The sequence below is a fragment of the Staurois parvus genome, unplaced genomic scaffold (assembly GCF_062004578.1).
Source record: "Staurois parvus isolate SC_StPar_1 unplaced genomic scaffold, SC_StPar_1.0 ptg000612l, whole genome shotgun sequence".
NCBI lineage: Eukaryota > Metazoa > Chordata > Amphibia > Anura > Ranidae > Staurois > Staurois parvus.
In genome coordinates this window covers 1,186,666-1,330,844 of record NW_028318408.1, presented here as the reverse complement: position 1 = coordinate 1,330,844, position 144,179 = coordinate 1,186,666, and the positions used below count along the sequence as shown (strand labels likewise).

The following is a 144,179-nucleotide window of genomic DNA, read 5'->3' as shown; positions in this document are numbered from 1 at the left end:
CAAGTAAAGGAAGACTGGCAGAGTACACGGTTCATGGCTGGGGACCATGAAGTAGTATGATCACGAGTAAAGGCAGACTGGAACAATCCACAGTTCACGGCTGGGGACCATGAAGTAATATGAGCACAGAGTCAGACTGAAACAGTCCACGGTTCACGGCTGGTGACCATAAAGCAGCAGGAGCACAAATAAAAGTTTTACTCACTGGATCCTGGTACATAGACAGTCCATAGGTGCAGCCTATTGAAAAGTGGTCCAGTATTCAGTCCATAGGGCTTCAAGGACTGTAAGCCCCCTTTCCTCTCAGCTTACAGATCTATCCCCAAAGGAGAAAAAGGACAATTTCCTCAGGGCTCCAGACTATTTAACAGCAATCTAGCTCCCATCTGGGCACACCTCCCCAGGGATTGGCTAGGCCCTGCTGAATATTCAGGCCGGAGATTTGAATCCTCCCACCCTATGCTCTAGAAACCTTCTAGAGGCAAGGGGAAGTAATCAAGCTTTCAGCCTGTGAAGCTCCGAGCAGACCAGAGCAAACCAGACCAGACCAGACCAAACCAGACCAAACCAGACCAAAACCACAGCTCCTGTGACTACAGTAAAAGCCAAAAACTAAATTTTCCTAGCAGCCTAACTAGGAGGGTGCTACACAGACAGATAAATATCTAGAAATAGAAACCAAGAAGAATGATGGCAGGAAATGGCCCAGTGCTCCATCAAGTCCATCCCTTGTAAGTTCTTTTGCTTTTATTTTTGTTAAACTGTGTGATAAGGTGATCCCAAGCATGCTGAAATTCACTTAAAATGACTAATTCCCCACAATACCTCTTTCCCACTGGTCCATATTTAATCTCCTGTGCATTGGCATCTCCTCCGTTGTCAGTCCATCAGTTGTACCAATTTTTTCTTCCTGTTGGCTGCTCAGTAGAAGGTTTTTCAGCTCCGTAATTTCTTGCAGTACCTTTTCTAGTTTCACACAGGTCTTCTCCAGGTCAGTCTTAGTAGCTGCCATCTCTCTTCTCAATGGTTCCAGGAATTCTTCTTCAGCACTGAGAGTCTCAGTCACATTGCTCTCCAGTGTGTGGTAGGTGGCCTCTGGTTGCTGGGGTTTGCTAGACACCGAGATATCTAGAAGATGTAACACAGACAGGTAATTAGGGAAATACACTATAATGCCAAAAGCTTGTCAACACTCGACCAACACAGCTATTATGAGCTCAAAATCATGTGGAGATAGCTCCACAACCTCACGTTCAGGTGTTTCCAGCGAAGAGTACTTTTAATAAATTCTTCTGGCCTTATGGTAACAATAGACATTGATGATTTCCTCCTGGCACACTGAACCCCCGACTGTTCTTCTACAACTGATACGTCGCTGATATCACATCTCCTACGTGAATTTTTAGCCTTTTGCTTCTCACTACAGTGACTGGCCCACAGTTTGTTAAATTATATTTTGGTTGGTTGAATACACACAGTATGGCCTATGGCACAGGTGTCAAACTGGCAGCCCTCCAGCTGTTGCCAAACTACAAGTCCCATGAGGCATTGCAAGACTGACAGTTACAAGCATGACTCCCAAAGGCAGAGGCATGATGGGACTTGTAGTTTCACAACAGCTGAAGGGTCACCATTTTGACACCCCTGGCCTATGGCATGGACACCCCTTAATGTGATGGAGTTCAGGTGCCTCCGTTGAAGGGAACTGGTCATGCTCCATTATACAAAGACATTGCAGACAATTGTGTTCTTCCAATCTTGTGGTAACACTTTGGGGAAGATGGTCATCGGTGCCCCTGTTTACTATGCCAGCTCAATAAAGACATGGTTTGACCAGCTTGGTGTGGAAGAACTCAAATTTACAGCACAGAGACCCTACTGAACACCTTTGGGATGATCTGGAACACCAGTGGTGAACTAGGTATTTTCATCCAAAGACACAAATGGACACAAGTATCCACAGACACCTTCGAAAATCTCCTGGAAAGTCTTCCCAGAAGAGTGGAGGATGTCATAGACACAAAGGGTGCGTGACTCCATATTAGTGACTATGGTATGGAGTGGGATGTCCAGCAAGCTCCAACATAGGTGTGATGGGTATTCACATACATTTGGCCATGTACAGTACTGTACTAATATAGAGCAATATGTAGTCCACAAACACTCTAAATACATGACTTTGTTAGCAGAGAAAGTCATTAGTGCTTCCAGAATGGACACTTATACAAGAGAATCGAGGATAGGGCACTTTTCAAATTTTTAATCAACCTGATACCATCTCTGACCTGCAGAGAATCACACAGACTTACTCAAACAAGTAATTACAGGTAACCTATGTACTTTAATAATTATATACTACTAATAGAAGCAGCTTCTTCATCCCCAATGAGTGTCAGGACCATACTCCAACATGTACACCCACACGGTCAATCAGCCTCCATCATCCAATCACCATAAAATGTGTCATGGTAGATGTTGATTGCCCAAGGACCTGACAGGAGGTGTGGGGTTTTTCCAAAACACCATGATCGAATTTATATAATCCAACAGGGTGCTTGTGTAGACTTTCACACCTTCCATCAAATTCTTGGATATCTGCTCAACACATTGCAGGATACTATGGGGGTTCAATGAAAGCTGGGCTCCAGTCAACAGGACTTACCCTCTGTCACTGATAGCAAGGTTTCAACACTTGCTCAGTCCTGGGGAGCCTTAAAGTAATTTGGCCTTTTTAAATCTTTTTAACACAGAGAAACTCTACAGATCATGGTACATTAGTATGCAGTCAGTGGGAAGCATGTCCCTTCCATTGGGGGTCAGTGGAAAGAATGTCCCTTACATTGGTGATCAGTGGGAAGAATGTCCCTTACATTGGGGATCAGTGGGAAGAATGTCCCTTACATTGGGGGTCAGTGGGAAGAATGTCCCTTACATTGGGGGTCAGTGGGAAGAATGTCCCTTACATTGTTGATCAGTGGGAAGAATGTCCCTTACATTGGAGGTCAGTGGGAAGAATGTCCTTTACATTGGGGGTCAGTGGGAAGAATGTCCCTTACATTGGTGATCAGTGGGAAGAATGTCCCTTACATTGGGGGTCAGTGGGAAGAATGTCCCTTACATTGGGGGTCAGTGGGAAGAATGTCCCTTACATTGGGGGTCAGTGGGAAGAATGTCCCTTACATTGGGGGTCAGTGGGAAGAATGTCCCTTACATTGTTGATCAGTGGGAAGAATGTCCCTTACATTGGAGGTCAGTGGGAAGAATGTCCCTTACATTGGGGGTCAGTGGGAAGAATGTCCCTTACATTGGTGATCAGTGGGAAGAATGTCCCTTACATTGGGGGTCAGTGGGAAGAATGTCCCTTACATTGGGGGTCAGTGGGAAGAATGTCCCTTACATTGGGGGTCAGTGGGAAGAATGTCCCTTACATTGGGGGTCAGTGGGAAGAATGTCCCTTACATTGTTGATCAGTGGGAAGAATGTCCCTTACATTGGAGGTCAGTGGGAAGAATGTCCTTTACATTGGGGGTCAGTGGGAAGAATGTCCCTTACATTGGTGATCAGTGGGAAGAATGTCCCTTACATTGGGGGTCAGTGGGAAGAATGTCCCTTACATTGGGGGTCAGTGGGAAGAATGTCCCTTACATTGGGGGTCAGTGGGAAGAATGTCCCTTACATTGGGGGTCAGTGGGAAGAATGTCCCTTACATTGTTGATCAGTGGGAAGAATGTCCCTTACATTGGAGGTCAGTGGGAAGAATGTCCCTTACATTGGGGGTCAGTGGGAAGAATGTCCCTTACATTGGTGATCAGTGGGAAGAATGTCCCTTACATTGGGGGTCAGTGGGAAGAATGTCCCTTACATTGGGGGTCAGTGGGAAGAATGTCCCTTACATTGGGGGTCAGTGGGAAGAATGTCCCTTACATTGGGGGTCAGTGGGAAGAATGTCCCTTACATTGGTGGTCAGTGGGAAGAATGTCCCTTACATTGGTGATCAGTGGGAAGAATGTCCCTTGCATTGGTGGTCAGTGGGAAGAATGTCCCTTACATTGGGGGTCAGTGGGAAGAATGTCCCTTACATTGGGGGTCAGTGGGAAGAATGTCCCTTACATTGGGGGTCAGTGGGAAGAATGTCCCTTACATTGGTGATCAGTGGGAAGAATGTCCCTTACATTGGGGTCAGTGGGAAGAATGTCCCTTACATTGGTGATCAGTGGGAAGAATGTCCCTTACATTGGGGGTCAGTGGGAAGAATGTCCCTTACATTGGTGATCAGTGGGAAGAATGTCCCTTACATTGGAGGTCAGTGGGAAGAATGTCCCTTACATTGGGGGTCAGTGGGAAGAATGTCCCTTACATTGGTGATCAGTGGGAAGAATGTCCCTTACATTGGGGGTCAGTGGGAAGAATGTCCCTTACATTGGGGGTCAGTGGGAAGAATGTCCCTTACATTGGGGGTCAGTGGGAAGAATGTCCCTTACATTGGGGGTCAGTGGGAAGAATGTCCCTTACATTGGTGGTCAGTGGGAAGAATGTCCCTTACATTGGTGATCAGTGGGAAGAATGTCCCTTGCATTGGTGGTCAGTGGGAAGAATGTCCCTTACATTGGGGGTCAGTGGGAAGAATGTCCCTTACATTGGGGGTCAGTGGGAAGAATGTCCCTTACATTGGGGGTCAGTGGGAAGAATGTCCCTTACATTGGTGATCAGTGGGAAGAATGTCCCTTACATTGGGGGTTAGTGGGAAGAATGTCCCTTACATTGGTAGTCAGTGGGAAGAATGGCCCTTACATTGGTGGTCAGTGGGAAGAATGTCCCTTACATTGGGGGTCAGTGGGAAGAATGTCCCTTACATTGGGGGTCAGTGGGAAGAATGTCCCTTACATTGGGGGTCAGTGGGAAGAATGTCCCTTACATTGGGGGTCAGTGGGAAGAATGTCCCTTACATTGGGGGTCAGTGGGATGAATGTCCCTTACATTGGTGATCAGTGGGAAGAATGTCCCTTACATTGGGGGTCAGTGGGAAGAATGTCCCTTACATTGGGGGTCAGTGGGAAGAATGTCCCTTACATTGGGGGTCAGTGGGAAGAATGTCCCTTACATTGGTGATCAGTGGGAAGAATGTCCCTTACATTGGGGGTCAGTGGGAAGAATGTCCCTTACATTGGGGGTCAGTGGGAAGAATGTCCCTTACATTGGTGGTCAGTGAGAAGAATGTCCCTTACATTGGGGGTCAGTGGGAAGAATGTCCCTTACATTGGAGGTCAGTGGGAAGAATGTCCCTTACATTGGGGGTCAGTGGGAAGAATGTCCCTTACATTGGGGGTTAGTGGGAAGAATGTCCCTTACATTGGTGATCAGTGGGAAGAATGTCCCTTACATTGGTGATCAGTGGGAAGAATGTCCCTTACATTGGGGGTCAGTGGGAAGAATGTCCCTTACATTGGTGGTCAGTGAGAAGAATGTCCCTTACATTGGGGGTCAGTGGGAAGAATGTCCCTTACATTGGGGGTCAGTGGGAAGAATGTCCCTTACATTGGTGATCAGTGGGAAGAATGTCCCTTACATTGGGGGTCAGTGGGAAGAATGTCCCTTACATTGGTGATTAGTGGGAAGAATGTCCCTTACATTGGTGGTCAGTGAGAAGAATGTCCCTTATATTGGGGGTCAGTGGGAAGAATGTCCCTTATATTGGGGATCAGTGGGAAGAATGTCCCTTACATTGGGGGTCAGTGGGAACAATGTCCCTTACATTGGAGGTCAGTGGGAAGAATTCCCCTTACATTGGTGGTCAGAATACCTACCTCACAGATAGCTAAATAGATGAAAGGTGTCAGGAGTTACTTATTCAAGAGGAAGACATTGTTTATTGCTCAAGGGACCTCTAGCAACCTCTTTGGGAAAGTGTGAAGTTGAGAAATACTTACCTTATTCCCCAATCCCCCAACAGCCAACACACTCCACTTCTTGGGGCCTCGTCATCCTGCATCGCACATGATGATGTTAGTGAAGCTACAACCAGACATGTGGCAAAGAGTAGCAGTTTCATGGGACTTTGGTGAACAAGTGATAAGGTGCTGCTCAGATTTAAACCTCCCCAAGATTACAGTAAGTGATTGAATAATCCTTGTTATCTGCGTGAAGGTGGGAGGGGAGAACATGCTACCATTTTTTTTATTACTGACTGAAATTCAGCTTTAAAGCTGAAAAAATAAAAAAAATTCAAAAACAGCAAGCCAGGAAAAGTAGAATAGTATTACTTAACAGTCCCTCCAGCAGTGAATCTGATCTTTACTGTCTTGCAGAGCTACATCTTTGAAGAAAATTCAGCATCCTACGCATTTTCCAGAACGCCGGGTGACAGGTCCTTCATTACATGGTGTGGTTCCACCTGCCAAGCAATATGCCTCTAATGTATTCTTGCAGGGCTGTGGCATAGCTGCCAGCAGGCAGGACCACTGCGCATAGTGGGGGTTGAAGGTATCTAATTTTGGCCGTTTGTTGGATGCTGAAGATCCTTTGGCAAAACCCTGAATTAGTGAGGATTAAGTCACCAGTAGAACTGTAAGGTGTGGCAATTCATACTTGAATATGTTCCTGGTATGGTGGGTACAAATACTCGGTAATTTCCTTACATACATTTGAACTAGGAAAACCACTTGGATGAGCAGTGAAACATCTTCAACAATAAAGGAGAAGTCCAGCAGAATGTGATTAATAAAACTAGATACATTATACCATAACCAGGATAAATGGGAACCATCACTGACTTCCTGGGCTCCTTCCCCAGAAAGAGGGCTTGAAAAAGGTAAGGAGGAGCATTAGAAGGGGACAAAGGAAAGAGGAGCCTTTGTGTTCCCCAATATGTTGTAGGAAAGGTGCCATGACAGTTTTCCCTTGGAAGGCTTTATTCAGCCACAAGGAACCTTCGGGGTATGGAGAAGGAATAGTAGAGCACAGTAGATTGAATTCTGTCTGGCAACCCCCTATACAAAATATGGGCTCCTGTTGTGTTGAACATGTACCCTGAAGCTGAGATATGGACTGCTGTTGTGTTGCTCATGTACCCCGAGGCTGAGATATGGGCTCCTGTTGTGTTGCTCATGTACCCCGAGGCTGAGATATGGGCTCCTGTTGTGTTGAGCATGTACCCCGAGGCTGAGATATGGGCTCCTGTTGTGTTGAGCATGTACCATGAGGCTGAGATATGGACTGCTGTTGTGTTGAGCGAGTACCATGAGGCTGGGATATGGGATCCTGTTGTGCTGAGCGTGTACCCTGAGGCTGGGATATGGGCCCCTGTTGTGTTGACCGTGTACCCCGAGGCTGAGATATGGACTGCTGTTGTGTTGAGCATGTACCTTGATGCTGGGATATGGGCTCCTGTTGTGCTGAGCATGTACCCCGAGGCTGGGATATGGGCTCCTGTTGTGTTGAGCAAGTACCCTGAGGATGGGATATGGGCTCCTGTTGTGTTGAGCATGTACCCTGAGGCTGAGATATGGGCTTCTGTTGTGTTGAGCGTGTACCCTGAGGCTGGGATATGGATTGCTGTTGTGTTGAGCGTGTACCCTGAGGCTGGGATTTGGGTTCCTGTTGTGTTGAGCATGCACCCTGAGGCTGGGATATGGGTTCCTGTTGTGTTGAGCATGCACCCTGAGGCTGGGATATGGGTTCCTGTTGTGTTGAGTGTGTACTCCGAAGCGCTGGGATATGGGCTCCTGTTGTGCTGAGCATGTACCCCGAGGCTGGGATATGGGCTCCTGTTTTGTTGAGCGTGAACCCCGAGGCTGAGATATGGACTGCTGTTGTGTTGAGCGAGTACCATGAGGCTGAGATATGGGCTTCTGTTGTGTTGAGCGTGTACCCTGAGGCTGGGATATGGATTGCTGTTGTGTTGAGCGTGTACCCTGAGGCTGGGATTTGGGTTCCTGTTGTGTTGAGCATGCACCCTGAGGCTGGGATATGGGTTCCTGTTGTGTTGAGCATGCACCCTGAGGCTGGGATATGGGTTCCTGTTGTGTTGAGTGTGTACTCCGATGCTGGGATATGGGCTCCTGTTTTGTTGAGCGTGAACCCCGAGGCTGAGATATGGACTGCTGTTGTGTTGAGCATGTACCCTGAGGCTGAGATATGGGCTTCTGTTGTGTTGAGCGTGTACCCTGAGGCTGGGATATGGATTGCTGTTGTGTTGAGCATGCACCCTGAGGCTGGGATATGGGTTCCTGTTGTGTTGAGCATGCACCCTGAGGCTGGGATATGGGTTCCTGTTGTGTTGAGCATGCACCCTGAGGCTGGGATATGGGTTCCTGTTGTGTTGAGTGTGTACTCCGAGGCTGGGATATGGGCTCCTGTTTTGTTGAGCGTGAACCCCGAGGCTGGGATATGGGCTCCTGTTGTGTTGACTGTGTACTTCGAGGCTGGGATATGGGCTCCTGTTTTGTTGAGCGTGAACCCCGAGGCTGGGATATGGGCTCCTGTTTTATTGAGCGTGAACCCTGAGGCTGGGATATGGGCTCCTGTTGTGTTGACCATGTACTTCGAGGCTGGGATACGGGCTCCTGTTGTGTTGAGCATGTACGCTGACTCTGGGATGTGTTATGATGTTCAGCGAAGCATTGGAAAGAAAGTTCTCACTAAACGTTAGTTATTTGGGAAAAAACCTGGGAACTATAGTGCCTGATAGAGAAGGGGTTTAAACCTATGGTAAGGCCTTGGGCTTACTGTATCTGAACAATGACAAGATGGTGGACCCTTCCCTACAACTAGGAGAGTCAACAACCTAAATTGCTTTGTATTTCACAGGGTCAAAGTCCCTAGCGTGAGGAATTTCTGATGACCACCAGGGGACCTGCTAACAAATAGGGAGGGAGATCCAAATGGCCCATTTTCTGGAGTCAGCTGTGATGTGGCAGAGCCTAGGTCATGTCAGCACTGGATTTTTATTTAAGAGCAGAGCCCACCTTTCTACCCTTCCTCAGGTGCCCACCCAATACCCAGTACTCATACACATAGACTACTGGAAGCACCAACCCTATACTCCCAAAATGCCACCATACAGAAAATGTGTCACATTACTCACATCTCACAATGAGGACAATGATGGCTACAAACAAAAGAAGACACAACAGCAGACAGATGGGAAGAATCCACTTCCAGACACCTAGAACACAGAGATGCAGAAAACAAAATTAGTTGGTGACATCACATATCTCAGAGGATTAAATGTTGTTTCTTATGGTAAGACATTCATTCATCCCCGAACATCCAAGCATGTATGTCTGGATGTCATATCTATGTATGGCTTCCAATCCTTCTCTAGGTGACTTGGCAAAACACACCACAAAGATAAATCTTTCCCCATTTCTCTCCTAGCTCCTCCCAGGCCAGTCATAGGGGCGGAGAAGGCCAACCTCTGCGGAGTCCACCTCATAGATCCTATGTGATTAGAGGTCTGAGCTCCCACTTTCTTCCTGCTCTGCACAATGTCCCCTAGAAAGGCTGTTCTTTCTTGATGTGGAAATCTTTTAAAAGCTGAAGATCAGTCAGATAAAAGAAAACTGCTGTCATGTCCGCTTATGGTTTTATCTAGAAATCATTACATTTAATTTTACAGCTGACTGAATACTGATCCCCCCTTCCTCATAATGCACAATCATCCTTCTTCCACCATGGGTGAAGACTCATCCTCCTTCCATCATGGTGTACAGTCATCACTTTTCCACCATATTACATACTTGTTTCTCTTCCTCAATTGGTAAACATTCATCTCCCTTCCACCATAACATATACTCATTTACATTCTACCATAATGTGCACTCAGCTCCCTTCCATGATGGGTGCTCACTCATCTCCCATCCACCATGAGTGTACAGTGCCCCTTCCACCTTAGATGTACACTCATCTCCTTCTATAATAAACACTCATCTCCCATCCACCATGAGTGTACAGTGCCCCTTCCACCTTAGATGTACACTCATCTCCCTTCCAACATTACATATACTCATTTACATTCCACCATAATGTGCACTCATCTCCCATCCACCATGAGTGTACAGTGCCCCTTCCACCTTAGATGTACACTCATCTCCTTCTATAATAAACACTCATCTCCCTTCCACCATAGTGTACACTCATCTTCCTTACACCACAATTTATACTCCCCTTCATTCCACCATAATGTACACTCATCAACTTCCACCATGGGTGTACACTAATCTCCTTTCTACTATAATAAACACTCATCTGCCTTCCACCATGTATGTACTCTAATCTCCTTTCCACCACGTATGTACACTCATCTCCTTTCCACCACGTATGTACACTCATCTCTTTTCCACCATGTATGTACTCTAATCTCCTTTCCACCATGTAAGTACACTCATCTCCTTTCCACCATGTATGTACACTCATCTCCTTTCCACCATGTATGTACTCTAATCTCCTTTCCACCACGTATGTACACTCATCTCCTTTCCACCACGTATGTACACTCATCTCCTTTCCACCATGTATGTACTCTAATCTCCTTTCCACCATGTATGTCCACTCATCTCCTTTCCACCATGTAAGTACACTCATCTCCTTTCCACCATGTATGTCCACTCATCTCCTTTCCACCATGTATGTACACTCATCTCCTTTCCACCATGTATGTACACTCATCTCCTTTCCAGCATGTAAGTACACTCATCTCCTTTGGCTAGGGTCAGTGTCACTACTGGTAGCATGAGGCCATACCTGGACCCTACAGAGGTTCACAGGCAGTCCAACTCCTCCAAAATGGCCCATCAATATGTGCCATTGCCAGAGCAAGAGCATGGAGGAGACCTAAATCCAATAGAACCCCTCTGGGATGTCATGTTTCAATCCATCCGACACCACCAGGGTGCACCTCAGACTGTCCAGGAGCTCAGTGATGCCCTGGTCCAGATCTGGGAGGAAATCCCCCAGGACACCATCCGTGGTCTCATTAGGAGCCTCCCCCGACGTTGTCAGTCATGCATACAAGCACGTGGGGGCCACACAGACTACTGAGGACCATTCTGAGTTGCTGCAATGACATTTCACCAACATGGACTCGCCTGCTGCATCATTTCTTCACTTTGATTTTCGGGGTGTCTGTGAATTCAGTCCTCTGTAGGTCGATCATTTCCATCAAACGATGGGACATCCTTACGTTCCTCACACATCACCCCGTCCATGTCAGTATAGAGATCCAGCAGGAGATTCCTCCCCATTGACATCTGATGGGTTTTCAGAGTCTTCCTTTAATTTTTTTTGAGCCGTGTATATACCTATCCCCTTGACTATAATAAAAACGTATTCCTTTTACCATGGGTGTTCACTTACCACCCTTCCCAGGCCTGCACTCATCCCCGTTTCACAATGGGTTTACACTCAATGGGTGTAGCAGCTGACAGGAGGAACCACAATGCCCAGCAGAGGCCCTGTTTGACACACCTGGAACTGATGGATAACTGTGGCACCTGGAGCTCTGCAAGGGGATGGAGAATACACTGGCTATAATGGAGATGTAATTATACAGATTATTGTTTTATGGGGAGAAGTTGGTGGAAAAAGCTACTTACAGTAAATTCAAATATTGCAAATTGGAGAACTGGCTGAGCTGCCTGTCAGGGGGCCCCAGATCACAAGACTGACTCATAGGAATCACATATTGCTTGTTAGTGAAAACTGTCCCCTCTATAGAGTATATTTGGGGATATCTTGCACCTCGGAGCGTTGGGGATATTTTACAAAAGCCAGTAAATGCTGAATTCAGGTCTTTGTTGCAGAAGAGGAACTTCTCTTTCATTTCCTGTAGATGTGTCCCAGCCCTGACACAGACTCCATTGTAGAGGTTTCTTTGGTCAGGAAAGAGGAAGCTGGGAGCGAACGGACCTCTATTCCATGTCGGTAAACCTATCTCTGTGGCTGCATTAAACATGGAAGTTGTAATTAGTGAGAATTTCCTGTATTTGCTCAAGTTTACCATCCACCGTACTTTAATGTACAGGAGAGAAAACACTGACATGACCCCCACCAGATATGGGAAATGTAGGAAATGGAACTATTCTGGTGGACCAGGTGGGAGGAAGCAATACATTCCTATTAAAGTGGGATTAACCCCCCCAATGTAATATTCATCCTTCTCTTTATCTCTCTATAACTAGTAATTGTTGTTTGCAGCATTTGAACTTAAATACTTACCTTTCCCTTTGTTACTTTCTCTTCACTGATGGGTCCCTCTTCCCTGAACTTCTGGAGAACTGTTCTAGTCAACGACCAGTTAGGTGACCTCATATATGACCATATGGCCCATCATCCCTTTTACCCTGTCCATAATGTCCATGCGTGCCCTGTTCTCAAAGATTTTCAGTTGGTCCCTCCATCTATAGATTCCTCTTTTAAAGGACCTGTGGGTGGTCAGTGTATAAGAGGGGCTTCATGATTGGTTAGAATTGGCACTAAGGGCACAGGTCCCTGCCCTTCACTGCTGTTGTCCTGTTAGAACACGGTCCTCCCCTGCTGAAGCTGAACAACCATCTTGTGCCCCACTCCATGCCAGAGGACTCCACACGACATCCCCAGCTGTTGACCTTTACATCCCCAAAGGAAGGAATGTCCGGGCATATGTGTAGAATGGCTGCACTTTACTGATGGAATTTTGGAAATGGCATAACAGTCGCATCACACCAGCATACATTCTGGAGTCACTTTAAAAGACATAGTCAATCACATTTAGTGGACGGTCCACAGTAGTCACATGAGAAAGCATATGCAACACTTTTAGCAGCCATCTCCCTCTGACAGTCTCTCCTCCACCTGGGGTCATTACTACTTACATGTATGTGCTCTCTGCTATCACCTACTCCATAGGTACATGTGATGAACCGCCCCTTTGTGATCACATTTTGCCCTTTCTGTTCCGGTTTCCTCCCCTTTGTAAAGATGTTTATGTTTCACAGACATTCTACACTGTTTAGGGAAATGTGACCTTGTAGTCTTTCACTTCTAATAGAGTTCATACTGTATTGTTGGGTTGTAGGGTTTTGTTGTGGGTGGGGAAAACCCGGTGCCAGGCTGTCTGGTGGGACTGAAGGGGGCGCTGTATATACTGAGCTGTGTTTAATAAAGGAAGAGTCATTTTCACCCGACACAAAGTTCCGACTCGTGGTTTGGGGGAAGGATTGGTTTTGAGCTTTAATACCTTCCTTGGCAGAGCACTGGAAGACTTGCAGGACAAGGGGACCATTGGGTGAGACACCCTGCTCCGCACGAGGAAGCCCAGGTGGAACGGTTCCACCACAGTACACCTCTCCTGGGACCCGGCAGGGAAGCAGCCTCACTCAGTGAACTCTTTGACTAGCCTAAAAGGCCTCTTGAAATCCACCCTAGTCCCAACCTCCGTAAGGGACAGAAAGACTACAGCCAGATCTTTCTGAGTGCAGGTCTATTCTTCGCCGGCCTCCTGCCTTGTCCAAGGCCTACACGTGCTGGTTACATCCATGCAGGTGTGGGGTGGTTAGCTCCCATGCCCCAAGCAACAGAGTGCTTCTTCCTACCTGGCCTATATATGGGCACCGACTCACCCCTGACATCACTGCAGGAGGGTTCCACCTAAAAGGGGCCTAACACCTGATGACACTGTCTACAGTGATCAGATGCTATTCAGGTACAGAGCCACCTAGTGGCAAATTGCTAACTGCACCTACTTACAAGTGCAAGCCGAGTCAGGAGCTCACATACCAGGCTGGTTATGGTTGGGGCTCCAGGCAAACCCTGCAAGGCAACATAGCCTCAGTATTGGTAGAAATTCATTGTATATAACTATGAATGGATCATTTTGCTGAAAATTCTGGCTGCACCAGGGGACAGCAAACATGAAAAAATATACAGTAGGATATGCTGATATGTTTATTTTTTTGTCCTTAAAGAATAAGTATAATTTCTTGGTTTATAGCAGTTTTCTGCCCCCGGGGGGGAGTTACAGGTAGCAATTTGTCCCATCTTCCTACTTGCTAATGGAAGGCTAGCTACACTATATTGCCCAAAGGTATTGGGCTGGCCCTCCCAATCATGTGATTCAGGTGTTCCAATCCCCTCCATGGACACAGGTGTATACAATCCATCCCCTAGACATGCAGACGGCTTCTACAAACATTGGTGAAAGAATGGGTCGCTCTCAGGAGCTCAGTGACTCCAAGCGTGGTCTCGTGATAGGTGGCCACCTGGGCAATAAGTCCATCCGTGACATTTCCTGGCCACTAAATATTCCACGCTCAACTGTTAGTGGGATTATAACAAAGTGGAAGCAACTGGGAACAACAGCCACTCAGCGATCAAATGGTAGGCCACGTCACATGACAGGGCGGGGTCAGCGCATGCTGAACAGAAGTCGCCAACTGTCTGCAGAGTCAATAGCTAAAGACCTCCAAACTTGGTGTGGCCTTCAGATGAGCCCAACAACAGTGTGTAGAGAGCTTCATGGAATGGGTTTCCATGGCCGAGCAGCTGCATCCAAGCCTTCCATCTCCAAGTGCAATGCAAAGCGTTGGATGTCATGGTGTAAAGTACGCCGCCACTGGACTCTAGAGCAATGGAGGCGTGTTCTCTGGAGTGACCAATCACACTTCTCTGTCTGGCAATCCGATGGATGTGTCTGGGTTTGGCGGTTGCCAGGAGAACGGTACTTGCCTGACTGCATTGTGCCAAGTGTAAAGTTTGGTGCAGGGGGATTATGTTGTGGGGTTGTTTTTCAGGGGTTGGGCAACTAGTTCCAGTGAAGAAAACTCTTAAGGTGACATTTTGGACAATTTCATGCCCCCAACTTTGTGGGAAGAGTTTGGGGATGGCCCCTTCCTGTTCCAACATGACTGCCCCCCAGTGCACAAAGCAAGGTCCATAAAGACATGGAGGAGCCAGTTTGGGGTGGAGGAACTTGACTGGCCTGCACAGAGTCCTGACCTCAACCCCATAGAACACCTTTGGGATGAATTAGAGCGGAGACTGCGAGCCAGGCCCCCTCCCCCGACATCAGTGCCTGACCTGACAAATGTGCTTCTGGAAGAATGGTCCAACCTTAAAGGTCATGTGGGGGGAAAGGCCGGCCGCCCAATACATGTGGCAATATAGTGTATATAGACACACATTCCCCCTTTGTCAGCCCTTGTTATGGCTATCAGTGCAGCCAATCTCCTTGCTAGCTGCGTTGTTGGGGAAGAGGGTGGGGGCATCCTGTATAAATATGCAGCTAACCTCCCACAGCATGTAAGAAGGTGAAACAAACTATTACATGTACAGAACGCTATACTAAAAAAGAAATTATACTTCTTTAAGGGTTCAATAACATATTAACATCACTTAAAAAGGGTTAACAACTGAGCTGTGTGAACAACATGAGCCGTAGAGTGATAACAAAGATTGTTTTTTTTTGGGTGGGGATTGCCGGTCTTCCATAGCATGAGTCAAGGTGCAATGCTGACCAAATTCTATGCATAACTACATAGGGTAGAGTCACAGAGGTGCCTAGTGTAGTTCCTCAAATTGGTCACTAGATGTCACCATGGTTAGGGTGGGGAACCCTTTGTGTATATTGGCTGGTGCAGTTGTTTAAGTAGACACTAGGGGTCCCCAGTAGTAAGTGGGGTATGCCATAGATAGCGAGGAAGCGCCAGCCCTGCTAGGGTGGTCACCCTTTCTTGAAGCCAAACCCAAACACTTTAGGGGTGTATGGCAATTTGTTTTTAAGGGGGGATGCTGTGGACTCTGGTGTAAATGGGGAACTCCGATGTTAGGGGGTTTCTGCTCACCAAAGCCCCCACTTACATCAAAGTTCCCAGCATTACCCCTTAAATCAGGGTTCCCAAAGCCCCTCTTATATCAGAGTCCTCAAAGCACCCCTTACATCTTAGAGTATTCACTCGCTTGGAAGCAGGAGAGAGAAGGGAGGGAAAGACTTCAGCCATAGACAGTGGATGGTGAGCTCACCCGCTCAAGGATGGAGGCTCAGGCATGGGCACCTTTCATCCTCCTTTTGTCTGCTGACTGCTGGGCTTCCCACATATACGCATCCCTTTTCTGAGACACAGCACACCGGGGATTGGAATGTGGGTGGGCAGGCACAGAGGGGTAGAGGAAGGAGGAGAAGAAGTAGATTGATCCCTCTCTCCACTCCCATCCATGCCAGGGGGACTCTGTGCTGGCTATGGACAGTGTGAGAGAGTCACAGACACTCGGCTAAGACATCTGCAGCCAGTCCTCCAGATGGTAGGCAACCCTGGTGATTAGGGTGTACCCAGGCTCACCCGGCCCATGCACTTGGGGGTTGTGGTACTTAGTTACTTGGGGGCAGGTTTCAGATGGTCTGCAACCCAGACACATGATTTAAAACCTAGGTTGTCTGAGTGAATCCAAGATGGGTGGCAACCCTAATCTTGAGTAAGAGGGCCCTGTAACAATAGTAGGGTTGCCACCTCATCCCATTAAACCCGAACACATATCAATTACACGGGTTCTGAGGCTAACTTAATGCAGATAAGGCACCGAGTTTAATTACCACCTTAATCAGCCCCAGAACCTGTGAAGGTAATATGTGTTCGGGTTTAAAGGGATGAGGTGGCAACCCTAAACAATAGTCTGTCAGAAGGTCCCCCTGAGAGGTTGTTCATGGAAAGGAATGCAAGGGCCAATACACTGCAGATGTAATCTATGAGGGTCTAGCTTCTAGGAGTTTCCTTTCAAAAGGGAAGCAAGGAAGGAGGGGTGAGGGGCTAATGGAGCTTCTCACATCTCTTGGGATGTGGGACTCTGACAAAACCACTAAAGGTATGGGCTGTTCCTCAACTCGGCCCCCTGCTCTGCTGTTCTCTGTCTGAAACTCAAGAAATGTTCTTTCAGTATTGGTATGACTGGAATAATGTAAATGTGTAAATCAACTGTATTTAATCAAAGAGTTAAAATGCTTCTATTGTATGGACACTTCCTTCTTCTGACCTCAAGATAGGAATGTCTATTGAAAATAAATGGGTGTTTGGTGAGGTTGCTACTGGGGTCCATTGCCATAAGGTTTGAGGAAGACATGGAATGACCTACTAGGTGGTTAGGTCGAGCAGGACCGTTGTAATGAATGGGAACACCTGGGGCCCCAGGTGCATGGGGGCTCCATGATCAGGGCCAGGACAAGGGGGGTGGGCACTGCATTGGGGGGTGCACTGGTGATTTGGCCACTTGTGCCGCTCTTCTTTGACAGGAGTAACTGCAATATCACTCCTGTCAGAAGTACTGTAGCAGCGGCTGGCTTCTGTTGGAGAGAGAGTTCAGCTTTCTTCTTCCTCCTGCAGGGGGTGGAAGAGAGCCAGCACTGAGACTGGGACCTCAGTCTCAGCATGGGAAAGGAGGGAGGAGCTCTCTTCATTGCAGGTGGGAACAGCATTTGTGGTCTGTAAATACAAGGGGGAAGGAAGGAAGGGGAGGGGGGCACAACTCTGATATAAGAGCAATTGTGATGAGGGTACCTGATGTAAGAGGCACTGTGATGGGGGAACCTGATGTATGGGCACACTGTGATGGTGACATCTGATGTAGGGGGGCACTGTGAGGGGGAAATATGTGTGGAGACACTGTCATGGGGACACCTGATGTAATGGGCACAATAATGGGGGAACCTGATGTAAGGGGACACTGTGATAGAGACACCTGATGTAAAGCATATGGCCACTATGATGGAGGAACCTGATGTAAGGGGGCACTGTGATAGAGACACCTGATGTAAAGCATATGGCCACTATGATGGAGGAACCTGATGTAAGGGGGCACTGTAATAGAGACACCTGATGTAAAGCATATGGCCACTATGATGGAGGAACCTGATGTAAGGGGGCATTGTGATAGAGACACCTGATGTAAAGCATATGGCCACTATGATGGAGGAACCTGATGTAAGGGGGCACTGTGATGGGGATACCTGATGCAGGCTGGCAGGGGCCCCAGTATATTACTTTGCCAGGGGTCCATGGTGCTATTAAGATGACACTTAAGTCAGGCCAGGGGCCACCTGGGAATGTATCTGTATTGGTGTTCAGGTGAGAATTCTGTGCCCATAATGTCTCAGTGAGCCTACGTGGGTCAACCTATGCTAGGAAGGAATAGCTAACAGAGTAGAGGTCCATGCCTGACACATGGAGGATATACAGCCCAGCTGGGCCACTACCTAACATATCGCCATTACACAACACTGATAGAAAATGGAATACAGTTTTCAGTACTGAAGATGCAAAAATGTAAGAAGTTAAGGTGCAGCTAACCCTAAAATATAAAAACCTGCCAGATAGATACCGTATGTATGGAGGACGGGACCCTGTATGTCTCTTCAGCCATGACAAAATTCACCCCGTCTGCTCACATTGTGCACGCAAAAAACCTTTGATATTCTTCCATCCTGCACATCCACACTGGGGGTACATAGATATCACCTGACTTGCCATTAGCTGGATGTCTCTTCTCACTGTGGGTGGTGGATTGTTCCCTCTGGGGGGGCTCCAAACCATCAGTGTTCTCATATTGGATGTCCTGGCTCTCCAGCTGCTCCTCAGGGGTGGTACCTGTTATCAATATTATATATATTATTTTTTTTTTAGGTGTCATGCGTTTGCACAGCTTTATACATAATCAATGCATGACACAATAACACGATACAATGTAACAATTCCAAAGTAACACAGACTGATAGAGATGAGGAATCCCTCATTATGGAGGGTACAAAAAAGGATAAAGGTGCTAAAAAATTTCAACATCTGAGCTGGATGGATACAGGACCATGAATTCCAATCCCAATCTACTCCGGGGAAGTCAGTTTTAGGCATCTTCTGGTAGTGATATATGCAATGGGACTTAAAAAGGAATGAAGAGGTTTTTTAAATATTTTGGATGTACATGTAAAGGAAAGTAAAGGAGAGCAAGAAGGACAAGTTGATTTTTTTACAGACTTCAATATTGCTCCTTCTCACAATGTCTATGAATGGACTGACTGATTAAAAACAATGCCCTTCATGTGTGACTTATCTTAGAAGAGGCGTATCCCTCGAAGATGTGCAAGTGGACGAAACGCGTCGGAGGGAGTCTTACATGGCTGACGTCACACAGCTGGGTCAATTTTTTTAACCATTTTCCTAACAGGTCTCACTTCAGGAAGGACTTCAGGACTTCAGGACCTGTGAAGGTCCTTCTTGGCTGGAGTGGTTTTTATTAGGCTTTATAGCTTTAGCTTCTGGTGAGTGCATATTGGTGGAGGATTTGCACTGAAGATTTTTCACATTTTTTGGATTTGTGGCACTGTGGAGCACCTTTAGCAAAGACTTCTGATTGGTCGTCTCCTCATTGCTTGGACTTTATACGAACTGTTGTATACAATTGCATGTTTAGTTCGCCTGTCGGGGATCGCCGCGCCGCTGGGCTCGGCGCAGGCGCAGTGCGCCGCCCTGTGCAGGAACGCGGGCGCCGGGACCTGGCCGACCCCGGCAACCAAGTTCGCGCATGCGCAGTAGAGATCGCGGGCGCGCGCCTGGCACCAATGACAGCGCAGGGCGGGATATTTAAACGGCCCTGAGCTGTCATTCAGTGCCTTCTGGTCTCCTTGTATCCTGTGAACCTGTGAACCCTTTTGTAGTAAGTTATTGACCCGGATTGTGCCCTGACCTTGCTGTTTTCTCCTGTTCTTGACCCTTGCTTGCCTGACCTCTCTCCTGAATGCCCCCTATTGGATCTGACCTGCTGTTGCTGACCTGGCGTGTGACCCGACTATTCTTTGCCCGCTGCTCTGTACCACACCGTCCCCATAGTTATCGACCCGGCTTGTATGACCTTGCACTTGCTCAGCCATCTATCCATCCATCCCTCTCAACGGGGTCTCCAGACCTCCTCATACCTGGCTCTCTCCCGTGGGAGCCCCTGGCGAATACCCCTACCACTGACGGGTGTCCTCAGTAGTCACGACCTGGTCCCAGGGTACTCCAAGTCCATCCCCACCATCAGGGGCTCTGGTGAACAAGTACTCTGGGGCTTAGACTCCGTACGCTGGGAACGGCCGATCAGTGGAGTGCTAGTGGTACCGCCGGGCGGTCCCTTACAGTACCAGAAGGCCATGACTGAGCCTAGAGGAGGGCCCTCCCCGCTAGAGGAAATTTGCAGGCACCTAGCTAATTTGACGCAGGCCGTAACGGCCCTGCAGGACAGATGTATGCAGCTGGAAAATCGCTTCCAGACTTGCTCTGTTTCTGCCCCTGCCCCACAGGCCCCGGTTTCTGCACCCCCGGCCCTGGTAGTTCAGGAGCCAACCTCAGGGGCTTCCGCCCTGCTCCCTATGGCGGAACCCCGAGTACCCTTACCGGAGCGCTTTCACGGGGACCGCTCACGCTTCCGGTCATTCCGTGATTCCTGTCTCTTGTTCTTTGAGCTACAACCCCGTACCTTTTTGACTGAAAATGTGAAAGTAGGATTCATCATTTCACTATTGCAGGGTGAACCCCAGGATTGGGCCCACCGGTTAAGGGGAAGCAATGATCCTCATCTGGGATCAGTCAATAGTTTTTTTGAAGCAATGGCCATCTTGTATGATGACCCACAGCGGACAGCCTCTGCCGAAGCGACCTTGTATGCGCTCCGACAGGGCCGGCGGGCGGCAGAGGAATACGCCTCTGATTTCAGGCAGTGGATGGGGGACACACGCTGGAACGAGTTTGCTCTGCTGCACCAGTTCCGTATGGGGCTCTCCGATCCCTTGAAAGATGAGCTAGCCCGGGTGGAAGTTCCCGAGTCTCTAGAAGACCTTATTGCCCTGACAATTAAAATTGACCGAAGACTGCGGGAACGCAGGCTCGAGAGGTCCGGCCAGGGTCATGGAAATGCCTGGGGTCCATTCCTAGGCCCCAGCCAATCAACCCGACAAAGCATCCAGAATCCACCACCAGGAGATGTTCCAGAACCTATGCAGCTAGGCCTGGCGCGGCCTAAATTACCACCGGAGGAACGCCAGAGCAGACGAGCCCAGAACCTCTGCCTCTACTGCGGTGAAGCTGGTCATATGGTGCGATCCTGCCCACAGAAAATGAGTAAGTGCACCCGTTCTTCTTCTTTATCTATTAGCAATACCTGTCCTTCGCAATACTTGGCAGTGCCCCTCTCCTTTCAGCTTCCAGAAAGGACCGTGGAGGTGACAGCCATAGTTGATTCGGGGGAATGCAGCTGTTTCCTGGATTTAGATTTTGCTCACCAGTAGGGCATACCCCATATTGATTTTCACAGACCACAAGAATCTGGAGTATCTGAGGACTGCCAAGCGTCTACGCCCACGGCAGGCGAGATGGGCCTTGTTCTTTTCCAGGTTTAATTTTCATATTACCTACAGGCCCGGATCTAAGAATACGAAGCCCGACGCGCTATCCCGTATGTATGAGGACTCCGAAGAAGAACTGGTACCCGACACTATCCTGTCTTCAGGGAACTTCTTGACGCTCCAGACGGACCTTCGCTCCAAGCTAATAGAAGCATCTACGGCTGCATCAACCCCAGTTGGGATATCCCTCCAGAACAAGGGGGGACTCCTGTGGAAGGAAGATGCAATCGTAGTACCTGAGGAGGTCCGGACCCTGGTTTTGGGGCATTGCCACGATCACCCGCTGGCTGGACACTTTGGCCCAGTCAAAACTCTGGAGCTTCTCTGACGCTCTTTTTGGTGGCCGAACATGGCTAGGGATTGCAAGCGCTACGTGAGATCCTGTACCATCTGCCAGAAGAGAAAACCATAGAGGAGCAAAGCCTGGGGGCTGTTGCGACCTTTGCCGATTCCCAAACGGCCTTGGCAGAGGATCGCGATGGACTTCATAGTCGAGCTCCCACCGTCGCAAGATCACACAGCCATTCTGGTGGTCATTGATCGCCTATCCAAAATGGCTCACTTCGTGCCACTAAGGAAGACTCCGTCAGCAGCCGAGACGGCGCGAATATTTATCCAGGAAATCGTTAGACTTCATGGAGTACCTGAGGACATTGTCTCTGATCGAGGGGTCCAATTTACATCTAAATTTTGGAGGGCTCTGTGCAAGGCCCTGAACATCAAGTTGTCTCTCTCCTCTGCATTCCACCCTCAGACCAACGGTCAGACTGAGAGGACGAACCAGACCCTGGAGCAATACTTGCGTTGCTACACGTCTTTCCTGCAGGATGATTGGTTGTCACTCTTACCCCTGGCGGAGTTCGCTTATAACAACGCAAGCCATTCGGCAACGGGGCAGTCCCCGTTCTTTTCTAATTATGGGTTTCACCCTGTCTTTCTCCCTGATTTGGTCTCTGAATGCCCAGTTCCAGCCACGCAGGATGCATTGACCTTCTCCGCCAACAACAAAATACTCCAGGAAGCCATCGCTCGGGCCCAAGAGGACAATAAGAAAGCATTTAACAAGAAACGAAGAGGGGATTTGGCGTTGCAGCCTGGGCAGAAGGTGTGGTTGGCCACAACCAATTTAAAGATGCTCTGTCCCTCGAAAAAATTGGGACCTAAATTTGTGGGGCCTTTTCGGGTAAAGCGGATGGTCAACGAAGTAGCATATGAGCTATTCCTTCCTGACACGTTCAGAATTCACCCAGTTTTCCACGTATCCTTGCTGAAACCAGTGATCCCAGATGCCTTCCCAGAACGAGAATCCAGACCCCCGGAGGCCATAACTGTCGAAGGACAAGAGGAATTTGAGGTGGAAACGATCCTTAAGTGCCGAAGAAGGGGGGCCAGACCCAATTCCTAATCAAGTGGAAGGGCTATGGTCCAGAGGACAATTCCTGGGAACCGGCTCATAATATCCACGCACCTAGACTAGTCCGGGAGTTTCTTCGCGATCACCCGTGGTGGAGAGATCGGGTGGGCATCCGGAGGTTGCCCGTAGGGGGGGCAATGTCGGGGATCGCCGCGCCGCTGGGCTCGGCGCAGGCGCAGTGCGCCGCCCTGTGCAGGAACGCGGGCGCCGGGACCTGGCCGACCCCAGCAACCAAGTTCGCGCATGCGCAGTAGAGATTGCGCGCCTGGCACCAATGACAGCGCAGGGCGGGATATTTAAACGGCCCTGAGCTGTCATTCAGTGCCTTCTGGTCTCCTTGTATCCTGTGAACCTGTGAACCTGTTGTAGTAAGTTATTGACCCGGATTGTGCCCTGACCTTGCTGTTTTCTCCTGTTCTTGACCCTTGCTTACCTGACCTCTCTCCTGAATGCCCCCTATTGGATCTGACCTGCTGTTGCTGACCTGGCGTGTGACCCGACTATTCTTTGCCCGCTGCTCTGTACCGCACCGTCCCCATAGTTACCGACCCGGCTTGTATGACCTTGCACTTGCTCAGCCATCCATCCATCCCTCTCAACGGGGTCTCCAGACCTCCTCATACCTGGCTCTCTCCCGTGGGAGCCCCTGGCGAATACCCCTACCACTGACGGGTGTCCTCAGTAGTCACGACCTGGTCCCGGGGTAAACAAGTCCATCCCCACCATCAGGGGCTCTGGTGAACAAGTACTCTGGGGCTTAGACTCCGTACGCTGGGAACGGCCGATCAGTGGAGTGCAAGTGGTACCGCCGGGCGGTCCCTTACATCGCCATAGTGGTGTATTAATAAATTATTTATCATTAATTATTACTTTTTTAATTCTTTATGTGGTGGATCATCAATGCGTTTCTTTGTATTTGAGTATACACACCTTTTTGTTGTACAGATTTTCATGTACCCAAAGGTTCTCTTTTTGATGTACGCTGCACATTTTCTATTGCATTTGTTCTACAATTGGACTGACTGATTGAAAACAATGCCCTCCATGTGTGGCTTATCCTAGTCGTTAGCAGGAAGAGGGACTCCAATCTAAAGGAATCCTGAGGGACCTGAAGCTTGTTGGCTGATCAAAGTTTTGCCTGTGAAGAAGGGATGAGCTCAGGCATGTTTGGACACGGGTTGGAACCCACCTGAGATATCTCACCAGGAATCTGTGAAAGGTGACCGCCAATCATAGACAGCAGAGCCATTCCCCACCCCACAGCTGCATGTATATAAGGGGCATATACACAGTACATGTGGCTGTGGGGCAAGGTGACAGCCATTCATAGGTGCTGGGGGCATTCCTTGGTATAGGGTACAAGATGCGACAATTCAATTCCCAGAATGCCCGGCGTGTAGCCCCGTGATGGTGAATCACACAGCCGTTGTCACTCAGACATGTTCTGGCATGTTCTAACATACTCTCTCCTGGGTGGGCTCAGTCTTTACGGAGTACTAGAAGAAATACCATGTGCGCTGTTAGCAGAAACTGAGTGACAGGAATCTGGAACGCAAAAGTTGACAAAAGTGAGAGGAAAGATTTAGCTTTGTTACAACAGGCTTTTGGTGAACATTCCATGAGCAAATCAAGTGTTTTTGAATGGTATAGGCAGTCTAAGGAGTGGCGGGAAGATGTCCACGATGACGTAAGAAGCCACAAAACGCAAAGGACAGATGCAAATGTGGAAAAAGAAAAGGTTCCTGGAATCTGTTTGGAGGAAAAGACATGAACTCTGGCCTGACAAGTGGATTCTCTACCCCCACGACAATGCTCCTGCACACGCAGGATGCCTTAAGTGTTTCATGAGTTCCTGGTCCAGAAATCAAGTCTGAAACCTGACCAACCATCTTATTGCCCTGACTTAGCACCCTGACACTTTTGGCTGTTTCCAAAATTAAAAAATGCCTTAAAAGAGAAGTTTTGAGGGGGGGGTTTCCCAAAATTATACTTACCTAGGTGGATGCTGTATCTGTCCCCCGCCTGGTCCAAGGGCGAGAATTCAGCGATCTCATGACCACTGATCACCGAGTTCTCACGTTTGCTCTGAGCAGTGAGCAGTGTCTGTCCTGCCCCCACACTCACTGGAGCTGTGGAGGGTGAGGCTAGCTCAGGTTCTCAGTGGCTTGCTGAGAGGCTGAGCCAGGTTCTTCTCCAGACTCTGGGGTGGATCCCGACTTAAAATTCAGGATCTTTGCCCAGCCTGGACCGGCTGAGTGCTTTCAGCTGACAGCGGACTTCAGCCCAATGCAGGGGCGGAGTGACCATTTGGAAACTCGGGCACTGGGTCAATAGGGGGCCCCATGAGATGCCCCTGGTAACTTTTTCATAGGCTTTTTTTGAGTTTGGGCAAGGACACAGGGTCCTTGCCACGATCCCTTATTGCCTGGGGGCCCCATGAGTTGTCAGTCCGCCCCTGGCCCAATGTCAACTGAAAACGGGTCTCAGGAGTGCAGGACGAACTGCACTCCCATGATCCACAGGAGAAGTACAACCAGATGAGCTTTGGTGGTCCTTCTCCTTTCATGACATCCCGGACATCCAGCATATGAGGGGAGTGCTCAGAGGCTTGGAGCCAAATACTTTCCTTTAACTCTCCAAACTGTAAGAGGAGCTCAAGCTGTAGAGAAAATGTGAACTTTCACTTCCCTAAATGATACCAAAATGAGATAATAATAATAGAAACTGAGTGCAGCTGCAAGAAACATGAAATAATAATACGAAATAATAATTATACACATCGATCAGCCATCACATTGTGATCACTGACAGGTAAAGTGAACAGCATGGATTATCTCATCGCAATGGCACCTGTAAGTGGGTGGGATATATTAGGCAGAAAGTGAACATGTTGTCCCTGAAGTTGATGTGTTGAAAGCACAAAAAATTGACAAGGATTAGAGGGACTTTGACAAGGACCATATTGTAATGTCTGCGTCAGAGCAACTCCAAAACTGCAGCTCTTGTGGGATGTTCCCGGTCTGCAGTGGTCAGGACCGGCCGAAAGTGGTCCAAGGAAGGAAAACTGGAGAACCAGCGACAGGGTCATATGCAGACAAGGCTCATTAATGGAGGTGGGGGGGGGGGGGGGGGCTCATTAATGGAGGTGAGGGGGAAGGCTCATTGATGGAGGTGGGGAGGGAAGACTCATTGATGGAGGTGGGGAGGGTAGATCTACTGATGCCCTACTCAATAGTAACTCCCAGCTCTGCTGATGCCCCACTCAGTAGTAACCCCCAGCTCTGCTGATCCCCCACTCAGTAGTAACCCCCAGCTCTGCTGATCCCCCACTCAGTAGTAACCCCCAGCTCTGCTGATCCCCCACTCAGTAGTAAACCTCAGCTCTGCTGGTCCCTCACTCAGTAATAACCCCCAGCTCTGCTGATCCCCCACTCAGTAATAACCCCCTGCTTTGCTGATCCCTCACTCAGTAGTAACCCCCAGCTCTGCTGATGCCCCACTCAGTAGTAACCCCCAGCTCTGCTGATCCCCCACTCAGTAGTAACCCCAGCTCTGCTGATCCCCCACTCAGTAGTAACCCCCAGCTCTGCTGGTCCCTCACTCAGTAATAACCCCCAGCTCTGCTGATCCCCCACTCAGTAATAACCTCCATCTCTGTTGATCCCCCACTCAGTAGTAACCCCCATCTCTGCTGATGCCCCACTCAGTAATAACCCCCAGCTCTGCTGACCCCCCATTCAACAGTAACCCCCAGCTTTGCTAGTTCTCCACTCAGTAGTAATTTTCAACTTTGCTGATCCCCCGTTCAGTAATAACCCCCAGCTCTGCTGATCCCCCACTCAGTGGAAACTCCCAAATTTGCTGATCCCCCACTCAGTAGCACCCACAGCTTTGCTGATCCCAATTTCAGTAGTAGCCCCCAGCTCTGCTGATCCCAAGTTCAGTAGTAGGCCCCAGCTCTGCTGATCCCTCACTCAGTAGTTTTTCCCAACTTTGCCGATCCCCCGTTCAGTAGTAACCCCCAGCTCTGCTGATCCCCCACTTAGTAGTAACTCCCAAATTTGCTGATCCCCCACTCAGTAGCACCCACAGCTTTGCTGATCCCAAGTTCAGTAGTAGCCCCCAGCTCTGCTGATCCCAAGTTCAGTAGTAGCCCCCAGCTCTGGTGATCCCCCACTCAGTAGTAACTCCCAACTTTGCCGATCCTTCATTCAGTAGTAACCCCCAGCTCTGCTGATCCCCCACTTAGTAGTAACTCCCAAATTTGCTGATCCCTCACTCAGTAGCACCCACAGCTTTGCTGATCCCAAGTGCAGTAGTAACCCCCAGCTCTGCTGATCCTTTGTTCAGTGGTAACCCCCAGCTCTGCTGATCCCTCGTTCAGTAGTAACCCCCAGCTCTGCTGATCCCTCATTCAGTAGTAACCCTCAGCTCTGCTGATCCTCTAGTTTTATGATCCTCCTCTCTCTCCAGTCCCTGCTCACCTCACACTATATTGCTTCTGTGCTGCTCAACACATGCACTGTCCGCTAGTTGTGCCATTCCAGATCCTGCTCGCCTTCCTGCTGCTCCACGCTGCACACCAGATGTGATGTCTACACCAGACACTCCCAGAATATATCCATTTGAACCAGAAGTGACTGCTGATGACATCTTTCCAGTTTGATTCTTGGTCTCCCAATGCATCCTGGGATATCTCATACCTGCAATACCTCCAAAACAAAGCAAAGCCAATTCTGAATAAAAGCCCCTCAAATGCTGCAGGTGCTGTTAGCGAGCATTGTCATAGACTTCTGTGGAGACTTTGGAGATGCTTTGAAGCACCAAGAACATGACATGGGGGATCATTTTTGAAGCAACGCAGATGCAACAGTGTGAACAGTACTGTAAGGTAAATATTTTATTTAGCGAAAGGAGCTTTGACTGGCTTTCAGGGCACTTTAAAAATATTTGTCAAATGCCACATTTTGGAGCAAGTGTAAACCATGTCTAAATGGGGTAAAAAGCAAAAAGAAAAATAAAGAAGAAAAAAAACATTTCATGAGACTTTCCCAGCGAGCAAAGCACCTGATATATTTCCTTTCATTGATGGATCCATGACATGTGATGAGATATTTCTTGTAGACCCTGGTATCTGATCCAGAAGTCTCCTGCAATCCACCATCATATAATTCTGAGGCCTGTGTCACAGCACTCAGCACCGATAGGATCACTAACACGCAGGGGCGGACTGACAACTCATGGGGCCCCCGGGCAATAGGGGACCATGGGGCCCGTGTCCTTGCCCACACTCAAAAAAGCCTATAAAAAAGTTACCAGGGGAATTTCATGGGGCCCCCTACTGACCCCGAGTGCTCGAATGGTCAGTCCGCCCCTGCTAACACGTGGAAAGAGTACACTGACCTGTGTGTGTGGCTCCCTCTCCAGTTGTTGGGTTAGTTAGCTATTCCTCTAGAAAATGCTGAGGAATGTAAGTCACCAGTAAGAGAATGATGCCTCCGTCATCCTACCGGCAAGGGAGCAACACATGCAATCATCTGTGTCCTTCATAGCGATCCTGCCACTGGTGAGTATGATGGGCCCAAAGGAAGGATCTACTGTATCAAACTTTCCCAACTACAAAAGGAAATCCTCCCATCAGGAATAATATGCAGTCATTCTAATGAGCCATATTTACCGAAATTTCTGGTGTCTGCCAATTCCATGTCACCGAATCTCATACCATTTGTGTCGCCCATGTCGGCCCCGTCTCTCTGGCTGGTGAGGAGGACAATGGACTGATTTATGATTGTGTTGGAGAAGAATGAAACCCAGAAATGACATCTGTTCCAGTAGACTGTGGAGGGGATTTCCGTTCTGATGATACAGCTCACACAATATAGATATCAATGACATCCTCCTGGCACACCGAACCATCTGCTGCACTTCTGCAACTGACATGCCACTGAGATCACATCTTCTAGTTTCATTTTCAGTCATTTGACATTGTGCTCTTCAATCCTTGTGGTAACAGTTTGTTATGGACCGACCGGCGGTAGCCTCTAGCGCTCCACAGACCGGAATTCCCCAGGGCGCGGAATCTAAGTCCTAACCTGCTTGTTCACCAGGGCCCCTGATGGTGGGGATGGACTTGGAGCAGGCCGAAACCAGGTCGCGGCCCCTGGGTGCAACCAGCTGTGGTAGAAGCACCTGTCGGTGGTACGTAGCTGGTGAGAGTCTGACGTGAGGAGGTAGAGTGAGCGAAGTCAGACAGGCCAGGTCGGTAACAGCGGTGGCAGGTCGGGACAAGCGGCAGGCAGAAGGATAAACGGGTCACGGTCCAGGTTCGGCAACAGGAGATCAAACATACAAGATTAGACAGGAGAATGGTCAGGCAAGCCAGGGATCAGAGCAGGAGACAGTCAACGAATCAGGGTCAGGCAGGGTTTTCCAGTCTTCTATTGTCCAATTTTGGTGAGCCTGTGCGATTTGTAGCCTCCATTTCCTGTTCTTAGCTGACAGGAGTGGCACCCGGTGTGGTCTTCTGCTGCAGTAGCCCATCTGCTTCAAGGTTGGATGTGTTGTGCGTTCAGAGATGGTTTTCTGCATACCTTGGGTGTAACGAGGGGTTATTTGAAGACTGTATGGCAAAGCTTATGGAGCCACTCAAAGCTGAAAAGTTGTGATCACCCTGCCAGTAAGGAAAGAGGGGAACAACGTCCCAAACGAATCCAGAGGGTTGACAATGTACAGAGGAGGGAAGATGGATGCCGCTCATACCAATCCAAAGAAGTCAGAGAGAGAGAGATGCTATGTTGTGAGTGGCCTTAGCTGTCACTCCAGCCACGCCTGCTGACGCATTTTGCCCCACCCATAGGGGGCTTGGTCACAGAGGCTGGGAGAGAACAGACAGCCCAGAAGCTATATAGCATCACGGAAACAAGTGTGTGCGCAGGTGAGGAAAATTAAAAGGATTAAAAGAGAATGATAAAGGAGCAAGTGAAAGGGGGAGGTAAAAAAAGAGAAATAAAAAATTTGAAACAAGAAAATATAATAGGAGGAAAAAGGGGAAAAAGAAAAGAAAAGAAAGAAAATGTGTATACAAATCAGAAAAAATGACAAAAAAGAATACAAAACAGTAAAAAGTAATAAAAAAAATAACAACTTAAAAAATATGCAACACTGAGCAAAAAGAAAACGTGTATACAAATCAGAAAACATGACAAAAAATAATTAAAAAATAGTGAAAAGTAATAAAAAAAAACAACTTAAAAAATATGCAAAATTGAGCAAAAAGAAGACAAAAATAAAGAAAAGCTAGTAATATTGAAAGATGAGGAAATGTGTGTATGTGAATGTTTAATGGTAAGAAGTTGTTAGAACTGAGAGTAAAATAAATAGTTTATTCAGGATAATAAGCCTCTTGCCCGTCTGGCACCAACAACCATGCCACGTTCAAAGTCACTTGAATCCCCTTCCTTTCTCATTCTGATGCTCAGTTTGAACCTCAACAAGTCGTCTTCACCACGTCTAGATGCCTAAGTGCTGCCATGTGATTGGCTGATTAGTAATTGTTACCAAGAAATTGAACAGGTGGACCTAATAAAGTGACCTGTGAGTGTCTATCCTCTGGTGTATGGGTAGGGATGCTGGACCAATGGGAACACAACCCCCCTGTTGACATATACAGTATATGTAAGTTTCCATTTAGATTTCTGTAAGGAATGTGACGTGAGCCATAATATCTAATTTTCGTAATAATTTGGCAGAATTATGCTTTACATTGTCCTGATGAAGCCATGGGTAGCCTGAAAAACACTTTGAAGAATTGTATGCCCACTCCATAGGGTGGATTAACCAATGTCCATTGGTCACCCGCGTTTCAAGTATCCTTCTTCATCAGAGCTTTAGTCAAAATCAGAGTTTTGAATGGACTCAAAATAGAGCTTTCCTGCCTGAATCTATGCAAGAGAACTAATCGCTGGATCAGGACGTAGCGCACCCCCTAAAGAACCAGTGGCTTTTTGGGCCTATTTCCTCCCCGTAGAGCACACACAGTCAGGCATTCTTCCTCTGGCTCAAGAATCAGTATAGGGGTTTCTTTTTTTTTTTTTTTAAATTGTGAAACAATGAGGGAGGTTTGGAATTGGAGAGGGAAGGGAGGTTGGGAATGGGAAAGGGGAGGGAGGTTGGGAATTGGAGAGGGAAGGGAGGTTGGGAATGGGAGAGGGGAGGGAGGTTGGGAATGGTAGAGGGGAGGGAGGTTGGGAATGGGAGAGGGGAGGGAGGTTGGGAATGGTAGATGGGAGGGAGGTTGGGAATGGGAGAGGGGAGGGAGGTTGGGAATGGTAGAGGGGAGGGAGGTTGGGAATGGGAGAGGGGATGGAGGTTTGGAATGGGAGAGGGGAAGGAGGTTTGGAATGGTAGAGGGGAGGGAGGTTGGGAATGAGAGAGGGTAGGGAGGTTGGGAATGGGAGAGGGAAGGGAGGTTGGAAATGGGAGAGGGGATGGAGGTTGGGAATGGGAGAGGGGAGGGAGGTTGGGAATGGGAGAGGGGACGGAGGTTGGGAATGGGAGAGGGAAGGGAGGTTGGGAATGGGAAAGGGGAGGGAGGTTGGGAATTGGAGAGGGGAGGGAGGTTGGGAATTGGAGAGGGAAGGGAGGTTCGGAATGGGAGAGGGGAGGGAGGTTGGGAATGGTAGATGGGAGGGAGGTTGGGAATGGGAGAGGGGAGGGAGGTTGGGAAGGGTAGAGGGGAGGGAGGTTGGGAATGGGAGAGGGGATGGAGGTTTGGAATGGGAGAGGGAAGGAGGTTGGGAATGGTAGAGGGAGGGAGGTTGGGAATGAGAGAGGGTAGGGAGGTTGGAATGGGAGAGGGGAAGGGAGGTTGGAAATGGGAGAGGGGATGGAGGTTGGAATGGGAGAGGGGAGGGAGGTTGGAAATGGGAGAGGGGATGGAGGTTGGGAATGGGGAGAGGGGAGGGAGGTTGGAAATGGGAGAGGGGACGGAGGTTGGGAATGGGAGAGGGGAGGGAGGTTGGGAATGGGAGAGGGGAAATAGGTTTTCGGGGGAGGATTGCTTAAATGAAAATATTTTTGTATGTGAATAATATGATTATTTATTGCTGTTAAGAATTTTTTTTTTTTAATTATTAAAATATTAAATTAAAAAAAAAGATGTTGATGACAAAAAATTCTCTGTCCCATCACGGACATTCCTTGTTCCCTGAGGTCTGCACTAATGGAAGGAGCTCCAGACTGAAGGAGTGCAAATTATTTTTTCATCAGTACATACTAAAAAAATCAGCTAATGTATTGTGGGGTTCAGAAAAAACACTCCCCCTCACTCAGGGCTGATAAAGGAGAAGTTTATTTCTGACCCCTGAAATGCGTTGGGTGTTTCCAGCTTATAGTAATAAATGAACCCACACTCTTTTATCCTGTGGTCTGGGGCTCCTTTCATTAGTACACACTTGTTGTCTGGGGGGGGTGCTCTTTACGTCTGGAGGAAAAGAAATGTCATCTCCAAACACGGAAAGGTTTCTTCACAGTAAGAGCTGTGAGAATGTGGAATAGACTCCCTCCAGAGTTGGGTGTGGCCAGCTCAGTGGGTTGCTGTAGGAAAGTCCTGGATCCTTTCTTGGATACACAAAATATAACTGGATATAACATTTATAGGGAAAGGTGATCCAGGGAATATCTGATTGCCTCTCGGGGGATCAGGAAGGAATTTTTCCCCTGCAGGAGCAGATTGGATCGTGCTTTGCTGGGTTTTTTTGCCTTCCTCTGGATCAGCTGTGGGTGTAGGATTTTAACTTGTTTTTAATGGTTGAACTGGATGGACTTTGGTCTTTTTTCGGCCAGACAAACCATATAACCTGCTGGGTACACACTGGGGCGGGATAAAAATGTGCATACATGGAAGGAGCACCAGACCAAAAGATAAAAGAGTTGAAGTTCATTTATTGGTATTGTGCCAAAAGAAAACCTGCCATTGTGTTTCGGGGTTCAAAGTAACTCAGAATTAGATAAGATCTTGATTGCTCACGCAGATTCTGCTGGCTAGTAGCTTCCATGAACACATTCACACAGGAAAGCTTTACTGTGAGTCCATTCAAGGTTCTCATTTAACTAAAGCCCTGGTACAAGGGGAGTTCCTTTGACCCCCAAAACTCATTGGGTGTTTTAGCACGATAATGAACTTGGACTCTTTTATCTTTTGGTTGGGGGGCTCCTACCATGTATGCATGATTTTTTTTTTCTACCCATTGGAGGGTAGCCGTGTCTATTGTGAGCAGCCTAACCTTAGCCAGTGAGCTTTCAGAATGTTTTGAGCATCTCACTCTTTTGTATGAACCCACATCAAAGTCCCGGCACCTCTTGGGTTTTTTTTTTCTTCATTGCAATTAGAGATGAGCGAATCGAACCTGGCGAAGTGGAATTCGTTTCGAATATCAGGAAAAATTCGATTCGCATCGAATCCGAATTTTAGCAAACTTCGGGTGCACGAATCAAATTTTTCCCGATCAGCCGGCAAAAGTGTCCCTGCAGAGAGCTCCGCTATTTCTGACAGTTCTGACAGTTCATTTACAGCGGTTGAAACATTGTATCTATTTGTTTCCATTTAGGATACAGATGTTTTTATTCGGAAACAAATAGATAAAATGTTTCAACCGCTGTAAATGTGAAGGAACTGTCAGAGAACTGTCAGAAATAGCGGAGCTCTCTGCAGATACACTTTTTGCTGTACTTTAATTCTTCTTCTTTTCATTCTTCTTCTTCTTTTCATTCTTCTTCTTCTTCTTCTTCTTTTCATTCTTCTTTTCATTCTTCTTCTTCTTTTCATTCTTCTTCTTCTTCTTTTCATTCTTCTTTTCATTCTTCTTCTTCTTCTTTTCATTCTTCTTCTTCTTCTTTTCATTCTTCTTTTCATTCTTCTTCTTCTTCTTTTCATTCTTCTTCTTCTTTTCATTCTTCTTCTTCTTCTTTTCATTCTTCTTTTCATTCTTCTTCTTCTTTTCATTCTTCTTCTTCTTCTTTTCATTTTTCTTTTCATTCTTCTTCTTCTTCTTTTCATTCTTCTTCTTCTTCTTTTCATTCTTCTTCTTCTTTTCATTCTTCTTCTTCTTCTTTTCATTCTTCTTTTCATTCTTCTTCTTCTTCTTTTCATTCTTCTTCTTCTTCTTCTTTTCATTCTTCTTTTCATTCTTCTTCTTCTTCTTTTCATTCTTCTTTTTCTTTTCATTCTTCTTCTTCTTCTTTTCATTCTTCTTCTTCTTCTTTTCATTCTTCTTTTCATTCTTCTTCTTCTTCTTTTCATTCTTCTTCTTTTCATTCTTCTTCTTCTTCTTTTCATTCTTCTTTTCATTCTTCTCATTCTTCTTTTCATTCTTCTTCTCATTCTTCTTTTCATTCTTCTTCTTCTTCTTTTCATTCTTCTTCTTCTTCTTCTTTTCATTCTTCTTTTCATTCTTCTTCTTGTTCTTCTTTTCATTCTTCTTCTTTTCATTCTTCTTCTTCTTCTTTTCATTCTTCTTCTTCTTTTCATTCTTCTTCTTCTTCTTTTCATTCTTCTTTTCATTCTTCTTCTTCTTTTCATTCTTCTTCTTCTTCTACTTCTTTTCATTCTTCTTTTCATTCTTCTTCTTCTGTTCATTCTTCTTCTTCTTCTTTTCATTCTTCTTCTTCTTCTTCTTTTCATTCTTCTTTTCATTCTTCTTCTTCTTTTCATTCTTCTTCTTCTTCTTTTCATTCTTCTTCTTCTTCTTCTTTTCATTCTTCTTTTCATTCTTCTTCTTCTTCTTCTTCTTTTCATTCTTCTTCTTCTTTTCATTCTTCTTCTACTTCTTTTCATTCTTCTTCTTTTCATTCTTCTTCTTCTTCTTTTCATTCTTCTTTTCATTCTTCTTCTTCTTCTTTTCATTCTTCTTCTTTTCATTCTTCTTCTTCTTCTTTTCATTCTTCTTTTCATTCTTCTTCTTCTTTTCATTCTTCTTCTTTTCATTCTTCTTTTCATTCTTCTTCTTCTTCTTTTCATTCTTCTTCTTCTTCTTTTCATTCTTCTTTTCATTCTTCTCATTCTTCTTTTCATTCTTCTTTTCATTCTTCTTCTTCTTTTCATTCTTCTTCTTCTTCTTTTCATTCTTCTTCTTCTTCTTTTCATTCTTCTTCTTTTCATTCTTCTTCTTCTTCTTTTCATTCTTCTTCTTCTTCTTTTCATTCTTCTTTTCATTCTTCTTCTTCTTCTTCTTCTTCTTCGTCGTGCCCCGTGACTGCCCAAATGAGTGAAGTGTGCGGTGATTCTAAGATCGACGGCACTCATCTGCATGTCATACTGACTGACAGTATTATTTCTCTTCCCCAGCAGACTCCAAGGGCATTTAAATTAAAGGTACAGTGTTCTGCACTAATATAAAGGCTCTCTGAAGCCTAGAAACACCCTTTTTATAAGTTAAATTTGCGGCAAATAAATTTGCATCGAATCGAATTTCTCCCGCAAATTCGGCGAATCAGCCGAATCAAATTTTTTAATAATTCGCTCATTTCTGATTGCAATCCCTGAGGTTTGGCTTACCGATGAGAGTGAATCATCTACTCACCACTGCTGTCATTTAGACCTGAGTGTAAGCTCTTCGGACAAGGCCTCCCCCCTCTGGCATTTCATATGTGTGTGTGTGCGTATCAAGCCTTTGTATGCCATCACTTTGTACAAGGCCATAGCAGATGTTGGTGCTTTATAGCTGTGGTACCCTCCTTGTTAGGCTGCTAGGTAGATCTAGGTTTTGTCTTGCTCTGTAATCAGAGGAGAAGTGGTCGTTTGATCTGGTCTGTTCAGGGCTGTGCATGATGAGAGTATGATGGCTTCCCCTGCTCTGAGAAGAAGTTTCCAGAGCTTAGGGAGGGAGCATTCAAATGACCAGCCTGAATATTAAGCAGGGCCTAGCCAATCCCTGGGGAGCTGTGCCAAAATGGTGACTAGGTTGCTGTTAAATAGTCTGGAGCCCTTGAGAGACTGTCATTTTCCTCTTGTGGGGATGGTACTGTGAGCTGAGAAGAGGGGGATGCTTACCCCTAGAGCTCTCTGGACTGAATGCTGAACTACTTCAAAAGAGGTTGCACCCAATGACTGATTTTGTGCCAGGATCCTGTGAGCAGAGCCTCATACTTGTGCTAAAAAAACGTCATGGTCCCCAGCCATGAACCGTGGACTGTTCCATTCTGCCTGTACCCAAGGTCAGGCTACTTCATGGTCCCCAGCCATGAACTGTGGACTGTTTCAGTCTGCCTTTACCCAAGCTCAGGCTACTTCATGGTCCCAAGCTGTAAATCATGGACTGTTCTACTCTGCTTTTACCAAAGCTCAAGCTACTTCATGGTCCCCAGAAGTGATCCATGGACTGTTCCAGCCTGCCTTCACCCAAGCTCAGGCTACTTCATGGTCCCCAGCCGTAAATCATGGACTGTTTCATTCTGCTTTTACCAAAGCTCAAGCTACTTCATGGCCCCCAGCCGTAAATCATGGACTGTTCCACTCTGCTTTTACCAAAGCTCAAGCTACTTCATGGTCCCCAGCAGTGATCCATGGACTGTTCCAGCCTGCCTTTACCCAAGCTCAGGCTACTTCATGGTCCCCATCTGTGCTCCATGGACTGTTCCAGCCTGCCTTTACCCAAGCTCAGGCTACTTCATGGTCCCCATCTGTGCTCCATGGACTGTTCCAGCCTGCCTTTACCCAAGCTCAGGCTACTTCATGGTCCCCAGCCGTAAATCATGGACTGTTCCACTCTGCTTTTACCAAAGCTTAAACTACTTCTTGGTTCCCAGCCATGAACTGTGGACTGTTCCAGTCTGCCTTTACCAAAGCTCAGGCTACTTCATGGTCCCAGGCTGTGAACCGTGGACTGTTCCAGTCTGCCTTTACCAAAGCTCAAGCTACTTCATGGTCCCCATCCATGAACTTGTAAACTTCTCCTGTCCGCCTACCTTTGTGCTACTATCATTGTGTGTATAGTGTCCTCTGGCAGCAATATCTCAGCTTTTGGAGTATCCTATACCACCCTAAACATCCTTCTGTTGCTAGTTCTACATGCAATTAAACTTCCAAAAAAGACAACCCCAGGCCTGTTTAATGAGTTGGGTGAATGGACTGTTGCTGTGTGCCTGGCTGCCACTGCACTGTTTGGGAAAGAACCTGCCTAATCTACAGCAGTCCCTACGGGGGCTACATAATCCAATAGGAATAAGTGTAATAATATTTACTTTGTTGTTTGAGATACAAAACAGCGGGCTATCCTTAGCAGTTATTGTTACTCTCACTATTGGGACCTTCTGAGCATGAACTGGATTATGTCATATTCCCAAATTGTAAAAATCTGAGGGCAGGTTGTGTTCATAAGATATGGTGATGAAGCTACAATAATGGTCCCATCTCTTTGCCCCTATAATCAGGGTTTATCCAAAAGGAATACTGAAATGACATGTGTCACTTCCATCCAAAGTACCATGTGCCTGACTGTCCTTGGCCTCACTATCACTGGCCAGGAACAGGCATAGGGATCAGATAGTCAACGTGGGGTGAAACCTCCTAATCTACATGCTGGATCTGGGCTTGTCAAGCCATTGGTTCAGCATGACAGCCTCAAGACTACCATTCTCAGGACAGGTTTCTATTATTAGTCACAGACATTATTTCTATTTCCCATGTGCACTAGAATTATGAGTCCTTCAGGAAAGTGTGGAAATGTCAACCCGTAATAGTTTTGTTGAAGATTTGCCAGAAAGATGGTAGGATAATTGATTCAGCCAAATTGCAAGCAGGTACTTCCATAAAGGTTCTGTATGCTGAAAGTTTTCCTTCTATTATGTTCACATTCTGGGGTGAAACAGTTCAACTGTGTTCTTGGGTGAAAGCTAATTGCTACAATGTAAGTCCGTTGTTTAGTGTCCTTGGTTTACCTGCTGAACTGGTGGTTCTTGAGAAGGAACTCTAGACAGGTTTCCCCACTCTTTTCAGAAAAGTTACCACCTCCTGCATATCATACCATGCAAATAGGGGCTCATTAGTGGCGTAAGCTGGTCACCTAGAGGTAAGACTGCCAAAATGTAGCAGTTAAGCTGTCGGTCTGATCCATCCCTTGGGGGGAGCCCAGTTGGGGTCCCTAGTGGGGTCTGGAACCTATGGACTTTTATGGACTTGGGATATCTTAACCTGGACTCTGTTACAGATTATTACGACCTCTTTTGGATTTACTGCCAAACACTGTATGAACTCTTGCCTTGAGAAGGACTCTCTGTGGACTTAGCCACCTGTCTAAGGTATGACAACCTCATGGCAGGGGTGTATTTACTACAAGGCAAATAACGTATTTGCCTAGGGCGGCATTTTTCGGGGGGGGGCAGCACCACTCCCCGGAAGAAGGGACAGAAGATGGGACCCATGCGGCATGGGGACCAGGTGGGAACTGAGAGAGGCTATGGGCTGCTTGATGGTGTATGAAGAGCCTCAGAGACTCATTCCAGGGGATGTCTGGAGCTGTGAAGTTGAGTGTCTTTTTCTCTTGCTGGGGGATGGGGTGGACGGTGTAAGGAGGGTGGTGGTAGTAGAAGGCTTTCCCGGGTGGGGGCACAGGGGGGGAGGTGGTGTTGGTTGGTGTCAGGCTCTCTCCACGGGAGGGGGGGCAGGCAGCAGATTTTGGTGTTGCCAAGGGCAGCACATACACCACTGCCTCACGGGGCACTATTCAGGGGCACTAGAGATTTTTGTACAGAGGCATTTGTGGAAGATGTCTTTGAGAACTGCTTGTTACCTTTATCTACCTCTATCTTGTTCATTGTTCATCTAAATTCCCTGATCTGAAATCTCTAAAGGGACACATGTAAGGCATATCAAAGAACAGGGTGTACATTGTGGAACTGGAATGTTTAGAGGGGATACAGAACCAAAGTCTAAGGGGCAAAATGCTGTTCTAAAAAGGCTTTATTGCCATTGCTAAAGACTACCATCTTTGTGTCACTTGCCAAAGCACCCAAGCAGCCAGGAGATGGGTGACATGGCAGAGGTGACAGACACTCTGGTAGTGAAGGGGTGTTATACATGGGCTCTTCACTAGTGACCAGTTTTCCACATAGTGGGACTGACTTTGTGGCACAGAGTACCTAGTGACCAAGCCTGGTAGTCATGTATGGTGTAGTGAGTCCTCGGGGGAGAACAAGCATGGAGTTATGGAGAAGTGAATTTCCAGTGTCAAATAGCATCATATTCAGAGAAAGGAAGAAGCACCTTTCACCGACACCGTGCATGAATGTGGATGAGTGTGTCTTCAGCCAGTGCCTCTAGCAGACGGCCTGGCTGGAGCAGCACTGGCTCAGACCACACTCATCCACATTCATGCACTGTGTGGGTGAGCTGTGCTTCTTCCTTTCTCTGATGGTGCTTCTCTACCACTGAATGGTGCACAGGCACCTACTCCCTTCACTGCAACCAGCGGGGAGATCCTTATCTCAGCTTTGAATGGCACTGCAAGTTATACCTGGATCACTCCAATAGAAACATATGAAGCCTTGTCACTGGGAGTGAGGTGACGGGACTGCTGAGCTGGAGGAAACAGGTACACACTCTGTGGTACAGGCTCAGAAATGCTGCACACCTGAGGACAGGTGAACTCTAACCAGGGGCGGACTGACCATTTAGGCACTCGGGCACTGCCTGAGGGCCCGGGGTCAGTAGGGGGCCCCATGAGATGCCCCTGGTACCTTTCATAGGCTTTTTTGGATGTGGTTTGAGTGTGGGCGAGGACACAGAGGCCCATGATTTCCTATTGCCCGGGGGCCCCATGAATTGTCAGTCCACCCCTGACTCTAACAGAACTGTGTCTGAAGGGCATTAGTGTCAACAGTGTGAGAACTACGGCCACAAATTACAAAAACAGTTACCTGTGCAAGTTTCTGCCTTAATGTCGATTTTACATGACTGTAACTTCTGTTTCTGGTTTTGGCATTAGCGATTGCAGTTACACAGTGCCCCCACTAGGGCCCTTTAAGCCCCACCCACAAGATGATGGCTGTATAGGATCTCTGACCCTCATGTATAGGAATGAAGATGTGTCTAATTTGAAGAGAATCGCACGGTCATCCTTGGATCACAGTTGTCGGGGTTATTGGCTCATGTGATTCTCTGTAGAACAGGCAGATCTTCATGCGAATGTTCTAGTGAGTCACACATTTAGGGATCTCTGATTCCATCACACTATTGCTACCCCAAGTCTAGTCCAGTAATAAGTCATGCGGCAAGGCAAGGTTCAGTAATACTGTACAACAAATAACATTTATTTTCTACTTGGTCTGACTAGAGTGAGCCAGCCGGATTGAGTTCCTGCACTTTGCTGCACCATATTGAATAAGATATCTTTCAATCTTCTCTCTGAAAACTTGAATCAGCTCTGATCTTCTCCACCCCTGGATCTGTATATCCTGAGCTTCTTCTGACAGATCCAGGACATGGGGGTGGCACAAGGCTGGCTCTCCAGCTCCGGCGAGGCCTTTGCGCACCAATCATGTGGTTTGAATTTGAACTTTTCCCTGTGAAAATAGAAAGATGCCATAAGCTCTCTGGACTGGAGAAAGAAAATAGCATTTATCAGTAGTGAAGGATTGGAAGAGTTCTCGATGTTTGAGTCTTCTTCTGATGGATCAGACTCCAATCTAATCACTGTGTAGGCAGGTGCATTTTATCCTCCCCACTGTGGGTGGTTCTGTTTAGCTGGCCACTGCTCAGAAGGGAATGGAGGTTGAGAGGAGCTTTGTTCCTCAGAAGCCTCCCTAGGTGTCATCAGGGGAGCAGCGATAAGACTGGGCACTGCTGCCATTTCTGACCTTCATGGCCATCTTCAGCAAGGGCAATGCTAATACTGTAAATAGCACTGTCCCATTGCAGTTGGCATACATTTGCGAAGTGGACTGTGTAGGGACAGAATCTCTGCTGGTTAGGGACAGTGCACTCAGTGCTAGGGAGAGGTTTCAGTCAAGGAAGGACAGTACAGGGACAGTAAGCCTTGCTTGGCCATCTGAGAACCCTAGAGAGTTGGAGGACCTGCCTACCTGGTTACTAAAGGCGCCTACACTACTGTACTGCCTGCCAGCCGCCCCCTTCATCAGATGCTGTTCCGGTAATGTAGCCTGTTAAAAGTTCTCTCAAGTATAAAGTCACTGACAGTCTTTTCAGTCCACCTTCTACCCGACTCTCCCGTCAGCCTGACTCCCATATTTATGGGCCAGTCCACCACTCTAACCTGGGATTAGGCAGACTCCTATGAACATGGAAATTGTGTCTCCACCCCTTCCTGCTTACTGACTTCTGACAGGTTCTATGGTCCTCCAAAGTCAGGAGGAGTTGATAGAGCCACAACTTGTTGAGTCATCCAGCTGAGTTGCAATAACTCAACCTCAATCACATGACTCACACAGTTACCATGAGTCATCCACTGTTCTAGTAGCACACTAGAGGGTGCTGCACAAGGATGTGGACTGAGTCTCTTTATTCCTTTGGGGCAGAAGGTAAGCCTATATCTGAGGCGGGAACACAGAACTAGGCTTGGTCCACTGGATTGGTCAAACAGTTGGTGGTCTAGTTAAGGTGGGTCAGCCTACTTGTCGGTGGGGACATGCAGGGCTGTGGATAAGGGGGTACCACCAGTCCTCCTGTATGGGCCCAGGCAGATGGGTGAATCGGATGTGAGCATGAAGGGTGATCAGCATGGAGGGCGAGAGGACAGTTATTTGAACCGATCCCCTGTATGGCTCGTTCTGTAACAGCTGAAAATTGGCTTCTTCTCCTGTTTGGTTTCAACTGCTGCAGAGTAAACCATACAGGGGATCAGTTCTTTAATTCCCCCACCTCCACTGCACCCATCACCCTCCCTGTCCACCATACATCTCTCCTGTTGCCCAGATGCCCCTGTGTGTCCCCTCAAACACACAGTGCTGCTGGCTTCCCTCCTTTTGCTGCCAAGCACTAGGACAATAGGATCCTTCCGGATGGAGAGTGGGGGAAGGTTCCAGTAAATACGTCACATTTACCAGCCCTTTATTTTCCTGAATGAACACAATGAGTGATCGGTACAGATCATTCACTGTGTTCATTCATAACTAAAGTATCGTAAACTGTGTTTTTTGATGGGGGCCTTGTCAGATTGACTGTATAGGGCCCATTGGTTTCTAACAGCAGCCCTGGGGACATGGGTCCTGTTCCTGTGATATTCGGGCCTGGGCAACAGTCGTGACACCTAACAGACGAAGCCTGGAACCTCAGGTCATAGACAAGTAGTGTGTTTTCTTTTATGGCCTTGAGGCTGAAATGTGTGGAGTTAGAGCGGCAGAACATGGGATTCAGGAGCAGGAACTGGTTAAACAGCCCAGCACTAGAGGGTACAACATACAGAAGGAACATTTTGCTCAGACAGTGGAATGAACTATGTTACAGTTACATAAGAAATGCTGAATAATATGCTTAGCACAGGAAATGTCACAGGCAGGGCTTGCAGCGTGTCTGTACATGTGCAAGAGGGTCCAGCGCATGCTCAGACACGCCGTGGAATATTCAGGCCCAGTAGACATGGCAAAAACCCCTACAGCGTGTCAGCGCATGCCCCGGATCTCAATTCAAGATGGTGTACCGGAGAGGAGAAGTGTAAGGAAAAAGTTCTCAACAATCAAGACAACGCTGGACTCCATGGGCTAGTTAATATGTTATTATATTTCTCACTTTTATACAGGGATGAGTTTGGGGAATTACACATTTTATTTTTGATAGTAAGGCTGGAGTTCCTCTTTTCTTTTATTTCATCTCAGCAAGGGTGCTGACTGTTGCCTAACATAATAAAAACACTATACATACAGTTGTGTTCAAAATACTAGCAGTCAGACTTCACTAACCGGATCAATCACTGTTTTTGGTGGAAATGATATTTCTACATGGCAAATAATTTCCTAGCAGGTGTAGTAGAGTCATAGAAATCCAACAGACCCAACAGTCATGACATGCATGCTGCTGATTCTGTGTCATTGAATCACTCATTGAAAGGGGCGTGTTCACAATAATAGCAGTGTGGAGTTCTATTAGTGAGGTCATTCATTCTTTGATAAACAGGTGGCAATTATTGCCCTTATTTAAGGAAGGAAGGCAGCAAATGTTGGACATGCTGGTTACAGTGCATTTCTCTCTGAAATTCTGAGGAAAATGGGTCGTTCCAGACATTGTTCAGAAGAACAGCGTACCGCGATTAAAAAGTTGATTGGAGGGGAAAACATATAAAGAAGTGCAGAAAATGATCGGCTGCTCAGCTAAAATGATGGCAAATGCTTTAAAATGGCAACCAAAACCTGAAAGACGTGGAAGAAATCGAAAAACTACCATTGGAATGGATAGAAGAATAGCCAAAATGGTGTGGACTCAGCCAACAATCAGCTCCAGGAAGATGAAAGAAGGTGTGACGTTCCCTGTGAGGACTCAGCCAACAATCAGCTCCAGGAAGATGAAAGAAGGTGTGACGTTCCCTGTGAGGACTCAGCCAACAATCAGCTCCAGGAAGATGAAAGAAGGTGTGACGTTCCCTGTGAGGACTGTTACAATTAGAAGACGCCGATGTGAAGCCAAGCAATCTGCAAGAAGCCCCCGCAAAGTCCCACTGTTGGGAAAAAGACGTATGCTGAAGAGGTTACCATCTGCCAAAGAGCACATTGACCGGCCTAAAGAGAAATGGTGCAACATTTTGTGGACTGATGAAAGTAAGATTGTTCTTTTTGGGTCTAGTGGGCGGAGACAGTTTGTCAGACGACCCCCAAACACTGAATTCAAGCCACAGTATACTGTGAAGACCGTGAAGCATGGTGGTGCAAGCATCATGATATGGGGATGTTTCTCATACTACGGTGTTGGGCCTATTTATCGCATACCAGGGATCATGGATCAGTTTGAATACATCAGAATACTTGAAGAGGTCATGCTGCCTTATGCTGAAGAGGAAATGCCCTTGAAATGGGTGTTCCAATAAGACAACGACCCCAAACACACCAGTAAACGTGCAACATCTTGGTTCCAGACCAACAAGATGGACGTTATGGAGTGGCCAGCCCAATCCCCGGATCTTCATCCAATAGAAAACTTGTGGGGTGACATCAAAAATGCCGTTTCTGAGGCCAAACCAAGAAATAGAGAAGAACTGTGGAATGTGGTCCAATCATCCTGGGCTGGAATACCTGATCACAGGGGCCAGAAGTTGGGGGACTCCATGCAACACAGATGTACAGCAGTTCTCAGAAACAGTGCGACTACAACCAAATATTCATGAAGTCATTCAAAGGAAAGCAAAATCTTCAAACATTTCTCAGTTTATATAGTGAATGTTGGAGTTTGGAAAGAAGAATACGAACACTGAGATTTTTTTGAACCGTCTAATATTCACTTTTCTTCCATTTTTTTAGAGGAACAACACAAATTTGATGTATTTTTCTTCATGTTGTGATTTGGAATAGAATGTGTCGTGTTCCCAATGCATTTGTGTGGATGGAAATAAAAGCTATTAGAAGGATTTTCAGCTTTAGTCACTTTTTATCAACACACTGCTATTATTTTGAACATAATTGTATATCAATCTATATATATCTGCTTTAGCTGTAATTATGTACAAAATGACACAATCAGCAAACTGTGAAAATGCAAATTGACTTCTTCCCTGTACAGCTTCCCTTCCAGCACTCTACTGTGCATATAGTTACTACTCACTGGAGGCTTTCATCCGACCACTTCCACGTGTTGCTAACTCTTCTCAAACCGATCCAGAAACTTCTCCCGTCTGCCTCAACCATCGCCTGGAATCCAAATGAGATATATTATACAACACAAGTAGTTATTTTTTTCAGATACATGAGGATCCTACTAAAATAATCAGCTACTTGGGTCCACACAACCACATGAATGTCAGAATACGAGGTCCATGAAGAAATACAAGATGACAGAAGGTTCTACAGCCCCCTAAGGGGAGCTACTAGCTCTGAGGAAGAAGGGACCCCCTTCGAAACGCGTCAGCTGTACTGAACATCCATTCCCCTGATGGGACTCATGTTATCTTCAAGTCCCGGAGAGGACTTACATGCCTGATTTTATTCGCTGTTTGTGAGTATGTTTTTTACAAGTAATAAACTTTGGTTATTGAGGTAATGCGCAAGGCTGGTGCGCTTCTTGTTTTTATTTCATTTTGCAGTGCTGATTGGGCTTCCCCAGCCTTGGTTTGGAGCTGCACAGCCCTTTATGCAGTGGTGATCGTTTTCCCTAGGCCTGGTTCCATCTTGTGCCACCTGTCTGAGTCCTGGAGCGCAGGAGAATTCTTTTTCGATACAATAGGATCATTCAGGATGGAGAGTGGGGGAAAGGTCTGGTAAATATGTCACATTTACCAGTCCCGTTCTTTCCTGAATGAACACAGTGAGTGATTGGTACCAATGAATTACTGTGTTCATTCATAATTGAATCATAGTAAACTGTGTTATTTTGTAGGAATGCAATGGCTTGTCAGGTTGGCTGTGTGGGGTCCCATGGTTTGGAGGGCCCTGTCCAGTTGGCTGTATGGGGCCCCATGGTTTCTAACAGCAGCCCTGGGCACAGGACTTGGCAGACTCTGGCTGAAGGCCACATATTCTTCACTGATAGATGACTTTTAAGCCAACCCAATGTAGCCAGGTGCTTGGCTATGGAGAGCAATTTAGGACACTGTGTTGCAGTTCTTCTCTGTGTTCTCAGACTGTCAATTTGGTAGACTTTCTTCCTATGACCAGCAAGGGGAGACTACAAGCATTAGGAACTCAAGATATTCTGGTGTAGGCAGCATTGGACTGTGGGGGGTGAAGCTTGGAATGGTGTTATGAAAGTCAATGGGCCAGTGAACTGCAATTCCCAGGGAAAGAATGTTAGGAGGAGGAGAGAGGAGCTGTATTTTCCCAGGCTGTAGACCGAAGGACTTCTTCTTGCTGTGAGGGACCAAGGAGTGCACATCACTATTCCTCTGTGGACGCTTACCTTCTACAACCTGGCAGCCTGAGGCAGAGAGCCATGATATCCTGTAAACTGAGTACTGGAATCACCTGGATGCAGGGCCAGAAGGAAACCAACAGTTGAATGCCTGGGGTGATGTGTACTGTATCACTGGGACCGATGAGAGTCCCATTGCTGCAGCCGATTTATTTCTGCTAGCAATATAGAGAGTATATAGAGACTGACCATTTACCTAGCAGCTGCAATCACTGCATGCATACCTGAAAAAGATGATACTTACATGCACTACCTTGCAGACTGGGCCCCAACACTAGCCGGCTGAAGTTTGTAAGAGCTAAGAACTGCTTACTGACCTGCTACTTTGCCAGAACTTTGCCCTGGTTGCCCATAGTCAGAGTCACCTCTTTAGAAAGCTTCATATACCATCATACTGTAGCTATTCATGAAGAGTGCACTCTGAAGTACGTATAGACCACTGGTTGCGGAGGAATGGCTGTGGGATTAATCATTATTGGTGTTCTCTCCTGAGCTGCTACGGCCTAGAAATTGCATGGATTGGCATATTGTGAGTAAATGTATTCTTGTACCTGCTTGTCTATGTACTGTATGTGTTGCCATTTACCGTAAACGGTGACAACACATCTACTCTATGTTATGTTATCCAGCTTGGTGGTGCTTATTTCCTGGTGCTGGAACATAGTGTGTTCAGGACATTGATATTTGTAGTCCCATAAGTGTTTGCAACAACCATTTGTGTAGCTAGGTGTGTCAGAGGGACCAAGGTTGTTCACAGATTTGGGGCAAAAAGACCAGAGGACCCGATATACTAAGAGTATTACCAGCTCCTGACTGCAAGGTACTACTTGGTTCAGCAACCGATTCCATGGGAAGAGGTCACCACGCTTCAGCCAAGGACCAAGCTACACCCAGCTTCTCAGGTTCCCCAATTAGGACTAGATTCCTCCGTAGTGCTTGAGTTCCCTTGATGAGCATGCAAGCTCTCCCACGTAAGACGTTTTCTGGCACATGGTCTCCTTGTTTAGGCAGCAGGGCTAAGAGGATCAGTCAGCCATCAACATCCTACCCCAAGGCAGGAGGCCAGGGGGAAGATCAACTGACTACGGTCACTCCTGAGTATTTACACCCGCTCCCAGCCTGCACCAATGGCAATAAACCTCCTAGTTTGGTTGGATATCAACGATGCAGATGTAGATAACAGGCACATTTCCCATCGATGGTGCTGAGATGATGACCATACTTCATTCCATTGGTTCAAAGTATTGTCCCTCTTTTCAAAGTATGAGAGAAAAGTATACTTATCAGTCCATGGTATATTGAGGCATCATAGATCCAGGTACGACCAGTGACCCCGCCTGACTGGTTTCGCCAGACCGGGGGGACTGCCTCAGAGGGAAATGTGCCTGCTATCTACATCTGCGTGGTTGATATCCATTCAAGTGGAGCGGACACAGCTCCAAGCGGCTTTATATATGAGGGAGGTATCTGTCTATATGTTAGCAGATCCACATCAATAGGCAGCCTTTATATTCCACTTTCCTCCTCTGGATCTCATTCAGATGCCTCTTTCCTGAACACTCTACAACCAGACATATCCATCCAGGATGACTTAAAAGCAATCGATCCGGTGAAATTACCGGTTGGTTGTCCTTATGTCTACCAGTCAGTTTTTGATCCTTACCACAGCTTGGATTTCTGGGGTCTACTTAGCATGTTTTTATACAAGATGAACAACGGACTGGGGGAGGGGGGGGGGATATATCAATACAACCGCTGGATTTTTTTGTGGCCACCTGTTTCTCATATATATCTCTTTACTCTCTATGTCTGTCCCTCTTCTCTGAGAGCTCTCAGTTCAACCATTAGAATATGGACATTTATGATATATAATATATATAAATGGTATTTGATCCACTAGATCCGTGGTCACTGCCTCGGACCCATCACATTCTTTTATATTGGGTTTACAGTATGTAACTATGCTCAGGATTTGATTGCTTTTGGCTGTTCTGGAATCTGCTGCTTGCAAGCTCAACTGCTTCCCCCTGTACTCTGGAAAGATCTGGAACACGGTGCGTTGGAAGAGACAAACCCCGGGGTGAATATTCGTGCAGTCTCAGCCAATCCATGTTCGGGAGGGTGACCAGCAGGGGATGAGATGTGCATAAATAACCATCCTCCTAGGCTACCTAGGTGAAGACTGAATGAGGTTCATCAAGGTCCCAACTCAGGGAGAGCTGGGGGGCGGTAGGGGGTGGCTATGACTGAAGCTAAGAGAGAAAGTCTGCTGAGGATCTTGCCTGGAGGCTCATAGTACAGGATCTGGCTGGTACTGGACGGAGGCATCTATGTATGCAGGGACACTGAGCAGAAGCCTGACAGAAAGAGAGGTCCTAGAGAGACCGATGCTGCTTGACTTCTCTTTGAGAGACTGTTCCAGATTTGCTGGCTCATGGGTTTTCCTCTTGCATTAGAGGCCTATCTTGAAGAGGTTAACTGCTACTAGAGAGTGTCAAGTTTGCACTAGATCTGGAGTCTCCAAAGGCTCATCCTACACCCTATCCAAGTTCTTCAACAACAAAACCTAAAAAGACACCTTCCTCCTAGTTTATGTTCGAAGAGACCAAAAAAACGCTGTGTGCCAGGCTGCTGTGCACCCAATATGGAATAGAACCTGGGACAAACAGCAGGACCGGCTTGGGGTCTGTGCTTCCGTGTATACACAGAATATAACCAGATACTAACATTTATAGGTAAAGTTGTTCCAGGGAATATCCGATTGCCTCTCGGGGGATCAGGAAGGAATTTTTTCCCTACCAGAGCAAATTTAGTCGTGCATTGCTGGGTTTTTTGCCTTCCTCTGGATCAACTGTGGGTATAGGATTATAACTTTTTTTTTTTTTTAATGGTTGGCATGAGGCCAGGGCAGCCTTTAAGTGTGATTGAGCCTGCACAGCAGCAGGAGAGTTTTGGTGGAAGATGTGAGGAAGGCTGAGATGCAGGAACCTGGGAGGGGGCCAAGTGGGATAGGGTGGAAGATGTGAGGAAGGCTGAGATGCAGGAACCTGGGAGGGGGCCAAGTGGGATTGGGTGGCAGAGGGGAGGAAGGCTGAGATGCTGGAACCTGGGAGGGGTCCAAGTGGTATTGGGTGTCAGATGTGAGGAAGGCTGAGATGTTGGAACCTGGGAGGGGTCCAAGTGGGATGGGGGCCTACTTACAGGCCGGGACCTAGAAAGGAGGATCACTCAGCCTCATCAGTCCCCAGAGGGAGGACCACCTCTGGAGCCAGGGAAAGAGCCAGCACAGTGGAAGGCCTAAAGGCAGCCACCAACCCAACTAGCTAACAGGAAAAGACTGAGTGAGTAATCTTACACCCCCTGGGACAAACAAGGGGAAAGAGTATTCTAGTGGGAAACCGATCTAGCTCCATACCCAGGACTGTTAACCCTTTCAAGTAACAGCCACTGGATCCCCTTTCCAAGGGGTTTCCTCCAGATAGCTGGATGAGAAAAGGAGTCATCTAGGATCTGGGGTGGTACACCAGGAGAGGCTGGAGAGCCCTCCAAGAAGAGAAGTTCTATCCTTGGACTTGTACATAGTTGTCAGGAAGTTGTCCTCAGTTTACTGTTCCTTGGAATCCCATACACCCCTCACCCCATCCAAGTTCAATTCCCCTAATAAAACTTAAAAAAAACAAGCTGAAGGACTATTTACTGTCTCCAGAATGCAAGTCTATGAAAAATGTGTGTCGCCTGGCTGTGCAAGACTATAGGGGGACCCAGAACTTCAGCAACCCCTAAGGGGGTAGTGCTACAGATATTTGTGATATTGCTCTATAACGGGTCATTTGTGTTTTGTACCTTCAGGGTCGAGTCACTCTCCTGTATTTTGGCCAGTGTGGCGTTCTTCTTGGCACAGTCCTCGTCCGCCTTGATTCGTACTTTACTCTCACTGGAGAAATAGTAACACGTCTCGTCTATCTGCCTCCAACCATCCGGACAGATGGCACCTGCAGAAGGTAGGGCCATGTATTAGGATCAGATTCTAATAGTAACAATATGAATTACTTGTTTGTTTCTTTTGTAAAGTAAAACTTACCGGAGGGCAACTCTGAGCCACTCGCGTAATCACCTGCAAGGAGAGGATAATAAGGGGGTACTCCGCATTACATTCACTTGTATTACGAATACTAGGCTCCATGACTGTACATTGCCACATGCTAACCACTCCATGGTCTTAATATGTTATTATCTCTTCTGTCTCAAGCACAAAGTGAATCCAGCAAGGTGGGGACTCGGGAAATGCCAAAATGGATGTTTAAAGTAATCAGGTGGCCTATGTGGAACCAGGACACAAAACAGACCTTTCAGGGGGGCTCATCGGCTCATGTTTGGGGATCCTGGTCATTATGTGAAATCATACAGGAGCAAGTTCACTAGATGAGGTCCCCTATCCTGAAATGGTGATGCCACTGTCTGGTGTCCACAGGTCAGCGTTGTTTGATTACTTTAGACACTACCTGGACACCCAGTCTTTCTTCCTGGTCAACCAACCTCTCCCCCTGGTAACGTAACCTCTGTTGACCCCTCAGCATCTCCTCCTGGTCACCAAGCCTGTTCAGCTGGCCACCTAGCCTCTCCTCCTGGTCTGCTTTCTTCTTCTTATGCTTACCCAACCTCTCCACCCCCTCCTCTCTAATCCTTAGGCCTCTCCTTCTTATCATGCAGGATCTTCTCCTGCTTACCCGACCTCTCCTGCTCAGTCAACCTCTCTTCTTTATCGCTCTCCTCTCTTTCTAATCCTTAGGCCTCTCCTTCTTATCATGCAGGATCTTCTCTTACTTACCCAACCTCTCCTACTCAGTCAACTTCTCTTCCTTATCACTCTCCTCTCTAATCCTTAGGCTTCTCCTCCTAATCATGCAGGATCATCTCCTGCTTACCCAACCTCTCCTGCTCAATCAACTTCTCTTCTTTATCACTCTCCTCTCTTTCTAATCCTTAGGCCTATCCTCCTCACCATGCAGGACTTCTCCTGCTTACCCAACCTCTCCTGCTCAGTCAACTTCTCTTATCACTCTCCTCTCTAATCCTTAGGTCTCTCCTCCTCATCATGCAGGACTTCTCCTGCTTACCCAACCTCTCCTGCTCAGTCAACTTCTCTTATCACTCTCCTCTCTAATCCTTAGGTCTCTCCTCCTCATCATGCAGGACTTCTCCTGCTTACCCAACCTCTCCTGCTCAGTCAACTTCTCTTATCACTCTCCTCTCTAATCCTTAGGTCTCTCCTCCTCATCATGCAGGACTTCTCCTGTTTACCCAACCTCTCCTCCCACTCAGTCAACTTGTCTTCTTTATCACTGTCCTCTCTTTATAATACCTAGGCCTCTCCTCCTAATCATGCAGGATCTTCTTCTGCTCAGCTTCTCCACCTGGCCTCAGCCTCTCCGCAAAGTCACCCAGCCTTTCCTTCTACTTACTCAACCTCCCTTTCCAGTCTCTCAGCCTCGCCTCCTGGTCATCCAGTCTCTTTTTCTCATCAATAATCCTCTCTGTCTGATCCCTCAGCCTCGCCTACTTACCTAGCCTCTCCTTTTGGTTACCCAGGTTCTCCTCCTGGTTTTCCAGCCTCTTCTTCTTGTCAACTGACCTCTCTTCCTTTGCAATCAGTCTCCCCTCCTGTTCACTAAGCCTCTCCTCTTACTCACTCATCCTCTCCTCTTAATCATCCAGCCTCTCCTCCTGGTCACTCAGCTCCTTCTCATGGTCAAACAGCCTCTCCTCCTGTTTACCCAGCTTCTCCCCCTGGTCACCCAGTCTTAAATCTTGATCGCCCAATCTCTCCTTCTGATCAGTCTGTTCTCATACTCTGATCCTAATCGGCCAGCCTCTCCTCTGGGTAACCCATATTCTCCTTCTGTTCACTCAGCCTCCCCCTCTAGTCATCCTACCTTTCCATCTGGTCACCGAGCATCTCCTTCTGGTTACTCAACCTCTCCTCCAGGTCTCTCAGCCTCCTGTCTTGCTGGGTAACCTCTACTCACCCAGCTTCCTAACCTGCTCACCCAGTCCTTGCCCCTGGTCTGTTTTATCCAACCACACCTCCTAGCCACACAGCCTATCTTCTAGGTCACCCTTCCTCTCCTCCTCCAGCCTCTCATTTAGGTCTCTCAGCTTTTTTGCTGGTCACTCATCCTTTCCTCTTACTCACCCAGCCTCTCCACCTGGTTACACTGACCTTCCTCCTGCTCACTCAGCTTCTCTTCCAGTTTGCTTAGGTTGTCCTCCAGCTCATTCAGCCTCTCTTCCATGTTGTTCAGCATCTTCAGTTGCTCTCGTGCATTTCTCCGGCTCTCCTGCAGTTGGCTCTGGATCTCTTGTAGTATCCCTCTTGCACCAAGAACTTCAGTCTCCTCCTTGGACGGACTGTTCATTTTAATCTTCAATTTTCTGATTTCAGAAAGGAGATTTTTTTTAGGAGAGAGGGCCAAGTAAGCAATTCTTTTCTGTGAGTTGACTGGTTTCAGATTGAATTTACGCCTATAGAGGGATTTTAAAGTACACTGACGGTCACAATTTTGAATTAATTCCTTGAGAAGTGTGTAGGATGTCTACTCACTCTGAGCTTCAGTCTATGATTTAGACATTCTTGTAGAACTCTATTAGTCATGTGTGAACCAGGCAAAGTTTGGTTCACTGAATGTTCAAGAAACCTAGCTGGAAGTTCTTCAAGACCAAACATAGGGCCAAACCCCAAAGCTAATTTGCATAAATCTGCAGCTGGGCAATCAGAGGAAAAAGAGACATTTTATTGCAGCTTGTGGGTAGGTGCAGCATGATGCGGTGGGCAGAGGGCACAGAGTCCAAGTGCAATATCAGGAGTAAATGGTAACAAAAGTTCAGCAGCACAACAGGCCTGGCTGGGAGGCAACCCAACTGGGACCACTTACAAAGTGCCATAGTGAAGGAACAGAGAACTGTAGACCTGGAGATGCAGACTGCATCTGCCATGATAAGTGGAATATGGCCTGGTGGGTCCATATCCAAAGGGGAGGTATGGCGTATCATGGCAGCCAACCATCAGTTCCCCCCATTCTCCAGCACTGAATTGTGGATAGGTATTCCATGCCATCACATACATTGCAGGAACAGAGAGGGCTACTAGTCCTACAATGTAGGTGATGACATTGGCCAATGGGTAGCAACGCGATCAATGAGAAGAGCAGCTTTGAGGGACTGGTCATCACAGAACTGGTGGGGAGGAAGACCACAGGATCATGTGGGCTGCTATGGGCATAGCTACTAGATGCTAGTTACAAGATTGTTGATTCAGAAAATCGGATCATCTGACTGACGGTGCAGTTTACTAACATATGGAGGTGTCTTCTGTTTGTGATAACCACATTGATTTATTAGGAGGTCCAGGAAAAGGACTTCATTTACCTTGTAAGTTTATTTGTCTTTTCTTGCAGCACGTCTCCTGTATTCCACGGGTTGTCTTCAAGTTTAGTCATGGTGGTCCCCATCTCCACCTTCTGCATTGTCCTCTCTAGGTTCTGGCTAATGGTCTTCTTTTCCTCCCGACTCCTCATCTGATCACTCTTAGTTATTTCCAGCTCCTCGTTTGTCTGCCAGAGGGCTTCCTCAGGCCGGAAGGTGAGGCTGGAGTTCAGATGTTCCTGTTCCTGCCGTAGCATCTCTAATGTGATGGAGGTTTCATCATACTGCTGTGTCACTAGAGATACTGGAGGGATAAGGAACACAAGGAACAACAATCATATTATGGGGGGCATTAGAGTGTAAGCTCCTCTGGTGCAGAGACTGATGTGGCTGGCTCAGTGTTCTCTGTACAGCACTGCGGTATATGTCAGAGCTATATAAATGTATAATAAACATAGGGCAACATTCAAGTGTAAGCAGGCATACCTCACAATAGCTTAGTATACAGACTGGTTATACATGTGAGGATGGATCCAGGGAAGTGTTAGGTTTCTGTCATTTCAGACACGGTATTACGTGAGGGGGAGAACTAATGTCCTGGCTCTATTCTTTCTATAGTGTGTTAGAAAGGTATAACTCCTATCTGGTTGGTTGATTTGGGCAAGACCATGTAATCAACTGTCCTGGTAAAAGTAAAATAACAACATGGCAGCCTGCAGGAAGTCTTCCATCCTGGTGATAGATACTCACACTTTGTGGACAGGATGATGACAGTGACCAGGGATATCAGAGAGATGAAATAGAGGGTGACAGGGATGTAACGAGAGTAACGAGTCCAAAAACCTAAACCCAGGAGAGATTGTGGAGAATCTATCATCTATTACATGTTGTAGGATGAAGACAATTATGGTCCACCTATATCTATACCTACCTGTACAGCTGTATTTACAAAAACTTAGATGCCCACACGTACATCTACATTTACACCTACAACTACATCTACGCCCACATCCATTCCTACATCTACATCTACAGTCCATACCTACATCTACAGTCTATACCTACAACTACATCTACACCTATGTCTACACATACGCCTACATCCATACCTACATCTACATCTACAGTCCATACCTACATCTACACCTATGCCTACACCTATGCCCACATCCATACCTACATCTACATTCCATACCTACATCTACATCTACAGTCCATACCTACATCTACACCTATGCCTACACCTATGCCCACATCCATAACTACATCTACATTCCATACCTACATCTACACCTACATCTACATCTACACCTATGTCTACAAATACGCCTACATCCATACCTACATCTACACCTACACCCACATTGATACCTACATCTACAGTACAACTACATCTACTACTACATCTATGCCCACATGCATACCTACATCTACATCTACAGTCCATACCTACATCTACAGTCCATACCTACATCTACAACTACATCTACATCTACACCTACAGTTGCAAGAAAAAGTATGTGAACCCCTTGGGATTACATGGAGTTTTGCATGAATTGGGCAAAAAATGTGCTCTGAACATCATCTAAGTCACAAAAATAGAAGAACACAGTCTGCTGAACATAATACTACACAAACATTAGATGTTGCCATGGTTTAATTGCACATAACATGTAAACATTCACAGTGCAGGGAGGAAAAAGTATGTGAACCTTTGGACTTAATAACTGATTGACCCTCCTTTGGCAGCAATAACCTCAACCAAACGTTTCCTGTAGTTGCAGATCAGACCTGCACAACGATCTGGAGTAATTTTGGACCACTCCTCTTCACAAAACTGTTTCAGTGTAGCAATATTCTTGGGATGTCTGGTGTGATTCGCTCTCTTAAGGTCATGCCACAGCATTTCAATCGGGTTGAGGTCAGGACTCTGACTGGGCCACTCCAGAAGGCATATTCTGTGCTGTTGCAGCCATTGTTTTGTTGAATTACTTGTGTGCTTTGGGTCATTGTCCTGTTGCATCACCCATCCTCTGCGGAGCTTCAGTTGGCGGACAGATGGTCGTACGTTTTCCTGCAAAATGTCTTGATAAACTCTGGAATTCATTTTCCCATCAATGACAACAATCCATCCAGGCCCTGAGGCAGCAAAGCAGCCCCAAACCATGATGCTCCCTCCACCATGTTTTACAGTGGGGATGAGGTTTTGATGTTGGTGTGCTGGGCCTTTTTTTTCTCCACACATAGTGTTGTGTGTTCTTCCCAAACAACTCAATCTTGGTTTCATCTGTCCACAGTATATTCTGCCAGTAGTGCTGTGGAACATCCAGGTGCTCTTTTGCAAACTTCAAACGTGCTGCAATCTTCTTTTTGGACAGCAATGGCTTCCTCTGTGGTGTCCTCCCGTGTACTCCATTCTTGTTTAATGTTTTCCTTATTGTAGATGTGTCAACAAAAATGTTAGCATGTGCCAGAGATTTCTGTAGGTCTTTAGCTGACACTCTGGGATTCTTCTTTACCTCATGCAGCATTCTGCGCTGTGTTCTTGCAGTCATTATTACAGGACGACCACGCCTAGGGAGAGTAGCAACAGTGCTAAACTTTCTCCATTTGTAGACAGTCTGTCTTACCATGGACACATGAACATCAAGGCTTTTGGAGATACTTTTGTAACCCTTTCCAGCTTCATGCAAGTCAACAATTCTTGATCGTAGGTCTTCTGAGAGCTCTTTTCTGCGAGACATGGTTCACATCAGACAGTGCTTCTTGAAACCAGTAAACCCAAAACAGGTGTGTGTTTTTTTAAGGGCAGGACAGCTGTCAGCAACACATCCAATATCATCACACTGATTGGAGTCAAGGTTGGCTCACTCCTGGCTCCAATTAGCTCTGGGAGAAGTCATTAAGCTAGGGCCTCACATACTTTTTCCTCCCTGCACTGTGAATGTTTACATGTTATGAGCAATTAAACCATGGCAGCATCTAATGTTTGTGTAGTATTATGTTCAGCAGACTGTGTTCTTCTATTGTTGTGACTTAGATGACGTTCAGAGCACATTTTATGCCCAATTCATGCAAAATTCCACGTAATCCCAAGGGGTTCACATACTTTTTCTTGCAACTGTATGTCTACACCTATGCCCACATCCATACCTACATCTACATTCCATACCTACATCTACAACTACACCTCCATCTACACCTATGTCTACAAATATGCCTACATCCATACCTACATCTACACCTATGCCTACACCACCACCCACATTGATACCTACATCTACAGTACATCTACATCTACAGTCCATACCTACACCTACATCTACAGTCCATACCTACAACTACATCAACATCTACACCTATGCCTACAACTATGCCCACATCCATGTTTACAGTACATCTACATCTACATCCATACCGACACCTTTATCCACACCTACATCTACATCCACACCTTCATCCACACCCACACCTTCATCCATACCCACACCTACATCCACACCTTCATCCACACCTACATCTACATCCACACTTACATCTACATCCACACCTTCATCCACACCTACATCTACATCCACACCTACATCTACACCTACACCTTCATTCATACCCACACCTACATCCACACCTTCATCCATACCCACATCAACATCCACACCTTCATCCATACCCACATCTACACCCACACCTTCATTCATACCTACATCTACATCCACATCTACATCAACACTTACACCTTCATCCGTACCCACACCTACATCCACACCTTCAACCATACCCACACCTACATCCACACCTTCAACCATACCCACACCTACATCCACACCTTCAACCATACCCACATCTACATCCACACCTTCATCCACACCTACATCTACACCTACACTTTCATCCACACCTACACCTTCATCCACACCTACATCTACATCCACACCTTCATCCACACCTTCATCCACACCTACATCTATATCCACACCTTCATCCACACCCACACCTTCATCCACACCTACATCTATATCCACACCTTCAACCACACCCACACCTTCATCCACACCTACATCTACATCCACACCTTCATCCACACCTACATCTACACCTACACTTTCATCCACACCTACACCTTCATCCACACCCACACCTTCATCCACACCCACACCTACATCCACACCTAAACCTTCTTTCACACCCACACCTACATCCACACCTACATCCACACCCACACCTTCATCCATACCGACACCTACATCCACACCTTCATCCACACCTACATCTACATCCACACTTACATCTACATCTACACCTACACCTTCATCCATACCCACACCTACATCCAAACCTTCATCCATACCCACGCCTACATCCACACCTTTATCCATTCCTACATCAACATCCACACCTTTATCCACACCTACACCTTCATCCATACCCACACCTTCATCCATACCCACACCTACATCCACACCTACACCTACATCCACACCCACACCTTCATCCACACCCACACCTACATCCACACCTACATCCACACACCTACATCCACGCCCACACCTTCATCCACACCCACACCTACATCCACACTTACACCTACATCCACACCTTCATCCACACCCACACATTCATCCACACCTTCATCCTCACCTTCATCCACACCCACACCTACATCCACATCTACACCCACACCTTCATCCATACCCACACCTACATCCACACCTTCATCCATTCCCACACCTACATCTACACCTACATCTACATCCACACCTACACCTATTATACATCCTTGTTATTCAAAGCAGGACCGGTGCCCTATTGTTTCCCCCTTGTGTTCCCCCTTGTGTGCCCCCTTGTGTTCCCTCTTGTGTGCCCCTTGTTTGCCCCCTTGTGTACCCCCTTGTTTGCCCCTTGTGTTCCCCCTTGTGTACCCCCTTGTGTTCCCTCTTGTGTGCCCCCTTGTTTTCCCCTTGTGTGCCCCCTTGTGTGCCCCCTTGTGTGCCCCCTTGTGTTCCCCCTTGTGTACTCCCTGTTTTCCCCCTTGTGTTCCCCCTTGTGTGCCCCCTTGTGTGCCCCCTTGTGTTCCCCCTTGTGTGCCCCCTTGTGTACCCCCTTGTGTACTCCCTGTTTTCCCCCTTGTGTGCCCCCTTGTGTACTCCCTGTTTTCCCCCTTGTGTTCCCCCTTGTGTGCCCCCTTGTGTGCCCCCTTGTGTTCCCCCTTGTGTGCCCCCTTGTGTACCCCCTTGTGTTCCCCCTTGTGTGCCCCCTTGTGTATTGCTGTAGTCAGCGTCCCTCAGAACATGGTAATAATACTGCAGGTTACTTCTCCTCCATGTTGTCTCTGTGGTTCTCTCCTCCTCTCCCATCTGGGTGTCTCTCTCAGGGGTGACATCACACACAGACTCCGCAGCGACATCTGTGAATACGAGGAACCCCATTTTAGTCCCGACTCTCCATCTGTTTCCTCCACGTCACTTTCCGATCTCATTGTCTATGAATCATTTTCTCTGTTTTGGAGGGGGGGGGGATTACTAAAGACAAACAGCCGGTGCACTCTGCAAGTACAGTGGCTCCAGAGCTTCTTCAACGGGGTGAAGCTTCACTAACAATACCCAATCACGTGCAGGGAAAATAGAAGAGGCAGCATTTTTGTTGCACATGATTGGACGTTGCATGACGTTGCTTCTGCTCATTTACTAACCAGCGGAGCAGCTGCACTTTGCGAAGTACACAACCTATTTGCCTTTAGTGACCACCACATACAAGGTGCACCACATACTAGGTGCAGGATATACAAGGCGGTATAAAAAAGTCTTGAGACTAGTTCTGTAACACTCCAACAGATGGCAGCACAAAACTGCATGCACAGTCCCAGAGAGCAGCGACCTTCATAAGTCAGTTTGCCAAAAGACTTCCTCCTGTGTACATTGGGAGCTGTGCAACTGGTGCTATTCTGACAACGCATATTACCATGTCTGCTATTTCATCATGGACAGCAAGTCAGAATGAAGAGCAAGCATGAAATTCGGCATGTTCTGATGTTCCTGTACCTCGCTGCCCGGCTGTGTACTGACCCCGGCTTGTATCCTGACTCTGCCTCTGCCTGATGTTCCTGTACCTCCATGCCCGGCTGTGTACTGATCCCGGCTTGTATCCTGACTCTGCCTCTGCCTGATGTTCCTGTACCTCCCTGCCCCGCTGTGTACTGATCCCGGCTGGTATTCTGACTCTGCCTCTGCCTGATGTTCCTGTACCTCCCTGCCCGGCTGTGTACTGATCCCGGCTGGTATCCTGACTCTGCCTCTGCCTAATGTTCCTGTACCTCCCTGCCTGGCTGTGTACTGATCCCGGCTTGTATCCTGACTCTTCCTGATGTTCCTGTACCTCCCTGCCCGGCTGTGTACTGATCTCGGCTGGTATCCTGACTCTGTCTCTGCCTGATGTTCCTTTACCTCCCTGCCCGGCTGTGTACTGATCCTGGCTTGTATCCTGACTCTGCCTCTGCCTGATGTTCCTGTACCTCCCTGTCCGGCTGTGTACTGATCCCGGCTTGTATCCTGACTCTGCCTCTGCCTGATGTTCCTGTACCTCCCTGCCAGGCTGTGTACTGATCCCGGCTTGTATCCTGACTCTGCCTCTGCCTGATGTTCCTGTACCTCACTGCCCGGCTGTGTACTGATCCCGGCTTGTATCCTGACTCTGCCTCTGCCTCTGCCTGATGTTCCTGTACCTCCCTGCCCGGCTGTGTACTGATCCCGGCTTGTATCCTGACTCTGCCTCTACCTGATGTTCCTGTACCTCCCTGCCCGGCTGTGTACTGATCCCGGCTCGTATCCTGACTCTGCCTCTGCCTGATGTTCCTGTACCTCCCTGCCCGGCTGTGTACTGATCCCGGCTCGTATCCTGACTCTGCCTCTGCCTGATGTTCCTGTACCTCCCAGCCCGGCTGTGTACTGATCCCGGCTTGTATCCTGACTCTGCCTCTGCTTGCTGTTCCTGTACCTCCCTGCCCGGCTGTGTACTGATCCCGGCTTGTATCCTGACTCTGCCTCTGCCTGATGGTCCTGTACCTCCCTGCCCGGCTGTGTACTGATCCCGGCTTGTATCCTGACTTCGTCTCTGCCTGATGGTCCTGTACCTCCCTGCCCGGCTGTGTACTGATCCCGGCTCGTATCCTGACTCTGCCTCTGCCTGATGGTCCTGTACCTCACTGCCCGGCTGTGTACTGATCCCGGCTTGTATCCTGACTCTGCCTCTGCTTGATGTTCCTGTACCTCACTGCCCGGCTGTGTACTGATCCCGGCTTGTATCCTGACTCTGCTTCTGCTTGATGTTCCTGTACCTCGCTGCCCGGCTGTGTACTGATCTCGGCTCGTATCCTGACTCTGCCTCTGCTTGATGTTTCTGTACCTCACTGCCCGGCTGTGTACTGATCCCGGCTTGTATCCTGACTCTGCCTCTGCTTGATGGTCCTGTACCGCACTGCCCGGCTGTGTACTGATCCCGATTCGTATCCTGACTCTGCCTCTGCTTGATATCCCTGTACCTCACTGCCCGGCTGTGTACTGATCCCGGCTCGTATCCTGACTCTGTCTCTGCTTGATGTTCCTGTACCTCCCTGCCCGGCTGTGTACTGATCCCGGCTCATATCCTGACTCTGCCTCTGCCTGATGTTCCTGTACCTCCCTGCCCGGCTGTGTACTGATCCCGGCTCGTATCCTGACTCTGCCTCTGCCTGATGTTCCTGTACCTCCCTGCCTGGCTATGTACTGATCCCGGCTTGTATCCTGACTCTGCCTCTGCTTGATGGTCCTGTACCTCACTGCCCGGCTGTGTACTGATCCCGGCTTGTATCCTGACTGCGTCTCTGCCTGTTGTTCCTGTACCTCGCTGCCCGGCTGTGTACTTATCCTGGCTTGTATCCTGACTCTGCCTCTGCCTGATGTTCCTGTAACTCCCTGCCTGGCTGTGTACTGATCCCGGCTCGTATCCTGACTCTGCCTCTGCCTGATGTTCCTGTACCTCCCTGCCCAGCTGTGTACTGATCCCGGCTCGTATCCTGACTCCATTTCTGCCTGATGTTCCTGTACCTCCCTGCCCGGCTGTGTACTGATCCCGGCTTGTATCCTGACTCTGCCTCTGCCTGATGTTCCTGTACCTCCCTGCCCGGCTGTGTACTGATCCCGGCTTGTATCCTGACTCTGCCTCTGCCTGATGTTCCTGTACCTCCCTGACCCGCTGTGTACTGATCCCGGTTTGTATCCTGACTCTGCCTCTGCCTGATGTTCCTGTACCTCCCTGCCCGGCTGTGTACTGATCCCGGCTGGTATCCTTACTTTGCCTCTGCCTGATGTTCCTGTACCTCCCTGCCCGGCTGTGTACTGATCCCGGCTGGTATCCTGACTCTGCCTCTGCCTAATGTTCCTGTACCTCCCTGCCTGGCTGTGTACTGATCCCGGCTTGTATCCTGACTCTTCCTGATGTTCCTGTACCTCCCTGCCCGGCTGTGTACTGATCTCGGCTGGTATCCTGACTCTGTCTCTGCCTGATGTTCCTGTACCTCCCTGCCCGGCTGTGTACTGATCCTGGCTTGTATCCTGACTCCGCCTCTGCCTGATGTTCCTGTACCTCCCTGTCCGGCTGTGTACTGATCCCGGCTTGTATCCTGACTCTGCCTCTGCCTGATGTTCCTGTACCTCCCTGCTCGGCTGTGTACTGATCCCGGCTTGTATCCTGACTCTGCCTCTGCCTGATGTTCCTGTACCTCCCTGCCAGGCTGTGTACTGATCCCGGCTTGTATCCTGACTCTGCCTGATGTTCCTGTACCTCCCTGCCCGGCTGTGTACTGATCCCGGCTCGTATCCTGACTCTGCCTCTGCCTGATGTTCCTGTACCTCCCTGCCCGGCTGTGTACTGATCCCGGCTCGTATCCTGACTCTGCCTCTGCCTGATGTTCCTGTACCTCCCTGCCTGGCTGTGTACTGATCCCGGCTTTTATCCTGACTCTGCCTCTGCTTGATGTTCCTGTACCTCACTGCCCGGCTGTGTACTGATCCCGGCTTGTATCCTGACTGCGTCTCTGCCTGTTGTTCCTGTACCTCGCTGCCCGGCTGTGTACTGATCCTGGCTTGTATCCTGACTCTGCCTCTGCCTGATGTTCCTGTACCTCCCTGCCCGGCTGTGTACTGACCCTGGCTCGTATCCTGACTCTGCCTCTGCCTGATGTTCCTGTACCTCCCTGCCCGGCTGTGTACTGACCCTGGCTCGTATCCTGACTCCGTCTCTGCCTGATGTTCCTGTACCTCCCTGCCCGGCTGTGTACTGATCCCGGCTTGTATCCTGACTGCGTCTCTGCCTGTTGTTCCTGTACCTCCCTGCCCGGCTGTGTACTGATCCCGGCTTGTATCCTGACTCCATTTCTGCCTGATGTTCCTGTACCTCCCTGCCCGGCTGTGTACTGATCCCGGCTCGTATCCTGACTGCGTCTCTGCCTGATGTTCCTGTACCTCCCTGCCCGGCTGTGTACTGATCCCGGCTCGTATCCTGACTGCGTCTCTGCCTGATGTTCCTGTACCTCCCTGCCCGGCTGTGTACTGATCCTGGATGGTATCCTGACTCTGCCTCTGCCTGATGTTCCTGTACCTCCCTGCCCGGCTGTGTACTGATCCTGGCTTGTATCCTGACTGCGTCTCTGCCTGTTGTTCCTGTACCTCGCTGCCTGGCTGTGTACTGATCCCGGCTCGTATCCTGACTCTGTCTCTGCCTGATGTTCCTTTACCTCCCTGCCCGGCTGTGTACTGATCCCGGCTTGTATCCTGACTCCATTTCTGCCTGATGTTCCTGTACCTCCCTGCCCGACTGTGTACTGATCCCGGCTTGTATCCTGACTCCATTTCTGCCTGTTGTTCCTGTACCTCGCTGCCTGGCTGTGTACTGATCCCGGCTCGTATCCTGACTCTGTCTCTGCCTGATGTTCCTGTACCTCCCTGCCCGGCTGTGTACTGATCCCGGCTCGTATCCTGACTGCGTCTCTGCCTGATGTTCCTGTACCTCCCTGCCCGGCTGTGTACTGATCCTGGATGGTATCCTGACTCTGCCTCTGCCTGATGTTCCTGTACCTCCCAGCCCGGCTGTGTACTGATCCCGGCTTGTGTCCTGACTCTGCCTCTGCCTGATGTTCCTGTACCTCTCTGCCCGGCTGTGTACTGATCCCGGCTTGTATCCTGCCTCTGCCTGATGTTCCTGTACCTCCCTGCCCGGCTGTGTACTGATCCCGGCTCGTATCCTGACTCTGCCTCTGCCTGATGTTCCTGTACCTCCCTGCCCGGCTGTGTACTGATCCCGGCTGGTATCCTGACTCTGCCTTTGCCTGATGTTCCTGTACCTCCCTGCCCGGCTGTGTACTGATCCTGGCTTGTATCCTGACTCCGCCTCTGCCTGATGTTCCTGTACCTCCCTGTCCGGCTGTGTACTGATCCCGGCTTGTATCCTGACTCTGCCTCTGCCTGATGTTCCTGTACCTCACTGCCCGGCTGTGTACTGATCCCGGCTTGTATCCTGACTCTGCCTCTGCCTGATGTTCCTGTACCTCCCTGCCAGGCTGTGTACTGATCCCGGCTTGTATGCTGACTCTGCCTGATGTTCCTGTACCTCCCTGCCCGGCTGTGTACTGATCCCGGCTCATATCCTGACTCTGCCTCTGCCTGATGTTCCTGTACCTCACTGCCCGGCTGTGTACTGATCCCGGCTTGTATCCTGACTCTGCCTCTGCCTGATGTTCCTGTACCTCCCTGCCAGGCTGTGTACTGATCCCGGCTTGTATCCTGACTCTGCCTCTGCCTGATGTTCCTGTACCTCCCTGCCCGGCTGTGTACTTATCCCGGCTCGTATCCTGACTCTGCCTCTGCCTGATGTTCCTGTACCTCCCTGCCCGGCTGTGTACTGATCCCGGCTCGTATCCTGACTCTGCCTCTGCCTGATGTTCCTGTACCTCCCTGCCCGGCTGTGTACTGATCCCGGCTTGTATCCTGACTCTGCCTCTGCCTGATGTTCCTGTACCTCCCTGCCTGGCTGTGTACTGATCCCGGCTTGTATCCTGACTTCGTCTCTGCCTGATGGTCCTGTACCTCCCTGCCCGGCTGTGTACTGATCCTGGCTCGTATCCTGACTCTGCCTCTGCCTGATGTTCCTGTACCTCCCTGCCCGGCTGTGTACTGATCCTGGCTCGTATCCTGACTCTGCCTCTGCCTGATGTTCCTGTACCTCCCTGCCCGGCTGTGTACTGATCCCGGCTCGTATCCTGACTCTGCCTCTGCTTGATGGTCCTGTACCTCTCTGCCCGGCTGTGTACTGATCCCGGCTCGTATCCTGACTCTGCCTCTGCTTGATGTTCCTGTACCTCCCTGCCCGGCTGTGTACTGATCCCGGCTTGTATCCTGACTCTGCCTCTGCTTGATGTTCCTGTACCTCCCTGCCCGGCTGTGTACTGATCCCGGCTTGTATCCAGACTCTGCCTCTGCTTGATGTTCCTGTACCTCACTGCCCGGCTGTGTACTGATCCCGGCTCGTATCCTGACTCTGCCTCTGCTTGATGTTCCTGTACCTCCCTGCCCGGCTGTGTACTGATCCCGGCTCATATCCTGACTCTGCCTCTGCCTGATGTTCCTGTACCTCACTGCCCGGCTGTGTACTGATCCCGGCTCGTATCCTGACTCTGCCTCTGCTTGATATCCCTGTACCTCACTGCCCGGCTGTGTACTGATCCCGGCTCGTATCCTGACTCTGTCTCTGCTTGATGTTCTTGTACCTCCCTGCCCGGCTGTGTACTGATCCCGGCTCGTATCCTGACTCTGCCTCTGCCTGATGTTCCTGTACCTCCCTGCCCGGCTGTGTACTGATCCCGGCTCGTATCCTGACTCTGCCTCTGCCTGATGTTCCTGTACCTCCCTGCCTGGCTGTGTACTGATCCCGGCTTGTATCCTGACTCTGCCTCTGCTTGATGTTCCTGTACCTTACTGCCCGGCTGTGTACTGATCCCGGCTTGTATCCTGACTGCGTCTCTGCCTGTTGTTCCTGTACCTCGCTGCCCGGCTGTGTACTGATCCTGGCTTGTATCCTGACTCTGCCTCTGCCTGATGTTCCTGTACCTCCCTGCCCGGCTGTGTACTGACCCTGGCTCGTATCCTGACTCCGTCTCTGCCTGATGTTCCTGTACCTCCCTGCCCGGCTGTGTACTGATCCTGGCTTGTATCCTGACTGCGTCTCTGCCTGTTGTTCCTGTACCTCCCTGCCCGGCTGTGTACTGATCCCGGCTTGTATCCTGACTCCATTTCTGCCTGATGTTCCTGTACCTCCCTGCCCGGCTGTGTACTGATCCCGGCTCGTATCCTGACTGTGTCTCTGCCTGATGTTCCTGTACCTCCCTGCCCGGCTGTGTACTGATCCTGGATGGTATCCTGACTCTGCCTCTGCCTGATGTTCCTGTACCTCCCTGCCCGGCTGTGTACTGATCCCGGCTTGTATCCTGACTGCGTCTCTGCCTGTTGTTCCTGTACCTCGCTGCCTGGCTGTGTACTGATCCCGGCTTGTATCCTGACTCTGTCTCTGCCTGATGTTCCTTTACCTCCCTGCCCGGCTGTGTACTGATCCCGGCTTGTATCCTGACTCCATTTCTGCCTGATGTTCCTGTACCTCCCTGCCCGGCTGTGTACTGATCCCGGCTCGTATCCTGACTGCGTCTCTGCCTGTTGTTCCTGTACCTCCCTGCCCGGCTGTGTACTGATCCTGGCTTGTATCCTGACTCTGCCTCTGCCTGATGTTCCTGTACCTCCCTGCCTGGCTGTGTACTGATCCCGGCTCGTATCCTGACTCTGCCTCTGCCTGATCTTCCTGTACCTCCCTGCCCCGCTGTGTACTGACCCTGGCTCGTATCCTGACTCCGTCTCTGCCTGATGTTCCTGTACCTCCCTGGCCGGCTGTGTACTGATCCCGGCTTGTATCCTGACTCTGCCTCTGCCTGATGTTCCTGTACCTCCCTGCCTGGCTGTGTACTGATCCCGGCTCGTATCCTGACTCTGCCTCTGCCTGATCTTCCTGTACCTCCCTGCCCGGCTGTGTACTGATCCCGGCTCGTATCCTGACTCCGTCTCTGCCTGATGTTCCTGTACCTCACTGCCTGGCTGTGTACTGATCCCGGCTTGTATCCTGACTCCGTCTCTGCCTGATGTTCCTGTACCTCCCTGCCCAGCTGTGTACTGATCCCGGTTTGTATCCTGACTCCGTCTCTGCCTGATGTTCCTGTACCTCCCGGCCCGGCTGTGTACTGATCCTGGCTTGTATCCTGACTCTGCCTCTGCCTGATGTTCCTGTACCTCCCGGCCCGGCTGTGTACTGATCCTGGCTTGTATCCTGACTCTGCCTCTGCCTGATGTTCCTGTACTTTCCTGCCCGGCTGTGTACTGATCCCGGCTTGTATCCTGACTCCGTCTCTGCCTGATGTTCCTGTACCTCCCTGCCCGGCTGTGTACTGATCCCGGCTCGTATCCTGACTCTGCCTCTGCCTGATGTTCCTGTACCTCCCTGCCCGGCTGTGTACTGATCCCGGCTTGTATCCTGACTCCATTTCTGCCTGATGTTCCTGTACCTCCCTGCCCGGCTGTGTACTGATCCCGGCTTGTATCCTGACTGCGTCTCTGCCTGATGTTCCTGTACCTCCCTGCCCGGCTGTGTACTGATCCTGGATGGTATCCTGACTCTGCCTCTGCCTGATGTTTCTGTACCTCACTGCCTGGCTGTGTACTGATCCCGGCTTGTATCCTGCCTCTGCCTGATGTTCCTGTACCTCACTGCCCGGCTGTTAGAAAATGAACTCCAAAGTATCACTTTACTTTCTAAATCTTGAAGCAATTTTTAACTCTTTTTTTTTGTAAATGGCAGAGCAGAATCAGGATCCCCTGTGTTCCTCGTGTTCCCCCACATTCTCCTGCGTTCCCCCACATTCCTCCTCATTCCCCACATTCCCCTGAGTTCCCCTGTTTTCCCCTGCATTCCCCAACATTCCACCACATTCCCCCACATTCCCCCGATGTAAGGGAAACTCCCAGGGCAGACTCTGAAGTAAGGGGGCTTTGATTGGAATCCTATTGTAAGGGGGGACTCTGCAGAGGACCCTGATGTAGGGGAGACTCTGATGTAAGGAGGACTGTGATGGGCACCCTGAGTAAGGGGGGAGGGGGTTTCTGATGGGGACTCTGATGTAAGAGAGACTCTGGTGGGGACTTTGATGTAAGAGGGACTCTTATGTAGGGGTACTCTGATGGGGAGTCTAATGTAGGGGGACTCTGATGTAGGGGGACTCTGATGGGGACTCTGATGTAGAGAGACTCTGATGTAGGGGAACTCTAATGTTGGGGGACTCTGATGGGGGCTCTGATGTAGGGGGACTCTGATGTAGAGGGATTCTGATGGGGACTTTGATGTAGGGGGACTCTGATGTAGAGGGACTCTGATGGGGGCTCTGATGTAGGGGGCATAATGGGGACTCTAATGTAGGAGGACTCTGATGTAAGAGGGACTCTGATGTAGGGGGACTCTGATGTAGAGGGATTCTGATGGGGACTCTGATGTAGGGGGACTCTGATGGGGGTTCTGATGTAGGGGGACTCTGATGTAGAGGGACTCTGATGGGGCTCTGATGTAGGGGGACTCTGATGTAAGAGGGACTCTGATGTAGGGGGGTTCTGCTAGGGACCCTGATGTAAGAAGGACTCTGATTGGATGAGCCCAGCAAGGGGTGACTGTGATCTCTCAGACCTCGGAGGGGAATGAAGAGGAGACATAAATGTGATGACTTACCTCCCTCCTCCATTGTGAGGATCTCACAGACCTGCGGCTGGTAGGTGACCCCGCCCCCCACGTCTCCTGGGTCCCCCATATTCATCGGACAGATGAGGAGGACTTCCTGTCTGAGACGAGGACTGGAACTGACTGATGATGATTCTGGGATGTCAAAGATTTGTATTGATACAATGTAAGAGGAAATACATCTGTGAGCAGAATTCCCCTCCCCTCCCCCTCCCCCAGGAGAAATATCACCCCGGGATCTGGCAGCCAATCATCAGGAGGATTTATATTCATTGGCCCCTCTGACCCAGTGGGGGTTTACAGATGAAGAACGGCCCCCCATGTAATTCTATGAACTAGCAAATGTAAACGGATGATCGTCTGTTTACATCCGTTAATGTCCGCATTTGTTGCCATCTGTAAAAAAAAAAAAAACGGAATGAGAAAAAAAAACAGATGTAAACGGACAACGCGGATGTAAACAGACAAAATGGATGTAAATGGACAACATGGATGTAAACAAACAAAAAACAAATGTAAACTGACAAAATGGATGTAGATGGACAACACAGATGTAAACGGACAACATGGATGTAAACGGACAAAACGGATGTAAACGGACAACACTGATATAACGAACCAAAAACAGATGTAAACGGACAACGCGGATGTAAACAGACAAAATGGATGTAAATGGACAACATGGATGTAAACGGACAACACTGATATAACGAACCAAAAACAGATGTAAATGGACAACATGGCTGTAAACAGACAACATGGATGTACACGAATGAAAAAACAAAGTTGTGTGATGAAAGCAGAATAAACAATGGACAAGTGTAAGGATTGGAGGGACTCTGATAAGGACCAAATTGTAATGTCTAGACCAGGGCTTGAAATTTCCGCTTGCCCGCTCGCCAAATGCGAGGGGAAATCCCTTTGTGGGGAGCACAGATGGAGCGGGTGGCTTGCAATTTGCATTCCACTTGCGCTCCAAGCCTTGTTGTGAAGCCCACTTCTGGTTTCCGACTTCCGGTTACTTCTTTGCCGCCTTGGGGGACATGAGAAGAGGCCCACTCTCCACCGCCTTGGGGGACATGAGGCCCGCTCTCCACCACCTCTGGGGACATGAGGCCAGCTCTCCACCGCCTCTGGGGACATGAGGCCCGCTCTCCACCACCTCTGGGGACATGAGGCCCGCTCTCCACCACCTCTGGGGACATGAGGCCCGCTCTCCACCACCTCTGGGGACATGAGGCCCGCTCTCCACCACCTCTGGGGACATGAGGCCAGCTCTCCACCGCCTTGGGGGACATGAGGGGGGACATGAGGCCCGCTCTCCACCGCCTTGGGGGACATGAGGCCAGCTCTCCACCGCCTTGGGGGACATGAGGGGGGACATGAGGCCCACTCTCCACTGCCTTGGGGCACAGGAGGCCAGCTCTCCACTGCCTTGGGGGACATGAGGCCAGCTCTCCACCGCCTTGGGGGACATGAGGGGGGACACGAGGCCCACTCTCCACTGCCTTGGGGCACAGGAGGCCAGCTCTCCACCGCCTTGGGGGACATGAGGCCAGCTCTCCACCGCCTTGGGGGACATGAGGGGGGACACGAGGCCCGCTCTCCACCGTCTTGGGGGACACGAGGCCAGCTCTCCACCGCCTTGGGGGACATGAGGGGGGACACGAGGCCCGCTCTCCACCGCCTTGGGGGACATGAGGGGGGACATGAGGGCCACTCTCCACTGCCTTGGGGGACATGAGGGGGGACACGAGGCCCGCTCTCCACCGCCTTGGGGGACATGAGGGGGGACATGAGGCCCGCTCTCCACCGCCTTGGGGGACATGAGGGGGGACACGAGGCCCGCTCTCCACCGCCTTGGGGGACATGAGGGGGGACACGAGGCCCGCTCTCCACCGCCTTGGGGGACATGAGGGGGGACATGAGGGCCACTCTCCACTGCCTTGGGGGACATGAGGGGGGACACGAGGCCCGCTCTCCACCGCCTTGGGGGACATGAGGGGGGACACGAGGCCCGCTCTCCACCGCCTTGGGGGACATGAGGGGGGACACGAGGCCCGCTCTCCACCGCCTTGGGGGACATGAGGGGGGACACGAGGCCCGCTCTCCACTGCCTTGGGGCACAGGAGGCCAGCTCTCCACCGCCTTGGGGGACATGAGGCCAGCTCTCCACCGCCTTGGGGGACATGAGGGGGGACACGAGGCCCACTCTCCACTGCCTTGGGGCACAGGAGGCCAGCTCTCCACCGCCTTGGGGGACATGAGGCCAGCTCTCCACCGCCTTGGGGGACATGAGGGGGGACACGAGGCCCGCTCTCCACCGCCTTGGGGGACATGAGGGGGGACATGAGGGCCACTCTCCACTGCCTTGGGGGACATGAGGGGGGACACGAGGCCCGCTCTCCACCGCCTTGGGGGACATGAGGGGGGACACGAGGCCCGCTCTCCACCGCCTTGGGGAACATGAGGGGGGACACGAGGCCCGCTCTCCACCGCCTTGGGGGAAAATGACTTGTGTATGGCCAGCTTAAGGTGAGCTTCTTGCCCGCACACCAGGTCGTTCCTCATTGTCACGGTTAGAATGGAGCGCCACTCAATTGTTTGAAGTTTTGTATAGAGAGAAGGACTAGAACCCGTATTTTACTGCTGTCTGTGTCTGGCCTGGCAGAATACAAAGACTAGGAAATTGGGTACAATGCCCCACCATTTACACAACAACTATGGAAATCCCCCCCCCCCCCCTCGGGACTTTGAAAGGCAAGAAAAGTGTGTAAACGGGTAGAAAACAATAAATGTTTATTGAAACAAATGATTTTGTGATAAAAGAATGGAAAGACTCGGTGAGGTTGAGCTGCAGCACAACAATGCATGACGTAAGAGTAGAGAACATACACGGTGCGCATATCCTGTAATTATTACAGACTGTCCGGATAGGCACACTGTGTATGTTTTCTACTTTTAAGCTTTAAGAGGGTGTGGTTGGGGGAGGGCTGGGGGCGGGGTTGGGGGACAGGCAAGGGGTGGGGTTGGAGGCAGACCTGGGCAAGGTTGGGTGGGGCAACTGGTGGAGAGTAAGGTTTGTGCCTGGCTAGTAGGTCTAGAGTCAAAATTTTAAGCCTTGGTCTAGATGACGGGGTCAGAGCAACTGCAGCTCTTAGGATGTTCCCAGTCTACAGTGGTCAGGACCAATCAAAAGTGGTCCAAGGTAGAAGCAAAGGCCAACTGATGACAGGGGTTCATTGATGGAGGATGGGAGGGAAGGTTCACTGATGGAGGATGGGAGGGAAGGATCATTGATGGAGGTGGGGAGGGAAGGCTCATTGATGGAGGTGGGGAGGGAAGGATCATTGATGGAGGATGGGAGAGAAGGTTCATTGATGGAAGTGGGGAGGGAAGGCTCATTGATGGAGATGGGGAGGGAAGGTTCATTGATGGAGGTGGGGAGGGAAGGCTCATTGATGGAGGTGGGGAGGGAAAGCTCATTGATGGAGGTGGGGAGGGAAGGATCATTGATGGAGGTGGGGAGGGAAGGCTCATTGATGGAGGTGGGGAGGAAGGCTCATTGATGGAAGTGGGGAGGGAAAGATCATTGATGGAGGATGGGAGGGAAGGTTCATTGATGGAGGTGGGGAGGGAAGGCTCATTGATGGAGGTGGGGAGGGAAGGCTCAGTGATGGAGGTGGGAGGGAAAACTCATTGATGGAGATGGGGAGGGAAGGTTCATTGATGGAGGTGGGGAGGGAAGGCTCATTGATGGAGGTGGGGAGGGAAGGATCATTGATGGAAGTGGGGAGGGAAGGATCATTGATGGAGGTGGGGAGGGAAGGCTCATTGATGGAGGTGGGGAGGAAGGCTCATTGATGGAGGTGGGGAGGGAAGGCTCATTGATGGAGGTGGGGAGGGAAGGCTCATCGATGGAGGTGGGGAGAGAAGGCTCATTGATGGAGATGGGGAGGGAAATGCTCCTTGATGGAGGTGGGGAGGGAAGGCTCATTGATGGAGTTGGGGAGGGAAGGCTCATTATATAATTGTGCTTGTGAGCTACTATGACGTATTGAAAATTATTTTAATTTTACAAAAACCAATATATTTACATATTAAACCTGTGGGTCGCTTACACTGTACACGCCCATATTAATGTGTAGCTCTAGTCCATTATTTGTGGAATTTGTGTCGCGCTCCACTAATAATCACAACATTCGTGTATTATTACCTTGGTGTGAACGAGGTTCATCATATATCATATCCTGATTCTCCAAAGAACATACATTCTATAAAACGTTACCACGAACCATCAATTCAAGTGCAATGTTAAGTATCCAGATGATATAACTGAAGTGTGTATTTGGTGATTAAATAACATTAAAATTATATTAAATTAAATTAATTACATTTCATTCAAACAAAATATATAAATATTATCAAAAAGTCCACTCCGTGATATTTTCTCATAAAGTGCTCCTTCTCCTATATGCGCTCACTTGATTTTTTGACCAAACCGTTTAGTGAGGTCATAACCAGCTTGTGTCCCTTTTAAATGGACTTGTGGGTGATTTTTAGGGTGTATCCTTATCCCAGATGGATGGATGGATGGATGGATGGATGATTGTAGTGATATGCTTTTTCCACAGGGGGTCTTGATGTCACCCAGAGCCATGTTTTTCCTGGATTATGGTGGATGGATGGATTTCTCCCTCTCTCCTCCAGGAGGTCTTTCCACTTCCTACTAATCCTCTCCTTATCTCTCCATATGTGTAGGTAGCATGTAACCAAAAAATCAAATATAGTGCCTTATCTTCTTAAAAAAATGTATTTAGGCTTCAAACATTATTTCACTCACATTTAAGAACATTTAAAACCGCTTTTTTATATATTATGATATCCTTTGTGTGATCTCCACACTTCCGATACTCGTTGCGTAATACTCCTTTAAGTGTTGTGATGTCAGAGCCTCTCCCCTACGCGTTACGCCAGGGAAGGCTCATTGATGGAGGTGGGGAGGAGGGAAGGTTCATTGGTGGAATTGGGGAGGGAAGGCTCATTGATGGAGATGGGGAGGAAGGAAGGCTCATTGGTGGAGGTGGGGAGGGAAGGCTCATTGATGGAAGTGGGGAGCAAAGGTTCACTGATGGAGGTGGGGTGGAGGGAAGGCTCATTGATGGAGGTGGGGAGAGAAGGCTCATTGATGAAGGTGGGGAGGAGGGAAGGCTAATTGATGGAGGTGGGGAGGGAAGGCTCAATGGTGGAGGAGGGGAGGCTCATTGATGGAGGTGAAGGGGGGGCTCATTGATGGAGGTGGGGAGAGAAGGTTCATTCTTATTGATGGAGGTGTGTGGTTGGAGGTCTCATTGATGGAGGTGGGGAGGAGGGATGGCTCATTGATGGAAGTGGGGAGGGAGGGGTTAATTGATGGAGGTGGGGAGGGAAGGCTCATTGGTGGAGGTGGGGAGAGAAAGCTCATTGATGGAAGTGGGGAGGGAAGGCTCATTCTTATTGATGGAGGTGTGTGTGGGGGGTTTCATTAATGGAGGTGGGGAGGAAAGAAGGCTCATTGATGGAAGTAGGGAGGGAAGGCTCATTGATGGAGGTGGGGAGGGAAGGCTCATTGGTGGAGGTGGAGAGGGAAGGCTCATTGATAGAGATGGGAGGGAAGGCTTATTGATGGAAGTGGTGAGGGAAGGCTCATTGATGGAGGTGGGGAGGAAGGAAGGCTCATTGATGGAAGTGGGGAGAGAAGGCTCATTGATGGAGGTGAGAAGGGAAGGCTCATTAATGGAGGTGAGGAGGGAAGGCTCATTGATGGAGGTGGGGAGGGAAGGCTTGTTGATGGAAGTGGGGAGGGAAGGATGGCCCATGTAGTGCAATCCAATAGAAGAGCTACTGAAGATGAAATTGCTGAAAAAGTTCATGCTGGTTCTGCTAGGAAGGTGTCAGGATACACAGAGAGTATCACAGTTTGTTGGGTATGGGGCTGTGTAGGTGCAGACCGGTCAGAGTGCCCATGCTGATCCGTGTCCACGGCCAGACGTGCCTACAGTGGGCACGTGAGCATCAGAACTGGACCACGGAGCAATGGAAGAAGGTGTCCTGGGCTGATGAATTTAGGTATGGTTTTAGGAACCAGAAAATCAGTTGGAGGTGCTAGCTTTGTCTCCAATTTCCCCAGAAATTGTGCATCTGTGGGATGTACTAGGAAAACAAGTCCGATCCATGGAGGCTCCGCCTCCCAACTTACAGGACTTAAAGGATCTTCTACTGACAGCTCGGTGCCAGATACCACGGCGGACCTTCAGTGGTCTGGTGGAGTCCATTCCTCGACAGGTTATGAGGGTGGTCATAATGTTATGGCTGATCAGTGTATAAGGCATTGGTTGGCTGGCCTGTGGAAGGACCTAGGCGTGTCCACGAGTGTCCTAGGTTTTTAACATATACATAGTAAGGGGTTCCAGGGTTTCATTGTTCCTTCTCTCAGAATCTGTACAAATGCAGTGTGTTGGGCTTTGTATTCTTGTGTACCCCCTTCTGTGTTCATTGTTTAGACACCGGTCCTTTTCAGGAATACTCCTTTTTTTGTTTTTTGTTTTAGCTGTAATTTGTTTAATTGCCGTGCCCCCTCCCCCCTTCCCCAGGCTTTTTTGAGGATTTTTTTTATGTCATTTAAATATCAGATGGCCTAGTAGCCGTCCAGGATGGACCACTGGCAGGAGCTTGTACAGAAGGAGCTGGAGCTTCTGGCTTTTTCTGAAGCCCATGTGATGTCTAAGAGAACCTTCAGCACAGCAGGAGGTCATCACTGATGAGTGAACCTGCCTGTCTCCAATGTTGTGGACCTTCTCACTGGTCGGGGGCCAGTCCTTGTGGAGCTCCACCTATGGGACATTCCCTTGCTGATGCAGACACTCTTTAAAGTGAGGAGCCCATGGACTATTAGCTGTCCAGGATGGACCACCGGCAGGGTCTTGCACAGAAGGCGCTAGAGCTTCTGGCTTTTTCTGAAGCCCATGTGATGTCTGAGAGGACCTTCAGCACAGCAGGAGGTCATCACAGATGGGTGAACCTGCCTGTCTCCAATGTTGTGGACCTTCTCACTGGTAGGGGCCAGTCCTTGCAGAGCCTAACCTATGGGACATTCCCTTGCTGATGCAGACACTCTTTGAAGTGAGGAGCCCATGGATTATTAGCCGTCCAGGATGGACCACTGGCAGGAGCTTGCACAGAAGGTGCTGGAGCTTCTGGCTTTTTCTGAAGCCCATGTGATGCCTGAGAGTACCTTCAGCACAGCAGCAGGTCATCACGGTTGGGTGAATCTGCCTGTCTCCAACATTGTGGACCTTCTCACTGGTCGGGGCCAGTCCTTGCAAAGCTCCACCTATGGGACATTCCCTTGCTGATGCAGACAATCTTTGAAGTGAGGAGCCCATGGACTATTAGCCGTCCAGGATGGACCACCGGCAGGAGCTTGCACAGAAGGCGCTAGAGCTTCTTGCTTTTTCTGAAGCCCATTTCTGAGAGACCCTTCACCACAGCAGGAGGTCATCATGGATGGGTGAATCTGCCTGTCTCTAACATTGTGGACCTTTACACTGGTGAAGGGGCCAGCCCTTACGGAGCTCTACCTACAGGACATTCCCTTGCTGACATTGTGTGTAAGTGCAGTGACACTTTTTTTTGTTCAATGATGTTTTGCTTTATATATCGTAGTCTGACGTCCCATTCTGCACTTCTATTATTGCCTTGTTTTACTCTCTAGGTAGCAATCAAAATCTGTGCACCTTCTGCTCCCGAAGAAGCAGAACAACAACTCGAAGTGTGCTGAGCTTTATGTGTATGGATGGTGGCGCCCTCTATTGTACTAATCGGAGTATATGTCTAGTTAGTTCTGTGTATAATGTGTCATCCACTACCCTGATCGACAGAAGGAGGCGCCATGATACTTCCAGTCATTTTATTTCACGTTTTAATATGTGCAAAAATAAAAATTGGATTTTGTAAGAAAACATTTTTTTTGATGCGGTACCCATAAAGTCCATGGACTGCGGTCCAATATATTCTCTTTGTTTCTGTTTTCCTACTAGATCTAGGATGTGGCACTAGTTTACCTTGACCTTGGAGGCACCACACAACGCTTCCACAACTGGACGTTTCATGGTATGTAATGAATGTATAATTCTGAATTGTATTTTTTGCCCATAGTTGATCTTAATACAGAAAAAACAGAAACGTGGAACTCTTCTGTGTAATTCAGTAAATGAGTCTCTGTCAGAGTCCGGGTCCGAACCTGGGCCTTCTGCGGTGAGAGGCAATGTTTCTTCTTGTGGAGCCACCTGGAATGCTGGACAGCTCCCTTGACAATTATTTGAATGATCCCGCCTTGACCTTGTTTATCATGAACCTTGAACCCCTTGCTCCTCCCATGAACTTCCTGATATAAGCCATGTCTCTGCTCTTCCTGTCTGCCAGATTATTGTGCTCTCCAGCCAGTATCTTGATCCTTGTAATCTCTGCTGTTATCCGTATTTTGCTGCACTTGTTATTGACCCTTGGCTTGTTCTCGACTACGCTTCTGCCTGATCCCAACCTGCGACTGCTCATTACTTACCTTGGCTTGTTTACTGACCACGCTTCCATTTGATCCTTACCTGTTTATATGCTACTGGACCTCCGCTTGCTCACCTCCTGGTGGGGGGATCCTGAGGACCGCGACCTGGTGCTAACACGTAGCAAAATCCATCTCCACCATCAGAAGCTCTGGTGAACACCGGTTGGTACTTAGACTCCGCACCTTGGGTGATCCCACTCCTCTGCCATGGTGACCTACCTGTGTACCTTTCCTGCTGGTTTCAGGTGAGCCTTTCCACTGCTATAGCAACTGGTGTGTGAGCTTTACCCCTGATCATGACAGTCTCTCTTACTATTAGTGAAATGATCCTACGTTCCCTTCCCACACCAATCATACACAGGGATCAGAACCAAAGGTAACTGTCCTGCACAGGAACAGATGATTAAAGCAAAGACAGGTCCTCTTAACCAAGAGTGCTCTGGATCCCTGGAGTATATGGTGGAGTTTTCCATATCTTATGCCACCTAATCCCTTGAAGTGCAGAGAGCTCTCCCGTGTAAATCCAAGAAATGTCAGTGGACTGCTGAACCCAAAATTTGAAGGCCGTCCTCATAGTGAGCACAATATATGAAAGTTGTCCTCAACTTAGACATAGTGGACCCAAACTCTGAAGGCTGACTTCAGTTTAGACATAGAGCCATCTGTCTATAAGGCAAAGTGCTCCAAAGGGTCATTGAACCCCAAATTTGAAGGTTGTACTCAATTTAGACATAGTGGACTGAGCTATCTTCTACCTTAGATTTTGGGTCCACTATGTCTAAATCGAGGACAGCATTTGGATTTGTGGGCCAAGGACTCTTTGCAGCACTTAGTCTTTTAGATAGCTGGCTCTATGTCTAAACTGAGGTTAGCCTTCAGAGTTTGTGTCCACTATGTCTCAGTTGAGGACAACTTTCAGATTCTGTGTCTAAATTGAGGTCAGCCTTCAGATTTTGGCTCCACTATGTCTAGGCTGAGGACAACTTAGGATTTTGGGTCCAGCACTCCACTAACACTTCTATCCATGGTTATTACATTGGAGACCTCTGTGCACTTCAAAGAGATGGTGGACTCAGCTACTGTATCTTCAACCTTGGATTTTTGGTCCACTATGTCTAAGTTGAGGACAACCTTCGGACTTTGGGTCCAAGGACCCTTTAGGGTACTTTGACTTGTAGAGAGCTGATTCTATGTCTAAACTGTGGTCAGCTTTCAGATTTTGGGTCCACTATTTCTAAGGTTGTCCTCAATTTAGACATATTGGACCAAAAATCTGAAGGCTGACCTCAATTTAGACATTGAGTCAGCTATCCACAAGGCAAAGTGCCCCAAAGGGTCCTTGGACCCCAAATTTGACGTCTGTCCTCAGTTTAGACATAGTTGACTCAGCTGTCTTCAACTTCAGATTTTAGGTCCACTATGTCTAAACTAAGGACAGCCTTTGGATTCTTAGTTCAAGGACCCTTCAAGGCACATTGACTTATAGGGAGCGGACTCTACTGTATGTCAAAATTGAGGACAGCCTTCTATGTCTAAACTGTGCACAGCCTTCGGAGTTTAGGTACACTATGTCTAAATTAAGGACAGCCTTTGGATTCTGAGTTCAAGGACCTTTCAAGGCACTTTGACTTATAGGGAGCGGACTGTATGTCAAAATTGAGGCCAGCCTTTGGGTTTTGGGTCCACTATGTCTGAGTTGAAGACAGATTTTGGAATTTTGGGTCCACTAGGTCTAAGTTGAAGACAGGTTTTAGATTTTGGGTCCACTATGTCTAAACTGTGCACAGCCTTCGGATTTTGGGTCCACTATGTCTAAGGCTGTCCTCAATTTAGACATCGATTCAGCTCACTGTAAGACAAATTGCCCAGAAGGATTCATGGCATGTCACTATAGTTAAAAAGCATGAGCACCACAAGTACTAGGTAAGTCTAAATTGACTTGTTTAAGGTTGTCCTCAATTTAGACATAGTGGACCAAAAACCTGAAGGCTGACCTCAATTTAGGCATAAAGTCAGCTATCTAAAAGGCAAAGTGCCCCAAAGGGTCATTGGACCCCAAATTCAAAGGCTATCCTCAGTTTAGACATACTCAGCTGTCTTGAGCTTTGGAATTTGAGTCCACTATGTCTAAATTAGGGATAGACTTTGGATTTTGGATTCAAGGACCCTTCAAGGCACTTTGATATACAGACAGCTGATTCTACAGTATGTCTAAATTGAGGATAGCCTTCGTAATTTGGGTCCACTATGTCTACACTGAGAACAGCCTTCAGATTTTAGATCCACCATGTCTAAACTGAGGACAGATTTTAGATTTTGGGTCCACTATGTCTAAACTGAGGACAGGCTTTGGATTTTGGGTCCACTATGTCTAAACTGAGGACAGCCTTCAGATTTTAGGTCCACCACGTTTAAACTGAGGACAGACTTCGGATTTTAGGTCCACTATATCTAAGTTGAAGACGGATTTCAAATTTTAGGTCCACCATGTCTAAACTGAGGACAGATTTTAGATTTTGGGTCCACCACGTCTAAACTGAGGACAGACTTCGGATTTTAGGTCCACTATATGTAAGTTGAAGACAGTTTTCAAATTTTAGGTCCACTATGTCTAAACTGGGGACAGCCTTCGGATTTTGGGTCCACTATGTCTAAACGGAGGACAGCTTTGGATTTTGGATTCAATGACCCTTCAAAGCACTTTGATATATAAAGAGCTGACTCTACAATATGTCTAAATTGAGGATAGCCTTTAGATTTTTGGTCCACTATGTCTAAATTGAAGACAAATTTCGGACTTTGGGTCCACTGCATCTAAACTGAGGACAGCCTTCAAATTTTAGGTCCACTATGTTTGAGTTGATGACAGATTTCAGAATTTGGTCCACTATGTCTAAACTGAGGACATAATTCAGATTTTTAGTCCACTATGTCTACACTAAGAACAGCCTTCAGATCTTAGATCCACCATGTCTAAACTGAGGACAGATTTTAGATTTTGGGTCCACTATGTCTAAACTGAGGACAGACTTTGGATTTTGGGTCCACTATTAGAGATGAGCGAATTTTTCAAAAATTTGATTCGCCTGATTCGCCCAATTTTCCGAAAAAATTTGATTCGATTCGAATTTATTCGATGCAAATTTTACTTATAAAAAGGGTTTCTAGGCTTCAGAGAGCCTTTATATTAGTGCAGAACACTGTACCTTTAATTTAAATGCCCTTGGAGTCTGCTGGGGAAGAGAAATAATACTGTCAGTCAGTATGACATGCAGATGAGTGCCGTCGATCTTAGAATCACCGCACACTTCACTCATTTGGGCAGTCACGGGGCCAAAGAAGAAGAAGGAGAAGGAGAAGAAGAAGAAGAAGAAGAAGAAGAAGAAAAAGAAGAAGAAGAAGAATGAAAAGAAGAAGAAGAAGAAGAAGAATGAAAAGAAGAAGAAGAAGAAGAAGAATGAAAAGAAGAAGAAGAAGAAGAATGAAAAGAATGAAAAGAAGAAGAAGAAGAAGAATGAAAAGAAGAAGAAGAAGAAGAAGAATGAAAAGAAGAAGAAGAAGAATGAAAAGAAGAAGAAGAAGAAGAATGAAAAGAATGAAAAGAAGAAGAAGAATGAAAAGAATGAGGAGAAGAAGAAGAAGAAGAATGAAAAGAATGAGAAGAAGAAGAAGAAGAAGAAGAATGAAAAGAATGAAAAGAAGAAGAAGAATGAAAAGAATGAAAAGAAGAAGAAGAATGAAAAGAAGAATGAAAAGAATGAAAAGAAGAATGAAAATAAGAAGAAGAATGAAAATAAGAATGAAAAGAATGAAAAGAAGAATGAAAAGAATGAAAAGAAGAAGAAGAATGAAAAGAAGAATGAAAAGAATGAAAAGAAGAATGAAAAGAAGAAGAAGAATGAAAAGAAGAATGAAAAGAATGAAAAGAAGAATGAAAAGAAGAAGAAGAATGAAAAGAAGAATGAAAAGAATGAAAAGAAAAATGAAAATAAGAAGAATGAAAAGAAGAATGAAAAGAATGAAAAGAAGAATGAAAAGAATGAAAAGAAGAATGAAAAGAAGAAGAAGAATGAAAAGAAGAATGAAAAGAAGAATGAAAATAATGAAAAGAAGAATGAAAAGAAGAAGAAGAATGAAAAGAAGAATGAAAATAATGAAAAGAAGAATGAAAAGAAGAAGAAGAATGAAAAGAAGAATGAAAAGAATGAAAAGAAGAATGAAAAGAATGAAAAGAAGAATGAAAATAAGAAGAAGAATGAAAAGAAGAATGAAAAGAATGAAAAGAAGAATGAAAATAAGAAGAAGAATGAAAAGAAGAATGAGAAGAATGAAAAGAATGAAAAGAAGAATGAAAAGAAGAATGAAAAGAATGAAAAGAAGAATGAAAAGAATGAAAAGAAGAATGAAAAGAATGACAAGAAGAATGAAAAGAAGAATGAAAATAAGAAGAAGAATGAAAAGAAGAATGAAAAGAATGAAAAGAAGAATGAAAATAAGAAGAAGAATGAAAAGAAGAATGAAAAGAATGAAAAGAAGAATGAAAATAAGAAGAAGAAGAATGAAAATAAGAAGAATTCCAGTACAGCAAAAAGTGTATGTGCAGAGTTCCTCTATTTCTGACAGTTCTCTGACAGTTCTTTCACATTTCCAGCGATTGAAACATTGTATCTATTTGTTTCCTAATAAAAACATCTGTATCCTAAATGGAAACAAATACATACAATGTTTCAATCGCTGTAAATGTGAAAGAACTGTCAGACAGCTGTCAGAAACAGCGGAGCTCTCTGCAGGGACATTTTTGCCGGCTGTAGAAGGGATGAAAACGGCCGATCAGGAAAAATTTGATTCGACCATCCGAAGTCGGCAAAAATTCGGATTCAAATTTTTCCTGAAATTCGAAACGAATTCCACTTCGCCTGATTCGATTCGCTCATCTCTATCCACTATGTCTAAACTAAGGACAGCCTTCGGATTTCGGGTCCACTATGTCTAAACTGAGGACAGCCTTCAGATTTTAGGTCCACTATATCTAAGTGGAAGACGGATTTCAAATTTTAGGTCCACCATGTCTAAACTGAGGACAGATTTTTGAATTTTGGGTCCACTATGTCTAACATGAGGACAGACTTCGGATTTTAGGTCCACTATATCTAAGTTGAAGACAGATTTCAAATTTTAGGTCCACCATGTCTAAACTGAGGACAGCCTTTGAATTTTGGGTCCATTGTGTCTAAACTGAGGACAGATTTTAGGTCCACTATATCTAAACTGAGGACAGATTTTAGGTCCACTATATCTAAACTGAGGACAGATTTTGGATATTAGGTCCACTATGTTTAAATTAAGGACAGCCTTTGTATTTTGGATTCAAGGACTCTTCAAGGCACTTTGATATATAGAGACCTGATTTTACAGTATGTCTAAATGGAGGATAGCCTTCAGATTTTAGGTCCACTATGTCTGAGTTGAAGACAGCCTTCAGATTGTGGGTCCACCATGTCTAAACTGAAGACAGCCTTTGGATTTTGGGTCCACTATGTCTAAGGTTGACCTCAATTTAAACGTAGATTCAGCTCACTAGACGACAGATTGCCCAGAAGGGTTCATGCTATGTCACTGTAGTTAGGAACCATGAGCACCACAATTATTGGGTAAGTCCAGTAAGTCTTGATGAGCCACAAAGCTTTTGTGACCTTTTGGTAACTAATACAGAGTGGACCCAATACTTGTGGTGTTCACGTATTTCCCTCGCAGTGGGATACAAAACGTGGAGAGCAAGTTCTATGTGACTTGTAACAATAGAGAATTATTACGGGAACTCTTCTCGGTGATTGGTAGAAATGTATACGAGATACGGGACAGGAAACAGCAGACACCCCGGGGCGATAGGTGATGGCTTTATTGGGTTGCAGAGGTCAATCCATTTCTGGGAATTCTCAGGAGCCATGATGATAATAGAGCACAATACATTCTAAACCAGTTCTGTTATAAAAGTATAAAAATGTACTAATTAAAGAAAAAGATGATGGGGGGGAGGGGCTGGCTTGGTCTCTCTTCACAGTTACTGCAAAATCATTTTCTACTATGAGATTTGTAGATACGATCTTCCTGACAAAGCTGAGAAACGGCAAATGTCGCACTCCATCCATGGAACAATGTGTACAATGTATATATTTTATACAGTGAGGAACAGAAGTATTTGAACCCCCTGCGATTTTGCAAGTTCTCCCACTTAGAAATCATGGAGGGGTCTGAAATTCACATTGTAGGGGCATTCCCACTCTGAGGTACATAATTAAAAAAAAAATTCAGGAAATCACATTCTATGATTTGTAAAGAATGTATTTGTCTCGCACTGCTGAACAGAAGTATTTGAACCCCCTGCGTTTTTGCAAGTTCTCCCACTTCTCCATCATGGAGGGTCTGACATTCACATTGCAGGGGATTCCCACTCTGAGGACAGAATTCAGGAGATCACATTGTATGATTTGTAAAGAATGTATTTGTCTCGCACGGCTGAACAGAAGGATTTGAACCCCTGAGAAACAGCAAGAATTCTGGCTCTCAAAGACCTGTTACTGCGCCTTTATAAAGTCCACCTCTACTCCACTCATTCATCTCACTTAGTAGCACCTGTCTGAGCTCTATAAAGACACCTGTCCACCCCACAGTCAGTCAGACGCCAACTACTACCATGGGCAAGATAAAGAGCTGTCAAAAGACACCAGAGACAAAATGGTGGACCTCCACAAGGCTGGAAAGGGCTACGGGGCAATTGCCAAGCAGCTTGGTGAAAGTAGATCAACTGTTTCAGCAATTGTTAGAAAATGGAAGAGGCTAAAGACGACTGTCACCTCGTGGGGGATCACTGATGAGAAGAAAGGTGAGGAATCAGCCCAGAACTACAAGGGAGGAGCTGGTCAATGACATGAAGAGAGCTGGGACCACAGTTTCACAGGTCACTGTAGGTAGAACACTACGCCGTCATGGTTTCAAATCATGCATTGCACGGAAGGTTCCCCTGCTCAAGTCATCACATGTCCAGGCCCGTCTGAAGGTTCCCCTGCTCCAGTCATCACATGTCCAGGCCTGTCTGAAGGTTCCCCTGCTCAAGTCATCACATGTCCAGGCCCCTCTGAAGGTTGCCAATGACCATCTGGATGATCCAGAGGAGGCATGGGAGAAAGTCATGTGGTCAGATGAGACCAAAGGAGAACTTTTTGGTCTAAACTTCACTCGTCGTGTTTGGAGGAAAAAGAAGGATGAGTTGCATCCCAAGAACACCATCCCTACTGTGAAGCATGGGGGTGGTAACAGAATGCTTTTGGGGGTGCTTTTCTGTGAAGGGGACAGGGCGACTGCACTGTATTAAGGAGAGGATGAATGGGGCCATTTATTGTGAGATTTTCAGCAACAACCTCCTTCCCTCAGTCAGAGCATTGAAGATGGGTCGTGGCTGGGTCTTCCAACATGACAACGACCCGAAGCACACAGCCAGGAGAACCAAGGAGTGGCTCCGTAAGAAGCATATCGAGGTTCTGGAGTGGCCTAGCCAGTCTCCACACCTAAATCCAATAGAACATCTTTGGAGGGAGCTGAAACTCCGTGTTGCTCAGCGACAGCCCCGAAACCTGACAGATCTGGAGGAGATCGGTGTGGAGGAGTCGGCCAAAATCCCTGTTGCAGTGCAAACCTGGCCAAGGACTACAGGAAACGTCTGACCTCTGTAATTGCAGACAAAGGCTTCTGTACCAAATATTAACACGGATCTTCTCAGGGGTTCAAATACTTCTGTTCAGCCGTGTCAGACAAATACATTCTTTACAAATCATACAATGAGATTTCCTGAATTCTGTCCTCAGAGTGGGAATCCCCTGCAATGTGAATGTCAGACCCTCCATGATGGAGAAGTGGGAGAACTTGCAGAATCGCAGGGGGTTCAAATACTTCTGTTCCTCACTGTAAATATTAACTATAAGAATGTTTATTGATGATGTAACGATTATTTGTGTGTAGCCGCGTTATCACTGACTGCTAGGCCGGCCACACATGGGTTGAAAATCGACCGATTTTTCATTCGAAAATCGGACCTAAGAATAAATCGGGTGATTTTTTTTGCTCTATTAGTGGGGTCAATGGCACAGGACAATTTTCGTAGTTCCTCCCCTTTTCAATGATCGGGCATGTTGGAAAATTTATGAAAAACAACCGTTTTTCGACTCAATGATGGTCAAATCGTACGATCATTTTTCCGAAAAGAATATGCACATGAGCCGTGACCTGGAAGGAACAGAAGTTTCGCCTGTTATATGGGGGAACTTTATGACTCGGTCGGCTGATTTTTTAAATCAATGATGGTACCATCGGATTACCGAGTGACCGTTTTTTGATTTTCGGATGAAAAATCGTTCGGAATTCGATCCGTGTATGGCCTGCATTAGTTTGCAGCAATTGTGAGTAGGGACCGAGCCCCTCATTGAGTTTTTATAAACCATTTTAGAATTGATTCGAGGAATGTACCGTATTATCGAAGCGCCTGAGAAGTCCTACAAATGGTTCTCAATGTGTCTCGGGGATTGCGGGTTGGGGTGCCGGGATGCTGCCGATCCAAATCCACATCCAAGTATAATACTGATAGGACGGCAATACCACCTGATACATTGGGGGCCAATGGGGTGTTATGTACGGGTTCCACCAATAAAGAGGACACCAAGGAGCTGATTTCTGGGATTCCGGAATACAAAGCAGCAGATTGAAATTTGGTAAAAATATCACTTTGACTCGGGGCTTTCCCCAAAATTAGGTCCCTTTTGAGTCACTTCTTGTCTCCACCCCCCTAATCACCTCCCAGTGCGGCTCCTCCGGAGCCAGGAATCATTTTGTGGTGCTGAAAATTTGTATGAAATTTGTTAATAACAAGAGAAGCAGAAAAATAGTTTCCTGCAGCCAGCAACAATAGATCTCCCCCCAGCAACAATAGATCTTCCCCCAGCAACAACAGATTCCTCCAGCAATAATAGATCGCCCCCCAGCAACAACAGATTCCTCCAGCAATAATAGATCGCCCCCCAGCAACAACAGATTCCTCCAGCAATAATAGATCTTCCCCCAGCAACAACAGATTCCTCCAGCAATAATAGATCGCCCCCCAGCAACAACAGATTCCTCCAGCAATAATAGATCGCCCCCCAGCAACAACAGATTCCTCCAGCAATAATAGATCGCCCCCCAGCAACAACAGATTCCTCCAGCAACAACAAATTCCTCCAGCAACAACAGATCCCCCCAGCAAAAATAGATCTCCCCCAGCAACAAAAGATTCCTCCAGCAACAATAGATCTCCCCCCCAGCAACAACATATTCCTCCAGCAACAATAGATCTCCCCCAGCAACAACAGATTCTTCCAGCAACAATAGATCTCTCCCACCAACAACAGATTCCTCCAGCAACAATAGATTAGATCTCCCCCCAGCAACAACAGATTCCTCCAGCAACAGTGAACCCCCAAAACAAAATATCACCCCAGCAACAATAGACCCCAGCAGCTACAGTAGATCTATCAACAGACAGCAACATTAGACTCTCCAGCAGCCAGCAACAATAGACCCCTCCCTCAACAATACATCTTTTCCAGCAACAATTAACCCCCATCAACAATAGATTCCCCCACTGGCAACAATAGACATCACCATCAAACAAGAGACCACCACATAAAAATAGATCCCCCACGGTGACAATAGATCTCCCAGCAGCCAGCAACAATGGCTCCTACAGCACCCCTTGCCATTACATACGTACATTCAGTGCTGCTTCCCCCCCTCCCCCCCCCCCCGTTCCCACTGAGAAAAGCTCTGCTTTGGCGTTTTATTATACAGGATTAATATGGCGCCAACAGTTTGCTCAGCGCTGTAAAAAATGAAGGCAGACATGACAGTTCCAATACAATTTGGTACAAGAGGAGACAGAGGGCCCGGCTCATCAGAGCTTACAATCTAATGCCGGCCATACATGGGTCAAAATTTGCCCGATTTTTCGTCCGAGAATCAGACCTATGAATAATCGGCCGCTGCTCTGTTAGTGGGTCAATGGCACCGGACGATTTTCCTAGTACCTCCCCTTTTCGGTGATCGAGCATGTTGGAAAATTTGTGAAAAACGACCGATTTTTGACTCAGTGATGGTCAAATCGTACGATTGTTTTCCGAAAAGAACCTGCGCATGAGCCGCAACCTGGAAGGAACAGAAGTTTTGCCGTTATATGGCGTGAACTTTATGACTCGGTCGGCCGATTTTCAAAATCATTGATGGCGCCATTGGATTACCGAGGGAACGCCGTTTTAAAAACCATTCGGAATTCGACCCATGTATGGCCTGCATGAGACTTACGAAGGACTATGACCAGTTCCTGTCCTACTACTACAAATATAATCAATAAGACACTGCAGCCAATCAGAATCAATTGTTTTAATGATATGCATACAGAAGCCTGTCCTGATTGGCTGTTGTGAGTGGCTTTTCATTCTATCATTGAATGTGTCAATCAGACCGACTTCATCTACAGCTGTTCACAGGAGAGTAACTACAGATCATGGGGCCCCATAGCACATTTTTGATAGGACCCCCCCACCCCACCCCCTGGCAACCTGCTTACTATAATTGACCTCAACATAAAGCATGTCCAGGGGTGGACTGACAACTCATGGGGCCCCCGGGCAATAGGGCATCATGGGGCCCCTGTGTCCTTGCCCAAACTCGAAAAAGGTACCAGGGGCATCTCAAGGGGCCCCTCTACTGACCCTGGGCCCTCGGGCAGTGCCCGAGTTTCCAAATGGTCAGTCCGCCCCTTAGCATGTCTAATTAAGAGGAGGGGTAGCAGGAGATCTGTCGGCATAGGCAGCACACTATGGGGAAGAAATACTAGAGGCGGAAGTTGTCAGAGAAGAGGGGTGGCTATGGTCTCATCACCGGCTCTTCCAGTATCTTCTCACCGAGGACCTCCATCTTCTCCCCAACACAGCGAAGATCCTCCTCCCCAAGTCTACATTTCTGCCCCTTTTTCTGGCAGATCCAGGGCAGGAGCTTTGCGCAGGGCTGGCTCTGCAGCGCAGGAGAGGCCTTGGCACACCAATCTGATGGAGTGGACTGGAAATCCATCCTATAAGAAGAGAACATGATTAGAATCTCTCTCTATCGCAACTGGAAATAGAAGCGGATTTATCATTTTGTGAAGAGGTGATCAGGGGCGGACTGACAACTGATGGGGCCCCTGGGCAATTGGAGATTATGGGGCCCCTGTGTCCTTGCCCAAACTCGAAAAAGCCTATGAAAAAGGTACCAGGGGCATCTCATGGGGCCCCCTACTGACCCCGGGCCCTCAGGCAGTGCCAGAGTTTCCAAATGGTCAGTCCGCCCCTGGAGGTGATGGAGTTCTCAGCGGGAGTGACGGCTGATCCACATCCAACCCGGGATCTCCTGCCCAAAGTTCGGCAAGAGAAGTCCCAAGTCACAAGGTCCAGACCTCGTCCCCCGCTGTGCGGGGAGGGCTGGGATTTTTTTTTTTAGTATAACAATTCATCTTTCTCAAGTAAAACTGAAACAATAAAATGAGATGCTGAAGAAAAGCACCTCTAAGACTCTCTTCTCCCCAAGACTTCGAAAAAAGTTCCATAAGTTATATTTCAGCATCTTATTGAACAAACGAAACCAGCGGTCAAATCTCCATGCGGACTGGGAGTACCGTAACTGTCATTCATCGAGGTGCCGCCCTTAGAAGATCGGGAAGTCTTGATACTGGTGAACCAAAGCAGAACAAGGTGCACTCTCTCCCTGCATTACCGTGGTGAAACACGAGTTTATTTAAAAGCCTAAAAATTCATACTCACAAACCAAACCAAACCAAAGGGAGATATAAACAGAGACACAGAGTCCATGGTGATGGTCCAAAGTGATGGTGGACCCTTAGAGAGGTAGGCTAATGCGTTTCGGGAGACATACTCCCTTCTTCAGAGCTAATGTGTAGGCCTCCAAAGCCCCGAAGAAGGGAGTATGTCTCCCAAAACACGTTAGCCCACCTCTCTAAGGGTCCACCATCACTTTGGAACGTCACCATGGACTCTGTGTCTCTGTTTATATCTCCTTTTCATTTGGTTTGTGAGTATGTATTTTTAGGCTTTTAAATAAACTCTTGTTTAGCCGGGGTAATGCAGGAAGAGAGTGCGCCCTGGTCTGCTTTGGTTCACCAGGATCAAGACTTCCCGATCTTCTAAGGGCTGCACTATATACAGTGGGGATGGAAAGTTTGGGCACCCCAGCTAAAAATTTGTATTAATGTGCATAAAGAAGCCAAGGAAAGATGGAAAAATCTCCAAAAGGCATCAAATTACAGATTAGACATTCTTATAATATGTCAGCAAAAGTTAGATTTTATTTCCATCATTTACACTTTCAAAATAACAGAAAACAAAAAAATGGCGTCTGCAAAAGTTTGGGCACCCTGCAGAATTTATAGCATGCACTGCCCCCTTTGCCAAGCTGAGACCTGCCAGTGTCATGGATTGTTCTCAATCATCGTCTGGGAAGACCAGGTGATGTCAATCTCAAAGGTTTTAAATGCCCCGACTCATCTGACCTTGCCCCAACAATCAGCACCATGGCTTCTTCTAAGCAGTTGTCTAGAAAACTGAAACTGAAAATAGTTGACGCTCACAAAGCTGGAGAAGGCTATAAGAAGATAGCAAAGCATTTTCAGATGTCACTATCCTCTGTTCGGAATGTCATTAAGAAATGGCAGTCATCAGGAACAGTGGAAGTTAAAGCAAGATCTGGAAGACCAAGAAAAGACAGAACAGCTCGCAGGATTGTGAGAAAAACAATTGAAAACCCACGTTTGACTGCACGATCCCTCCAGAAAGATCTGGCAGACACTGGAGTTGTGGTCACTATTCCACTATAAAGAGATACTTGTACAAATATGGGCTTCATGGAAGAGTCATCAGAAGAAAACCTCTTCTACGTCCTCACCACAAAAATCATCGTTTGAACTTTGCAAATGAACATATAGACAAGCCTGATGCATTTTGGAAACAAGTTCTGTGGACCGATGAGGTTAAAATTGAACTTTTTGGCCGGAATGAGCAAAGGAACGTTTGGAGAAGAAGGGGCACAGAATTGAATGAAAAGAACCTCTGTCCAACTGTGAAGCATGGGGTTGGATCAATCATGCTTTGGGGTTGTGTTGCAGCCAGTGGCACAGGGAACATCTCACGAGTAGAAGGAAAAATGGATTCAATAAAATCTCAGCCAATTTTGGATGGTAACTTGATGCCATCTGTGAAAAAGCTGAAGTTAAAGAGAGGATGGCTTCTACAAATGGATAATGATCCTAAACACACCTCGAAATCCACGGGGGATTACATCAAGAGGCGTAAACTGAAGGTTTTGCCATGGCCTTCACAATCTCCTGACCTCAACATCATTGAAAATCTATGGATAGACCTTAAAAGAGCCGTGCGTGACAGACAGCCCAGAAATCTCAAAGAACTGGAAGACTTTTGTAAGGAAGAATGGGCAAAGATACCTCAAACAAGAACTGAAAGACTCTTGGCTGGCTACAAAAAGCGTTTACAAGCTGTGATACTTGCCAAAGGGGGCAGTACAAGATATTAACTCTGCAGGGGGCCCAAACTTTCGATCCCCACTGTATATATATATATATTGAATATGGACAACATTGTAGTATTTCAAATATATGTCAATATATTTGGGAAGAATATTTTTAAGATATATTTCAAATGTATTTTTCTTACATGTGGGATATCTCAGGCAGTGCGAGCAGCACCCTTGCTAAACTGATTACTGTATATGATCATATATATTTGGAAAGGATATTTTTATATATATTTCAAATATTTTTTTCTTCCATATGGGTATAAATACACACGGGGGGGAGGGGGGATTTGCAAATCTGCTGAATGTGTTAACTAAAATTCTGAAAATATATTAAAACAAGTAAACTGCAGAGGTGACGTCACAATGTACGTGCCGGTGAAGGTCACACAATCGGCACTACACTCTCCATCTGTGCACAATACCGACACTGCTGACCGATGATGGTATATACAGGTAGTACTCACTGCACACTGTCATCCCCCCACTTCCAGGCTCCATCAGCTCTTCTCAAACCGATCCAGAAGCTTCTCCCGTCTTTCTCAATCAGCATCTGGAATCCAATAAAGAAGTCTTAGCCAGGCTCCAAGTGATACGTGTGATGCTACATTTACTATTGTGTCTAAAATGAGATTCCCACTTTTGTTTCCAACCCATTTTCCATGTCGGGCATGAATCTGGTTGGGTGCTCTTTGAGAACACCAGAACTTCCAGTGAAAGCTTCTCCTTGGCACAATCCAGCTAAAAAAATAAAATAAAAAAATAACCCCCAACCTTCTCCCAACCAGTAAAAATGTATTTTTGTTGAAGAAAATGTGCCCAAAGGAGACCCAAAACCCTGAATGCCAAAAGACGAGATACCTCCAATATCAAAGTACAAATGGTAACACTGTATTTTTTTTTTGCTAAATTTTTATGGCATATTTTAAAGAGTAACTGGGATACAAAAGGAAAAAAAAAAGGGGGAAAATGGGGGAATTTCATGCTATAAAGGTACAATGATGGTTTGTGAGGCAATGTAAAGGTAACATGAATTATCCGTTACAAAGGATACAATCAGCCTAGTAAGAGGAGGGATGGGATGTAGTTTTGAGTCGAACTCAAACAAAGGCTGTTCCTGTGTTCAGCAAACTTGCAAAGGGCAAAGGCGTTCAGCGGGCTGTTCACCCACCAAGCCCCACAATGCACTGCGCTCTGACAGTTTGGCCAAAGCAATGGTCAGGTGCAATGTTTTGGCCAATCACAGCACGTGACTATGATGTCACAAAGGGGCGGAGTTGACCGTGCCCCCTTGTGACATCATCAAACTATTTAAGAACTGTCATCCTGGTGCAACTGTCAGGAGCTGGCGTCGAGAGCGGAGTGTTTTTTTTTTCCTTTTTTCGGGTAGGCGGTGGCGATGGGCATTGTTATAAACGTTGGATCTACGTCGGGGGACATTTTTTTTCATTTTTGTTTTTATTAAAGGACTCATCTAAGACTGTCTCCTGTCATTTTTTTACACTACACTTTTTTTCGTGAACAGGTAGTGATACCATGTACCCCATACTCATTCATATAGGGAGGGGGGGATCTGTTAAAGGGGGCTTCCATAGTCTGATAAGCCTCCCCACCCACAGACCTCCACTACCACCGGCCACGGTTGTGGGAAAGATGACCTTGTCCCCATCAATATGGGGACAAGGTGATTTGCCCCAAGCACCCCCCCATGTTGAGGGCATGTGGCCTGGTATGTTTCAGGAGGGGGGGCACACTCGCTTGTCCCCACCTTATCCTTACCTGCCAGGCTGAATTCTGGGGTAAGGGTCTGGTATGGATTTTGGGGAGGACCTTCACGCCATTTTTTTTTAAATTTAGGAGTGGGGGTTCCCCTCAAAATCCATTACCGACCCGAAGGGCCTGCAATGGATAGGGGGGACCTCATGTGGTTTTAATTGCCGGTAAGGCAATTCCCTCATTAGCATCAGAGTACCCCTTTAAGGGGGCACCTTGATGCTGCCCCTCCTCCTTGTGAATGAGTAAGGGGTACTTGTACCCCTACCTATCCATTAACATTTGACATTTGAAAAATTCCTTTAACTGAACAAAAAACAAAACAACAGTTTCTGACAATAAAAAAAAAAAAAAAATGGTTCCATCGTTGTAATCTATCGCCACGACAATGCAGATTCACCAAAATAAACAAAAAAACGCCAGCCGACCACTCAGCACCCCGAGCACTCACCGCAATCTGACATTTGCCGGCCAGATGTAAACGATTGGGGAAAAGCTAGCAGTGACATCACCGCTAGCTCCGCCCATTTGTGTTCTGTTTTCAGGCCAAAGCCTTGTATCTGACCTATGGCCATGTGCATTGCTATGGTCGATCATGGCTGTTACGAGGCACTGGGAGGGTGATTAGCGAACGCATGAACAGCCGATGTTCGACTCGAACATTCAGCCCATCCATACTCAGCACCAGGGGCGGACTGATCATTTGGAAACTTGGGCACTGCCCGAGGGCCCAGGGTCAGTAGATTGCCCCATGAGATGCCCCTGGTACCTTTTTCATAGGCTTTTTTGAGTTTGGGCAAGGACACAGGGGCCCCATGATCCCCCTATTGCCGGGGGGCCCCATGAGTTTTCAGCCCGCCCCTGCTCAGCACTATTTTACATATTACATGGACACATCAGTCCGTGATCATTGCATGGACCTCGCAACCCTTTCTGTGAAATAACATTTATGTGGATGACGTTCTCACACCAATGTCTTAGGAACCCAGAAAAGGTCCTCTCCCACCATGCAATGGGAGTTGTCCATGCTCTACTCTGTAGAATTCCACAAGGGATGACATGGTGGGAATGGTGGTGTTTGTGAGGGTGTTGGGCACCAGACAGGTTAGTTAGCTCTGTGTGGGATAGGCGATTGGTATTACAATGTATTGTTATGTATCATTTTGCTCTATAACGGTTCATATGAATTTTGTACCTTCAGGGTGGAGTCGCTCTCCTGTATTTTGGCCAGTGTGGCGTTCTTCTTCTTGCAGTCCTCACCCGCCTTGTATCGCACTTTATTTTCAGTGGAGAAATAGTAACACGTCTCACCTATTTGCTTCCAGCCTCCCGGACAGATGTCGCCTGCAGACGGGGGAGCTGTGTATTAGGATCATGCCGATGTACAATTTAATTTCCTTGTTATTCTGAAACAAAAACTTACCAGAGTGCAGCTCCAAGCCTCTCCCAGCTTCACCTGAAAAGAGAGAATAATAAGGAACTACAACTTGTTATTACTGTATGTTGAAGTTGTACAATCCAGTTTTCCTGTATGTTCGGGTTTGATGGTTTAGTCCCTTCTTCATGTTCCCTCAGTTAGTTTCTGATGTAGAAGACCGTTGTCTATTTATCATGTAAAGCTATGTTAGATGAAGCTGCAGTGTCTTATTGGAGAGTTAAGCTGTCTGCAGAGGGTGTTTATTCAGCAGGTGACCATACTGGCCATACTGACTGAGGTGCTCAAAACAGAACAACGCTCACTGACTCTGCAATATGGGAACTCTCATGGTGTGAAGCCACTTTTCTCAGCCTTCTTAACATGAAGGAACCTGCAATATAACTTTCCGGTCACAGGGAACCCCTGCTAATAATTATTGTATCTACATTAGCACGGTGAAGAAAGAACAAAAGAAGGGTTTCCATAAATTTGGCAATGACTGGGTAAAAAGGGCCCCCTTACATTGGTGATCAGAGAAGAAAGACTTCTTCAGATTGGTGAGAACTGGAAAAAGGTTCATGTTACATTAATAATCAAGGAAGAAGGGTTCCCCTACATTGATATTCAAGGAAGAAGGGCTTCCTTAGATTGGTGATGACTGGGAAAAGGTCCTCCTTACATTGATGATCATGGAAGAAAGACTCCCTTATATTGGTGATGACTGGGAAAATGTCCTCCTTACATCGATGAGCAGTGAAGAAAGACTCCCTTAGATTGGTGGTGACTGGGAAAAGGTCCTCCTTACATTGATGATCAGAGAAGAAAGGCTTCCTTAGATTGGTGGTGAATGGGAAAAGGTCCTCCTTACATTGATGAGCAGTTAAGAAAGACTCCTTTAGATTGGTGATGACTGGGAAAAGGTCCATCTTACATAGATGATCAAGAAAGAAGGGTTCCCTTAGACTGGCGATGACTGGGAAAAGGCCCTCCTTACATTGATGATGAGAGAAGACCTCCCTTAGATTTGTGATGAATGGGAAAAGATCCTCCTTACATTTATGAAGAGAGACTTCCTTAGATTTGTACTGACTGGGAAAAGGTCAATCTTACATTAATAATCAAAGAAGAAGGGTTCCCTTAGATTGGTGATGACTGGGAAAATGTTAATCTTACATTAATAATCTAGGAAGAAGGGTTCCCTTAGATTGGTGATGACTGGGAAAAGGTTAATCTTACATTAATAATCTAGGAAGAAGGGTTCCCTTAGATTGGTGATGACTGGGAAAAGGTCAATCTTACATTGATGATGAGAGAAGATCTCCCTTAGAATGGTGATGACTGGGAAAAGGTCCTCATTACATTGATGAAGAGAGACTTCCTTAGATTTGTACTGACTGGAAAAAGGTCAATCTTACATTAATAATCAAGGAAGAAGGGTTCCCTTAGGCTGGTGATGACTGGGAAAGAGACCCCCTTACATTGCTGATCAGAGAAGAAAGACTTCCTCAGATTGGTGATGACTGGGGAAAGGTTCATCTTACATTAATAACCATGGAAGAAGGGTTCCCTTACATTGATATTCAAGGAAGAAGGGCTTCCTTAGATTGGTGATAACTGGGAAAAGGTCCATCTTACATAGATGATCAAGAAAGAAGGGTTCCCTTAGACTGGTGATGACTGGGAAAAGGCCCTCCTTACATTGATGATCAGAGAAGACCTCCCTTAGATTGGTGATGACTGGGAAAAGGTCCATCTTACATTAATAATAAAGGAAGAAGGGTTCCCTTAGAATGGTGATAACTGGGAAAAGGTCCTAATTACATTGATGAACAGAGAAGAAAGACTCCCTTAGATTGGTGATGACTGGGAAAACACCCCCCTTATATTGATGATCAGAGAAGAGAGACTCCCTTAGATTGGTGATGACTGGGAAAAGGTCAATCTTACTGTACATTAATAATGAAGAAAGAAGGGTTCCCTTAGACCAGTGATGACTGGGAAAAAGTCCCCCTTACATCAATGATCAGAGAAGACCTCCCTTAGATTGGTGATGACTGGGAAAAGATCCTCCTTGTATTGATGATCAGAGAAGAGAGACTCCCTTAGATTTGAAATGACTGGGAAAAGGTCAGCCTTACATTATTAATCAAGGAAGAAGGGTTCCCTTAGACTGGTGATGACTGGGAAAAGGTCTCCCTTACATTGATGAACAGAGAAGAAATACTCCCTTAGATTGGTGATGACTGGGAAAAGGTTCCCCTTACTTTAATGAACAGAGAAGAAAGACTTCCTTAGATTGGTGATGACTGGGAAAACATCCCCCTTATATTGATGATCAGAGAAAAGTGACTCCCTTAGATTTGTACTGACTGGAAAAAGGTTAATCTTACATTAATAATAAAGGTAAAAGGGTTCCCTTAGATTGGTGATGACTGGGAAAAGGTCCATCTTACATTGATGATCAGAGAAGACCTCCCTTAGATTGGTGATGACTGGGAAAAGTTCATCCTTGTATTGATGATCAGAGAAGAGAGACTCCCTTGTAATGACTGGGAAAAGGTCAATCTTACATTAATAATCATGAAGAAGGGTTCCCTTACACTGGTGATGACTGGGAAAAGGTCCATCTTACATTGGATGATCAAGAAAGAAGGGTTCCCTTAGACTGCTGATGACTGGGAAAAGATCCCCCTTACATTGATGATCACAGAAGACCTCCCTTAGATTGGTGATGACAGGGAAAAGATCCTTCTTGTATTGATGATCAGAGAAGAGAGACTCCCTTAGATTTGCAATGACTGGGAAAAGGTCAGTCTTACATTAATAATCAAGGAAGAAGGGTTCCCTTACACTGGTGATGACTGGGAAAAGGTCCATCTTACATTATTAATAAAGAAAGAAGGGTTTCCTTAGACTGGTGATGACTTGTAAAGGTCCATCTTACATTATTAATAAAGGGAGAAGGGTTTCCTTAGACTGGTGATGACTTGTAAAGGTCCTCCTTACATTGATGATAAGAGAAGGTTTACTTAGAATGGTGATGAGTGTAAAAAGTCCACCTTACATTGATGATCATGGAAGGAAGGTTTCCTTAGAGTGGTGATTACTGGAAAAAGTCCCCCTTACATTTAAGATCAGAGAAGAAGCAATTCCTTAGATTGGTGGTGAATGGGAAAAGGTCCCCCTTATTGATGATAATGGAAGAAGGGCTACCTTAGATTGGTGATGACTGGGTAAAGGTCCCTGTTACATTGATGATCAGTTGGGAAGGGCCCCTTTATATTGGTTGTCAGTGGAGTAGGATCACATTACACTAGTAAGTATGGGAAGAATCCTCCCTAAATTGGTAGTGCATGCCTTTCCAGAACTTTCTCAGGTCCTATCTTTATTTCCAGGGGTCCTAGGATGGGAATTGTTTGAGAGGCCATCCTCATCATCTCAGGCTCCTCATACAGTTGTGTGTCATTACCTTTCCTGCTGCTGCTCCATTGTGAGGAAACCCTCCTCAGAAGACAAGGTTTCTGGGAGTACTGATGTGCTGTGTACCCCATACTGCTCAGTGGGTCTTCCCTACATCACTACACGATGCAGGAGATCATCAGGAGGAAGCATTGAGCACTTTGTTGGACACAGCATATCAACACTGCTGGAAGTTTTGTTTGCAGAAAACACTTCAGAGGAGGATTTCTCATAAGCAGCAACAGGAGAGGTACAGTAAGTAATGTCTTTTCTTCAAACAAATGTAGATGTCAATGTGAATTGTTGGATAAACCAGAATTTATTTGGAAGGAACAGGCTAACGTCTGAATTCCCACCACAATACATTTGTAGTACACTCACAGCTTTTACGGAAGCACTTGGCAGCTCCCCCCAGCTTGTTCTTCAGGTTACTAAGCTCCTCCTCCATGTCACTTAGCCCCTCCTCCAGGTCACTCAGCCTCTCTTCCAGGTTGCTCAGCTTCTTCAGCTCCTCTTGTAAGTTCCTCAGGCTCTCCTGCACTTGCGGGATTGTCCTCTTTGTGTCATCCAGTTCTCTATCCTTCCTGGACAGACTGTCCTCCTTTATCTTCAGTTTCTGCTGGACACCGGAGAGAGAATTCCTCATATGAGAGATTGTCTGGTCGGCATTTCTCTTTTGCAAGTTGACTGATTCCAGATTGTCTTCACACCTTGGGCGAGAGTTAAAGGGAAACTTCAGATCACTCATATGTGTCAGCAATAGATACATTGTTTGCTAGAGAACATAGCCAACTAATCTTATTTTTCCTATTAACTCAAAAACCTGTTTGGGACATGCTGGGGACCAAGCTGCTCTTCTCCTGGTGTGCTCCTCAACATGCACAGTTATCATGAACTTTACTCACTAGCAGACTAATATTGAGACATTCTTTTTTGCTCATACCTGCTTTATAATTACAGAATGATACATGCATGATAGTATTTTACATTTGAGGGAGTCAGTGGTGGAGAAGGATCTGGGTAATCTGGTAGGTCATGAAACTTTTAATAGCACACAATTCCAACCTGCAGCTTCTAGGGTATAAAAGAGGTATGGACTTCAGAGAGAGAGACATAATCTGCACAAATCATTAGCAAGGTCTTATCTGGGAAATGCAGTTCAGTTTTGGGATATCGGGAAGCTGGAGAAAGTACAGAGAAGGGCTACCAAACTGATACGAGGCATGGAGGAGATCAGCTACGAGGAAAGATTAGAGGAACTGAATGTATTCTCTACTGAGAAGAGGAGATTAACTAGTTGCCGACCGCAGATAGCCGAATGACGGCTTCACTGCGGCCGGCAGGTTCTGGGTGGACGTCATATGACGCCCCCCAGAACGCGCTCTCCTGCGATCTCCGTGATCGCTGTGTCCTACGGACACAGCTGATCACGTGATGTGGTAAAAGGCCGATCCCAGCGGCCTTTTACCACGTGATCAGCGGTGTCCAATGACACGCTGATCACAGGGAAATGCAAGTGCCGGTTCTCGGCTGCACTTTCCTCACGCTGTCAGATCGTGAGGAAAGTACTGCCGAGAACCGGCAGTTGTCAGAGCGGGGATCGGCACCGATCATCAGGGCACTGATGATCAGTGCCCTGATGATCGGTGCCCAGCAGTGCCACCCACAAGTTCCGCCCACCTGTGCCCAGCAGTGCGCCCACTAGCTCCGCCCACCTGTGCCCAGCAGATCACCCACCTGTGCCCAGCAGTGCACCCACCTGTGCCCAGCAGTGCACCCACCTGTGCCACTCTGCAGTGTCACACACCTGTGCCCAGAAGTGCCACCTACCTGTGCCCAGAAGTGCCACCCACCTGTGCCCACCCACCTGTGCCCACCAGTGCCACCCACCTGTGCCTACCCACCTGTGCTGCCCACCAGTGCAGCCCAGCAGTGCTGCCAGTCAGTGCCACCAGTCAGTGCCCAGGGGTTGTGCCAGTCAGTGCCACCAGTCAGTGCCCAGCAGTGATGCCAGTCAGTGCCGTCTATCAGTACCCATCATCAGTGTCACCTATCAGTGCCGCCTATCAGTGCTGCATATTAGTGCCGCCTATCCGTGCCACCTCATTAGTACTGCCTATCAGTGCCCTTTAGTGCTGCCTATCAGTGCCCATCAGTGCCGCCTATCAGTGCCCATCAGTGCTGCCTCATCAACGCACATCAGTGAAGGAGAAAAAATACCTGTTTGAAAAATTTTATAATAGAAACAAAGAAATTTTTTTTTTTTTTTCAAATTTTTTGCACTTTTTTTATTTATAGCGCAAAAAGTAAAGTGCCCAGTGACAATTAAATACCACCAAAAGAAAGCTCTATTTGTGAGAAAAAAATGATCAAAATTTCATATGGGTACAATGTTGCATGACCGCGCAATTGTCAATCAAAGTGCGGCAGCGCTGAAAGCTGAAAATTGGCCTGATAAGGAAGGGGGTAGAAGTGCCTGGTAGGCGAGGGGTTAATGGGGGATATGATCACCATTAACAAATCCATAAATGGTCTATATACAGTAAATGGTGCAAAATGCTTCACTTTAACCAAAGTCAAGTTTTAGAAAAACTACAGCACTTAGCAGCTCTGAATATGTTAATTCCTCCATAAAACCTCTTTCCCGCCTGTTATCAATCTACTTTTAAAACAATTGCACACTGACTGCCATCCATGCAGCATCTATAACGTGCTGGGAATAAGATCTGGGCGCCAGGCCTCCCATAAGCATGGCCAGTCAATAATGAAGACTTGCTGAAGAATGCAGTTTTAGAGTCCCGAACAGGGTAAGGGAGAGTGTGGACCTCACATTGCTAGAGGAGGACACCTGTACATAATTGAACATTATAGCAGAAACCCCAGAACTTTGGTGGTTCAGATGTTTGTCCAAACTGGACTTTTAGCCCCTTCGACAGGAGCCAAACATTAGTATCAACATGTCTACCACTACTATATGTAGCATCCTCCAGCATAGCTCCCAACTGTCCCTGGTTTCGGGGGACTGTCCCCGATTTGAAACAAAGTCCCTCTGTCCCTCTTTCCTCCTCACTTGTCCCTCATTTTGGTCTGATCTATATAGTTGTGTATAAAATGCACTTTTTATCTTTCATAAAGTGTTTTCCATAGCTAAACCTTTCATCCAGTTTCTAAGCCAGTATAATGGAACAGTAGTGGTAAAAAAAACAAAAAACGAAAACATTTGTAGTTTTAACTAAATTTTTTTTTATAATTCTCCTTTAAGGGGGAGTGTGTCCTATGCCTACATACATTTGCTAAGAGGTGTCCCTCATTCCCATCTCAAAACATTGGGAGGTATACTTTAGTGAATGGTTAGAGATTAGGCAAAGCTGTGACTCACAGTGGTGTGGTGAGCCTGGGGAATTGTTTTGGGTTTACGTTAGGACATGCTGGAGGGCTCTACAGGTCAGGCCTCTGGTACCTCCCCATGGTTCTAGAATCTTCCAGAAGATGGCCAAGAGGCTGTGATCTGCATATTCATGGCAATCTGGACAATCCCCAGGCAGGAGGCCTGGCAGGGTGGCTGGGTCAGCCCATAATTATTAAAGAGCCTGGTCAGAAGGGGGAGTCGGGTGGAAGATGGAGTACTGAGCTGGAGTCATGAGGCCTGGGAGGGGACCCTGGGGAAGGGGGGCTCTGCCTCCAGGCTGGAACCGAGGAAAGGAAGGAGGAAAAAGATGAAAAGAGAGATCTCTACTCCCAGCAGTCTGAAGAACAGGACAGCCTGTCTAGCCTGGGAAGACTAGCACAGTGGAAGGCCTGAAATAAAATCGCAGTGGCTCTATTAGATCAATGACATTACCTGTGAGACCCTCCCCCCTCTGTTTGTATACTTGCAGCAATAGGGCCCCAGGAGATGTCATTTGGTGCAAGTCAGCAATGGGAATGGTTTGCAAGAGTATTTTTCTTTCAGTGAGTACCTGGCTTCATATAGATAGGCATCACTGGTCAATGTGGAACTTTTCTTTTTTTTCTTTCCAAAAGAACTTGCTAAAAACTATGTGCCTTTATTTTTTGTGTGAAAAAGTGGGGATACCAAATACCCCTTACTCACATGGGAGGGATAATATCTGAGTGTCCCCTTATTGAAAAAAAGGGGCTTGCAGATTTTAATAAACCTCCTGCATGCAGACTTCCACAACCACTAGGCCAGGGTTGGGGGGGGGGGGGTCCTTGTCCTCATGAGTATGGGGAAAGGTGCTTTTCCAGGGTGTTACTCAGATAAGGGCCTGGTACAGATTTTTTTGGGAGACCATACATTTTTTTCTTCCTTGATTATTGAACGGGATTCTCCCTTAAAATTCATACAAGACCCAAAGGGTCTAGCATGGAATTTGGGGGATGGGGAAATTATGGACAGTCTTGAGGCACCCATTAAAATTATGGACAGTCTTGAGGCACCCATTAAAAATTATGGACAGTCTTGAGGCACCCATTAAAATTATGGACAATCCCGAGGCACCCATTAAAATTATGGACAATCCCGAGGCACCCATTAAAAATTATGGACAGTCTTGAGGCACCCATTAAAATTACGGACAATCCTGAGGCACCCATTAAAATTATGGACAGTCTTGAGGCACCCATTAAAATTATGGACAATCCCGAGGCACCCATTAAAATTAAGGACAGTCTTGAGGCACCCATTAAAATTATGGACAATCCCGAGGCACCCATTAAAATTATGGACAGTCTTGAGGCACCCATTAAAATTATGGACAATCCCGAGGCACCCATTAAAATTATGGACAGTCTTGAGGCACCCATTAAAATTATGGACAATCCCGAGGCACCCATTAAAATTATGGACAGTCTTGAGGAACCCATTAAAATTATGGACAGTCTTGATGCACCCATTAAAATTATGGACAGTCTTGAGGCACCCATTAAAATTATGGACAGTCTTGAGGCACCCATTAAAATTATGGACAGTCTTGAGGCACCCATTAAAATTATGGACAATCCCGAGGCACCCATTAAAATTATGGACAATCCCGAGGCACCCATTAAAATTATGGACAGTCTTGAGGCACCCATTAAAATTATGGACAATCCCGAGGCACCCATTAAAATTATGGACAGTCTTGAAGCACCCATTAAAATTATGGACAATCCCGAGGCACCCATTAAAATTATGGACAGTCGTGAGGCACCCATTAAAATTATGGACAGTCTTGATGCACCCATTAAAATTATGGACAGTCTTGAGGCACCCATTAAAATTATGGACAATCCCGAGGCACCCATTAAAATTATGGACAATCCCGAGGCACCCATTAAAATTATGGACAGTCTTGAGGCACCCATTAAAATTATGGACAATCCCGAGGCACCCATTAAAATTATGGACAGTCTTGAGGCACCCATTAAAATTATGGACAATCCCGAGGCACCCATTAAATTATGGACAGTCTTGATGCACCCATTAAAATTATGGACAGTCTTGATGCACCCATTAAAATTATGGACAGTCTTAAAGCACCCATTAAAATTAGAGAAAGTCCCGGGGCACCCCATTCTAAAATGTAAAAAAAAAACTATTCTAATAGTTTTATATAACTCCGCTACATCCATATACGTAGGACACCCAACGTTAGAGGTGATTTATTCTTTCAAAGCAAATACACTTTTGCACACGGGTACTGATTAGTATTCCATTGTTTCTCTTCTCCCTCAGTTTTTTTCCATCACTGAGCTAATGTGACCCCCAGCACTGATGGAGAGGGGCGGGAGAGAGTCAAACAAGGATACCGGGAAGGCAGCTGACATCCTTCTTATCAACTGATGATGTCATTGGTTGTCAGGACGCCGGCGGCTAGAAGGTCGTAATGGTGCACAATGAAAACATGTGGCTTTGTAACAAGTTTTGGGTCATTTTTAGACATTTTGCCAAGGCACCGCTGAAGAAACCTCAATGCACCCCGGGGTGCCTGGGCACCCTGGTTGAGAAAGGCTGGCCGAGACAATGGTCATTACAGTCAGCACCCATTGAATGTGATACTTTAGTAATATTTGCCGAACCTGCCTTGAACCAAGCCTGGGTACATTCAACTCATCCCTAATTCTGAGGTTGTATTTTATTTTTTATGGATCTATATCCAGTCTGAGTGACTACATAACCTGTTACAATGACTCTGTACTCACATTCAGGCGTTGTCACGTGTGATTGGGCGGTTAAACAAACACTACATCAGACAAACCAACTAGAGAAGACTTAGGAGCTATCCATGGTGCTGAAGGACTAAACAACTCAGATGTTCAAGTACTGACACCATCATTCAGGCCAGAAAACAAGTCACACATAAAATCACCCGTGCAACAATTTCCGATAGGTGACTGAATATCTCTGAGAAAGTAAAGAAGTGTAAACAAATATGAAGGAAAAATATGACATTCTTTGGGGTAGCTGCTGTTCTAATGGTTGACGATTGTTACAGACAATATATTGGGGTTATAAATGACAAAAGCCGTGCTTGGCCTTTCAATCCAATCCCAATGAGACTGTATAGAGTACAGACAATGCTGGTGCAAAGCCAAATACTGAATACATATACAGCACATATGTGACAGGGGCAGGCTCTCTCCCTGGGAGAACATATCAAAATGTGACACAAGATTCACATTTAGGGTCAATGCGATGCTCCAGATTACGATTTCTGAGCAGAGGATGCTGTGTTTTTTGGGTTCTTCTGGATTCTGTGATTCTGGATTGGAACTCTCAATCTTGTGTCCGGGTTTTGCCAGATGCCTGCAACCTGTCTGAGTGCACAGGAGTGCAAGGTCATTATTTACACAGGTATGAGAAAAGCTCAGGGCTGTGGCCAGTTTTGGAGACGGCTCCCAGTTTCAAAGACGGCTCCCAGTTTCAAAGACGGCTCCCAGTTTCAAAGACGGCTCCCAGTTGTGGAGACGGCTCCCAGTTTTGGAGATGGCTCCCAGTTTCAAAGACGGCTCCCAGTTTCAAAGACGGCTCCCAGTTTCAAAGACGGCTCCCAGTTGTGGAGACCGCTTCCAGTGTGGGAGACAGAAGGTCTCACCAGGGTCAGGGGGCCCCAGCCAGAGGCCATGAGACAGAGGGTCTCGCTCAGGGGTCAGAGGTACCCCAACCAGAAGTCAGAGGGTCTCATCCAAGGATCAGGGGGCCCCAGCTAGAGGCTACGAGACAGAGTCTCACCAAGTTATTCACCCTGAGGTCATCACAGAGGACAAGGGGGTGCTCATTACATCGGGAGAAAAAGATATTGAATCTCCAAACACAGAAAGGTTTCTTCACAGTAAGAGCTGTGAGAATGTGGAATAGACTCCCTCAAGAGTTGGTTGTGGCCAGCTCAGTGGATTGCTGTAGGAAAGTCCTGGATTCTTTCTTGGATACACAGAATATAACTGGATATAACATTTATAGGGAACATTGATCCCGGGAATATCTGATTGCTTCTCGGGGGATCAGGAAGGAATGTTTCCCCTGCAGGAGCAAATTGGATCGTGCTTTTGCTGGTTTTTTTGTTTGCCTTCCTCTGGATCAACTGTGGGTGTAGGATTATTAATTTTTTTTTTATGGCTGAACTGGATGGACTTTTGTCTTTTTTCAGCCATACTAACTATGTAACCAAGGGGTCAGCCAGAAGCCAGGAGACAGATGGTCTCATCCAGTGGTCTGAAGTGCCCCAGTCAGAAGCCACGAAACAGAGGATCTGATCCAGTGGTCAGGGTGCCCCAGCCAGAAGCCACAAGACAGAGGGTCTCACCCAGTGGTCAGTGGTTCCCAGTTAAAAGCCAAGAAAAAGAGGATCTCATCAAGAGAACAGAGGTTCCCCAGCCAGAAGCCATGAAACAGAGGGTCTCATCCAAGGGGTCAGACGTTCCTCAGTCAGAAGTGAAGACACAGAGGATTACACCAAGGGGTCAGAGGTGCCCCAGCAAGGAGCAGAGAAACAGAGGCTCTCACCAAGAGGTCAGAGGTGTCCAAGCCAGAAGCCATGAGACAGAGGGTCTCATCTAGGGGTCAGAGATGCCCCAGCCAGAAGCCAAGAGACAGAAGGTCTCACCAAGTGGTCAGAGGTGCCCCAGCCAGAAGCTAGAAGACAGGGGGTCTCACCAAGGGGTCAGAGGTGCCCCAACTAGAAGCTGAGAGACCGAGGGTATCACCCATGGATCAGAGGTGCCCCAACCAGAAGCCACAAAACAGATGGTCTCACCAAGGGGTCAGAAGTGCCTCAGCCAGAAGCCGAGAAACAGAGGGTCTCATCAAGGGGTCAGAGGTTCCCCAGCCAGAAGTCAGCAGACAGAGGGTCTCATCAAGGGGTCAGAGGTGCCCCAGCCAGAAGCTAGGAGACAGAGGGTCTCATCAAGGGGTCAGAGGTGCCCCAGCCAGAAGCTAGGAGACAGAGGGTCTCATCAAAGGGTCAGAGGTGCCCCAGCCAGAAATCAGGAGACAGAGGGTCTCACCAAGGTCTTGTTCCAGGAGTCAGGTCAGCTAATACCAGGGTGTCAGGAGAATCCATAGGTCAGAGATGGGCTGTGCTGTGATTTAAGGCTGAAAAGCCAAGTTTTCCAGGAGAGCTGGACAACACAGTCAAAGGGACTGGTAAGAGAAGCAGTGCTGCCAACAAGTGAGCCAGGTGGTTTGGTATTTTCGTTTGTGCACATTGTGTGGAAGAACCCCCTGCATGGGCCACTGATGTACATGTGAACTTTGCTTTCCGTTTATTTCAATAAAAGTGGGCTGTCGCTACTCATTGTAAACGCACCTATTGCTTGAGTTTAATCGCCTCAATCCCACAACATTTACAGTATAGTCGTGCCTTTAAAAGAGCCAATGTTCAGGAAGTGCTCACTAAGTCCACTTCAAAGTGCAAAATAAATGTGTGCTGCAACTGGCAGATCATTCCGGGTGCAAGGGGAGGCACCCTACTGTGTGAGTGTAGCTCTATGGATTTTAATAAACAGTATTATGCGATGAGGATTGTTTGTTTTTTCTTTTGCGTCCTCTTTTTTTATGGGCGATGTGAATTTTCAGAACATTGGTCCCTGGATGATGGCATAGTGTACAAAGCAGGTTTGTGACATACTGTAAGCGCATCTTAATCTTCCTTGGTGTAAGTCTAGGGCAGGGGTCTCTAAACTGGGGCCCGAGGGCCAGATGCACACCTTTGCTAGCCTATATTTGGCCCTTGCGGCACTATTCCTCCGACTGACACCAATGATGGGGCATTATTCCTCCCACTGACACCAATGTTGGGGCACTATTCCTCCCACTGACACCAATGTTGGGGCACTATTCCTCCCACTGACACCAATGATGAGGCACTATTCCTCCCACTGACACCAATGATGGGACACTATTCCTCCCACTGATACCAATGATGGGACACTATTCCTCCCACTGACACCAATGATGGGACACTATTCCTCCCACTGACACCAATGATGGGGGACTATTCCTCCCACTGACACCAATGTTGGGGCACTATTCCTCCCACTGACACCAATGTTGGGGCACTATTCCTCCCACTGACACCAATGATGAGGCACTATTCCTCCCACTGACACCAATGATGGGGCACTATTCCTCCCACTGACACCAATGATGGGGCACTATTCCTCCCACGGACACCAACGATGGGGCACTATTCCTCCCACTGACACCAACAATGGGGCACAATTCCTCCCACTGACACCAACGATGGGGCACTATTCCTCCCACTGACACCAACGTTGGGGCACTATTCCTCCCACTGACACCAATGACGGGGCACTATTCCTCCCACTGACAACAATGATGGGGCAATATTCCTCCCACTAACACCAATGATGGGACACTATTCCTCCCACTGACACCAATGATGGGGCACTATTCCTTCCACTGATACCAATGAAGGGACACTATTCCTCCTACCGACACCAATGATGGGACACTATTCCTCCCACCGACACCAATGATGGGACACTATTCCTCCTACCGACACCAATGATGGGACACTATTCCTCCCACTGATACCAATGATGGGACACTATTCTTCCCACCGATACCAATGATGGGACACAATTCCTCCTACTGACACCAATGATAGGACACTATTCCTCCCACCGACACCAATGATGGGGCACTATTCCTCCCACCGACACCAATGATGGGGCACTATTCCTCCCACCGACACAAATGATGGGGCGCTATTCCTCCCACTGACACCAATGATGGGGCACTATTCCTCCCACCGACACAAATGATGGGGCGCTATTCCTCCCACCGACACCAATGATGGGACGCTATTCCTCCCACCGACACCAATGATGGGGCGCTATTCCTCCCACCGACACCAATGACGGGGCGCTATTCCTCCCACCGACACCAATGACGGGGCGCTATTCCTCCCACCGACACCAATGACGGGGCACTATTCCTCCCACTGACACCAATGACGGGACACTATTCCTCCCACTGATACCAATGATGGGGCACTATTCCTCTAACTGACACCAACGATGGGGCACTATTCCTCCCACTGACACCAATGATGGGGCACTATTACTCCCACTGATACCAATGATGGGGCACTATTCCTCTAACTGACACCAACGATGGGGCACTATTCCTCCCACTGATACCAATGATGGGGGACTATTCCTCCCACTGACACCAATGTTGGGGCACTATTCCTCCCACTGACACCAATGATAGGGCACTATTCCTCCCACTGACACCAATGATGGGGCACTATTCCTCCCACTGACACCAATGATGGGGCACTATTCCTCACACTAGTACCAATAATGGGGGACTACTCTTCCTCCTACTGACCACCAACCCCGAGGCCATGTTTATTTTCACTGATGCTGGGCCCTGGACATTTTCTACACCCACTGGCCACAACCTGGCCCTCATAAAGTCTGAAGGACTGGCCCTTTGTTTGAACGAGACCCCTGGTCTAGGGGGGTCAACAACATCTGGTGAGTTTGGTCCCTGGTGGATCAGTGGGTGGTGACACAGACTGGAGGAGTTTGGAGTGGAGTTTGTACCAAGTACTTCTTAGAGTCGCAGCACATATTTCTTTGCACTTTATTTGCACCTTTATACTTTCAACTGGACTGGGAGCACTTTGTGAACATTGGCGTTTTCAGAGTGTTTGGATTTGCACCAGAATTGTACGTACTCTATACACATCATCGTTTGGATTGGATGGGCAGGAACAGCTTTCTCCATTTATATACAGAAGACCAAGTCTGTCGGAGTGAAGATGGCGATCAGGTGAAAGTCTCAGCCAATCGGGTTTGTAGCCAGGTGCTTGGCTAACAATTGAAGTGAGAGAAATACTGGCTGCAGCTGCTCCCTGCGGTGCTGAACTGGTTGACAGTATTTCAGCCACAGGAGGGAGCTACTGAAGAGTTTGATAGACCGAGTCAGGCAGCACTGCACTGTGGGAACTGTAGTCCACAGGAGAGACTCAAGAGATTTTGAACTATGTTTTCCGGAGAGAGATTGCCGGGAGGAGGGGAAAGAGCTGCACTCTCTGTACAGAACGCAGGTGCCTCTTGCCGTAAGGGAGACAGTGCAGCGTGCACCTTCACTGCTGTATATCGGTGGCCTGAGCGAGGTCCTGAGTGCTGAATTTGAGGGGCCCGGAGTAACCTGGGTGCAGAGCAGAGATTGGGCCAATTCCTGTGTGTGACTGGATGGTGAGCTGCAATATTGCTGGAGCCAGTGAGCTGTTGCTGTGAGGATTAACACTGAAACATTTAGGAACTGACCACACAGCCACCTAGTGCCTGCAGGCTTGGCTATTCACGTGTGCACCAACAGTATCACCGGGCCCCGACGCTAGCCGGCTGAAGAGCTGCACTCTCTGTACAGAACGCAGGTGCCTCTTGCCGTAAGGGAGACAGTGCAGCGTGCAATTTCACTGCTGCATATCAGTGGCCTGAGCGAGGTCCTGAGTGCTGAGTTTGAGGGGCCCGGAGTAATCTGGGTGCAGAGCAGAGAGTGGATCAATACCTGTGTGTGACTGGATGGTGAGCTGCAATATTGCTGGGGCCAGTGAGCTGTTGCTGTGAGGATTAACACTGAAACATTTAGGAACTGACCACACAGCCACCTAGTGCCTGCAGGCTTGGCTATTCACGTGTGCACCAACAGTATCACCGGGCCCCAACGCTAGCCGGCTGAAGAGTTAGAATTAAAGACTGTCTCTACAGCCGCTACACAGAGACCTTTACATATTGCTTATGTCAGTGTTTCTCAACTCCAGTCCTCATGGATCCCCAACAGGTCATGTTTTCAGGATTTCCATTATTTTGCACAGGTGATTTGATCAGTTTCACTGCCTTAGTAATTACCACAGCTGTTTCATCTGAGGGAAATCCTGAAAACATGACCTGTTGGGGGTCCATGAGGACTGGAGTTGAGAAACACTGGCTTATGTTAAGCTGTACCTCCCAGGGGGCATTGCACCCTATCCCAGCCATTCACCTAGAGCGCCCTCTAGACTAGCCATAGTATTGTCATTCACACTGCAGGTACTGTTTATATGACTGTTTATTGCTGCCCACATGGAAGAAAAAAATATTTGAAATATATGTAAAAAATATTCTTCCCAAATATATGGACATATATTTGCAATGCTACAATTTTATTCAATATATATATATATATATATATATATATATATATATATATAAAAAATTATACACACACACCCACATGGAAGAAAAATATATTTCCAATAAATTTAGAAAAAAAAAATTATACACGTGACATATATTTAAAATATTTTGGCCTGCACAAATATATTTTAACATGTATTCCAAAAATGTAAATTAAAATATGGCATATATTTAAAAATATAAAATTTGAATTATATTTTCCAGATATTTTTGAACAGCTAAAAAAATGCATTTAAACATAGATTTTCAAATATACTTGTAAATGTATTCCAAATTACACTTTGAAATATATTTCAGCGTGTGTTCTGAATATATTTTTTTAATAATATATTCACAAATATATTGAAATATATTGAATACGGCCAAAATTGTAGTATTTGAAATATATGTTAATATATTAAGAACGTATTTTTAAAATATATTTCAAATATATTTTTCTTCCATGTGGGTACGCAGAGACCTTTACATATTGCTTATGCTAAGCTGTACCTCCCAGGGGGCATTGCGCCCTATCCCAGCCATTCACCTAGAGCGCCCTCTAGACTAGCTATAGTATTGTCATTCACACTGCAGGTACTGTTTATATGACTGTTTATTGCTGCCCAAATTGAAGAAAAAAATATTTGAAATATATGTAAAAAATATTCTTCCCAAATATATTGACATATATTTGCAATGCTACAATTTTATTCAATATATATAAAGAAAAAAAATTATATACACACACCCACACTGTATGTTGAAATGTGTTTTTATTACAAGATATATGAAAGATATTTTTAAAAATACATTTCAGATATACTGTAAGTAAAATACAAATCTACATTTTTGGAATGCATTTACAAATATATGCAAAAATAACTTTTTTTAATATGTTAACAAAAATCTGAAGACTATATTTAAAAAAAATATATTTTAAAAAATACCATATGTACTCGAGTATAAGCCGAGCCGAATATAAGCCGAGGTAATTTTACCACAAAAAACTGGGAAAAACTATTGACTCGAGTATAAGCTGAGGGTGGGAAATGAGGCACCTACTAGTCAATGTAAAAAATTGGTGTCAGTGGGAGGAATAGTGTCCCATCATTGGTATCAGTGGGGGGAATAGTGCCCCATCATTGGTGTCAGTGGGAGGAATAGTGCCCCATCATTGGTGTCAGTGGGGGGAATAGTGCCCCATCATTGGTGTCAGTGGGAGGAATAGTGCCCCATCATTGGTATCAGTGGGGGGAATAGTGCCCCATCATTGGTGTCAGTGGGAGGAATAGTGCCCCATCATCGGTATCAGTGGGAGGAATAGTGCCCCATCATTGGTATCAGTGGGAGGAATAGTGCCCCATCGTTGGTGTCAGTGGGAGGAATAGTGCCCCATCGTTGGTGTCAGTGGGAGGAATAGTGCCCCATCGTTGGTGTCAGTGGGAGGAATAGTGCCCCATCATTGGTGTCAGTGGGAGGAATAGTGCCCCATCATTGGTATCAGTGGGAGGAATAGTGCTCCATCATTGGTGTCAGTGGGAGGAATAATGCCCCATCATTAGTATCAGTGGGAGGAATAGTGCCCCATCATTGGTGTCAGTGGGAGGAATAGTGTCCCATCATTGGTGTCAGTGGGAGGAATAGTGCCCCATCATTAGTATCAGTGGGAGGAATAGTGCCCCATCATTGGTGTCAGTGGGAGGAATAGTGCCCCATCATTGGTGTCAGTGGGAGGAATAGTGCCCCATCATTAGTATCAGTGGGAGGAATAGTGCCCCATCATTGGTGTCAGTGGGAGGAATAGTGCCCCATCATTGGTATCAGTGGGAGGAATAGTGCCCCATCCTTGGTGTCAGTGGGAGGAATAGTGCCCCACCATTAGTATCAGTGGGAGGAATAGTGCCCCATCCTTGGTATCAGTGGGAGGAATAGTGCCACATCATTGGTGTCAGTGGGAGGAATAGTGCCCCATCGTTGGTGTCAGTGGGAGGAATAGTGCCCCATCATTGGTGTCAGTGGGAGGAATAGTGCCCCATCATTAGTATCAGTGGGAGGAATAGTGCCCCATCATTGGTGTCAGTGGGAGGAATAGTGCCCCATCATTGGTGTCAGTGGGAGGAATAGTGCCCCATCATTAGTATCAGTGGGAGGAATAGTGCCCCATCATTGGTGTCAGTGGGAGGAATAGTGCCCCATCATTGGTATCAGTGGGAGGAATAGTGCCCCATCGTTGGTGTCAGTGGGAGGAATAGTGCCCCACCATTAGTATCAGTGGGAGGAATAGTGCCCCATCCTTGGTATCAGTGGGAGGAATAGTGCCACATCATTGGTGTCAGTGGGAGGAATAGTGCCCCATCGTTGGTGTCAGTGGGAGGAATAGTGCCCCATCATTGGTGTCAGTGGGAGGAATAGTGCCCCATCATTAGTATCAGTGGGAGGAATAGTGCCCCATCATTGGTGTCAGTGGGAGGAATAGTGCCCCATCATTGGTATCAGTGGGAGGAATAGTGCCCCATCATTGGTGTCAGTGGGAGGAATAGTGCCCCATCATTGGTGTCAGTGGGAGGAATAATGCCCCATCATTGGTGTCAGTGGGAGGAATAGTGCCCCATCATTGGTGTCAGTGGGAGGAATAGTGCCCCATCATTGGTGTCAGTGGGAGGAATAGTGCCCCATCATTGGTGTCAGTGGGAGGAATAGTGCCCCATCGTTGGTGTCAGTGGGAGGAATAATGCCCCATCATTAGTATCAGTGACACCAATGATGCAGCACTATTCCTCCCACTGACACCAATGACACTTGCTGACCCCTGTTGCAGTATGGTGCTGCTGCAGCCAGCATATGTGGTTGCAGCAGCACCTGTGCACTGCACACTTACCGGCTTTTCCCTCACTCGATTTTCGCGGGTCTGCTCGGCTCCGCCTCCTCGCCCGTGATTGGCCGCCTGTGTACCTTTCCTGAGCTACAGTTCTGGCGGCCAATCACCGGTGAGGAGGCGGAGCCGAGCGGCAGGAGTGAGGGAGTGGCCGGAGTGACGGAAGGAGCAGCGCTTCCTGGATGGAACATCGTGGGACCGGAGCCAGGTAAGAGACAGCAGCCCTCTGCCCACCCCTGTACGCACCCCCCTTGACGGAGCCTCGCGCCCCCCCTGTCCCCCCTCTGCCCCACTATCTGCAGATGTTGACTTGAGTATAAGCCGAGGGGGCCGTTTTTCAGCACAAAAAATGTGCTGAAAAACTCGGCTTATACTTGAGTATATACGGTATATATTTTTTTAAATATATATTCTTCAGATTTGTTTTAACATATATTCGTAAATGCATTCCAAAAATGTAGATTTGTATTTTTAAAGACATACAGTATATTTGAAATTATTTAAAAAAATATTTTTCATCTGCTTTGTAATAATAACGCATTTCAACATACAGTATATAAGTATATATAGTGAGGAACAGAAGTATTTGAACCCCCCACTTAGAAATCATGGAGGGTCTGACATTCACATTGTAGGGGCATTCCCACTCTGAGGACAGAATTCAGGAAATCACATTGTATGATTTGTAAAGAATGTATTTGTCTTGCACGGCTGAACAGAAGTATTTGAACCCCCTGCGATTCTGCAAGTTCTCCCACTTCTCCATCATGGAGGGTCTGACATTCACATTGCAGGGGATTCCCACTTTGAGGACAGAATTCAGGAAATCCCATTGTATGATTTGTAAAGAATGTATTTGTCTCGCACTGCTGAACAGAAGTATTTGAACCCCTGAGAAGATCCGTGTTAATATTTGGTACAGAAGCCTTTGTCTGCAATTACAGAGGTCAGACGTTTCCTGTAGTCCTTGGCCAGGTTTGCACTGCAACAGGGATTTTGGCCCCCTCCTCCACACCGATCTCCTCTAGATCTGTCAGGTTCCGGGGCTGTCGCTGAGCAACACGGAGTTTCAGCTCCCTCCAAAGATGTTCTATTGGATTTAGGTCTGGAGACTGGCTAGGCCACTCCAGAACCTTGATATGCTTCTTATGGAGCCACTCCTTGGTTCTCCTGGCTGTGTGCTTCGGGTCGTTGTCATGTTGGAAGACCCAGCCACGACCCATCTTCAATGCTCTGACTGAGGGAAGGAGGTTGTTGCTGAAAATCTCACCATAAATGGCCCCATTCATCCTCTCCTTAATACAGTGCAGTCGTCCTGTCCCCTTCGCAGAAAAGCATCCCCAAAGTATGATGTTACCACCTCCATGCTTCACAGTAGGGATGGTGTTCTTGGGATGCAACTCATCCTTCTCTCTCCTACAAACACGATGAGTGAAGTTTTGACCAAAAAGTTCTCCTTTGGTCTCCTCTGACCACATGACTTTCTCCCATGCCTCCTCTGACCATATGACTTTCTCCCATGCCTCCTCTGACCACATGACTTTCTCCCATGCCTCCTCTGACCACATGACTTTCTCCCATGCCTCCTCTGGATCATCCAGATGGTCATTGGCAAACTTCAGACGGGCCTGGACATGTGATGACTGGAGCAGGGGAACCTTCAGACGGGCCTGGACATGTGATGACTGGAGCAGGGGAATCTTCAGACGGGCCTGGACATGTGATGACTTGAGCAGGGGAACCTTCAGACGGGCCTGGACATGTGATGACTTGAGCAGGGGAACCTTCCGTGCAATGCATGATTGGAAACCATGACGGCGTAGTGTTCTACCGACAGTGACCTTTGAAACTGTGGTCCCAGCTCTCTTCATGTCATTGACCAGCTCCTCCCTTGTAGTTCTGGGCTGATTCCTCACCTTTCGTACCATCAGTGATCCCCCACGAGGGGACATCTTGCATGGAGCCCCAGTACGAGGGAGACTGACAGTCGTCTTTAGCCTCTTCCATTTTCTAACAATTGCTCCAACAGTTGATCTATTTTCACCAAGCTGCTTGGCCATTGCCCCGTAGCCCTTTCCAGCCTTGTGGAGGTCCACAATTTTGTCTCTGGTGTCTGTTGACAGCTCTCTGGTCTTGCCCATGGTAGTAGTTGGCGTCTGACTGACTGTGGGGTGGACAGGTGTCTTTAAAGAGCTCAGACAGGTGCTACTAAGTTAGATGAATGAGTGGAGTAGAGGTGGACTTTATAAAGGCGCAGTAACAGGTCTTTGAGAGCCAGAATTCTTGCTGTTTCTCAGGTGTTCAAATCCTTCTGTTCAGCCGTGCGAGACAAATACATTCTTTACAAATCATACAATGTGATCTCCTGAATTCTGTCCTCAGAGTGGGAATCCCCTGCAATGTGAATGTCAGACCCCTCCATGATTTCTAAGTGGGAGAACTTGCAGAATCGCAGGGGGTTCAAATACTTCTGTTCCTCACTGAATATATATATATAAAATGTGTATATATGTGTGTATATATGTGTGTGTATATATGTATATATATATATATTTAGAAATATATTGAATACGGCCAAACTTGTAGCATTTCAAATATATGTCAATATATTTGGGAAGAATATTTTTTAAATATATTTCAAATATATTTTTCTTCCATGTGGGTGGCTTTGCTGATCCAGGAGTTAATCCGGGCCTAGTGGTACAGAAGTGCAATCTAAGTTACGTTGGCCTAGTGATTATACTGTCTGGCAGACTGTGCTTGAACCTTCTGGGTGCTCATTTATACCCAAACCACCATTCATTCCAACCCATACCGATACATCGAGTTCATTGACCACTAACCGGTCTTGTGTCTATTTCCTGGAACTAACTCACAGCCAAGTTGAAGGTATCTAAGCTCACGTTCTTATAACTGCTTGCAGCAGCAGTAGTGTGTTTGAGGGGCTGAGGGTGTTCTTGGGGTTGAGGTGCAGAACAGAGAACCCGAATTTCCAAGGGGCTCCTTCAGGGGTAGTGCTGCAGGTTTATAGAAATTATAAATAAATGAATTACCTGGTCAGTTTGTTGTCCTTTTCTTCCAGCTTGTTTCCGGCATCCCAGAGATCTCCTCGTAGTTTCCTCAGAGTGTTCTCCTTCTCAGCTTTCTCCTGGATGGTCTTCTCCAGCTTCTGATTAATGAGCTTCCCTTCCTCCTGACTCTTCAGTAGATCGATCTCAGTTATTGTCAGCTCCTCCTCTGTCCGTGTCAGAGTTTTCTGAAGTCCCCGAACTGCAGCGTCCTTGGTATGGAGGTCTCCAGAGAGGCTGGAGTTCAGGTGTCCGTGTTCCTGCCGTAATTTCACCAATCTTGTGGTGGCCTTATCACGCTGCTGAGATACCTGAAATACTAGAGAATGCATGAAGACCATGGCACCAGGGGCAGACTGACCATTTGGAAACTCGGGAACTGCTCGTGGGCCCAGGGTCAGTAGGGGGCCCCATGAGATGCCCCTGGTACCTTTTTCATAGGCTTTTTTGAGTTTGGGCAAGGACACAGGGGCCTCATGATCCCCTATTGCCCGGGGGCCCATGAGTTGTTAGTCCGCCCCTGCATGACACCACAGAGTAATGACAGGGAAGGACCTGGTGGGGACATTAGAGTGTAAGCTCCTCTGGTACAGAGACTGATGGGACTGTGGAGGAGGGGACATTAGAGTGTAAGCTCCTCTGATACAGAGACTGATGTGACTGTGGGGGAGGGGACATTAGAGTGAAAGCTCCTCTGGTACAGAGACTGATGTGACTGTGGGGGAGGGGACATTAGAGTGAAAGCTCCTCTGGTACAGAGACTGATGTGACTGTGGGGGAGGGGACATTAGACTGTAAGCTCCTCTGTACAGAGACTGATGTGACTGTGGGGGAGGGGACATTAGAGTGTAAGCTCCTCTGGTACAGAGACTGATGTGACTGTGGGGGAGGGGACATTAGAGTGTAAGCTCCTCTGGTACAGAGACTGATGTGACTGTGGGGGAGGGGACATTAGAGTGAAAGCTCCTCTGGTACAGAGACTGATGTGACTGTGGGGGAGGGGACATTAGAGTGTAAGCTCCTCTGGTACAGAGACTGATGGGACTGCGGGGGAGGGGACATTAGAGTGTAAGCTCCTCTTGTACAGAGACTGATGTGACTGCGGGTGAGGGGACATTAGAGTGTAAGCTCCTCTGGTACAGAGACTGATGGGACAGGCTCAGTGAGATCTGTACAGCGCTGCGGTATATGTCAGAGCTACCCATAGAAGGCGGGGTAAATACTCACACTGTGTGGAGAGGACGATGATGGCGGTCAGGGATGTCAGGGAGATGACGCTGAGGGTGACAAGGACACAACGACCGGCACAGAATCCTGAGGAGAAGGTGGAAGATCAGGAGACATTGAATTGTAGACATTTAAAGTGATTGTGGCACTAATAACATTGGATGGATAGAACTACCCCTCCCCCCCCAGAACTAACCTACCCCCCCACAACTAACCTCCCCCCCTCCCCCCCATGACTGCTGATCTGTCAGGCTACTCCACTTCCATAATGGAGAGTCCTCATCCTGTCCCATGACCAGACCATTGGTTGGCTTCTCCCAGCCGCCACCTAGACATACTGTATATTCGCAGTGCGATCTCGGCTTCCAACCAGAAGACATCTTGTAGCCAATCGATGCCTTCCTTCCCTGTGGCGGTCACTGGAGCCCATCGCCTAATTCATTAGTCAAACTGCCATTTTATCATCAGCGTCTGAAGCGCCTCATGACCACAAGCCAATGGTGGGCAGTTAAAGGACAGAATGGAGTACCATGGTGGGCAGTTAAAGGACAGAATGGAGTTCCATGGTGGGCAGTTAAAGGACAGAATGGAGTTCCATGGTGGGCAGTTAAAGGACAGAATGGGGGCGCCACCAAGTGCAGTATATAAGAACACTTCATTGATGCGTCAGTATTGCGCTCACATATTAGTGATGGGTATGTCGCTGGTAAGCATGGAGAGCTTTAGAGTCAGGATTGCCCCCTCTCCCCGTGGATTCGCCGGACCTGGACCTGGACCGGGCCACAGGCAGGACTTCCACACTCTCACTTGGAGAACATTGACTTCATCCTCCTCCTCCTCATCATCCTTATCATCATCATCCATCTCCTCATCATCATTTTCCTCATCATCATCGTCATTCTGCTCCTCATTATCATCCACCTCATCATCATCAACATTTTCATCCTGCTTCTCCTCCTCATCATCATCTTCATCCTCCTCTTCATCATCATCATCCTCATCACATTCATCCTCCTCCTCCTCCTCATCACATTCATCCTCATCATCCTCCTTCTCCTTATCATCCTCCTCAGCACATTCATCCTCATCATCCTCCTTCTCCTTATCATCCTCCTCAGCACATTCATCCTCATCATCCTCCTTCTCCTTATCATCCTCCTTAGCGCATTCATCCTCCTCCTCCTCCTCATCATCATCAGCCTCCTCCTCATCATCATCCTCATTACATTCATCCTCCTCCTCCTCCTCATCACATTCATCCTCATCATCCTTCTCCTCATCACATTCATCCTCATCGTCCTCCTTCTCACCATCCTCCTCATCATCCTCCTCATCACCATCATCCTCCTCATCATCATCCTCCTCTTCATCACATTCATCCACCTCCTCCTCCTCATCACCATCAGCCTCCTCATCACCATCATCCTCCTCACATTCATCCTCATTATCCTCCTCATCACATTCATCCTCATCGTCCTCCTTCTCACCATCCTCCTCATCATCATCATCCTCCTCATCACCATCATCCTCCTCACCATCATCCTCCTCTTCATCACATTCATCCTCCTCCTCCTCACAGCATACCTCCTCTGGCCTTTGCTGTGCTCTTCTCTCCTCCTCCCTGGATGTCTATGGCAGGGCCGCCATCTTTGTTTGGGGTTTCTCTGATCCCATGTGGTGACCCCGGGGTGACATCTGGAAATAAGAATAGGCAAATCGCAATATTGAACCTTTTTTTTCTTTCCTGCAACGTTCACTTCTACAGAAACCAATGTCATCCTCGTCACATCGAGCGCACGGAGAAATACATCGATCGTCGTCACTTCATAATTAATGATTTATTTCAGGGAGAAATGTTCCCGGTGATGCACAGTCCGGAGAGAGTGGAAGAGGTGAGACCCCCAATGGGGGGAGGGGAGCTGTAAGGCACCATGCACACTGGGCATGGAGTCCTGGCCAACTGGCCAATGGGGCCCTGGGTTTAGGGTTTTGGTGCAGGAGGAGGATCACAGGTTCACCATCCAGCCCCCTTGGCAACACCCTGTGATTGGCTGATAATGCTGTTGCCACACTGGGCTTGATGGTTCAGAAAGTGGTTCTTAAATCTAGGGCAGTACCCATCCGGGAAAGAGGGCCCAGAATGCACACCGCTTGTTCTCCGGGTATTTGTCCTTGGGTGCATACTTCCCTGTACCTGTCTCTAGGTTTGCTCTCCATCCAACCTTCCCTGTACCTGTCTCTAGGTCCGCTCTCCATCCAACCTTCCCTGTACCTGTCTCTAGGTCCTCCCTCCATCCAACCTTCCCTGTACCTGTCTCTAGGTCCAACCTCCATCCAACCTTCCCTGTACCTGTCTCTAGGTCCTCCCTCCATCCAACCTTCACTGTACCTGTCTCTAGGTCCAACCTCCATCCAACCTTCCCTGTACCTGTCTCTAGGTCCTCCCTCCATCCAACCTTCCCTGTACCTGTCTCTAGGTCCGCTCTCCATCCAACCTTCCCTGTACCTGTCTCTAGGTCCTCCCTCCATCCAACCTTCCCTGTACCTGTCTCTAGGTTCGCTCTCCATCCAATCTTCCCTGTACTTGTCTCTAGGTCCTCCCTCCATCCAACCTTCACTGTACCTGTCTCTAGGTCCAACCTCCATCCAACCTTACCTGTACCTGTCTCTAGGTCCTCCCTACATCCAACCTTCACTGTACCTGTCTCTAGGTCCAACCTCCATCCAACCTTCTCTGTACCTGTCTCTAAGTCCTCCCTCCATCCAACCTTCCCTGTACCTGTCTCTAGGTTCGCTCTCCATCCAACCTTCCCTGTACTTGTCTCTAGGTCCTCCCTCCATCCAACCTTCCCTGTACCTGTCTCTAGGTCCTCCCTCCATCCAACCTTCCCTGTACCTGTCTCTAGGTCCTCCCTCCATCCAACCTTCCCTGTACCTGTCTCTAGGTTCTCCCTCCATCAAACCTTCTCTGTACCTGTCTGTAGGTCCACCATCCATCCAACCTTCTCTGTACCTGTCTGTAGGTCCACCATCCATCCAACCTTCTCTGTACCTGTCTGTAGGTCCACCCTCCAATCTGATGGTTTGATGGCTCCTGTGGACAGGTGTCTTTTATACAGGTAACACAATGAGATTAGCAGCACTCCATTTAAGAGACTGCTTCTAATCTCAGCTTGTTACCTGTATGAGAGACACCTGGGAGCCAGAAATCCTGCTGAATGATAGGGGATGAAATCCTTCTTTCCCTCATGAACATGCAGATCAGTCATCATTTGTTAGACGCATTTCTGCTGAATTTGTTGTTGTATTCTGTCTCTCAGTGTTACACCGAACATTCCATTGTTAGACCGATCATTTCTGTGTGAGGGGCGAACATTCCATTGTTAGACCGATCATTTCTGTGTGAGGGGAGAACATTCCATTGTTAGACCGATCATTTCTGTGTGAGGGGCGAACATTCCATTGTTAGACCGATCATTTCTGTGTGAGGGGCGAACATTCCATTGTTAGACCGATCATTTCTGTGTGAGGGGCGAACATTCCATTGTTAGACCGATCATTTCTGTGTGAGGGGCGAACATTCCATTGTTAGACCGATCATTTCTGTGTGAGGGGCGAACATTCACCATCAGCCGGGGAGGAAATACACATTTCCTTCACTGTAGTTAGATGTTTCTTCCACTTTAAAGTAGAAAAGACAAAATATTGTTCGTTCATTTTCGTTTTCCTCCCGCAAACCATTGTTGTGAAATCTTCTAGATTCCTGCGGCTGTTTGTGTGTCTTTGTGGACGTTTCTGGTAGACGGATGGATCGTCTGACTTCCTCTTTCTCTATGGAGGGTGAATCCCAATCACAAAGCTTTGTCTATGTGTGATGGACCCCTCCCTTCCCGATTTTCGACATTTCCAGAAACACATCAAAGACGATTCTCATGAAACGATTGACTCGAAATCATTGTGTCTGACCCTTTCTATGGAAACAGATTTTCAGGGGGGTGGAAGAGTTCTGATTGGTCACACTTAGATACAAACGGTCTGCAATCAGTTGGATAAAATGATACAATGTTGCTGAATACGAGTTCTGACCTCTGATTGGTCACACTTAGATACAAACGGTCTGCAATCAGTTGGATAAAATGATACAATGTTGCTGAATACGAGTTCTGACCTCCGATTGGTCACACTTAGATACAATCTGCAATTGGTTGGATGAAATGATACAATGCTGCTGAATATGAGTTCTGACCTCCGATTGGTCACACTTAGATACAATCTGCAATTGGTTGGATGAAATGATACAATGTTGCTGCTGAATGCGAGTTCTGACCTCCGATTGGTCACACTTAGATACAATCAGCAATTGGTTGGATGAAATGATACAATGTTGCTGAATACGAGTTCTGACCTCCGATTGGTCACACTTAGATACAATCAGCAATTGGTTGGATGAAATGATACAATGTTGCTGCTGAATGCGAGTTCTGACCTCCGATTGGTCACACTTAGATACAATCAGCAATTGGTTGGATGAAATGATACAATGTTGCTGAATACGAGTTCTGACCTCCGATTGGTCACACTTAGATACAATCAGCAATTGGTTGGATGAAATGATACAATGTTGCTGAATACGAGTTCTGACCTCTGATTGGTCTCACTTAGATACAAATGGTCAGCAATCGGTTGGATGAATTGATACAATGTTGCTGAATACGAGTTCTGACCTCTGATTGGTCTCACTTAGATACAAATGGTCAGCAATCGGTTGGATGAATTGATACAATGTTGCTGAATACGAGTTCTGACCTCTGATTGGTCTCACTTAGATACAAATGGTCAGCAATCGGTTGGATGAAATGATACAATGTTGCTGAATACGAGTTCTGACCTCCGATTGGTCACACTTATATACAGTCTGTTATCGATTAAATAAATTGATACAATGTTGCTGCTGAAACCGTGAAATGCGTCATTTGTTGGGATTATAATCCTTCAGACTGGGAATCGTCATAATATACTGCGGAGTAAAGCGATCGATCCCGGGTCTGACCACCAGTGTGTGCCAATAGCGACTTTCTTGGCCGTGGTCAGTCGGGGGGCTCCTTCTAAGCAGGGGACACTTGGCCGCAATCTAATGTGGCCGACTTCATAGATTACAAGTGGCATTGATCCCAAAACCGAAAATCTCTCATATGGAAGATTGCCGATCATTAGATATGGTGTCTGCATTTGTTTTCCTTTTATTAGGCTTTTTTCACCTCTGGTAACACACCTCCTGTATTAGAGCACCCCACCCCCGGTCTGGATGAAGGAGCACAGGGGGCAACTTTGGACAGCAGCATTGTCAGGCTGGTGGGGGGGAGGGGAGAGTTAGATGAACTAGCAGATTTAGACACACTAACAAATCGAAGTCAAACATTGCAGGTAAAGTAACAGTCTTGGTGGGAATAAAGGTTTTGCATAAATAAAAGATGATCATTGTAGACACCCCTGTCAGTGGGAAATGATTTGTCTCATCCCTGTAATTGCTACATTTTCAGGAGAGATTATTCTGTAGAAAAACAACAGACTTACTGGCAGGATCACCAGGTGAAACTAAAGGAAAGGAAACAAAAAAAAAAAGAAACAAATGCAGCCGTCACATCTAAGAATTGGTCATCTGCAATATAATAAACGTTTGGATTTGGCCTCAGGGGATACAGAGATGAAACAAATCCTCCTACATAAGTTGTACCTGTTTATCTGAAGCCCTCTCTTCTCTACAGCCTCCTAAAACACACAGATCAAAGGCTTTTTGTTCTGAGCTCCAGAAGGCAGGGGACAGGGATCTGACATCACACACTGTACAGCACAGAGATGGAAGCTGAGTGTAATCTGAGACCTGAGTGGGGGAAAGGACACCACTCCCCCCTTCTTTACACAGATCAAAGGATTTTTCTGAGCTCCACATGGCAGGGGGCAGGGATCTGACATAACACACTGTACAGCACAGAGAAGGAAGCTGAGATCTGAGTGGAGAGAAGGGTCACCACTTGCCCCCTCAACACAGATAATAGGGAAACATGCACAGCTGCAAATCTCCTGCTGCATGCTGGAAGAAGGGCGGGGCCATCTTCTGGGATTTTGTGGTATTGACCTGTCCTAGACCTTTGCTTGCCTTTATCAAGCCCTTGGGGCAATAATGCTACCACTGACACCAACTATGGGGCACTATTTCTCCCACTGACACCAACTATGGGGCACTATTCCTCCCACTGATATCAACTATGGGGCACTATTTCTCCCACTGACACCAATAATGGGACACTATTCCTCCCGCTGATGCCAACTATGGGGCGCTATTCCTCCCACTGACACCAATGATGGGGCACTATTCCTCTCACTGACACCAATGATGGGGCACTATTCCTCTCACTGACACCAATGATGGGGCACTATTCCTCTCACTGACACCAATGATGGGGCACTATTCCTCTCACTGACACCAATGATGAGGCACTATTCCTCCCACTGACACCAATGATGGGGCACTATTCCTCCCATTGACATCAATGATGGGACACTATTCCTCCCACTGACACCAATGATGGGGCACTATTCCTCCCACTGACACCAATGATGGGGCACTATTCCTCCCACTGATATCAACTATGGGGCACTATTTCTCCCACTGACACCAATAATGGGACACTATTCCTCCCACTGATGCCAACTATGGGGCACTATTCCTCCCACTGACACCAATGATGGGGCACTATTCCTCTCACTGACACCAATGATGGGGCACTATTCCTCCCACTGACACCAATGATGGGGCACTATTCCTCCCACTGACACCAATGATGGGGCACTATTCCTCCCACTGACACCAACTATGGGGCACTATTCCTCCCACTGACACCAACTATGGGACACTATTCCTCCCACTGACACCAACTATGGGGCACTATTCCTCCCACTGACACCAATGATGGGGCACTATTCCTCCCGCTGACACCAATGATGGGGCACTATTCCTCCTACTAGAAATTCTGAAGGACCCTCTGCACACTGGTATATACCCTTCCAAGCAGACTATGCAATAAATAGGGTTATTTAGTTCACACATTACAATACATGCTTAAACTGGCCAACTGCATCAAAGTAATCCCTCTATGGCCGGTCCTACTCTGCTCTGCCTCTATGGCCGGTCCTACTCCGCTCTGCCTCTATGGCCGGTCCTACTCCGCTCTGCCTCTATGGCCGGTCCTACTCCGCTCTGCCTCTATGGCTGGTCCTACTCCGCTCTGCCTCTATGGCCGGTCCTACTCCGCTCTGCCTCTATGGCCGGTCCTACTCCGCTCTGCCTCTATGGCCGGTCCTACTCCGCTCTGCCTCTATGGCCGGTCCTACTCCGCTCTGCCTCTATGGCCGGTCCTACTCCGCTCTGCCTCTATGGCCGGTCCTACTCCGCTCTGCCTCTATGGCCGGTCCTACTCCGCTCTGCCTCTATGGCCGGTCCTACTCCGCTCTGCCTCTATGGCCGGTCCTACTCCGCTCTGCCTCTATGGCCGGTCCTACTCCGCTCTGCCTCTATGGCCGGTCCTACTCTGCTCTGCCTCTATGGCCGGTCCTACTCTGCTCTGCCTACGCAAATGCTACTGTGGACACAATGCTAACATAGGGGAAAAGACACAATGGGGAGAGCTACAAGGTTCAGGTCTGGCTACTGACCCAACAATACAACAAACAAGAGATCCCTGCGCTCGAATCCCAACAGCTAGTCCATGCATTTATCCATCAGGTGCTAAAGGGGTGTAACCACATATTAACACTAGAAATTTTGAAGTACCCTGTGCACACTGCTATATACCCTTTCAATCCCTATTTATTGCATAGTCTGCTTGAAAGGGTATATACCAGTGTGCACAGGGTACTTCAAAATTTCTAGTGTTAATATGTGGTTACACCCCTTTAGCACCTGATGGATGAATGCATGGACTAGCTGTTGGGATTTGAGCACAGGGATCGCTTGTTTGTACTATTCCTCCCACTGACACCAATGATGGGGCACTATTCCTCCCACTGACACCAATGATGGGGCGCTATTCCTCCTACTGACACCAATGATGGGGCGCTATTCCTCCCACTGATACCAATGATGAGACACTATTCCTCCCGCTGACACCAATGATGGGGCACTATTCCTCCCGCTGACACCAATGATGGGGCACTATTCCTCCCGCTGACACCAATGATGGGGCACTATTCCTCCCACTGACACCAATGATGGGGCGCTATTCCTCCTACTGACACCAATGATGGGGCGCTATTCCTCCCACTGATACCAATGATGAGACACTATTCCTCCCGCTGACACCAATGATGGGGCACTATTCCTCCCGCTGACACCAATGATGGGGCACTATTCCTCCCGCTGACACCAATGATGGGGCACTATTCCTCCCGCTGACACCAATGATGGGGCACTATTCCTCCTACTGGCACCGACGATGGGGCAGTATTCCTCCTACTGGCACCGACGATGGGGCACTATTCCTCCTACTGGCACCGACGATGGGGCACTATTACTCCCACTGACACCGATGGTGGGGCGCTATTCCTCCCACTGACACCAATGATGGGGCACTATTCCTCCCCACTGATACCAATGATGGGGCACTATTCCTCCCACTGACACCAATGATAGGGCACTATTCCTCCCACTGATTCCAAAGATGGGGCACTATTCCTCCCACTGACACCAATGATGGGGCACTATTCCTCCCAATGACACCAATGATGGGGCACTATTCCTCCCACTGACACCAATGATGGGGCACTATTCCTCCCACTGACACAAACGACAGGGCACTATTCCTCCCACTGACACCGATGATGGGACACTATTCCTTTTACTGACACCAGTGATGGATGTTGTTGCCAAGGCCAGGACATTTTCTACTCAAGGTCTGGCCCTTTTGAAGTCTGAAGGATAACAAATTGGCTCTTTGTTTATAACATCTGGAGACCCCCGACATAGACTATCAGAAGTGACTCGTGCAGATAGTAGAGGAATGGGTGCTTTAGATTGAGGCAAGTGCACACTACAGGAGAACATGCTTTGTTTGATTTTCATCTCACTTTAAAGTATTCCCAGACCTAACCTCCAAATCCTTCCACAACCTCACTTCCCTGCAACCTAACCTTCAGAATGTTCCCAAACCTACAAGTCTTCTGATCCCTAATCTCCAAAGTCATTCATAACCTAACCTCCAAAATCTTACACAAGCTAACCTTAACCACGTTCCTCACTGTCCCCTCCTTACATTGGCCGGATACAAGATGGAACATGGCGTCTATTGGCCGAATACGAGACAGAACAGGGTATCCATTGGCCGGATACAAGACAGAACAGGGCGTCCATTGGCCGGATACAAGATGGAACATGGCGTCCATTGGCCGGATACGAGACAGAACAGGGTGTCCATTGGCCGGATACAAGACAGAACAGGGCGTCCATTGGCCAGATACAAAACGGAACAGGGCGTCCATTGGCCGGATACAAGACAGAACAGGGCGTCCAGTGGCTGGATACAAGATGGAACAGGGCGTCCATTGGCCGGATACAAGACAGAACAGGGCGTCCAGTGGCTGGATACAAGATGGAACAGGGCGTCCATTGGCCGGATACAAGACAGAACAGGGCGTCCAGTGGCTGGATACAAGACAGAACAGGGCGTCCATTGGCCGGATACAAGATAGAACAGGGCGTCCAGTGGCTGGATACAAGATCTGCTGCTGCAAGGTCTGCTGATCGAGTGTCCCTGGAAGCCACCTGCTGCTGAGTGTCCCTACAAGCCGCATGTTGCGGAGTGCCATGAACTGCCCCTATTGTGTGCCCAGATTACCCTTGCCTGAACTGCCCCTATTGTGTGCCCAGATTACCCTTGCCTGAACTGCCCCTATTGTGTGCCCAGATTACCCTTGCCTGAACTGCCCCATTGAGTGCCTGGATCAGTGCTGCCTGAACTGCCGCTATTGTGTGCCGGGATTAATACTTGCTTGGACTGCCTATTGCGTGTTTGGAGTATCGTAGCTACCTGGACAGCCCCCCCTCCCCGTGTGCTCGGGCCCTCGCTACCTAGATTGCCCTATCGTGGGCCGGATTACAATTATATTGGGCTCCTCCCCTCTCTTCCCCTTTTTGGGTACCTGGACTCTACCTTCCTACCCTGATTGAGTGCCTTCCATAGTTCAATAAAGCTTTGTGTGTTTACCATCTTCTTTGTGCGTTCTGTCCTGCCTACGCTTCCGTCGCAGTACAGACACCCATCATTGTACAGGCACCCATCATTGTACAGACATCCATCATTGTACAGCACCCATCATTGTACAGACATCCATCATTGTACAGACACCCATCATTGTACACGCACCCATCATTGTACACGCACCCATCATTGTACACGCACCCATCATTGTACAGACACCCATTATTGTACACGCACCCATCATTGTACAGGCATCCATTCCATCCTGATGGAGAGCCATTTCCTTCAGCATGACATTCCTTCTATTCTGACGGACAACCATATTCACCAGCATTAGGACCCTTCCATCCTGATGAAGAACCATTTCCATCAGCATGAGGACCCTTCCATCCTGATGGAGAGCCAATTCCATCAGCATGAGAACCGTTCCATCCTGACAGAGAGCCATTTCCACCTGCATGAGAACCCTTCCATTCTGACGGAGAACCATGTTCACCAGCATGAGGTCTCTTCAATCCTGATGGAGAGCCATTTTGTTCACTATGAGGTCCCTTCCATCCTGATGAATAACCATTTCCATCAGCATGAGGACCCTTCCATCCTGATGGAGAGCCAATTCCATCAGCATGAGAACCCTTCCATCCTGACAGAGAGCCATTTCCACCTGCATGAGAACCCTTCCATTCTGATGGAGAGCCATTTCATTCAGCATGAGGTCCCTTCCATCCTGATGGAGAGCCATTTTTACCAGCATGAGGACCCTTCTATCCTGACGGACAGCCATTTCCACCAGCATTAGGACCCTTTAATCCTGATGAAGAGCCATTTCCATCAGCATGAGGACCCTTCCTTCCTGATAGAGAGCAATTTCCAACTTCATGAGAACCCTTCCATCCTGACGGACAGCCATTTCCACCTGCATGAGGACCCGTCCATCCTGACGGGCAGCCATTACCATCAGCATGAGATCCCTTCCATACTGGTGGAGAGTTACAGTACACCTTTGCACAGACTGAAGTGTCGGCCATCATTTTCCAGTAACGTAAGGGTTAATGACAAGGTTGAAGTCACATGTAAAGGAGATCCAATTCAGGAAACATAATTAGGATAAGTGATTTGATATGCCCAGAGCCATGATCCACACCGACCTATCACACTCCTCCTTCCATGAGCTGAAATCCCCCCAAACAATGGAAGACCATGTTCTAATGACCACTCTTCCATCGAACTCTAACACCACAAATCTGGATGAAGATAAAACCAAATCAAACCAATCATCATCATGAATCCCACTTACTGCCATGTCGGAATTCCTTCAGTTTGATGGTACTGAATTTCAAGTCGCAGGTGATGGAGTCGGCCATATCCCGATCACCAGACATATGAGGGACAAGGAGGAAGAAGGATCACACCAGACTGAAGATGATAATACGATATTACACAAGATTTATGTGGATATAAATTATGAGGAAATAAAACCATGACAGCAAAATTCCCCTCCCCTGAGACCTCTATGACACAACAGAGAAATTATTTATCCCGTAAATACAAAAGACTGGAGGTTCCTTGACCCTGAAAAATAGACAACCCAACCTTGTCCTTCTTAAAGGGACCCATTATCAGATATATTCTCTCATGGTCAGTGCAATCACAGTTCTCCCCCTGATAATACCTTCACTTGCTTTTCTCTCCAGAAAGATGGCACCATCTTAGTTCAACCATCATCCAGGATAGCCATCTACTTTCTGGGATGCTGTCACAGTCATGTAACTCCTGAAAGTTCAAGGCTGTGTTCACAAATATCTGACACAGATGAGCTCCTGCTGAAGGCTTTCACCTTGTGTCTTGCTGCAAAGTCATCCATGAGGACAGGGACTCTCTCTATCCGGGAGGACGGGGACTCTCTCTATCTGGGAGGACAGGGACTCACTCTACTTGGGAGAACAGGGACTCACTCTATCGGGGAGGACAGGGACTCACTCTATCCAGGAGGATGGGGACTCTCTCTATCCGGGAGGACAGGGACTAGCACTATCCGGGAGGACGGGACTCTCTCTATCTGGGAGGACGAGGACTCTCTCTATCCGGGAGGATGGGAACTCTCTCTATCTGGGAGCACGGGGACTCACTCTATTCGTGTAAGGGACCACCTGACAGCACCTCTAGCAACCCACTGGTCAGGCTTCCCCGGAGCGCGGAGTCTAAGTTCCGGAGCATTTGTTCACCAGGGCCCCTGATGGTGGGGATGGACCTGGAGCGCTCCGAGACCAGGTCGCGACTACCGGGTATACCCACCAGTGGTAGAGGAGTCCGCCAGAGGCTCCCGCAGGGTAAGAGTCTAATGTGAGGAGGCCGGGGGGTCCCAGTGGGATGGATGGATGAGCTAAAGCTAGGTCAGACAAGCCGAGTCAGTAGTCGGGGGGTCGGTTCGGTACAAAGCAGCAGGCAAAGAATGGTCGGGTCACACGCCAGGTCAGTAACAGGAGATCAGATCTATATAGGGACATTCAGGAGCGAGGTCAGGCAAGCCAAGGGTCAGGACAGGAGAAAGCAGCAAAGGACAGGCAATACGGGTCAGTAGTACTCACAACATAGGTTACAGGGAACAGGAATCACAGGAAGACCATTCGGCAACCAGTGACAGCACAGGGGGATTTAAATATCGCGCCCTGCGCTGTCATTGGTGCTAGGCGCGCACCCGCGAACGCCAGTGTGCATGCGCGAACTCCGTCGCCGTGGCTGACCGGGACCTAGCGCCCACATCCCCGTATGAGAACGCCTAGTGCGCATGCGCTGGGACCAGCGCCGTGGTGATCCTTGACATTGCCCCCCCCATGGGCAACCTCCGGGTGCCCAACTGATCTCTCCACCGTGGGTGGCCACGAAAAAACTCCCGGATAAGTCTAGGGGCATCGACATTTTGGGCTGGTTCCCAAGAGTTCTCCTCTGGACCATAGCCTTTCCATTTGATTAAAAACTGGGTCTGGCCCCCCCTCTTTCGGCAATTTAGGATTGCTTCCACTTCAAATTCCTCTTGTTCTTCAATGGTTATAGCTTCCGGGGGTCTGGACTCTCGATCCGGGAATGGGTCTGGTACGACTGGTTTTAGCAGAGAGACATGAAATACCGGGTGGATTTTGAAGGTTTCTGGAAGAATGAGCTCGTATGCCACCTTATTAATCATGCGCTTCACATGAAATGGGCCCAAAAATTTGGGTCCTAGTTTCTTCGAGGGACACAACATCTTTAGGTTTGTTGTTGCCAACCAGACTTTATCCCCAGGTTGCAGCACCAGTTCCCCCCTTCGCTTCTTGTCAAAGGCCTTCTTGTTATCTTCCTGGGCTTTAGCCATGGCTTCCTGAAGCATCTTATTGTTGGAAAAAAAAATGATAGTGCTTTGAGTAGCTGGAACTGAACTCTCAGCGACCAGATCGGGTAAAAAGGTGGGGTGAAACCCATAATTTCCAAAAACGGGGATTGTCCCGTGGTTGAATGATTCGCATTATTATAGGCGAATTCTGCCAAAGGCAGGAGCGTCAGCCAATCATCCTGTAGAAAGGACGTGTAACATCTTAAATACTGTTCTAGTGTCTGGTTGGTCCTTTTCGTTTGCCCGTTGGTCTGTGGGTGAAACGCAGAGGAGAGGGAGAGTTTGATACCCAGTGCCTTACATAAGGTCTTCCAGAATTTGGAGGTAAATTGGACTCCTCGGTCCAAGACGATATCTTCCGGGACTCCGTGTAACCTAACCACTTCTCGAATGAAGATCTGAGCGGTCTCAAGAGCCAATGGGGTACTCTTCAGGGATAAGAAGTGGGCCATCTTTGACAGGCGGTCTATGATCACGAAGATTACGGTATGGCCCTGGGAAGGAGGAAGTTCAACTATGAAGTCCATAGCAATCGGGGCCGATCGGGTATAGGTAGTGGGCGTAGTAGTCCCCAGGCCTTGCTCCTAGGAGGCTTGTTTCTCTGACAAACGGTACATGATTTGATGTACCGTTCGCAGTCTCTGGTCACATTTGGCCACCAAAAAATGCGTCTGAGCAGTTCAAGGGTCTTTGCTTGCCCGAAGTGTCCTGCCATCGGATGATCATGGCAATGTCCCAGGACCAACGTCTGGACCTCATCTGGCACCACGATCAACCCCTTTTTCCATATGAGTCCCCCCTTGTTCTGGAGTGATACCCCAGATGGGATGGGCATCGTCACAGATGCGTCCTGCAGTTTAGAACGCAGTTCCGTCTGGAGAGCCAGAAAGTTTCCTGACGAAAGAATGGTATCAGGTCTTGGTTCTTCCTTAGGATCCTCGAACATGCTCGAGAGAGCATCGAACTTCGTGTTCTTGGACCCCGGTCTGTATGTTATGTGGAATGAGAATCGGGAGAAGAAGAGTGCCCATCTCGCCTGGCGTGGTCGTAAGCGTTTTGCCGTTCTTAAATATTCTAAATTTTTATGATCGATGAAGATCAAGATCGGATGTGTGGCCCTTCTAACAGATATCTCCATTCCTCCAATGCTGTCTTAATGGCCAATAATTCTCGCCAATGTCGTAGTTTCTTTCAGCTGGAGTAAGTTTTCTTGAGAGAAATGCCACCGGGGTGCAGAAGTTCCTTAGTGCCCTTCCTTTGGGATAGGATCGAGCCCACTGCATTTTCAGATGCGTCTACTTCTAGGACATAAGGCAGCGCAGCACCCGGGTGACCAAGAATGGGTGCAGTGGTAAACAAGCTCTTTAAGGACTCGAAGGCCGCCTGGGACTCCGGCCTCCATTTAAAGCGGGTTCCTTGTTTGGTCAATTGCGTTATGGGGGAGACCAGACCTGAGAAGTTCCTGATAAACTTCCTGTAGAAGTTAGTGAATCCAATGAAACGCTGGATGCCCTTCTTATCTGTTGGAATTGGCCAATCCAGAATTGCCGAGACCTTTTGGAGATCCATCGCGACCCCCTTGGTGGAGATGATCAATCCCAAAAAGGAAATACTGTGCTGTTCGAAACTGCACTTGTCAGCCTTGGCGTATAGCCCATGTAGGCGTAATCGCTCCAAGACCCTTGTCACATGATCCCTATGAGCCTCCAGTGAGGGTGAGAATATTAGTATGTCGTCTAGGTAAACAATGACGAAGATGTCGAGGTAGTCCCTGAATATGTCATTGACAAAATGTTGGAATGTGGCCGGGGAGTTGCAGAGTCCAAATGGCATGACCAAATACTCGAAATGGCCGAAACGAGTGCGAAATGCAGTCTTCCACTCGTCCCCCTCCCTTATGCGCACCAGGTTGTAAGCCCCTCTCAGATCCAGCTTGGTAACAAGGGCTACGGATTTTAAGCTTTGGAAAAGCTCTGGGACCAGGGGCAAGGGATAGCGATTCTTAATTGTGACTTTATTTAACCACTTGCCTACCAGGCACTTATACCCCCTTCCTTACCAGGCCAATTTTCAGCTTTCAGCGCTGCCGCACTTTGATTGACAATTGCGCGGTCATGCAACATTGTACCCATATGAAATTTTGATCATTTTTTTCTCACCAATAGAGCTTTCTTTTGGTGGTATTTAATCGCCACTGGGCCCTTTACTTTTTGTGCTATAAATAAAAAAAGTGCAAAAAATTTGAAAAAAAAAAAAGTTTATTTGTTTCTTTTATAAAATTTTTCAAACAGGTATTTTTTCTCCTTCACTGATGTGCGTTGATGAGGCAGCACTGATGGGCACTGATAGGCGGCACTGATGGGCACTGATAGGCAGCACTAAAGGGCACTGATAGGCGGCACTGATGGGCACTGATAGGCAGCACTAAAGGGCACTGATAGGCAGTACTAATGAGGTGGCACGGATAGGCGGCACTGATAGACAGCACTAATTAGGGGTCACGGATAGGCGGCACTGATATGCAGCACTGATAGGCGGCACTGATAGGTGACACTGATTATGGGTACTGATAGACGGCACTGACTGGCATCACTGCTGGGCACTGACTGGCGGCACTGACTGGCACAACCCCTGGGCACTGACTGGTGGCACTGACTGGCAGCACTGCTGGGCTGCACTGGTGGGTGGCACTGGTGGGCAGCACTGGTGGGTGGGCACAGGTGGGTGGCACTGGTGGGCACAGGTGGGTGGCACTGGTGGGCACAGGTGGGTGGGCACAGGTGGGTGGCACAGCTGGGCACATGTAGGTGGCACTTCTGGGCACAGGTAGGTGGCACTGCAGAGTGGCACAGGTGGGTGCACTGCTGGGCACAGGTGGGGGCACTGCTGGGCACAGGTGGGTGCACTGCTGGGCACGGGTGGGCGGAGCTAGTGGGCGCACTGCTGGGCGGAACTTGCGGGTGTCACTGCTGGGCACCGATCATCAGGGCACTGATCATCAGTGCCCTGATGATCGGTGCCGATCCTCGCTCTGACAACTGCCGGTTCTCGGCAGTACTTTCCTCACGATCTGACAGCGTGAGGAAAGTGCAGCCGAGAACCGGCACTTGCATTTCCCTGTGATCAGCGTGTCATTGGACACCGCTGATCACGTGGTAAAAGGCCGGTATGATCGGCCTTTTACCACATCTCGTGATCAGCTGTGTCCGTAGGACACAGCGATCACGGAGATCGCCGGGTGCGCGCCCCCTGGGGCGCGCAGGAGAGCGCGTTCTGGGAGGACGTCATATGACGTCCACTCAGAACTGGCCGGCCGCGGTGAAGCTGTCATTCGGCTATGCGCGGTCGGCAAGAGGTTAATTTGCGGTAATCAATGCAGGGTCTCAGGGATTTATCTTTTTTCTCCACAAAGAAAATTCCAGCTCCTGCTGGTGAGGTGGAAGGGCGGATGAACCCTTTTTGGAGATTCTCATCAATGTATTCCTTGAGAACCCCCAATTCTAATTCGGACAGAGGAAAAATCCGACCGAAAGGAATCTCAGAACCGGGTAACAGATCAATAGGACAATCGTATGGGCGGTGAGGAGGCAAGGCGTCTGCCCCGCGTTTGCTGAAGACATCCAGATAGCCATGGTAGGCCGCTGGAATGACTTGTCTTAAGCTGGGGTCCCCTTCTGAACAAAGGAGAATTTGGGGAGTTCCGGGGCCCGAAGCGTGACAGTGTTCCTGACAATATGTTGAGAGGAACTGTACTGACCCGGTCTCCCAGTCAGTTTGGGGGTTGTGGGCCTGTAACCACGGAAGCCCCAAAATGACTAGGAAAAGGGGTGGCATCAAAACGCAGGAGTTCCCGGTGTTGGCCCGCTATGGTGGTAGGAATAATAGGGGTTTCCTGATCAACTCACCCCAACCTAATCCGAGAACCATTAGCCAGAAATAAATGAAGACCCTGTTTTCTGAGCTGTAGAGGAATCTCCTGCTGACGTGCGAAGTCTAGATCCAAAAAGCAACTGCATGCCCCTGAGTCAATTATAGCTGTCACTTCCACGGTTCTTCCTGGGAGCTGGAAGAAGAGGGGTACAGCTAAGTAACTGGACTGTCTAACATCCCCAATAGACAAGGAAGAAAAGGAAGAAGTCGACTTACTTGCTTTCAGAGGACAGGACCGCACCATGTGACCGGCTTCTCCACAGTAGAGACAGAGGTTTTTGGATCGTCTTCGCTGGCGTTCCTCGGGAGATAGTGTATGCCCGGCCAGGCCCAGCTGCATGGGCTCTTGGGTGTCCACAGGAACAGGAGTCTGGTTATCTGCTGTAGTGGGTTGGTCTGCCCCCCGGACCAGGGCCCAGGTAATCCCCTGACCCTGGCTGGACCTCTCAAACCTGCGTTCCCGCAACCTACGATCAATTTGGATCGCCAGGGAGATAAGATCTTCCAGGGATTCTGGTAGGCCCACTCAGGCCAGTTCGTCCTTTAGGGCTTCGGAGAGCCCAATACAGAATTGATGACGCAGAGCAGCGTCATTCCATCGTGTATCCCACATCCACCGTCTGAATTCGGAAGCATATTCTTCCGCCGCCCGGCGGCCCTGTCTAAGAGAGTATAGGGCCGACTCGGCGGAAGCTCCCCACTGCGGATCGTCATAAAGTATGGCCATCGCTTCAAAAAAATCTTTTACCGACTCTAAATGAGGGTCATGGTTTTCCATTAATCGATGGGCCCAGTCCTGGGGTTCGTCCTGGAGCAACGAAATTTTGAATCCCACTTTAACCGACTCGGTGGTGAACGTGCGGGGCTGCAAATCAAAGTAGAGGAGACAGAAATTCCGGAAAGCCCTAAAATGCGCACAGTCTCCCCGAAAATGTTCCAGCAGGGGAACACGGGGTTCGGTCATAGGGAGTGCAGCAGCCGCTCCTGTGGCAGGCCCAGGAGTTTCCCCAGACGGGGTGGGAGAGACCGGGGCCTGAGAGGTGGTGTCTGATACTGCTAATGTCTGGAAGTGGTTTTCCAGATGGGTGTATCTGTCTTGTAGTGCCGTAACGGCTTGGGTCAGGGCCGCTAAGTGCCGGCATATGTCCTCCAGTGGGGAGGGTCCTCCTCCAGACTCTGTCATGGCCGAATGGTACTGTAAGGGACCACCTGGCAGCACCTCTAGCAACCCACTGGTCAGGCTTCCCCGGAGCGCGGAGTCTAAGTTCCGGAGCACTTGTTCACCAGGGCCCCTGATGGTGTGGATGGACTTGAAGCGCTCCGAGACCAGGTTGCGACTACCGGGTATACCCACCAGTGGTAGAGGAGTCCGCCAGAGGCTACCGCAGGGTAAGAGTCTGATGTAAGGAGGCCGGGGGGTCCCGGTGGGATGGATGGATGAGCTAAAGCTAGGTCAGACAAGCCGAGTCGGTAGCAGGGGGCAAAGAATGGTCAGGTCACACGCCAGGTCAGTAACAGGAGATCAGATCTATACAGGGACATTAAGGAGCGAGGTCAGGCAAGCCAAGGGTCAGGACAGGAGAAAGCAGCAAAGGTCAGGCAATACGGGTCAGTAGTACTCACAACACAGGTTACAGGGAACAGGAATCACAGGAAGACCATTTGGCAACCAGTGACAGCACAGGGGGATTTAAATATTGCGCCTTGCGCTGTCATTGGTCTAGGCGCGCACCCGCGAACGCCAGTGCACATGCGCGAACTCCGTCACCACGGCTGGCCGGGACCTAGCGCCCGCATCCCCGTATGAGAAGGCCTAGTGCGCATGCGCTGGGACCAGCACCGCGGCGATCCCTGACAATCTGGGAGGACAGGGACTCACTCTATCTGGGAGGACAGGGACTCACTCTATCTGGGAGGAAAGTGGCTCTCTCTATCCAGGAGAACAGGGACTCTCTCTATCGGGGAGAACAGGAACTCTCTCTATCCAGGAGGACAGGGACTCTCTCTATCCGGGAGGACAGGGACTCTCTCTATCCGGGAGGACAGGGACTCTCTCTATCTGGGAGGACAGGAACTCTCTCTATCTGGGAGGACAGGAACTCTCTCTATCTGGGAGGACAGGGACTAGCACTATCCGGGAGGACAAGGACTCTCTCTATCGGGGAGGAGAGGGACTCACTCTATCGAGGAGGACAGGGACTCACTCTATCCGGGAGGAAAGAGACTCACTTTATCCGGAGGACAGGGACTCTCTCTATCCGGGAGGACAGGGACTCTCTCTATCCGGGAGGCTGGGACTCTCTCTATGCGGGAGGACTGGGACTCACTCAATCCAGGAGGACAGGGACTAGCACTATCCGGGAGGATAGGGATTCTCTCTATTGGGGAGGAGAGGGACTCACTCTATCGGGGAGGACAGAGACTCACTTTATCCGGAAGGACAGGGACAAACTTTATCCGGGAGGACAGGGACTCACTCTATCCGGGAGGACAAGGACTCACTCTATCCGGGAGGACAGGGACTCACTCTATCCGGGAGGACAGGGACTCACTCTTTCTGGGACATTGGATTTAGGTCAGGAGGGCAGCCATTCAATGGTATCAATTCCTTCATCCTCCAGGAACTGCCTGCATACTATCCCTACATGAGGCCAGGCATTGCCAAGGACCCACTGCACCAGGAGGAACCCAGGACCCCCTGCACCAGGAGGAACAAGGACGCAATGCAGCAGGAGGAACCCAGGACCCACTGAACCAGGAGGAACCCAGGACCCACTGCACAAGAGTAGGGTCTGACAATGGGTCCAAGGATTTCATCCCCATACCTAATGGAAGTCAGGGTGCCATTGTCTAGCCTGTAGAGGTCTGTGCATCCTCCATGCATATGCCTCCCCAGACCATCACTGACCTGTAAGCCGTGTACGGGGGTGGGCTTCCCAGGATGGCGCCGGGGGAAGATCTCCAGCCGCATTCCCGTCCATAACGGTCGCTGTATCCTTCCAACTACGCCAAGTTGTAAGCCGTGTACCGGGGGGGGCTCCCCAGGATACAGTGAAGTCACAAACGAGGAAACAACCCCAACACCAGCTTTTGCCACAACAGAATTTTACTTAGATGTGGCAAATAAACACAACCACAAATGCTGGAAACATGCAATAAATTTACATACACCCAGCCCAAAGGCTGAGACCCTTGTGCTGCACAGCACGGCGCCTCCTGATGGATGAAGGTAGAAAGTGAAGTAATTTACCTACTGGGGGCACAACTAAGCTGCCACACCTTACCTGTTATTACCCCACAGAGCAGGAATCAGTGTATGGATGTACGGTATGGGCTAGCCTGCGGTGCAGCACAACAGCTTACAATCTTACACACATCTACAGTATTCCCCCTCCCATAACTGGTCCTGTAGCACGTGCCTGAGTATTCCTTCTGAGCAAAACGCCAGTCTGGGGTGAGTTTGTGGGATTTTATCAGTTCTCCAATGTGAAATGTCGCTTTAAGTTGTGGAGTCCTTCCAATGATCAGTAACAACACTTGTGGCCTGACACAAACAGAGACCCTAACTAACTATAGGCCTGTCTCAGTCTTATAGGTGCCAACACTGAAATGAGGTGCGTGCACGATCTTACCGACCCGGGTCTGCTTTGCATCCGCTGGTGACTCTGAACATAACAAGGTCTCTCTACTGAGCAAGCAATATTATCAGCAATGTATGTTGCTTTGCTCCTCTGTCCTCATCAGCTTCCTGGCAGCAAATCTTCCCCTCTTTGAACAGGATTAGCGTCTTGAACACCATCAGCTTCACTCAATGGGATTTCTGATTACGGAGGGCAGTCTCCACAGCTCGATGGCAACGGATTCTCCAATCACTCCGCCTTCTTCTCTCTCTCTCCAGTAGGGCTCCCCTATGTCTGATATGAAGTATTATGGTGTCAGGGTGTCACACATAACTTTGTGTTTGTGTCAGATGAACAGACCCGTCCCCACTGAGGAATGTCACACCATAGCAAGAAATCTTCATCCCCCGTCTGCCATCATGGTGAAGGCATTTTCTACAACCCCCCCCCTCCCCCCCTCCGGGCTCTGGACAAACAGGTCTGACATTTCTCATATACTGCCAGTAACCTTTCTGCAGACACAATAGACAGAAGGAGCATTGCTGTTGTATGTTCTGTACATTCCTCAGGTGCACAAAGCTGAACATAATCATTGTGAAGTGGAAGGAAAATGAGAAATGGTTTCCAACATTTGTGACCAATAAATCTGTGAAAAGCATGCCGGCATTTGTATTTTGCCCCCCTTTGGCTGCAATTCCAGCTGCAAGTCTTTTTGGGGATGTCTCTTTGCACATCTAGAGAGGGACATTTCTGCCCGTTCTTCTTTGCAGAATCACTCAAGCTCTGTCAGATTGGATGGAGAGCGTCTGGGAACAGCAATTTTCAGGTCTGGCCACAGATTCTCCATTGGATTTGGGTCTGGACTGTGACTGGGCCATTCTAACACATGAAGATGCTTTGATCGGAACCATTCCATTGTAGCTCTGGCTGGATGTTTCGGGTCATTGTCCTGCTGGAAGGGGAACCTCCGCCCCGGTCTCAAGTCTTCTGCAGACTCTAACAGGTTTTCTTCTAAGATTGCCCTGTATTTGGCTCCATCCATCTTCCCATCAACTCTGACCAGCTTCCCTGTCCCTGCTGAAGAAAAGCCTCCCCACCACATCCCCAGAAAACGCACGCCCCAAAATACCACCAATGTGGCCCATACACCCAGTCCCCTCCTCCACCAGATATTCTGGAAGCTTCTGTTTTGTTGCGCTCCATCTTACAATCACTCCAAGTCTGCAATATTGCTTTTACAGGACAAGTCCACTTAGAAAGAAATCATCATCACCAGAAATCTGCATATTTCTGCAGGACAAAAAAGGCCATTTATATATTTGTGTTCACAGCAGCCTGCAGAGCATTGCACCTCCTATCTAAAAACTGACATTTCTTCACATTCCTCAAAAAATGTACAAATGTAAGAAAAAGGAAAAACTAAAATCTCCCCTCGGCAGAAGTATTCAGACCTGTCAAGGATTACCCTGTCATGTGTCCCCCACACGCCACGCCCACAGCGACTAGCTAACTGAGGCACACACGTGCGGCCGCGACAGGGTGGTAAAGAGGGGGAATAAAGGGGAGTTACACTTATATATCTCAAACCATACGTAAGATCAGCCGTGATACCGTTCACAGCCCGCACTACCTCTGGCCACCAGCAGATGGAGACTCCACTCCAATCCAGCTGGTTGACCACACATTGGCAGATACGACCTTACATACAACTGGTAACCAGAGAACTGGCTGGAGGGTCTCAGTACGGGGTCTGGCTGGAGGGTCACAGTGCGGGGAATGGCTGGAGGCTCACAGTTCGGGGTCTGGCTGTAGGGTCACAGTACGGGGTCTGGCTGGAGGGTCACAGTACGGGGTCTGGCTGGAGGGTCATAGTGCGGGGTCTGGTTGGAGGGTCACAGTGAGGGGGATTGGCTGGAGGCTCACAGTACAGGGTCTGACTGGAGAGTCGCAGTACCGGGTCTGTCTGGAGGGTCACAGTACGGGGTCTGACTGGAGAGTCGCAGTACCGGGTCTGTCTGGAGGGTCACAGTACGGGGTCTGGCTGTAGGGTCACAGTACGGGGTCTGCTTGGAGGGTCACAGTGTGGGGTCTGGTTGGAGGGTCACAGTACGGGGTCTGCCTGGAGGGTCACAGTAAGGGGTCTGGCTGGAGGGTCACAGTTCAAGGTTTGGCTGGAGGCTCACAATTTGAGGTCTGGCTGAAGGGTCACAGTACGGGGTCTGGCTGGAGGGTCACAGTGCGGGGTCTGGCTGGAGGGTCACAGTGCGGGGAATGGCTGGAGGCTCACAGTACGGGGTCTGACTGGAGAGTCGCAGTACCGGGTCTGGCTGGAGGCTCACAGTACGGGGACTGGCTGGAGGCTAACAGTACGGGGTCAGGCTGGAGGGTCACAGTACGGGGTCTGGCTGGAGGGTCACAGTAAGGGGTCTGGCTGGAGGCTCACAGTACGGGGTCTGGCTGGAGGGTCACAGTACGGGGTCTGGCTGGAGGGTCACAGTACGGGGTCTGACTGGAGGGTCACAGTACGGGGTCAGGCTGGAGGATCACAGTACGGGGTCAGGCTGGAGGGTCACAGTACGGGGTCTGACTGGAGGCTCACAGTTCGGGGTCCGGCTGGAGGATCACTGTACAGGGTCTGGCTGGAGGATCACTGCATGGGGTCTGGCTAGAGGCTCACAGTTCAAGGTTTGGCTGGAGGCTCACAGTTTGAGGTCTGGATGGAGGGTCACAGTACAGGGTCTGGCTGGAGGCTCACAGTTCAAGGTTTGGCTGGAGGCTCACAATTTGAGGTCTGGCTGGAGGGTCACAGTACGGAGTCTGGCTGGAGGGTCACAGTACGGGGTCTGGCTGGAGGATCACAATTCGGGGTCTGGCTGGAGGATCACAGTACGGGGTCTGGCTGGAGGGTCACACTACAGGGTCTGACTGGAGGATCACAGTACGTGGTCTGACTGGAGGGTCACAGTACGGGGTCTGGCTGGAGGATCACAATTCGGGGTCTGGCTGGAGGATCACAGTACGGGGTCTGGCTGGAGGGTCACACTACAGGGTCTGACTGGAGGATCACAGTACGGGGTCTGGCTGGAGGATCACTTTACTGGGTCTGGCTGGAGGATCACTGTACGGAGTCTGGCTGGAGGCTCACAGTTCGGGTCTGGCTGGGGGGTCACAGTGCGGGGAATGGCTGGAGGCTCACAGTACGGGGTCAGGCTGGAGGGTCACAGTACGGGGTCTGGTTGGAGGGTCACAGTACGGGGTCTGCCTGGAGGGTCACAGTAAGGGGTTTGGCTGGAGGCTCACAGTTCAGGGTCTGGCTGGAGGATCACAGTACAGGGTCTGGCTGGAGGGTCACAATTCGGGGTCTGGCTGGAGGATCACTGTACAGGGTCTGGCTAGAGGCTCACAGTTTGAGGTCTGGCTGGAGGGTCACAGTACAGGGTCTGGCTGGAGGGTCACAATTCGGGGTCTGGCTGGAGGATCACAGTACGGGGTCTGGCTGGAGGGTCACAGTACGGGGTCTGACTGGAGGGTCACAGTACGGGGTCTGGCTGGAGGGTCACACTGCAGGGTCTGACTGGAGGATCACAGTACGTGGTCTGGCTGGAGGATCACTGTACGGGGTCTGGCTGGAGGCTCACAGTACGGGGTCTGCCTGGAGGGTCACAGTAAGGGGTCTGGCTGGAGGCTCACAGTACGGGGTCTGGCTGGAGGGTCACACTATGGGGTCTGACTAGAGGGTCACAGTACGGGGTCTGACTGGAGGATCACAGTACGGGGTCTGACTAGAGGGTCACAGTACGGGGTCTGACTGGAGGGTCACAGTACGGGGTCAGGCTGGAGGCTCACAGTTCGGGGTCTGGCTGGAGGATCACTGTACAAGGTCTGGCTAGAGGCTCACAGTTTGAGGTCTGGCTGGAGGGTCACAGTAAGGGGTCTGGCTGGAGGATCACTGTACGGGGTCAGGCTGGAGGGTCACAGTACGGGGTCTGCCTGGAGGGTCACAGTAAGGGGTCTGGCTGGAGGATCACTGTACGGGGTCAGGCTGGAGGGTCACAGTATGGGGTCTGCCTGGAGGGTCACAGTAAGGGGTCTGGCTGGAGGATCACTGTACGAGGTCAGGCTGGAGGGTCACAGTACGGGGTCTGCCTGGAGGGTCACAGTAAGGGGTCTGGCTGGAGGCTCACAGTACAGGGTCTGGCTGGATGCTCACAGTTCAGGGTCTGGCTAGAGGCTCACAGTTTGAGGTTTGGCTGGAGGCTCACAGTTTGAGGTCTTGCTGGAGGGTCACAGTACAGGGTCTGGCTGGAGGGTCACAATTCGGGGTCTGGCTGGAGGATCACAGTACGTGGTCTGACTGGAGGGTCACAGTACGTGGTCTGACTGGAGGGTCACAGTACGGGGTCTGGCTGGAGGATCACAGTACGGGGTCTGGCTGGAGGATCACTGTACGGGGTCTGGCTGGAGGCTCACAGTTCGGGGTCTGGCTGGAGGGTCACAGTGCGGGGAATGGCTGGAGACTCACAGTACGGGGTCAGGCTGGAGGGTCACAGTACGAGATCTGACTAGAGGGTCACAGTATGGGGTCTGACTGGAGGGTCACAGTACAGGCTCTGGCTGGAGGGTCACAGTATGGGGTCTGGCTGGAGGGTCACAGTACCGGGTCTGGCTGGAGGGTCACACTACGGGGTCTGACTAGAGGGTCACAGTACGGGGTCTGGCTGGAGGATCACAGTACGGGGTCTGACTAGAGGGTCACAGTACGGGGTCTGACTGGAGGGTCTCAGTACGGGGTCTGGCTGGAGGCTCACAGTTTGAGGTCTGGCTGGAGGGTCACAGTACGGGGTCTGGCTGGATGGTCACAATTCGGGGTCTGGCTGGAGGGTCACAGTACGGGGTCTGGCTGGATGGTCACAATTCGGGGTCTGGCTGGAGGGTCACAGTACGGGGTCTGGCTGGAGGATCACAGTGCGGGATCTGGCTGGAGGGTCACAGTACAGGGTCTGGCTGGAGGGTCACAGTACGGGGTCTGGCTGGAGGGTCACAGTACGGGGTCTGGCTGAAGGGTCACAGTACGGGGTCTGGCTGGAGGGTCACAGTATGGTGTCTGGCTGGAGGGTCACAGTACGGGGTCTGGCTGGAGGGTCACAGTACGGGGTCTGGCTGGAGGGTCACAGTACGGTGTCTGGCTGGAGGGTCACAGTACGGGGTCTGGCTGGTACTGGAAGGAGACATCCATGTACACAGGGACACAGTGAGTAGACACAATGACTGATGGTACCTAACCCTGGGAGGGATTGTTCCAGAGTTGCTGGCTTAGGGCCCCTTCCATAGTGGGGGTCCCCTGAGCTGTATGCCCACTATCTCTTATCATAAGAGGTCACCCTGGAGAGTTCAGCTTGTGGGGGGTGCAGGGTGGTGCGGCTACAATAACTCACACAGTCAGGTGCAATGGAAGACTTGTAATGCCCCCTGAATACAACAGAAAGGTCACACAGCGCTTGAGTAGATGAGGATATGGCATCCAGCATGTCACCTTCTCCGGCTGATGTGGGGGGGGGGGGTAAATGTTTACCTCCCAAATCACTCCGAGGTAAGATACAAAATACACTTCCATAGTGTGAACCCGCAAGGTAGATAGAAGAGACACTCACAATATTGAAGAGGACAGCAGGCGTGTCCAGCAATACAAAGCTCCCATGTGTGGTGCTCCTATGGGTTACTGCAGGTCAGGCATCGATCGCTATCCAATCACATTCCACGTGCATGATGACGTCACCATCACAAGCGCCATCTGATGTGTTTCATCAGAGATGACATCATCTGGGGGAGGGGCTGGACTTTCTGAGATCACTTTTTCTAGATATTTCCCAGTATATGTATTATCCGTCATTTATGGGGTTGTATGTTTATGTGCTTTTAGTGCTGCACTTTACCTTTCCACTTGTCTGTTGAGTTTCTGTATCTGAACTCATAGTGCTGCAGCCTTTAGTTTATTACCCCAGCGCAGTGTTTGCCCCTTTCTTTTCCTATAGCACAACCTGGTGGTTTGGCTGCCCAATGGGGTGCACTCACGGGTTCCAGTAATGTGAGAGCGGGGATCAGCCAG

At 48.2% G+C, this 144,179-nt stretch overlaps 2 protein-coding genes across 2 annotated transcripts; both read right to left on the bottom strand.

The window, feature by feature from the left end:
* Positions 1-40,083: 40,083 nt before the first annotated feature.
* On the bottom strand, positions 40,084-75,563 carry LOC149449574 (uncharacterized). The gene is made up of 10 exons (XM_089693071.1): positions 75,413-75,563; positions 68,131-68,274; positions 58,601-58,693; positions 54,040-54,132; positions 53,293-53,593; positions 52,088-52,299; positions 49,949-49,981; positions 49,711-49,859; positions 44,566-44,651; positions 40,084-40,364 (listed from the first exon to the last, which is right to left on the bottom strand). Exons 1-10 carry the CDS (start codon positions 75,561-75,563, stop codon positions 40,220-40,222), a joined length of 1,407 nt encoding a protein of 468 aa, XP_089549197.1. The 3' UTR covers positions 40,084-40,219.
* A 15,190-nt stretch (positions 75,564-90,753) lies between these two features.
* Positions 90,754-126,329, bottom strand: LOC149449573 (uncharacterized). Its single transcript, XM_089693069.1, has 9 exons — positions 126,177-126,329; positions 118,284-118,442; positions 117,671-117,854; positions 116,901-116,987; positions 115,659-115,992; positions 97,437-97,765; positions 93,603-93,635; positions 93,375-93,523; positions 90,754-90,959 (listed from the first exon to the last, which is right to left on the bottom strand). Exons 1-9 carry the CDS (start codon positions 126,327-126,329, stop codon positions 90,870-90,872), a joined length of 1,518 nt encoding a protein of 505 aa, XP_089549195.1. The 3' UTR covers positions 90,754-90,869.
* Between the last annotated feature and the right edge of the window lie 17,850 nt (positions 126,330-144,179).

Bases quoted from the DNA above. Each gene is read 5' to 3' on its own strand.
- LOC149449573 (XM_089693069.1), bottom strand. From the start codon at position 126,329: ATGTTCCATCTTGTATCCGGCCAATGGACGCCCTGTTCTGTCTTGTAT. The intron at 97,766-115,658 runs GTAATTCATTTA...CTCTCGCCCAAG, and splicing joins AAGGACAACAAACTGACCAG to GTGTGAAGACAATCTGGAAT. The intron at 93,524-93,602 runs GTAAGTTTTTGT...CCCCGTCTGCAG, and splicing joins AGGCTTGGAGCTGCACTCTG to GCGACATCTGTCCGGGAGGC.
- LOC149449574 (XM_089693071.1), bottom strand. From the start codon at position 75,563: ATGGGCTCCTCACTTCAAAGATTGTCTGCATCAGCAAGGGAATGTCCC. The intron at 52,300-53,292 runs GTAAATGAAGTC...TTCTGAAATCAG, and splicing joins AAGACAAATAAACTTACAAG to AAAATTGAAGATTAAAATGA. The intron at 49,860-49,948 runs GTAAGTTTTACT...TACCTTCTGCAG, and splicing joins TGGCTCAGAGTTGCCCTCCG to GTGCCATCTGTCCGGATGGT.